This window comes from Diadema antillarum, unplaced genomic scaffold (assembly GCF_040938485.1).
Source record: "Diadema antillarum isolate AM-2024a unplaced genomic scaffold, OU_Dant_1.0 scf00000016, whole genome shotgun sequence".
Classification (NCBI taxonomy): Eukaryota; Metazoa; Echinodermata; class Echinoidea; order Diadematoida; family Diadematidae; genus Diadema; species Diadema antillarum.
In genome coordinates this window covers 1,318,952-1,463,130 of record NW_027270905.1, presented here as the reverse complement: position 1 = coordinate 1,463,130, position 144,179 = coordinate 1,318,952, and the positions used below count along the sequence as shown (strand labels likewise).

General features: G+C 38.2%; 1 protein-coding gene across 1 annotated transcript; it reads left to right on the top strand.

The window, feature by feature from the left end:
* The first annotated feature begins 29,790 nt into the window (after window positions 1-29,790).
* Window positions 29,791-133,719, top strand: LOC139725236 (ras-related protein Rab-27A-like). The gene is made up of 4 exons (XM_071636331.1): window positions 29,791-30,098; window positions 83,621-83,703; window positions 126,905-127,132; window positions 132,193-133,719. Exons 1-4 carry the CDS (start codon window positions 29,919-29,921, stop codon window positions 132,395-132,397), a joined length of 696 nt encoding a protein of 231 aa, XP_071492432.1. The 5' UTR covers window positions 29,791-29,918; the 3' UTR covers window positions 132,398-133,719.
* The last annotated feature ends 10,460 nt before the right edge of the window (window positions 133,720-144,179 follow it).

Here is a 144,179-nt window from a genome sequence, read left to right as displayed (position 1 = left end):
AAAAAAATCAATTTTAACACTAGCATATACATCACGACATAGAGCACGCATTTTGTTACGACCAAATCACACTGAGAATGAGGGCACAAAAGAACCAATAAGCTAATGTTCAGGCGGTTTATTCACAACGATATTCTGTGTATAGATCCGCCAATCAGCACGATTAATACACAATCACTTATATATCAATACGGTTCAATGTAATCAATCGATACATGTATCAATCCAAAGTAAAATCATAAGGTCCAAGTAATCCCCTGGAAATGCCCAAAGATGATGTTCGATGAGCAGATATAAATTATGATCCTCGATGCCTTTAGCCAGCTTTAATGGGGAATTCAGATAATAGTTAGTCTGATAAGTAAAAGCACAAAAATATAACCATGTTATTGACGATCTGATGAAAATCGAACAAAAATAAAAAAGAATTAAAGGAATTTATGATACATAATTATGAAGTTTCGCTTAGTTTCTCAAAACAGTTATTGAACAGTCAATGTGAATATACAAATTGGTGAGTTGAAAATGTCATCACCTCTCGAAATGCCAGGTTATATAGTTTGCGCACACAGTCTTGTACTATCTCTATTCTTTCCTGCTGTTGTTCTTGTTCAAACGCAACTATTCCCCCATGCAGTCTCAAATCCTATCATAATATGTGACTGATCGTTTGAAATTATTAATCTCAGGAACCATCCTAGGCTTTACATGTTGTATAGGAGAAAAAAAATCCTCATTTATTTATTTTTTTTTTTTAGGGGGTCAGGGGCTGATCTACCTTTTTTTCCAAGGAGGGGGTTTCAGGGGCTGAGCTGGGTATTGCGAGGGAGCGTAGCGACCGAGCAGTAGCGAGCGAAGGGGGGGGGGGGGGGAGAGGTGTTGGAGGGGGGTATCCCCCTCCCACAGTAGGGAGATTTTTCATTTTTAGGGTTGCCAGCTTGCGATTTTAAGCATACTTGCATGCTCTATTTTTCTCCTTTTTTGCCTAAATAATTGGGGGGGGGGGGGGCTGCAGCCCCACCCCCGCCCCAAGCGCGCCGGGACACTTCTGTTTGTTGTTGTTGTTGTTGTTTTTGTTTTTGTTTTTGTTTTTTTTTTTTTTGGGGGGGGGCTGGCAAAACCTCGACGGGGGCATATTCATGTGACGGTGTGAGATCCTCGGCGAGGGAGCGAAGCGACTGAGCCGGGGGGGGGGGGGGGGGGGGGGGGCGTGGGAGGGGGGATACCCCCTCCCATGCACGGTAGGGACTTTTTGTAAAAACCGAGTACAAAAGTCGCGTTTATAGGGCCTTTAAAAGCAAATTTCTAGGAAATTAAACAGTGGAAAGGATAATTGCGAAGGACTATGATTATAACATACGGGGGGGGGGGTACATTATTTTATGTGACGATGTGAGATCCTCGGCGAGGGTGCGGTAGAGACTTTTTGTAAAAACAGAGTGTAAAAGTCGCGTTCATAGAGCATATAAATCAAATTTCTAGGGAATTAAACATTGTTAAAAAAAATCACTGCGAAGGACTATGATCATAACTTATGCAAACTATTCATTTTACTATAAGTACGGACAGAGCGAGGAAGCCACTCTCACTTTGCCATTCGTTTGAAATGTATTCATTAAAAGCTAAAACGTAATCGCATTGTTCGAGCAATAAGAATTATCCTTATATTACTAGAAAAGGACAAATGTTACCCATAAGTAAAGATTAGTGTATAGATATAATAATGTATATTGTTAGTGTATCATAATTTTCGAAAATTTTGCATGTTCAGTTATGAAATTGACAACTTTTAGACAAGAAAAGTGCCTTTATTGTTCATTTTGGTCTTAGAATAATTGATTAATTATTTGTTGTTTGTGTGTTCTTTCTTTTTTTTTACTTGGCAGCCCAAGTGGGGGGGGGGGGGGTTAAACCCCCGAACCTCATCCCCCCCCCCCCCCCCCCCACTTGGGTAGGGGGGAATGGTGGTACGCAATTAATGAGGTCATATTTTGTGAGGGGATGATGTGTCTCTAGTTCACTCATTTCCATATTCGTATACCATATGAAAGTCTGATCGAGAAGTGTTTTGTAAAGCAAAACCCTATAGCAAAAAATATTATTTTCCATTTCTCAACTTCCCTAATTTCTATCCCTTTTCTATAAGTGTACCTATAGTGTGTACAGCTATGGGCAACTTTTTGTGATGTGTGACTGAATGCCTTTTTTCTCTCTCCCTCCTTCTCTTCCTCTCTCTCTCTCTCTTTCTTTAAGAAATGTTCTTGATTTCCGTCGGTACTTTAAGTCGTTGCTCTTTTGTGATCTCGTTCTTTTATTCTTCCCCCCCCCCCCATTTGCTACTTCCACTTCTTCTTCTTAGTCGTCTGCTTGCATTTTCCCCTGGTTATATCTTCACTTCTCCTGGGACTCTGCCTTATGCGACTCGAATGTACCCTGGTGGTCATTAATGACCCAATATGCAAAGAGTATGATATAGTTTATGATTTTGGTTCTTATGGTATAAAAGTGTAAATTTTTGTGAGGATAAAAGCGAATATCACGCTGTGAAAACGTAAATACTTCAATACTATATCCCTTTGAACATCATTTTCACAAATACTTGCAAAACTATTAAATCAGGCGTGAACAAAAACAAGGATAAACTCTGCATTGCTAAAATTACAAACAAATAATTCTGTGATGACGTCGCATCAATAGCAAACATTTTCAATCAGTATTTTTTTTTTTTTTTTGCAAATCGGAAATAATCTTCTGATTGACAAACTACCTTACATCGAGGTAAAAAAAAAACCCACTGAATTAATCAGTGTTTGTCGTAGCAGTCACATGATAGAAAAAAAAAATAATATCATATATTCATGTACTTGGGCTGAATTCGAATCAACGACCTCCTGATCACCGGACAGGCGTTTTATGCACTAGACAACCGAGCTTCCGCCAAAAAGCCAGTGCTGGTTCTAATCCCTATTGCTTATAGCATGCAGCGGATACAGCGCATTATTCAAATCAAATCAAAATTCCTGCGCCAAGATTTTTTTTTCATATGGTTGACAAATTTGTCAAATTGCTAGGGGTTTTTTGGAGTGTGTTTTGAAAAGGGTAAGGATCTGTGCACCTGTTTACCCTTACAATTCGTCAAGAGTTTAGAGGCAACTGAATGAAGTAATAATCATTTTCTATCACGGTTATCTATGAACAGAAACTGTTAGTTGCTTCTTAAAAATTTGATAACCTATTCAAAGTTTAACAGAATTTAATGAAATATGATTTTTATTCTCCTAAACAGAAATAATGTCAGATTCTTATATCAATGTAAGCCCTACTGTTCTTTTTTTTTTCTCAGTAATAAGAATTATGACTACATCTTATCCTCAAAACTTACCGTGGAATCATGTTGTGCGTAGAAACTTCGTAGCCTTGGTCTCCAAATTTACATGCAACTCAGCAACATATCGTTGTTGTTGTTGTCGTTGTTGTTGTTGTTCATTTTCCATCTGTGAAGATGGCTGGATAGCCCATATTCAGCTACACTAAGCTGGTCTTCCATGGGGTCCAGTTGGATGTGGGGTGGGACCACTTCACCGGGTTAGACACCCTGCTCTTTACGATGAATGAATGAAGCGGGATCTTTTACGTGCATGAGCTGTGACTCTCTCATACACGGGACCTCCATTTTATGTCCTATCCGAGGGACAGAGTGTTTTGCCTCTTGCTAGAGGGGACGGTATGTTTACACACAACATTGCTCAGTCCAGACTCGGGTTCAAACACGGGCCGCGTGATCGTGAGGCAGACGCGCTACCGACTGAGCCAACTCACCGCCCTATCGATGTAAATATTTTTTTTTTTTCCAAAATTTTCATCCAAAGCTGCGGCGCATCCTCAACAAGAACATTTGGTTTGCTTGTTGTCGCTATTGTCTACATTGTTATTATGTCTCTATACATGATGCCAGAATATTAATTTATGCCCTATCCTGTCTACCCTGATTAGCCTATCCGAACACTCTGTTTGCATAATATATCAACTGTTACCTTATCTCACAATGATAGTGTATATATGTCTTCCTTTTTTAGTTAAATCTAACCCTTCATAGCACGTCCATGTAAGCCATCACTCACGATTGATTCCGTGCCTTTAAATGTACTGCTGGTTCTCATCATTGTGCAGAGTAGTTCTAGATTTTGAAAGAAAGCCTTTGAAAAAAAAAATTATAACACGGGGGTGTATGTAAATAAATTGCTGCCTGACTGCGAGTTATAAAATTGGCATCACTTTCCTTTACATGATAATTTACTCCTTCAAGCCGCAGAGACATTCCTGGCTTATCCTTTACAGTCATTTGTTGAAAAAAAATGAAAATAAAATGAACTGAATTGAATTTGTTGTTATCCAGCCGCCTTTTTATACACCCCCCCCCCCCTTGCTACACACAAGTTTTGACAGAATACGATTCTTGCTGCCTGTATGATGTAATGCGTGAACTCACATGCCTGTCTCGGTGTGAGTTAGGTCGTTCGGCGTTGCGTTATTGCCATCCGCGCAAAATGTGATTTTGATATGATGAAATGATAGACATGATAAATAAAAGATATAGATATGATAAAATTATGATGAAAGATATAGGGCCTATGTTACAGAGATGAATAATAAAACATAGCAAACAAAAGAAAAAAATTACTGGTGCATTTACAAATATGGGAACAAATCGATAGATTTACACTTTAATACAATATAGTTTTCGTTTTTTATTGTAAACAAAAGAACCGGAGGTGGATGTTTGCAGTGTGCTCGTGTGCACGGATGTGCGTGCGTATCTTTTCGCACGCGCGCGCGTGTGTATGTGTGTGTCTGTGTGTGCGTGCGTGTGTGTGTGTGTGTGTGTGTCTGTGTCTGTGTGTGTGTGTGTCTGTGTGTGTGTGTGTGTCTGTGTCTGTGTCTGTGTAGGGTAAGGGTCTATGAGTTTGTGGGGAGTGTTTATAAATGGTGTTTACATTGTGAGGGAGGTGTGAAAGCCGTGAACCTCCCTTTGGCTCTCAAGAAAACATTGAAAAATCGGAAAAGGGATACAAAATCTCTCAACAAAACCACTGATTTTCTAGTGATTCCGTCCGGACATCTCATCTTTTTCATCCTCAAAGATCAAAGAAATTCTCCATGAAGCTAGCGTCTTGAATGATAGCGGTCATTCCCACTTTTGCCGCTTAATTCACATGACATTGTCTCTTATATGACTTACGTGACCGAGACCGCAGGAAACGTGGTATGCCTATCTTTATGGCCGTCGGAAATTGGGAAGTATAGTTTTGCCCTCTGCACCTGCTTGTTAATAGCCTACTCATTTTACAATGTATCCACCTCATTTGCACTTTAATGACATTACTATATCATTAGAATGATTTATATGGCAAAACTTGCAAAATCGTCGAATGTTAAAATACATTACAGTAAAATACTTCCAAACTTTGAACACATTGAACTGTCATACAAAATATATATCACACAGAGAAAATAGATGGCATTGATGACATGACTACGAGTCTAAATGATTTTAACACAAAAACTCACGCACACACACACGCACACACACACATGAAAACACACACACAGAGAGACACACAGACACACAGACACATACACACTATAACGCAAGAGCATAACGTCGCCACATACCCCTAATACGCACATACAAAATCGCGATAATTATATCATCCACAACCAAAATGTGCAACGATTGGAACAATATTTAACAACAGTCTTCATAATATAATCAACTCAATCCGCCAGGTTGTACTAAAAAAAAAAAAACAAAAAAAAAGAAAAAAAACCCGGCTGGTTTATGAATTTCAATATATGTAAACATGCAAAGTATCACCACATAAATGAATAAAGCATATTGTATACACATTTTCATTATGAATTTTCAAAAATATTTTACATAATATGAACATGTAAAGTACAGTAATTGTGAACTTTAAAACACACAATTAACATATTATACAAATACATATACATACAATACATTTACATTATGTGTGTGTGTCTGTGTGTGCGTTTTATTATCTTTATTTGTTTTATTTTTTAGGTGTGGTTTGTGTTAAGGTATAGTAAAATAGCAAAATTGTAATGGATAGGGTGGGAAGGAAAGGAAGGGTAATCATGTATGGGCGGAGTGGGGTTTCCTTTCATCTATTTTTTATCTTTTTTTTGGCTAGTTTACAGTAAAGTATTATATTATATGGTTAGGAAGGATTGTGAGGTAAGCTAGGGGGATGGGTTTTATTCAAATATAATATACTTTAATTTTTTTTTTGAAATTGCTGTACTATTGTCATTTTATTTGTTACATTGAAACATGAAAATGTATGATTATTTCAGTTATTAGAATTATTCTCTTATGTTTGTACAGTAATACCAAAGAGAATTGATGTATTTTGTATTGTTTGATTGGAAGTTAATAAATGCTGTATTTTGTAATTGTATGATTTTTGCTTCACGGACTCACAGAAGAACAGCCATTGGCTGAAGTGAGTGACCCGTGGTGAAATAAAATAAACTCAAACTCAAGCTCAATAAATATTATTTGAAAAAAAAAAGTGCTTGTGTTTGTATAATACATTTATCATTCATCCCCACTGGCTCAATAAAATAACTGGACGTAAGATGTCAAATATTATAGAAGATCATGCAGTAAGAGTGGCGTCTAATGAATACTAAAACCACAGCCGTTGTCAGCGTAAGATGGCGCCAAACATGTTTTGCCTCTGTTCGTCAGATTGACTGGCGTTGCCCTGCACATCAGAAATGCATGCATCCCATACATACAGCTTGAACGCCGAAATCTGTGTCTGCTTCAGCATGCAGTGGGTGTAAAAAAACACACGAAGCTCCCTCTTTACGTGCTCCGATCCGCCACACGATCTTGAATATACGGGAGCGCCCTGGCCTGCTCGAGCGAACAGCAGCTCTGCGATATATGCATGATTCCCATACGGAGATAGGCACCACGTCTAAGTATTGGGTACCCCGTATCACCACCACCTGTCTGTTCGCCGAGCGAGGTTTCAGTGCAGCAGGAAAACATATGCTGATCTCCCTGGCAATGCGACATTTGTATTTCAGTGCAATTGTGTCACGTAAAAGACATGAAGACATAAGGCTGGGATTGTCAACGTGAAAATCTGTGTTTTCATTTGTGTCCTTCAATCACGGGAATCTATCGAAGGAGGTAAGTCACAGTTTGTGATTCTTAAAGGCGTATGGGATCAGTCGATGCGAGACTGTGAGTGGTCTAACTTTGTGCAGTGTTGCGAGCTGTCGGGTGGCATACTTCTCAGATATTACGGGGGAACCCTTTTCTGCCCGTACGTTTTGTCCCCCATGCCACGGGCTGGGCATAAGGTTTTTGTTATGAGGCGCCAGTACGCTCCCTATTAATACCATGGAGCTACAAACGAACCTAGCCTACCTGTCTTGATGCATTCCATTGGTATGCTTAAACGCATGAGTGATGAACTGTGATTTTACCCAAATTTGTGGCGAAAATCAAACGCCTGTCATGCACATAAAATTACAAGAATATCAAGTGATTTCTTGTGCAATTCTCCATGTAAATTACCCACATAGCCCATGGAGAGGATGTACAATATAGATGTAGGTCTATATACAGTAAACTAATAATAGTATTGCTAAATATTAAGATGTGGAAGCATACATTAGTATTGTATACTGAGGTGCTTCATTGTTAGAGTGAAAGCCCCTATCAGGGGAGGATCCAGGAATTCCATAAAGAGGGGGCACCTTTACAAAATTAAAGGGGGTCACACGCACCCATCCCCTACTTGTTTCTTCTTATTTCTTTTGTTTTAACAAAAATAAGGGGCGCCCAGTGTGCTCCCCCCCCCCCTCCTGGATCCGCCACTCCCTATACATGTAGTCATAATCATGATTATCTTCACACTTCAAATTATAATGAAGACATTCAGACACTGAACTTCACCTAATTGTTGGAGAAAAAAAATGATGTTTGCCCATGCAGGCAAACCATCAGCAAAACTGCTTACTCTTTCATTAAAAACTTTTTTTTTCTCTCTCTCTCTATGGGCTTGATGAAATATATAGAATGGAAATATTCTTCATAACAAAGGATTGGTGTGGTTGCAAGACTGAAATTTTTTATATGAGTTTGTTGAAAAAAAAGATAAGTGGAATTGATATATATCAAGTTGAAGATGACAAAGATACTTTAAAAATGAAATGAGAGAACAGTAAAAAAGTTAGTTCTGTGATCAGACAAAAAAGAAAGAAACTTGAAAATTCAAGGTTTGAAATGTTGCACAAAACAGTAATATCAGTCGCAATTATGTAGTTATCTGTGAGTGGCTCTGTCAGCCTCATTTAATTGCATACAAACATCGTTCAAGTATATCTATTTCATAAGTGTTCTATAGTTGTAACAATTTGACATCAAAGATGACTTACAATGTACACTGTAGCAAAGGATATCATAGCGACTGATTTTGTTGACAAAAGAATGATTTTTACGATAAACACAATATCAATGACACACTGTATGTTTAGGCAGGCATAGCCCAAATGGGAAAGTTGTTGAAAGGTATGCTGTGTCTTCATTACTTATTTGCATTGATAATACTAGGTGTTTCAAAAAACATTTCCCACTTTTTATGATTAATAGCTCAAAAACTATTCATTCGATAAAACTGTCATTGATATAAATAATAGCTGAATAATGTACAATTTGGTTGAAGGTAATTTAAATGTGAAAGCATAAATCAGTTTCACTAAATCTAAGATTGATTTTGAAGTAAGGTTTCAGATTTTGGTCAAATTCTAACCCTCTGTACAAAAATTGAACCTTGCACAGGAACCAATGATGTGTATGTGAGTGTGTGCTGACAATGGCCCTGAACAATGGACATGCCTGAACCACCTGTTGACTAGGCCTCAGTCTCGTGCTCCCAGGCACATGAATGCTTAATCAATAATTCATGTGGATTGCCCTGGGCACTGCTAGTCTGGATTCATGCACGGTAAAGGGTAAACTGCATGCACATGGAAAAAGGAAGCACACATTTCCATGTGCATGCAAACACCACATTCCATTCCAGCTGGCAATCATTTTCAATTTTTGCTTCACATATCACTAAATTTGGAATATAAATAAGCATAAATGATCTAAAGTTCCTCATTTTAATACAACTGTCTACTAATTAGATAGTCTGACAAATTTTTCGCTTTTTGATAAAAAGAAATCATTTGTCATTGGGGCGATATGTTTCACAGTAGATTTATTTAAGGCTCCATTTACACAAGTGTATACTCTAATTGATTTTCTTTGCTTCCTGTCGCCATGTTTACGATAGAACAGAAGGTATTCATTGTAATTTTGTTTTTTAAAAGTAGGGAGAGCACTGTCGAGACGCAACGACAGTATCGGCAGGAGTTTGACTTTACACAGATACTGCCAGAGGCTGAATAAAGACTAGTTGTGATAGTGGAATTTCTCATGAATAAATAATGAAGCATTCAAACCCTTACCATTGTTTAGGACCATTGTCAGGGTGTTAACCACACACTCCCATACACACCCATTGACCCCTGTGCAAAGTGAAATTTTGTACATAGGGTTGAAAACAGAGCAAAATCTGGAACCTAACTGTGAAATTAATCATGGATTTCATGAAACTGATTCATGTTTTCATATTCAAACTACCTTCAACCAAATTGTACACTATTCAGCTATAACTCATATCAATGACAGTGTTATCTGATATATAGTTGATGAATTATTAAGAATCAAAAGTGGGAAATGTTTTTTGAAACACCTAGTATAAGTAACTGTTATCAATATTGTTTGGTAAGAGCATTATTATCATTTTTTTCTGGGGGGGGGGGGAAGGGAGGGGTCAAATTTTGTCAAACCCTTAATGTTGATGTGCTTGATGTTCTCTTTTTCTTTTCGAAACACATAGCCTGAATTCAAAGTATTAATTTAAAGTTGATGTAATTCCAGTAGAGGAAAGTGTGAATGAAAGTGAAGTAGAGTTTTTTGCCTTGAACAGCCCAACTTAAATATGACCAGTAGAGTGTTGATAAAATCAGGAAAAATAGAACAAAATGATGACAATTGTAATCATGGTATCATTTAATGGCTAATTAATTGACAGACACTGGAATACTGTTCCATGTTATATAAAGGAAGCTTCCACAGTGATAAAGTTTAAAACTGTCCTCAAGACATTTCTGTTTAAAAAGTATTATGAATGAGTTTTGGTTTGCATCTATGGTATACATTGTACAGGAGTCAGTACATTTCTTTTTCCATTTTCATCCCTCTCCCTTAAAGCGCATAGAGACACTAAGGTAGTGATATGCGCTATATAAGCATTGTATCATTATTATTATTATTATTATTATTATTATTATTATTATCGTTATTACTATTGTTATTATTATTATTATTATTATTATTATTATTATTATCGTTATTACTATTGTTATTATTATTATTATTATTATTATCATCGTTATTACTATTGTTATTATTATTATTATTATTATTATCATCATGTATAGGCTCTCAGGCATATGTGACTTGCTACCACCTAATCTGTTCAGAAGTTCTCTTGACTTCATTGTGTAACCCTCTTCACTCTTCAGTTTTACACAATTCATTAAAATTGGATACTCCTTAGCTAATGAAAAAAAAAAATCAAACCAAGACAAGGGAAATGTTACCTTTGAGAAAGGCACTTTGAAGTTAGGGTTTAATGGATTGCACTGACTCATTGTTTATTTGTGGTAGAACCAGAAAAGGGTTTAAAACTGTGACAGCCAGTATGAAGGGATTTCTCCTATTATCCTTAGGCTCTCAAAGCCCAACCATGTTGTATTCACTAAATGAAATCAAAGTACAGTGCACTCCCGTTATAATGAACATGGTTATAACAAAATTCTGGTTACAACGAAGTAAAAATTCAGGCCGCAACATTATCCACTCTATGTATTTTTATTGTTTATTTGTTCAGTTATAACAAAATTTGGATGTAACGAAAGAAAATGCGTTCCCAGGACTTTGTTATAACAGGAGCCCACTGTATCCAAGCTAATGCTGACTTACATGTAGACCCTTGAAGCCCATTCTATTCATTAAATCAAATTAAAATGTCCAAGCTAATGCTGACTGCGTTGAAGTGTTTTTGTATTAAACTCATGTTGAGTACAATCAATCGCATTTTCACTAATTTTTAAATGTTGGTATTTATTATGTGTGTGAAGCAAACATTTTGTCACTGAGTACAATGTATGTCTACTAAAGCTTGCATGCACGTAAGTAATCTCTCTCTCCCTCTTTCTCTCTGTAAATGTTATTTTTTGTTGCATTTCTTGTAATTCTCGGTGTTTGTATCCATCCCTCTTTTATTCCTGTTCTTTTCTCCCTTGTGCTGTTCTTTCCCCTTATAGTTTATAATGGACCTCATTGTGCATTAATGGGAAAATTGATTTTTTTTTTGTGCTCTCAGATCGAGTGGATAATAGGCTTGTGCCATTGATCCTTACTCTGTTGGGTGAAGGACTGACACAATATAGTGAAATATTTTGATTGGCCTCGTGCAGAGCGTATAATAGATGCACAGCTGTAGTGTGTGTCACATGTACAGTAGGTGAATCATGTACTGTAATAAAAGAACCCAAAGTTTGAGTACAAAATGTTGATTAATTTTTCCCTCCTTGATAGAATCTGCAAATGCATTGTGAAGCATTCATTGGAGAATGAATAAGATTTGCTGTGATATATATATATATATATATATATATATATAATATTTTTCTTCTTTTTTAAAGCTGATTTACAGATGGGTACTCAATCCATGATAGAATCTTAATTGAAAACTGCAATATAATCCTTGAATAGCCATGACATACAAAACATAAAAAAAAAATCACACATACTATTTGATGAATTTATGTTTACAAGTAGAAGCTTTTATTTTTTTTTTTTTTGGGGGGGGGGGTAGTAGCAAGCATAACTAAGACATGTGCTTTAAATCATATTAAGGTCTTTCTTTTGTTACTCTTCAGTTTACTTCTTATGTTTTGTGACTACTTGATACTTTTTACTTGCACAGATGACCATTAGCTTGGGAAAAATGTGTTCTAGTTCTTAAGGAGGCAGGTGACAGAGTACCACTCCAAGTGCCCAGTAAATTGAAAAAAATCCTGACTTTTCCACTCTCCTAAAGTGACAAAAACTTCCCTTGGCAATACTGCTAGCTGCCATGACATATCCATGGCAACAGGGAGCTTTGTCTCCATGGAGATCATTACCCACTCAGCATCGGATCTGGTAGAACACCTGTAGTGCGTCAGAGAATTAAAGCTTTTGGTTTTGTCAGAATATTGCTTTTAATCCCCCCTCCCCCCCCCCCCCCCCCCACACACACACACAATTAAACACCATCATTGGAATAATGCCCAAGTTGACTGATATGAGAATCAGCCTCTAAAATGTGTATTTGTGGAAATGGAGTGAATTGTGATAGAATGTGCATGGCGAAAGAGTATAGTCCAACAAGACTGAAGTCACTCTCTGGGACCATTACAAAGCATGGGACATCTCTTGAGGGATTTTAGGACATTAAAGAATTGTTTATTGTATTTTTAAGTATTTTGTAAGTTGATTGATTGGTTGAATTCTGCTGACAAAATGGTTGCCAGTTCTGTGTATTTAGTCCCTCAACATCATGCTGTTTAATACATATTACAAATAAAAGTCATGAACAACACACTGTTCCCATATCCAAGGTACATGATAAGAACCACATGTGGTGTTGTAGTATTCCATAGCACAGTACCAAAGAAGAGAAAGTTAATCCAGAAATAGAATATGTAAGGCATTGAACTTGTATTCCTTGCAACATACAGGTACAATGGAAAATTCACAGAGCTACATTATATTTCTATGCACTAAGTAGTGCACTCAGACCTTATTAAACCATTCATATGAACTGTGTGTGGGAAGAATTATTTCCATATTCAGAAATACTGTATTTTTGTTAGAAGTATCCATGTTCAAATATGTGTGACAATTGTAATGAACAAAGACACTGCCATGACTATTGTTCAAAAGTTCAGAGAGCATGGTACTATGAACCTGTACTTTTTGCTTAATTGTGTAACGTGATACAAAAACTTATTTGACCCAGCAGACGAACTCAAAGGTACTGGCACCTGCTCGAGGAGTTCGCTTAATTTCTTCCGCAGAGTTATACCCATCAAGTGATTGTTAAACAATCCCACAAGGTGTTTTTGTGAAGGCTAGTGGACATCATATCTGAGCTGATTTTAGCTGCAAATGTACCTGTATGGTGATTTAAAACTGTCAATTTAATTCAAGAGGAAAAAGTGTGAAATTATTTTAATCATTGATACCAACCTTCTGATAGATTTATTTGACTGCACAGGCTACCAACATTCAATGAGTTATGAATCAAAGGGCTTCTTGAAATTGAACCAAGGACATTTATGGCCTGGTTGAATTTTACTGTTTTCTGTGATACAGTCTTTGATTGAAAGTATTTCGTAGGGTTGTCTCATCAATCCATTACTTTTTTAAAGTAAATTAATCACAATTTTGTATTTACGTTCATCAAGCTTGGTTGTTTTTCACTTACGAGAAAAAAAAAGTCATAATGGGTAAAGATCTCAGCATTTAATCTTTGATATAAAGATGAACTGTGAAAGATTCTCCTAATCCTACTTGAACATCTGTAGTGCATTATTACTGATTCAGAAGCTATTCATCAATGATAGCTAACTGTGGATGATACAAGGTTACGCCCGAAACTAAATAATCCTCTGCATGACACCTAATTTTCAAAATTGAACTTTAAAGTGAAGTGAGAGGCCCACTGGATGAAAACTAATAAACTGAAAGAAATACATACAAATGTACATTGTAACTGCAGCACTAGTAATAAACCCAATAACATGCGATGTTAGTGTACTGCACGCAATGGAGATTGACCTGAAAGATACACTGTATAGGAGGAATGGGGGGGGGGGGGGGGGTCCACAGAAGTTGTGCTAATTTTCAAATTCTTTGATCATTCCATCCACACAATTTGAAGCTGCAATTGGGATGTGTAGTGAGAATGGTAACAATATGTGACCCGCTACAACAAAATGGTCCTAAAGTCGGGTGAGGCCGATTATTTGAAAATTGCATGACACAATTCCCTAATCTTTCTGCTTTAAATTGATGTATAACGCATCTTATAAAAATAATCGGCTGTGGAGATATCGATGTTTAAAAGAGAGCATGTCGAGACGTCTGGGAAATCACTGTTTCGAGAAAAGCGCCCTAGAAGATCTCCTTGCGACGAAATCACAATCAAGGGACACGCGAGTCAGTATTCACCTCCGGACAATAGAATGTAAGCCCTAGCAACCCCCCGAAATGCTCATTCAAACACAGCGTCGGCGGTCTCCTCACCGACCAATCAGTGACCAGGATGCCAGGAGAAGCGGCTGGGCATAGCGCATCCTGCCAGCACGCACTAGTCGACTAGGCAGTGTGCGAGCTTCACGCTTCGGTTAGCGGCAAGCAGCAAACTGACCAATGAGATCACTCTGGTCGTTGTTAGGGGCGGAGCCTACCTGTGGCGCTCAATCCAAAATGTTCGAACCCGTTTCTGCTACGTTGAAACGCCAAAAAACATGGCCCAGAAAAACGCAATTTTTTGGTCTTTCCTTTCATCATTTTGCTTCAAAATTTCGACAGACGATAGAAAACATGTCAGACTCTAATAATATGTCAAATTCAGAAAATTGTAAGTTTTGACCAATTTTGATGCTCTGACTTCAAACTCGATTTTTACGGCTTTGACCGTGCGCGACTTTAGGACCATTTTGTTGTAGCGGGTCACATATGTTTACTAAAACATTTAGATTGAGTACATAGTCCTTTCACGACCCAAGAAAGAAAACATGGTGTACCATGAGACCACTTGTACCACCAGAATTATTCAGGTATGTATATTTGTGCACATTAATATTGCCTATGGCCTAAATATGAGTACTGCATGCTAGTCATGCTGTAGAAATACATGTACGCACCACTGTGTGACTTTTAGATTCTATATAATACAACTGATATATTCATATATCGGACACACACACTTACAACTGTGCATACACACATATACACATGTTGACGTGCAAAGTGAAAATTATTGACATCATTTGGAATGCATGCATATTTTTGAACAGCAGTCTCAAAGATACAGAATACATCGACATGCCAGTGCCAGCTTTGGACACAAGTCCATATATTCTTTATTATGTGAAGGTTAATATGAAGACCGTGGGACAGTCCCATCAGAGATCATCATGCCTTTATTGGATTTTTGCCTCTATCCCCAATTAATCTGAGACGCTGTGACGGACCACTAGATAAGAGGCTGCAGGGTCTCTGCACTGTCTAATTACTTTCCTCGTATACACCCGGGCAATGCTCCTGCGATGCGAGCAGAGAACATTCATCTGTATTAGGGTAATGGACATACTGAAGGAAACTACGATGTTTTTACAGATATCTTCATATCTTTGGCTTTTTTTCTGTGCAATGAACAAAGCTAACTTGTTTTTCAATTTTGCAAGCCTGCATTGCATGCTTACAGTTCATCCATTTTCATGAAACAGTCATTTCTGCATTGAGAAAGCCAGAATACATTGCACATGTTGTGCATTTTATATTACAGTTTTTTTGTTGTAACTGGTAAGTTTAACAACAAAACACTAATTTACATGTAGGTCTTTGACGTTTTCAGTATTTGTGCAGTGAGACGTTTTGCACACTGTATTCTTTGAGTGATTCTCATCAACACATCAATATTATCATCAAAGGATTTCTTCAATTCAATCAGAGATGTATGGGTAAAAAGAGGTTCCCAAGTGATATTGGACATGACCAGTAACATTTCCTTTATAATATGTGCCATGCCTTGACACCATTTTTTTTCCATGTCATTCAGGCCACCAAGCTCTTTAAATCTTATATTTTGGTGGCCCCGATAAAGAAGTTTAGTGGCCCAGAATAACAGAACCATAACAATCCATTTTGAATCTTAAGTGCTTGACTGTGCCACTAGAAGATAGCCTTTTAGGCCGTATTTTCTCCAAGGACGTAGGATTAGGGTTGTGGTTGTGATAGGGTTTTAGGTTAAGTTTGATGAAGGGATTAGGATCAGGGATAGGGTTATGTTTAAGGGGAAGATTTTATTTTTAGGTTAGCATGCAGATATTTCATGGGAGCACTTGTTGCAGGAGCAATGTCATGGAACAGATCCATCAGATGGAGGACTTATCAATGTTGATATTTTACCAGATATATTATGCATCTTTATAGTATATCCCCAAAAAAAATTACAATTAGATTTCTGCATTGATAACACCCAATATGATTAAACTGTCTAAACGCTACTTCAGGGTCTTAAACTATAACATCTTAGCTCTATTTTGCAGAAAACCCCATCCGATTTGGTTAAGCGGTCACAGAGAAATGTGGATTGTTGCAAAGCATGTCATGAGTCTGATTCTTCCAAGTTCAGCACTTCGATGATCTTGTGTGTGAAAACAATAGACAGAACTTAGAGGGAAGAGATTCCTGACATCCTCTATGTACAAAATTCCTCATTTCTCTTTGACCACTGAAGCAAATCGAATGGGGTTTTCTGTAAGATGTTGGCATTGAGTTATAGTTTCATACCCTGAAATTGTATTTGGATTGATTCGCTATTCTTAAAGCTATCGTTGTGGAAGGTACCGTTGTAATTTTTTTGGGGGACATACGGTATTGTAGAATTGTGTATTCATGTAGAGAAGCCACCACTTCATATCAAGTGCAGTTTTAATCTTTTTATACATTTCTTGCAAGTTATGCATTAGCTCTTATTTCGGGAGCTGCTGAGCATTGTTAGTGTGTGTATATGTGTGTGTGGGGTAGGGGGTAGGGGGGAGGGGGGTCCATCTTACTGGTCCTAGTTCGGTCACAGGGGTATAATACCACCCCACCCCCTCCCAAAAAACCTACTGATTGAGCAATTAAGTTGATTTCCAGGGATGTTTAGGGCTGTGCATTTGATTAGATATTTATTTTTTTAAACTTCAGAGTGAATAATACACTAGCCATTATTGATACAATTTGCATTATACAGGATGTTGATCTTGGGAGAGTCTTATGGCATTGTAAGCTAGGATTAGCAATGCATGACAAGCCACAAACATTCAATGAATATAGTCCAATCTGTCAGCAAACAAATGCCATGAAACTGTGTATACACCATTTGTTTGCATGTTTGCACAGTATACTAAGTGCCTGCCCCAATTAAACCTTTAGTAAAGTGTCACCGATTTGCAACCAAAACTGTTTGTTTTTCATTTCAAATCTTGTCTCGCATACTCTTTTGACCTGCAAGATATACTCATGCCATGTATGCAACTTGGATTGAAATATTCTTCTTTTTTTTTTCCTAAACTTGCACACAGCTTAAGGCGTGCTTTCTTACATGTGATATATCAAGTACTATGTTCACAGGAGAAGAAGATATGATTACTGATGCCTCCTGAAATTGCAATTTACCTTTAAGTAGGCAAAGCATGCTCTGATGGTTTATACGTGTAAGTGGGGAAAATGTTAGAAATCTATGTCATTTATTCCTGGTGGCATGCATGTATGTGGCGTAGGAGGAAAATTGATGCATTTTTACTTTGTATTTTGTGCAAGGAGGAATACCTAGCAGTGATCACAAGAATTAGAAAAGTATACATTCAAATTCTTATTCTCATAGGATAGTCTGTGATATCCTCAATTTAGGAAAGGGGTGCAGGTGGGGGAGTGGGAAGGACTGCAGTAGAACTGTACAATATCCTTCAAGATTACAGATCAGCTGTTATGGTGTAGCTGCTGTGTCAATCAGAAGAAAGGTTGTTCGGCACACTGAGTGTGAAGAAGAAATGCCCGCATGAAGGCACTTTTTGGCACTGATTTTTGCCCTCCATGAAATGAACTTTTATATTTTACATAAAAAGAGGATCTTGTATTCCTTTCAATCTGTATTCATTGATAAAGACTTACATTTGGTGGTGTGAAGCAAACCAAAATTGCTGTGGCATTGACCCCATGTGCCCAGCAAACTGGATAATAATCCTCCCTTTGTGCAGAGTTTTTCTGCTAAAAAAAACTGCCTGTTTAAAGCATACATTTGTGGTCCTTTGGTAAATTTGCTTTTTGTCAAGTGGAATATTTCCTCCTGCTGCTCTTAGTTGCCAATTTAAGTCTCATGTAGCATGAAACAAGTGACCAGTCTTTCATAAAAAAAAAACTTATTACTGACACTGAAAGAATAGAAGTTTCATTGCATCCATGATGACGTTTTTACAATTAGGTTTTCTCGACGGGAGAATGTTTTAAAGACATGTCAGTCATTTTGTCATTCATGTACATCACTATGAGGATGAAGACATGGCATTACTGTACTGTTGTACCCTGTTGCTGGTGTAATAAAACATCAAAACTCTTCAATCATTGAATATGCTTACCTGAAATTCAGAATTGACAACAAACAATGTATTCAAATGCTACTGCACATGTAATGATTTTAGAAATTAAAGTTGCAAAATCATCTGCTGATGCCATGGCTCATTTCTGGCAGGTGTTTGCAATTATCATATTGCAATTATTGCGGTTACCATTTACTTTAAACGCATGCAGCTTCATGGTTTCATCTTAGCTGTTGCCATAGTTACCCCAGTTGTTGCAACTTTAAAACAACAGCTGACATCTTAAGAGGAACAGGTCCTAGATTGGACAGTGCTGAATGATGGTGTACTGCAAGAGGTTGATTTTGAGGAGAAAATAGCTTTACAAGCAGCTTTAGTGTGATGCTTTTGTCATTGTATGTTTTGATCATGTATGCTTTAGTTGTGTGTATTTGACATTTTAAAAGGGAATTGCAGACAGAGTGGAGTTGCTGTATGAACCTTTTCAAACTTTATCGAGGGATCCTCTGATAATTCAAAATTGCAGTTTGTATTCTATCTGTATAGTGTTAGATTCATGCTTCATTAGAGAAAATACCAAAATAATTTGTCAGTGTGGTGTGTGATGGGTCATAAAACTGAAAAGCTGCAAAACATCCACAGCTATCAAATTACATTGCAAATATTTGAACATTTCAGTTGATGCAGAACTATGTCCTCATGTCAGTGACATAGGTCTGCCATGGGAGCAATTAGCAGTTTATCTCTGAATCAGATCTTCAGAATGCAACTTGTATGACACATTGATATGTAACAGGGTCAATTTTTCATTCATAATGGATGCTCAGATAGTATCCCCAAATAGAGGCAAAATCTCCCTCTATATATTTATTCATTTATAAAGGACAGAGAGGCCCTTGTGTGGTTGATGCTGGGTATTTTTTCTGGGGGGGGGGGGGGAACTGAAGATTTGGTGGGGAATAAGAGGAAAATGAATGTGTAGAGTATGCAAGAATTTACCACATCTCAGAAGTAGCAAATGTGATGTATTACCAGGATATATTTTAATACCAGGATGATATCTCCTGACTATTCGATGCCAGCAAAAACTCTACTGGGAAAGAAAAAAAAAGCAATTCGCAGATCAGTTTCACAGTTCCACAGTTCCACCATGAAGCCCAGAGGCAGAGTTGAAATTAAATTTGATTAGGACTATGCCAAGGTCAATGGGATCAATCCATGAAATGTCATGGAAAATTAGTGTGTTCTATTTTGGATTTAATGTTATTGATGTTTTTTATCATAATGAATCATAACATACTTGTCTCAGGATGCAGGCATGTTTAGTACACACTCAAGATGATCATCTGCTTTTGCAAATGTTGCAGTTGTACTCAATAGCGAAATTTTTTTGCCACCTATTTGTATGTCACATGTTAACAAGAATGCAGGCAGTGCATTCAAGAGATTATGTATCAAGTACAACTGTAATACCTTACTTAACATAGCAACACAGAATAGACACTTTAAGCTACATTTTAAAATTCAATGGATGAACAGTTGCCTAGCGCATAAAAAAGTAACTGAACCAGGTGCTGATATAAGTCCATACAAATATTATGTATACATGTATCTTAAGGACAAACACCATTTCTTTTTGGTGACTTTAATCTAATCTTACTTTAGCAAGATGGAAATGGAAATTGCTGTGAAAAGATTATCAGCAATAAAATAAACCTTTGTTCAAAACTAATAATCCATTCTTAGCACAAACACGCTCCATGATCCATTTTCTTCTTCTATGGTATTCATCCATAATGCATAATGGCCCAGAGTGAATTAGCAATAAGACGTGGCACACTCGGTTATAAGGCTTAAGGAAGATATCTGTCATGCTTCATCCCACTCACATGATTGAGCTATCTCCGTAGCAGTAGAAGCTCAAGTAATCACAGGCATATTCTCTGGAGTTTCTCAGATTTTTCCCCCTTTTTTTACCATATTTTTTCCATCTTTGAGTATTGATATGTATGCAGAAATAATTTACTTTTGTGCTATTTATCAGAGTATTTTGACATGAAATTGAATCTTTACAAACAGGGTGTAGTGCTCCACAGCATTATTTTATCTGACTTATCCAAAGTCTTCCTGCAGTCAAAACATTCAGACTTTAGACAATACCAACAAGACCTGCAATTCCATCCATACATTGAAATCTTGGATACCAATATCATAATTGATACTTTCAGAGATATTTCATTCTGAGTAATTCAATTTACCAAACCAATGATATGAATATGAATATAGAATAATGCCAAAAACATATAGAAGGGAAAAATCCAGGAATTAGGTCTAAGACTCTCATAAACATACAGATAATAACTATCAATAGCAAAGAAAAATGACATCAACCTCTTGGTTGATAAAATATGAAAACAGTTCTTAGTGAGAAATATAGGTTCTCAGCAGCCTGTGAAATCTGTGAATTCTGCATATTATAAATGTTTGGAAATAGATGAGCAAGAGAGGGGCCCCTGAATGTGTAGAGAGTCTTGTTGGAGAACACATGATATGCACTGTTCAGTAAGCCAGATAAAATTTACTTACAGTGATCAGCATTTAAGATCATAGCTCATCATGTCAGCATTGGGAAGTAGTGTACCAATTTACAACTCCTCAATGACTTCATGGACTGCTGAATGTTTCATTAGTTAATCGTGATGACTGCATATGTGATCATAACACCACTGTGGGATGATCAGGGTTGGCACTTAGAGGGTAGCCTCATAGAGACTTTAAAGTGTTCAGTCATTAAAAAAAAAATGAATACTGAACCAATACATATTCACAAAAGCACACATCCATATATATATATATATATATATATATATATATATATATATATATATATATATATATATATATATATATATGTATGTGTATATATATATATATATATATATATATATATAATCATACATATATTATATGTATATGTATGTATGTATAGATAGATAGGTAGATAGATAGATAGATAGATAAATAAATATAAATAAATGAATAAGTATATATATGTATCATGTATATAGGTGAGGTTGGTGATAAATAAGGATGTTTCAGGGGACCAGGATTTATTTTAATAAGCTTTTGGCATTATGAATATCTCCTTCAGATTTATTTGTCTGTATAAAAAATGAAATTAGAAAGAAATTAATGTAAATGGAAGCATATGGGGTTAGAAATAAGGATTACCTACTTAAACTAACATGGTTGTAGATGCCCTGGTATGATCAAGAGGCATCAAAATATAATTTGTGGAATATATCTGCCTGGACATTGTGTTTGATTGTAGAAGAGGGCAAAAGTGAAACCTGAAATGCATGATTTCTATGATTTTGAATGACAACATTTTTTTTTTTTTTTATACTCACTGTCAGTCTGGTCATTGAAGCATCTATTTCTGTTTCTACTCGGGGCCTCTGTATGCGTACTACTCTCTAGTGTATTTCTTTGTTTTTTTCTTTTTCTTCTTTTTTTATGAAGTGATATCATAGATTGGATTGAAAGAATACTGTGGCCCACAGCACATAACATGACACATCCTCTTTTTTTGTTGATAATATTGAACAGGGATAGTGCCAAGTTAGCAGTCATATGAATGCTCCCAATTTTGATGGACAGGTTTGGAATGAGCTGCTGTGCACGTGAAAGTTTTGTAGACAAGTTGCTTTGCTAAGTTACTGTGGGAGGTAGCTTGAGATTGTTTGGAGACAAAATGTTAGCTTGAGATGGTGTTCCATGGGGGGTAAAGATACATATCTCATTTTTTTCTCTCCTTCATAATACTGTGTATATTCCAACCTCAGGTCAGACTTATTATCATGTAATCTCACATGAGCCGGGCCAGGGTGCAAAAATCCAAACTGTGGGCACAAGATTACGTCAGCATTGGGAGGGACGGGAAGGGAAGTCTGAAGAAGAAAAAGCAGACTAGATTTCTATGCTCTTTCGGACCTGTGTCATTGTGCTGTAGGGTAATTGATCCTCACTTTCGCTCTTTCTCAGTGAGAAATACATAAAGTGGGAAAAGGTGACAAAAAAATCCATTATAGATAGAAAGGAGGAGGAGGAGGGAGAGAGGGGGGGGGAGCATGCATGTGTGTGTGTGTGAGACGGTGGTGGGGAGGGGTGAGATTATGTGGGATACCAACCAGATCACTGGGAATAAAAGGGGCATTCTAGACAACAGGCATAAATACTATGTTGGAAGTTCTTTGGGATGAAAGGATGAATCCTAGAAGAAAGTCTTAAAGAGGCTATCTGTGGTTGAAATGTAGACACCGAAAGAATGGAACAGAATCGCCCAGAATCATGAATTCAAGTACTGAATGTAGGCCTACTCAGGGGTGACAGAGAAAGAAAGCATTCGAAATGGATTGTAAGAGACTGCCATAGTGTACAGCTCAGCCAATGGTTCGTGAAGGTAGTTTATTCACCACAATACAAACGTTTAAGCAACGCATAATAGGCTACATTACTATGTCTTCATGGGAGAAGGCATTCTATGTGTATATGAAAGAGAGAGAAGAAAAAACAAATGAAAAGAACATACGGTGTCTGTAAATTACTTGAGCTGAGTTGTCTGATCAATCTGAATCAGAAGATTTGTTCTTGATTTTTTTAAGATACTGCATGCCTCTGAAATGCAAAGTAGATTGATTAACTTGAAGACTGCAAGAAGAGAATCAATTATCACAACAAAACTCAAAGAGATTGGAACATAGGGAAATCAAACATTAGGAAACAAACAAGTTGTGGGCAAACACAAAAATTCATCTTTATGATAGTTTCACACCAAGATGTATAGGTAGGAGTTGTATATTTCAAAGAATCACCATGCATATGAAAACATGTTATGCAAATAGCTAAATGGTACATTTATCTGTTTATTACCATTTTGTGCTACATACATCTGAATCAACAGAAAAAAAGAAGCTGAAGGTCAAAGACAGGAATATGTGTTGTACGCTAACAAGCAACAGAGACCAAAGTTAGGAAATGGATAAGACTGTATTAGTACTGAGTAGTGATGGTAATGCCTTACATGTTTACCTGTATCACAAACATATTATTTTCATTTTGTTTGTTTGTTTTTTTGCTTCAAAATATTTTACCCCAAATTGATGAACTCTTTCAGCTCCAAGTTGCCCTGAGAGACCTCATGTTCTTGTTCATGGACTGCAACTAGGTTTACGCGCAAGGTCAGTTTATGCAAAAGTCGCTGAATTTGTTACCACAGGTTCCACAAAGCTGTCATAGTGCAGTAGTCAGCATTTTATAAACACTTTGTGTGGGCAAGGTAGCATGGAGAGGAATGACCGTACATGCAGACATTGTTGTGTTGAATTATTCAGAAGAAATGCATATTACTGTACGTAAATGCTCTGCACAGATAACCCATAAAAAGAGGGATGGGGAGTAGTGGAGCAGAGGGAAAGTGCAATATGGCTCTAAGAGAAAGTAATTGATAAAGAGCAAAGGATATGTGGTGGAAAAAAGGAGAGAGAGAGATGGAAAAATAGCCGTCAGCGTTAAGTTGAAAAACATAAATTGTTGTCTACATTGGTACTCCGTGGAGAAGGCAAATGATGCGTCCATTAGCCTGGAAAGAAGTACGACTCGGGTTAACATTTACCCAAACTGCATGAATAAAATAGTTCCTGAACACATCGATCATATGCGGTTACACTAATACCTGCTCCAGGAAATATGCCATTAAAGCAAAGAAAAGGTCAATTTTGTAGTTTCACATTACCTGCTTAGTGATATGCATGTCTCTGCCTGAGATTTAAAGTGAGTAGAGCAAATGTATTGCTGGATAAGACAATCAAAAGATATAATGATAATGATGATGTAAGTGATTAAACTTTTCTTCCCTTTAAAGTTACGGTATAGTTTTGGTTGAGATGGGGATTCAGCTTTTTAACTTTTTGTGAGATAATTAGAAACCACTTATGAAATATTAAAGAGCATACAATTCTAAGAGGAATTCAAAGTTTATTTGATGGAAATCGGTTTAGAAATGGCTGAGATAACCAAAAACAAAGTAAAACAAAGCAATCCCAAGAAAAGGTGGGTTCCGCCTTTACTAGGATTGCTTTGTTTTGGATATCTCAGCCATTTCAAAAACAATTTTCATCAAGTAAACTTTGAATTCCACTTGAAATTGTGTGTTCTTTCATATTACATGAGAGATTTCTCATTATCTCACAAAAAAGTTCAAAACCTGAAGCCCCATCTCAACCAAAACTATATCATCCCTTTGACTAGCAAAGATAAAACATTTTACTTACTCTCTCTCTGTTTATTGGTGTGTGTGTGTTTTTATGCCTCCGCCACGAAGTGGTGCCGGAGGCATTATGTTTTCGGGTTGTCCGTCCGTCCGTCCTTCCGTCCGTCCGTCTGTGCGTCCGTCCTTCCGTCCGTCCGTCCGTCCTTCCGTCCGTCCGTAATGAATTTTGTGGACAAGGTAACTATCAAAACCTGTTGAGGTATCCTAATGAAACTTGGCATGTATGTGTATTAGGGGGTGAAGTTGTGTCTATCAACTTTTGGGTGCACATGCTCAAGGTCAAAGGTCAAAAGGTCAAGGTCAAATACATAAAATTTCACTATTTCCACCATATCTATTGAATGCCTAAAGATATTTTCTTGAAACTTAGTGTATACATGTATTACCCAATAAAGATTCTCTGGTGAAAGTTTGGGTCATGAGGTCAAAGGTCAAAAGGTCAGGGTCAAATACATAAAATTTCACTATTTCCACCATATCTATTGAATGCCTGAAGATATTTTCTTAAAACTTAGTGTATACATGTATTACCCAATTAAGATTCTCTGGTGAAAGTTTGGGTCATGAGGTCAAAGGTCAAAGGTCAAAAGGTCAAGTAAAAATATTAAAACTTCTTTTTTTTTCTCCATACCTTGGAAAATTGTTCAAGGTATCTTCTTGGAACATAGTATATACAATTTGTACATATGCTGACTGGAAGTGATTATCTAGAGAATGTAGGGTTCATGGGGTCAAAGGTCAGGGGTCAAAGGTCAAGTGCAACACTTCAAAATTTTACTATTTCCCTCCTATCATGCAATGCCAGCAGGGTTATTTTTTTTTACACTTGGTGTATGCATACATGTGTAACCTAATAGAAATTCTCTGGAAAGTTTTTTTTTCTTCTTTTTTTCCCTCAAAGGTCAAAAGGTCAAAGATCAAGTGAAAGTGCTGAACTAACTTTTTCCTCCATATCTCGGAAGTGGCTCAAGTTATCTTGAAACTTAGTACATATTATGCATGTTCTACCTGAAAGTGATTATCTTATGAATTTTAGGGTCAAGGGCCAGATGAAAATGGTAACAATTTACTATTCAATTCAGAAATTGCACTTTTTCTCCACACCTGTACCTTGAAAATTACTCAATGCCTAAATGTATGAATGGGTCAAAGTCGAGTTAAAGTCCTTCAATCCCTAGATACATGCTCTCCTATTCATCCAATTAAACCTAGGTCAAGGAAGGTGAACATTCAACACATTTGTGACAAACTTGTCATTTCAATATTTTGCCAATTTTGTGAAAATGTAATCACACATTGTCCACATGTACTATCTAGACCTATTGGGAAAATCATGCATTATGGCGGAGGCATACCAGTCGCCAAAGCGACATTTCTATTTTTTTTTTTTTTTTTGGGGGGGGGGGGAGGGGAAGTGTTATCACATTCTTTGCAAAGTATATTGTCAAGAATCAGGTGGTGATAATACAAAGCACCATGAACTTTAATTGGGCCAGCAGAATTCGAATGTTTAAAAAAAGTTTTTAACAGTAATTCATGTCTAGCCAAAATTAGACGTTAACCTGTTGATGACAAGTCCCGAGTATACTCGTGCAAGGGTCTAAGGAAAATGCGTGTTGAAGCACAATCAGCCTGTCCTCAATGGGTTAAACTCTATATCTGTGACTAAACCTTAGTTCATAAGCAACACATGTGATGCCTAATTTCCAATCATGCTGAAAAAACAAAGAAGTGAGGTGTTTTTTTCCTTCTTAGGTTTCCATGACTGTACATTAGCATTGACCTCTTGACTTAAGTGGAGATGACATATTGATGCTAGTCATGACTCTGATGATAATGATATTGAAATGAATGATAAAATTAGCAATAGATTGAATAAAGTGTATGGAAGGGTCTGTTGTACAGCACTTATGAGCTTGACTTCACAGGTATTTTAACTAACAAGATGTACATCCTGTCTATTTCAAACTTGATTTATGTAGTTTCAAAAGTTTTGAAGGTGTTGACTGCATCCGTGCTGAGTGAGAGCAGATAGGTGGAAGCTCTCTTCCACCTCCCTGGTGAGAGCAATCAGCAAGTTTGTGGTAAATGGCTGTTAGCTGCCAAGGATACAGCAGCTCACAGATACCTCCATTAGCCATTAATGTACAGGATGTACGTAACAATACCTGGTGTGATGATGTTAATGTTCTGGAGCAGCAGCAGCCACTAGTTCTGCCCCTGACATTTCTGGGAGGCGATGCTTTGCCACATCCTGCCTCACTGCTAGAGAAGAGTAATAGCCACTTTGACTTTAATCATTGTGTTTCCTTCCCCTTGCTGTGTGTCTGTAATAGGTGGAATCTCTCCGCCTCTTTTCATTAACAGGCTGTGGAGAGGTTGAATCCAAGAAAGAAGAGTATTTTTAACCATAACAAAATTGAGTTTGATCCAGTCATGACATAGTTTCTCCAAAGAACCAATTCTAGGTATGCAGAGAAATACAGTCGTAAACAGGTTAACGAGGCAATTACGTCAATAATCTCGTTGGGGATTCATTCTGCTTCCATGCGCACATTGATTATGGAAGGAAATTTCACACATCAACAAAGAAGTTGAAGAATGAATTTTGTTGGGAGCTTCCTTCTTTTTATTCGCCTGAAAAAGCAATGACATCTGCAATTAGGGATAAAAGATCAATAATGTCCTCTATTGAAGCGTACATCTTTATGGTTACTGAGATACTTCTTCTGTATATACTTCTTCTGTATTTTTGCTTCGATTTATTTATGATGTTTTTCTGCGGAGGCCATGGAGGTGGAAAATATATTCAAAATGTATTTCTTTTTGTGGTCTGTTTCTTTTACATCATAGCTCAAAAAAGGCGCTCAGAGATGGCAGAATCATATTTTTCTTTTGTATTTTTCACGAACAAAGTAGGATATGCTTAATTAAAACTGTGCATTGCCATTTTAACTGTTTCATACTATTATGGTTGAAAAAAGAGCTGCACTGCTATAGATGTGATGGATACTTATGCTTGAGTGCCCAGCATTGGTCTGACATACATATATGCAGTTGATATCACTGGAATATCTTGTAGACAACAATCTGAGTGAGATCTCACAACATGTGAAAAAATATACTATGTATAATATTTAGATCCTGTCAACACACCTGACGAATCCCTTTGCATCTTTTGAAGCTAGAATTGTTCTCAAATCAGAGTTCCCCTGGATGATCATCACTTATACCATTGTGTTTGCCTATTCATGGCCAATCCCACAAACACACCTTCATTTGCACTAAGTCCTCAAAATGACAGACAGTGAACACACGCTGAGTAGCCTTGGTGCCAAAGATGTGATGTTGCATTGTCATCACCCATATCCCGGTTGCTGACTGAAAAGTCCTGTTTACCTTTGGGATCAGTGATTTTAAAAATGTTCAAGATATGACATTTAATGCGTATATGCGTTGGTCTGTTGTACCACAAAACATCCTATCATATAAAATTTTCGCGATAAAGCCTAAAATGTAAGGAGATATCAGTATTTTTCTCAAGAAACAGTAACTGTAGAAGGTATAGTCCGGAAGCATTTTTATCATAACTATTGTTCACATTTTGTATATCTAACAATGCATAACACCAATTTTACCGATTAAAATTTTCACAGTGGTTGTTTCTGTCCCTAACTCACATTTTAGAACTATCTTAAAGCACTAATGCTGGGTTTTTGTCTCATCTGCAAATGGTAAATTATGCCTTTAACGTCATTGGCTCCACGTCATCGTGGGGCCTGTCGCTTGGCGCATTCAAGCTCGGGGCCTTTCAAATGCATGCTATCATGTGTAAATGGGGATAGCGATTATGCGGCATTTCAGCCAGAAATAGTAAGTGTTTAATGCTTGGAAATTGATGTATGCTGTGGGAGAGAGCTGTCCATTTTAAGACATGGTACAATCTGTAATTAGCCAGAGATGATAGTGGTTGAAGGTCTGTTAATGTCTATAATATGCAGTATAATGCTGCCTGAATTGAGAATATGTTTACTTGGTTGTGTAAGTGTATGATGCATCTACATTATTTAATCCATATGGAAGGAGGCATAACATATTCTTCTTGATCATTATAGATGCAAAAAGCAAGGAGGAAGAAGAAAGCAAAAAATGAAAAGAGAAAGATAGAAAGAAATAAAGAGGTAAAGTGAAAGAAAATAGGGAGAACTTCTGGAGTAGTAGTGTTTGCTTTGCTTGGAGTGCACACTGACTGTAAGGACTTTTCGTTACTTGTTTTCGTGTCTGCCTGGCTATGGTATGAAAGTGAGGACTGATTATTTGTGTGCTTGATGGCCTATCTCAGATGTCATTGATTTGTAAGAGAGCGCGATGGTGGAAGAATCCATTACACGTCCGTATATTTTGCGGTTTGATGATTGGCTTCTGTGGGAAGACTGGTAACACAGGTTCCAGGAATTACGAGGACGATGCCCCATGCGCATGACAAAGCCTTATTGCTCGGATCCATTTTCATTGGTGGTTGTGCTTCTGTGAAATTTGCTATTGGTAGAGTATTCTGGCATACAAACCTGATAAGCTAAGCATGCATTGAAGGATATTTAAATGCTTTGCTTGTCAGTCAACAAATTTTGCGTTCAGAGTTTCAGGTATGCCTAGTTTTCTTTTGAGTGAGAAATAATACTCCAGGAAAACAAAGCTTCAGTCCATCATGCAGTCAAATCTTGCTGATGGCAGCAGAGTTTGTTTGTTTGTGTGTTTTTGGCATAATACACAAGTATTTATAAATCAATAAATATGTGTATTTATGTCTTCACCTACAGCCTCCATTAGTCTCACAGAAATATTTAGTTTTTCTGGTGTTCTTTTTCTCCAGTAATCTACAGGGATAGAAGAGTGACGTATTGTGGATCCAGAGCTCAGCATCCCACATCTCGATTCTACCACCACCACCTGACTACCACATCACACCACTCTTGCACCCTGCTTGCAGAGTGACTAGTGGAGAATGGGGGACACGGGCACCACAAACACGCCCGCCAGTGGCGAGTATGATTACCTTATCAAGTTCCTAGCCCTTGGCGACTCTGGCGTCGGCAAGAGCAGCTTCCTCTACCAGTACACAGATGGCACATTCAACTCAAAGTTCATCTCTACAGTAGGCATCGACTTCAGGGAAAAACGTGTGGTAAGTTGAGACCCCGTCCAAATTATTGCAGGTAGTGTGCTAGTCTTGAGCTTGAAACCTCTTTGTTTTATTGTATCTCTTGTCATGGTACTGTATGTCCTTCAGCATCTCTTGTAGGCTCATAGTAAATTATTATCTTAAGTAATTCAAGCTTAAATGTTAAAGAGCTAAAGTTTTGCCATAAAGGCTTGTCAGAGAACGGGTAAAAGGTTTATTGGTGATGAGCCATTGTTTAGCACAATGTGGTAAATGTTTTGACTTGCACATATATGAATCTGACACGATCCAAATACTTGTAGCTACTTTTATACTATTAACTATTGCAATCAGCTAATACAGACCAGAACTGTAGGAACCATACATGGGTTGGAAAGTAACACATAGTGCAGACTGGGAAATCAAATACTAATTTACATTTGTGCAGTGATTACACTATCTTGTCTGCATATTCAAGCCTTTCATAATCATGAGGAACATTTCCCTCAGATTTGTTTCAAGAGCTGTACAATACAAGCAAATTATCTTGTGTAGAGCAAAGTATCTACATGTGTAAAAGGAAAATACCAACGAAAAAAGGAACATACTCGGGAATGCTGTTTACTAGTGTTATCACCCCTGTCGAGACTGGAACGTGTAGAATTGAAACATACTGTTTGCCAAGAGATAAGGCGTGGACGCTCATCAAACACGAAAGAGATAAGAATCCACCTGCGTATCTCCCGAGAAACCGAAGCCAGCACCATCACCTGACTACACAGGATTGCCAGAGGGTTTCAGAGAACATAAATGCAAAAGCTGTTTGTATTTTGCCTAAATGCCTGATGTTATGAATTATGCTTCCCATCCCTATCTTCATCAGTCCGTTAAATGAAACTCCTATATTGACATTTTTATCACAGACTTTGAGATTATGTTTGCAATTGAACTCAAAACAATGGGCCCAAAGATTTATTTTTAGCACAACCAATTTTTCATCAGGAACTTCTTTGACCTTTCCATGGCTTTGTTTGAATGTGTCTGTTAGCAATCAATGCAAAGTAATCCCATAATCTTCATTCATGTTAATAGCTCAATACTGTCAGAGCTAACTACAGTGATAAATGCCGTTTTATATGTGACACTGTTCATCATCACTGGAATAGTTTCATTCTCTTCCTTTTAAACTGTATATCCAGTGATCTAATTGATTCTATCTCTTCACTGTTGTCTGTGTACACAGTCCATATATTTACTTTTCATCTCAGTAGAGCATGTTTCATTTTATGACTTGACTCATTAACCAACTTGTTCAATCTGTTGAGTGTCCATAGTTTATTAAGTAATGACCAGGACAGTCCACCTAAATACTTAATGTGTGTCTTCATGTGGCTAGTATATTACATTCATAAGCTATCTTTCTGGTGTTGCTTGACAACTTAAGTATAAATTTGTCTTCAGTTATTTTAGAATTTTTGAACAGGCATATTTGGAAAAGAGAATAAGATTTAAGTCACTGCTTCACATTTCCCCTGAGTTTTAGATCAGCTTGGATGAGATTCTTGTATAACTTTTTACATCCTCTCCCCACACTGAAGGGACAAAAATGCTTCTCTCTATAAAACTTGGGAGTTATGAATCCAGTTTTGTAGAGAGGATCTCTATGGAAACAGCTTTGCTGGTCAGGATTATCCGCTTCATGATGCCTGCAGACATAAATTCAATTCAATTCAACAGATCTAGCGATTTCACACCACACCGGAATTTGCAAAACGTCAAAGCCCGAGTCAAGATGACTTCTTGGTGGTTAAAGTGTGTGTTGACCATGTAATCATATTGATGGTTAGTGGAAAATGAAATCAATGCTTCACTTAGATGCACGCACAGAGTACAGAGAGGTTCCTGATATTGTGGGTCACTTACTTTGCCATAGTGGGTAGAATAATCACAGAGTAAAGAATGTCCTGTGTACCTAATGAAAATGCAGACATCACTTCTCCAGCTCCTCATTTCATATCTTTGTCCATTTTTGCATGACAGTGATTTCTTACGATAAAACATTAGTCTTTTTAATGAAAACTCTGGTAATGTATTGAGAAGTAACTTTTTATTTAAAAATGTTCAGGGAAGTGATTCCAGTTCCAGGGTTTCTAGAAGGGCAAGCAAGGGATGATTGTTTTAATCCTTGTCTGTCAGAATTGATTGAGTTTTTGTTTTGTTTTGTTTTTTTGACGTTGTGCAATCACCAGACCAAAGCAAGATTTTATATTCATCCCACAGTATCTTATCATCGAATGCACCCTAAGGTATCATATATTTGTTTGCACATGATATCAGTTACAAATATACATTTTTTTTTTCCTTTCAAGCACCATAGGTCACTTGCATTGATACCATTTGAAATATGGGACTTTTCAATTAGTTCTGAAAGGATGCAAAATCAAAAACCCAGACAACAAATATTGAATTAATGCATTTCGAATGTCTCCACATCTACTCATCCCTTATTACTTGCTGGGCAAGAAGATACATAATTTGTAGTGAGCCTACGTCGCCTAAGGCATAATGAGCAGGGGGTAAGAACTCTTATGGGGGGGGGGGGGGAGTAGCTAAAGAACAAATTGCTATGGTGAAGATCTTAATGGAGATGAGATAGTGACACAGTTGATATTTGCCTGCCACAACAATATTGGGCAGATTCCTTTTAAAAAAAAAGGAAAAAAGAAAAAAAGATCCTGCTAGCAGAAATATGCTATGTTACAAAATTGAACATTATCTTGCAGTGTATGCATAGAAGCTTTAAAAGGTCATTCATCTATGCTCTCAGAAGACAGAAACCAGATTGACATAAGAATATTTTTTTTTGTCGCTTTATATAGTACATGTTCATTTTTATTTATATAATAATAATAATGACAATAATAATAATAATAATAATAATAACAACAACAACATCAACAACAACAATGATAATAATGATAATGTTTTATTATAATCATTATCATCATTAATTTTTGTGCGAGGAATGGAACGTAGTACTTGGTGACATTAGGCATAACATGATTTTGAAAAATATGTGATTAATGAAGTTATGAGACCCTGATGTTGGCAAACCAATGAATATAAAGATGAAACCGTCATCAAGCTAGACCCTGGTGGAAAAAGGAACTGACACCCTGAATTGCTTTCTGGTCTGCTCTTATACAGTCATGGCACTCCCTTCAGAATCAATTAAGCGTAGATGCCACAGACTTTAACTCCCCAGCTTAAAAGGGCAAATGGTGATATGGAAGGCAAAAGCGCTTTGCAAATTAGCAGAATATCATCACCCGAAAGCTATAAGATTTTCTAGTAAATGTACTTTCTAGTTGATATCAGGAGTATTCTAGTTTGACACCTGACAGAGTCAGGAGAAAATGAAAATGGGTATTTAATTCTGCATTGGTGTATTATTTGTTTAGTTGTTTGTTTTTTTTTCAAAATATATCCATAGGTCTTTTTTAGAGTGAATTTTCAGTGTCTGCAAAATGCAGTATGTATACAGAAAAACCGAGGACAAATATCTGTTGCACCAGACTGCCCTGCCCTGATATTTAGGGCAATGCAAATTTGAAATCTGCATTGCTAAGTACTGTAGCTGGTGAGTATGTAAAAAGGGCAAAAGGCACATGTCTCTGCTTTTCCAATTGAGTATACAATGGAACAAATGGTTGTACTTCATAGAGTAAGGTGACTTACATTACTCTTTATCTGGAATAAAGCTAGTGTCTACATAGGTTGCATTTACAACATTTTAGTATACCATAGAAATTTGATGAAAACTTCAGAAAGAGCAAGTGCTTGAAGTCTGTCAATCTACTCATTGTTCATTTTATCAAAAGCAGTGGTCCTTTATAGGTAATCCAAATTTAAATCTTTATCAGACATTCTGATCTAAGCTTTCTCCCTAAAACTTAACTTTTTTTATTATTCTTTAGTGTGGCACTTGAACAAGATGCAAGTGGACTTATTGAATGAATTACTTACACTGTATTGCCATAAAAACTATTTTTTTTGATGGATCAACTTGATTTTAAATGTTGTGCTTTAAATCCACACAGAAGTTTAACATCTGTAGCAGATAACTCTGTTTAGGGAGAAGAAAATGTCCTTTTGGTCAAAATATCATTCTTTTGAAACTTGTGTGACACTGTTTTGCAGAAGACACATTGTTACCTTCTTATCATCCTTAGCAGACAACCATGTTAAAAAACCCTTTTTTCACATTAAGATCCTTTTTACACTGTACACTGTAGCAGTAAACGTGTTACATTGTAAGAATTGTTATGATTGACACTGCAGTCTTCCTGAGACTTTCCAAGTTAAATCTGTGTATGGTTCTTTTGTCTTTGGGTCTATGCTTCGTACGTGAGACTTGAATACAATGCAAGGGAATGAATGAAAGAATCAGAAGTCAAAACTATCGTGACATGAAATGAATATTCTGTGTTTATTACCTTGGAGAGTTTGTAGATTCGTCTTGTATCAGTCAATATCATCTTAGTCAAACTCTAGTCCTCGTGATGCATTCCTGATGACTTCGATGAGAACTGATAAGCCAGAAACCTACTCCAGAAATGGACGGAGAGGTGAAACGAACTTGGCGGCTCATCCTTCACTTTCCATCTCTCCAAATAGTTGACGGCATCTCCCTCATTTCTCTACCAGTCGATGATTGATATTCCGAGAGGTTCGGTTCTTTCGGGGAGGCCGCGAAGCATACATCTCACTCGGCTTTCACACCTGAGAGCCTGCAAGGAAAGTGGCGCTCAGCAGTAAGGTCGCGGCAAAAGTGTTGACATCTTAAAGGTGATGTCTCCTGACCATAATCTACCGTATCAAGACAAATCAAAACAAAAGCAAATGGACAACAGTTTTTAGGGTTGACTACATAGCAAGAATAATGCCAGGTAATATGGGAACTAATTACACTAGACACAACTTAACTTTGCATGCTGAGAGCAGCTTTATGTGCTGGTCCTGATCTAGAGATTCTGCTTGCCATATCCCTGAGTACCAGTTCTTTGCATTATGTCTGTTAGGGATAATGGAGAAAACCTGTGCATTTTGAGAATTTTTCTTGCATGTGGCTTGATTGATATGCCAAACACATGAGAGGTGATGTTAATCAAATCTAAGGTCAAATTACGATTGCAAAATGTTGAGATTGATTACCGTAATCTTGGCTCGGTATTGGCCATTACAAAATTATTTTGTGTTACGTTCATCCTCTACATAGATTCCAAAAGCAGATGGATTTAGTTTACTTGAGGAAAACAACTAAACACGGACTTTGGAATAAAGAGCATCTCTCAAACCCAGATTTCTCCTTGACATTTACTATTTCCAGCCCTTTTCACGTATTCGCTGTCCCCCTTTTCACACTTCGTTGCGTAAACAAGGAGAAAAAGGCGGCGGTATTGGAGAAATGTGCAAGGATTTGGGCGCATTTGGTGAATGCAAGCATTGGTCATGTGAAGAACAAAACAGTGCCTGCCAATCCCAGTACCCCTTTACTTGAATGTTGTTTACATGATGAGACCAAACATGAACATGAACATTGGTGGGGGGGGGGGGGGGGAATTGAGAAGAGATGGGGGTACGCACCGCTTATCATGCTTCGCTCGCTTGGAGACATGTTTCTAATTTCACGCGGAATTGCACAGCCGGGAGCGCGGTGTTCGATGACGAGCGGAGAGCTTCTGTATTAGGCGGCATGTCAACATCGGATTGTGCCCACGACATTACAGGGCTCCACTTCCCGACATGGACAGAAACCCACTCAAAGGAGTGGGAAGGGGATAACCCTCCTTAATACGAATTGGACAGGAACAGGATGTCCTCCATTAGCATGTCAAAAGGTTTTGGTCACTCACAATTTGGTTCCTTGGTCAGTGGTCAGAGCTCATGTAGTGTGGTAATTTTGTGAGCTTTCAGAAATATTAACCTCATTAGATATAGCACGTGCTGCTGCAGGAACATTTTGCCAGCTTGTGCCAGTGTAATCCATCTGGAAATTTTTACCAATTTCAGGGAGATAGTAGTTTCAATCTTCTGATTAATCATTGCAAAAACAACAGCAAATTTGTAGAACATATGGGAGTGTTCTTTAGTACTCCGAGCAAAGAGTCAGAATATTAAAAAGAAAGAAAAAGATAAACCACCTTGATATTGTCATTTCTGATTATAATCTAGCTATTTTTCACTCAGGAAATTTTAGAAAAAAAAAGAACATCCATTCATTTTATGTATCATCAAATCATCAACAGCATGTCTAAAGGATACTCTCTCTGAGAGCGTGTTTCTACTGGGACACCGCAACAGCATGTGAGAAATGAGACGAGAAGTACGCAGTGGAAGTGTAGACTGTATAGTACAATTGTATATTATTGCATACAAACGTGTACATGCAAGATGTACCAGCACACATGTGTGTGATGATCAATTGAATATGAGTCCGAAATCTCCCAATATTTCCAGACTTCCAGTACACTGCAAATTTTGTTACCCGCTGTGTTTCTTCTGAAAATCATCCCTTGCATCACCGCGCATCGACTACCTCAAAAGGTGGACGACGGAGCACCTCGCATCACTGCACATCGGCCACTACCTGATCTGTGTTTCTACTGAGGAAAAATTTGAGGTGTCACCATGCATCGCTGCGCATCATTGCGTATCACTGTGAATCACCTCAAATTTTCATCGCTCAGTAGAAACACGCTCTAAGTAAGATAACTCAGAGTACATCGTGATTGGACTTTGAGGCAGGTCACCTGATATTAGTCCACATATTGACTTATAAAAAGCAAAACAATTAAAACAATGATGGCACCAAATACTGATACTAGTCAAATCAATACAGATTACACAATAAGAGAGAAGACAAAATAATATGGATCACTCGACATGCTCTCATAAAATCATTGATATCTCTGCAACCAAGTACTTTTATAAGTTGTGTTAGAAGTTAAAGCTGAAGAGAAAGGAAACAATGTCATGTCATTTTCAGAAAATCGACCTCCCCCGACTTTTGGATCCATTTATAGCGGATCAAATATTTTCTAATGCAAGCATATCACACACAAGAGTGAAAAGCCTAAACTTCCTTATGAAACATCAATATGTTTTAGGCTAGAAGAATTTTTTTCACTGTCATTTTATATCATATATAGACTGATAACATTCCTCAAATTCAATTTGTTCCACAATACTGGTCCAGTGTGACATAATGAAAATTTTGACTTATTTTTGAAGATGGTGAAATTGATGACATGATCTCGTTTGATAAGAATTTGGACATCGGCATTTATTAAAAACTGAGTTGATGAGATCTACAGACATACAAAACATGCACATAAAGGTAATGTACTAATGAAGTGCCATGCTTTTCAAAGCAGGATAGTACATGAAACAATGCCCACTGAATCAACCCTTTAGTTTATAATATCTCTACCTGGTGGGTCCGGAAAAAAAAGTTCACGGAAATGTACAATCTTTTATGAAGTCGGATAACTTGGCATAATATTCTAATTTACTATCAATGAAAGGCCAGGAAGCTCAGGTTTGTAATCACATGTTAGAGAGAGAGAGAGAGAGAGAGAGAGAGAGAGAGAGAGAGAAAGACAGTGTGTGTGTGTGTGTGTGTGTGTGTGTGTGTGTGTGTGTGTGTGTGTATGTGTGTGTGTGTGTGTGTATACAATTCAATAGAAGAAAGTACTTTATATCTGAAGTATACTTTGTTTAACCTGTTGGGGACAGGCTGATTTTGCTACAACACACATTTCCCATATATGCAGAAGTATACTCAGGACTAGTCTTCAACAGGTTAAAAAGATGCCTATGATTCAAAGAGAGTGCTGTTGGATGGTATGGTGATCTCTGCCATCATTAAAAGATTGATGACTCATCAAAAACTCATCTTTTGAACAATGCATTCTATGTTTGAATTATGTATATGTTGTGATTATTACTTTGTAATGCACAATAGAGTATATTATTATAGTAGCTGCGCAATATAAATGTCCTTTATTATCATTATCATTATTATGATATACAATGCTATCAATCAAATTAGATTGTGGTTGCCTGTGTGTGCACTCTCTTTTGTACAGGCTTAATAGTCCTTCATGGTGTGCTGTATGTAGTGTAAAATGTGATATGTTCACCTGGTGGACTGGACAATAGCATGGTGCTATGTAGCTTTTTTTTAACCACTGCCCAGTCAGGCATGCAAATTTTCAAATTGTTGCAGAACACTTGCCAGAACATTAATGTTCTGGCAAGTGTTCTGCAACAATTGCCCGAAAGAAAGTCCCAAAAATTGAGAAAGTGATATAGAAAATCTCTCGTATGTCAGGAGCTTGATAAAAAAGAATAGTTTGAATAAACATCACACATTAATAGAAAAGTGAAGTAACAATCTTGGTTAAATTGAATGTTGGTGAACATTGCATTGCACTGGCACTTCTTCATGAAAGTGTTGGAAAGTTGCTGTGTTGTATCACAAGGGTGGTCATTATCTTTGGGTTTCTGTATAGTAAGCTTGGTGGGGGGTGGAAGTAAAAAAAAGGTGACTTTAAAACTTTTTGCTTACCCAATTGTGTGTGAGTGTGTGTGTGAGTTTCCCAACAATGTGTTATTGAAAGAAAGTATAAATTATGTCACTAACACCACCTCACACACTCTTATCACAAATGCTTTTTGTCAATTACAAGTAAATTGCAAGCTGCAGTGTGATTACCTGTGTATGTGAGTGTGTTTGTAATGTTAGTGTGAGTATGCAAACTTTTAGAAATATTTTTCTTACTCAGATCAAGTCTCCTTGTATAGGAATTATCATTCAGTATTTGACTAACAATCAACAAGGAGAATTCTTGTGTTATGTGCCGTGTATTTTTTTTTAAAGCTTAATACTGTCTTTTCGAAGGACGCAACTGTATTGGGCTCATGCAAACACACGTTTGGTATTGAAACAAAGAGCATCTTGTGACAAGAGAATGATCTTGAGAATGAATGAATCATCTCATGCCCGGACTTCTGCATCAGCCAAAACTACTTACCAATACCTTCCTCTTTGCCAGTGTACGTCTTGCGTACCAATGCATTTCCACCAGCCGAGTTAATCCATCAACGGAACTCTGCAGAGAGAAGAAAGGGGGAAAGTACAGACGTAGAAGTGTTCTGATGAAGCGTGAATGCAGACGGTATTGAGTTGTGTAACCTTCCCCGCTGGAAGCTGGTTGGCTGAAGTGCCACCTGCTTCTTAATAGCAATCAATTACACCACCAGATATGGGTCAAAGCATCCATGATTACCTCTGTGCGGCTTTAAAGGGGAGGACTTGAAATGGAAATAATTTGCTTTGCAAATGGATAGATACACTGTTGAAACAGTTGCTTGTATGGATCATATTTTTTTCTCAATACGTGGTACCTGGTATTTTTTCGCTGGTAAAAAACATTTCAAAACTACTTCTTTGATATTTACATTAGTATTCTTGTAAGTATGCTCATAGGCATTATGAATCAAACCAAGTCCGGGTTGCTATGTACAGTGTTTGTATGTTTGTGAGTGTACTTGTGTATACATTTGTAGGTGTGCTTGTATTCATGGGAGCACTTTGGTGAACCTCCGTGACCTTTGATAAACTTTTTATCTAAGGTAGATATGAAGCCATAAAGTTACTCATGATTGGTCAGAAATTGACCCTTTGGACACGCAGTTCTGCTTTGCTTCGAGCTGTATCATAATGGACATGCCCTCCTTGTGGTACTTAGGATTCAGAAGCCATTGCATGCAAATGATATGTGAATGCCCACATTTTATTGCTAGTGCTCACACAGGTTATACATTTGTAGCATTGTGTTCATAACTGTGCATTAAAAAAACGACAACAACCCCGAAATCTACCATCCATTTTTGGAGACAGATTTGTTGATTGGCAGATAATCTTGGTGGTGTCATAAAGTCATAAAATTCAATATTTGGCACCTTCTCCAAATAATCCATGAGTTGTTCTGTTTGCACCCCTTTCCCTCCCCCTTCTCCCCACCCCACCCCCCTTCCAGCAGTTTGCATACAAGCTTGTCAAATTTGTCTTCCTATACCTATTCGATTGTGAAATGCTGATGGCGTTTGTCTGTCTCTTCTTTTTTTCTTTCGTCAGTTTTCCTGCAGAATTTTTTTTTCTCTTTAACGATCCTTGAACTTTAAGATACAGGGGGGACAATGTAAGATGAGAAAGGTTAACGTCATTATCTCCCTGTCAGAAGAATACAGGTGTGTTAACCCTGAGGGACCAGACTGCACTGGACTCACCCCCAGCGAAAAAGACTGTTCATTACAATTTTATGTCCCACGGGCTTTAAAGTGCTGATAAGAAAAGTGAGGAAAGAGAATTCACTAGAGTGGTATGCTGGGGAAGGTTATATCTCTTCTTTGGCATGCATTTAGTGGTCAGTCATGGACAATTAAGCCTAGTGAATGGATGTTTTTAAAGATTAAACTGTACGTGCATAAATATCTTGAAATAGGCAGTTGAAGCATAGTTGTTAAATCTTCCAGGCAGGTCATCAAGGTGTGTACGGTATACACCATATATTCAGCAAGTCTGAATTTTTGCGACTTCCCGGCGATTTCGCGAGTGGTTAGATTTGCGATTGTGGAGTCGTGTACTAAATGGAGAAATCTATACATGTACATCACATTCTTATCTGGATCAGAGTCAATATTTTTGCCTGTCTTTAATTTCATGAATAGCACCTGAATCTCGAAATTCTCAAAAAACAAAAACCTCACGAAATATTCCACTATTTCCATTATTTTTTTTTTCAGAAGGACTGCCAATTTGTGATGGGAAAGAGGAGTGAGTTCATTAGGTCCCTTTGTTTTCTGTGATTGCTTGATTTATGATACTCTAGTTGCTCAGCACATCTTTACTGAAACAAATTTAACATTTTACTGCCCCAATCTCTTTCTACTGTGGATATGTGCAGAGTTGAAAATCCTCAGAATTCTAATCCAAGCCATTAGAGGTTTTTGTGGTGAATCTCTGTCACTGACGCCATGCTTTTACGTTGCAGCTGCACATATGTGCGTCTGCTTTTGCAGTGCATCAGCATCATTTGCTACGAGTGATGTGATCATGCAAGTGGAAAGTTCATTGGCCCCCTAATCATTACTTTTCTCCCAGCTAGAACCAACATTCAGGAAAACAACAGACCTGTTTTCTGTTTTTGCCAATCAACTTTTTATTTCTAACCCTCGTACAAAAATATTGTGGATTTTGTGAAATTAAAAGCAAAACATTGGCAAAGCAAGAGCAACTTTGTTGCACATTGTGCAGACTCAAGTTTGTCTAAATAAACCAAGGTCCCATTGAGTATCTTTAACACATACAAGTATTAGTTACACATTAGTTGCGGGAAAACATTAATGTCATTTGTACCTTTGCCAAACTGCTCTTTCAAGACTGCCATAATGATAATGATAGAAATGTTTCTGTAACAGATTTTGATATGATTACTAAACTATTCCATATTTTTTGTCTTCTGTTGTTTTAAATCAACTTTAATACGAGACATTTTTGCAAGTGTTCATCTAGAACACAACACTTTGTGACAAACTTTTCTTGACAATCAACGATTACCAATGTGGTAATGTGTATGCATGTCTGGCCAAGAAATGTAAATTGAAACCGAATATTATGAGCTTCAAATCCTCTGTACAGTCTGTCTCTCACTCAGAGGGGGGGGGGGGGGGGGAGGGAGGGATCCTGATGATATGTATGATGCGGACACAATGCTGGCAAACTTCTCTCATCTTCTTTGAAACTTGATCTGGCATAACCTGCCCTAAGTGGGTGCTATCTCTCCCTGCCAGCATAATGCGCAATCTGTTCATGATGGATGCTATCTCGTGATAGGCGGTGTCATGTGAGCGTCACACTTTCTTCTCTTTCTAGCAATCCATATGTGTTAGTGCCACAAGTTTGCTCCACTGTGAGATGATTCAGATAATTACAGTGAAAGTTTCTCCCTGAACTATATTATACTTGCCATATCGTTTAGAAATGTCATGAATGTGTAGAGTGTAACTGCACATGAAGATAAACCAAAGGCAAAGTCCAAATGTAAAGTGCTGTTTTTATTGAACAAGTAGGCCTGCATGTATTTTGTGAGTCTCTGTGTGTATGTGTATACATCGTATGTACGTGTATGTGTATGTGTATGTGTATATGTATGTGTATGTGTATGTGTATGTGTGTGTGTATGTGTATGTGTATGTGTATGTGTATGTGTATGTGTATGTGTATGTGTATGTGTATGTGTATGTGTATGTGTATGTGTATGTGTATGTGTCTATGTCTATGTCTGTGTGTGTGTCTGTGTGTCTGTGGGCTGTGATTTGATTTGTCCTTGTTAGTAATTTTCTCTTCCCAGGGACGAAAATGTTAATAGTAATGATGGAAAAATAATAGGTCATGCTATCCTTTTGTATGCCATTAAGTGCAAAGTATAATGAATTTTACATTTCAATCTCCAAAGTGCAGAAGTCATGAAAATGAAAACCTAGGTTTTGTTTCTGTGGCATGACTTGACTGGATCCCAGCGCCATGACAACGATGGTTGCATTTATGCAGTGACTACTAGTATGCTTCAGGGCCAACATTTTGTGGGTGTGTTAATTGCTATTGGAATGAGCTGGGCTTCATTATTTTGGAAGGAGGACACTGATGAGACGTGATTAAATTGTGCCTTCCCTTCTCATCCGGTAGCTAATTACAGGTGCATACATTAATTCAGTGATTATGAAAAAAAAAAGTTTGACCCCTTTTTAATGAATGAATGTTCCATCTTCATGATGATATCAGACACCAAGATATGAGATATGGAGAGTGTAAAAGTGTAGTTAGTACACGTTTATTTTATGAACTGTCTTGACGATAGGCAGTTGTAGTGCATACATTATCAGTTATTTTGGTTTTGTATTGTCTTTGCTTGGTTATTAGTCAGTACAGTCATGAAGAATGTATTAGTCCATGTTTGTTTCTTTGTCCTGACCTTCATATGAAAAACCCTCTGGTTGACAAACTTGCCTAATGTCAGTCATGAGGGGCATGAAAGATAAATACAGAATTTTCCATTTAGAAGGTTTTGATTGCTATAGATTGATGGTATAAGCTCATTTTGGGGGTTTGTTTTGTTTTGTTTTGTTTTTTGCAACATCAAGCTGACTAGGCACGATTGTTTGCAGCCATTTTAGTGCCCTATGAGTGCAGTGCATGCATGCAAATAATATTATGTGCCACAAATTATTTGATGTGTAAATAATAGCTTCTTTAAGTTTGTGATTTGTTTGCAGGTTAAGTTTCTCCAATGTGAGATTATCTCCAAGAGTGTTCTGCCGTGGGGAGAACAAAATGACAAATGATGGTCTACCACATAACCACATTTTTCCAGTTGCCAACTGGAATTTGACAAACCCATCAAACGTGAAAATATGTTTGATATTATAACTTTTGCTAGACAATGGTAGTGAATAGTTGGATCTATTGGTGTTACACAATCCCTTCCAAGAAATAAGTCAACATTTACATGTAAACTGAATAAGCTGTAACTTTCACAAGTGTTTGATATTTGCAAATTTTTACGAATTACTGTTGGACTGTGAATTTAACAACATGTGACAGTGTCACCATGCACTGAGGAAATAGTGCACGTAAGATGACATTTGTGGCAATTTGCAAAAACAACATCTTGTTAACATGTCCATGACCTCCGAATTCATGAAAATAAAAACTTACAAATATGGTATACATTGTTACCTAGGAGACAGTCACCATGAGCGGAATGACTGAAAAGAGGAAAATTTGCAGGAGTGACTGAGTGAGAGTCATTATGGGTGATTAGTCTATAGATACCATCCTGTTCCATTCAAATTAATGTTTCGTTTTTGTGGGGTTTTTTTTCATTAGTGGCAACAACAGAGGCACATTTCAATTAGTATCTGTATTAGGCATTTCATGTACAATTACAACCAATCAGCATACATCATGGTAAAATATGTCGGATCCTGAGTCAATTTCTCTACATGGCTCAAAAGAGAGAAGAAAATGTGAAGATTCTGGGGTAGATTATCAGTCATCTCATTGAGAGAAGACCTCTCCCTCTGGCGCATGCATTATTACCTGTTGGAATATTCCCTTCCCCCATATTTTGACGAAGACATATAAAAAAAAAAAAAATTCTTGCAAGTGGCAACAGGTGGAGCTATGGCAGGGGTGAAGGTGTAGCTGGCGATGCAAACAAGTGGGAGTGTTTAAGTTCAAGTGTTCATTTTGCAGTCCTGATAATTGAATTCCTTTGGTAAGCTGGTATATTGTAGAGGTAGGAATTCAGATCTTTCCTCAGAGCAATATTAGAAATTTCATTGTAATGGGGTGGGGGGGGACAGTACTATAGATTCCCAGACCACAAAAATATTCTGACCATTATTCTTGGTTCAAAAGGGGAGCAGATTCTTTCGTGATTTGGAGGTAGTTTTTCATTTCTTAAAAAGAAAATGAACACTTGTGGTTTATTACTGGTAGGTTTTAAACATGAAGCCATTCTTCTTCAACCATGCCAAATTTTGTGACATTTGCAAAATTAAAACCTTTAAAAGCAGTCCAGAGAGATGGCCAGATAGCTGCAGTACATTCATATGAAAGACATTTAGCATGCTCATTCAATGAGGCTAAGATTGCTTGCATTGTACAATATATACAGTGTAAACACAATGACATTCACATTAAATGAAACTACCTTCTATGATGTTGAATGAGCCAGTAGGTTCACTGACCTGAATGGGGAATGAAATCAATTGAGATGGTGGAAGTTGGAATGATTTTATTTTCAGAGCCGCATTTTGCTTTTCCTATAGCAGTTGGCAGTTGCTTATCATTGGCAAATATTCCATGCTGTGGATATCCTCCAGAGAATGTGACATAATGTGGGTGAGATGATTAAGGATTCCATATTGTGTTTTACTTATCATTCCAAATGGGAACTTTTTTTAAATAGATGTCACAATCAAAGCATGGTAGATTGATTATTGTCATTGATTATTTCTCTCTTTTTTTTTCTTGTTGGCTGATAATGCATGCAAAGCACAGGCATAAAAACATTAATGCGTGTTTAAAATTCATCAAGCTCCCCGTAGCATTTTATGTGGCTTCTGATATCCGGCTGCAATAACTAGTGAATTATGTCCCACAAGTGAAGAGCATGTGTGGCATGATAATCAGGGACTATGTAGGGCATTGATTACTGAATAATACATGAATATATAGTCCTTAATGACACATCGTAATATGCTGAAATGAATAAAATTCATTATTAGCCCCTTGAGGTCGAGCTGATTTGCTAAAACAGGCATTTCCCATAAATACAAGCATTCCTGTGTACACTCTGGGTAGTCCTCAACAGGTAAAGCGTTTTTATGTCCATATTATTTTGTAAGTGTTCTTGATATTTTGAAGTAAAGCATTTTGGAAGTAGATGTCTACCATTATGTATCATTTACCCTGAGTGAATGTGATATCAAATATTTTGTGCCAATCTAAAAAAGAGATGATAGCACTGTGATCCTATTTCATAGAGATATTACCATTGCTCGTCTACCAATCAGTCTCAACAAAAGTAGTAGGAAATTGCTCAAATAAAAAAGATACATGGATACGATTATAACAAATAGCACTCGGAAAGAAGAAAGATTGATTACTGAAAAATATCTACAGTTAAGATGTGGCTTTATTGAGTATTCATATGCTTGACAAGAGTTTGATAGATTTTATGTTCGGTGTTTATTATAGTAAATGACATATCTGCCATTCAGTGAGACTTATACCAAAAACATTAAACAAGTTCCTTGCACGATACCTGGGGTTTGTTGGGGGGGTTTTTTCGAAGAAAAAGGCTGCAAAATTATTAATGTGCACTTTGTGATCCTGTTAGCAAACGCAGAACTAGCTGGTTTGAACTCCCAGAAAAATAAGGAGGCAGACAGATAAACAGACAGACAGACATGAACAAAGATTACTATGATACAATGTATGTGGTTTTTGTTGTTGTTTTTTTTTACTCCTGAATTCAACTATTCTTTTCTCCCCTAGAGTGTGAAACTCTAACCCAAGTCTCTTTGAAGGGCTGGATTATCACTCACAGGGAGAAACACATGCTAGCAATCCCTTCATGCCTTATAAACCAAAATAAAGCTGATTCCTGCTGCGGCCCCTGTGGGCTTCAGACCGATCCGAATGTGCCCTAGATGTGAGAATGGGAACAAGCGAGGGCCCCCCGCAGATCTCTGCAGACTATTCAGGGGGGATTCATTGGAAGCTCATTCAACACCGCAGCCTAATGTGGATTACATGTTGCAGAGTTCTGTTTGTGCAACACAATTCTCCATTGCAAACCAACCAAGCAAGAAATCTAAAGTAACAGATATACGATCAAGGCTCCAGCCCACTCACTGGATCTCACATTTTTGTTTCTTTTAACAATTGCAAGCCCTTCTTGTATTCTCTATTCCAATAGTCATGTCTTAATCTTTCATATTGGAATAACTTTAATGGCTGAATTGATCAGACTGATATCCAAAGAGCGGATAAGGAGACAACACAGGGTACAATTACTGCCATATGATATCTTTCTTAAAAGGAAAAGAAAATCAAATGTTCAAAATGTTTTTGAAATGATATAAGAAACTGAAAATTATGGAATTAACACTTTCCTAAAGTTGAGTGTAATTGGAAGGAAAATAAGATTAACCATGTAGAGCTACACCAGCACTTTATGGGAGATTTTGTGTATACATTTATGTAATTTCACAACTGACACATATTTCAAGCCATGTGTAAGACTTTTGAAAGCCGTAAAAACCTAAAAAAACATTCATCTGTTCAGTGATTTCTCTCTTCATTTTGCCACTATTGACATGAAATTTGAGTGTATTCATGAAATATGAAACAAAAAATTAGCTTACAAATCAAGATACTTATTGATCAAAAAGACTTATACCGTGTACACCCTATGTATGCAGTGACTTAGAGACATAACATACAGTCATCTGAATAAGATATGAATGTGCCGGTAATACAGATAGATGGAAATACAAATGTGTGAGAAACATAAATTCCAATATTCCTTGCATACTGCCAGCTTTGGTTTATTTCTTTGATCATCTTGAATTAAGATGAATCTGTGGGTGTCCCTTTTCATGGGTACATATCTCTTCATGGGTACGTTTCTCCTCTGGGGAATCTCGGGCTTTTAACTACGATGCGGTGTATGAATGGGGACGTTGACTTTGTTGCCAATGCAAGGCATGACCTGATTGAATTCCATCCATTCAATACTCACAGAGGTTGCCTCTTGACAGCATCATGCTGTTATATGTCAAACTACTGAGGAAGGATAGCTTACATAAAGTGAGCGCGGTATATTGGAAATTACCGTGTATTTATCAGTGATGTATTGAACGCTCCATTTAGCTTGTCCAAACATGGCAACCCTTGTTTTTTCTTCCTTCTCTCCATCCCTCTCCTCATGATTCCTTCCAACTCCCTTTTATTGCTCTCTCCCATTCTTTCTTTATGTTTTCCTCTTTCTTTCTTTTTTTCGTTCCCTCGCTCTTTCTTGTCCACTTTCTCTCTTCTGTCTTTCTGCCAGTTCGCAACAGCCATGACAGTTTGTAGTCTTACACACAAGACTTTGTTTCCGATGAGTGGCAGAGATGCAGTTAGTGTGCCTTTTTCCGTTGTCATTAAGAACTGAGTGTAGTGCTGTAGGCTCCAGGAGAGGAGGGGATGGAGAAAGTAAAATATTTTGAGTGGGTCATGGCTGTTGCTTGGTATTAGTAGAAGATCAGTGTTTATTTATGAAGTTTGAGATGACTGCACCTCTATAATGATTTTTTTCCTGCCCCCTGGGCATGTTCAACAGCCAGTTATAGATGCTTACATTTTTATACCAAACCTGTAAAAATGACCTCATTTGTGACATGAAGTTATGCAAACTTGATACTAGGAAAAGATGAACATAATATGGCTTTCACATATATGTATACGGATACTCCGTGAAGTACAGTCTAAGTACTGTTGTGCTCTTTCACAATGGCAGTACTATAGGTTTTCCCATTCATTTTCAAATATTTTTCATTCAATTTCACAAATTTTTATTTCAATTTCGTCGCGGGATGTCGGCAATAGGCCAATCTTACTTTCAAATTCGTCTTTCCTTGTTCATTTTCAAATAAAGTCCATTCAATTTAGTCATTTGGCATACATTTCCGTCATTTACAGTTCAAATTCGTCAGTCTCACTCGCAGCACTCAAAACAGCAGGATCTATTTCGTCTTTTGTCAATCATTTTTATTAAATTGCTTTGTCCAATTTGGAGTGATAATGTTGCTATAAAGGCAGAAAATAGATTGATGTGGTGGACAGTGACTTGACTTGACTTGATATCTGTCTGCCATTAAGCCAGTGTGTACTTCTTTAGCATCAGAGTTTGAAAGCATGATTTCTTTCCAGAAGAGGCCAAAACTACTCAAATTTGCATTCTCTGTGCAGGAGAACTCGTGTCCAAAGGTGTGATTTATAATTTGTGCTATCATTCAAACATGCCTTCATTTACACAAGCCCTTGATCATATCTGCTTCATTGATATGGCATTCGTGTTTTTCAATAATAGCTTTGCCTTAAAGTCACATAGTCCCTAAACACATATTATTAGAGGCTGTTGACAGTTTCACACTCTGCATGGAGCCAGTTAAAAACTTGATGACTCCGATGGGTATATCACCATTTTTACAAAGGCATGATAATGTCCATGTTGAACTTATTCTCTCTAAAAATGGATTAACGAGAGGGAGGAACATTAAAAGGACCTTCACTTGTGTGCTCCACCCACCCACACACCCACATGTACACACATTCTATGACAAACTTTTTCTTGAAGTGCATATTCTTTGGCTCACATACACGGATACGTTATACACACCGATGAATATATTATGGCTTGCATAGAGAATTATCCGTAATGGCACATTACACATGTATTTCTCTGTAATAAATATCATTGGACCAGAAGTGGACTTGTGTACAAACATATTTAAGATTTTCTGCACACACCCTAATAATGAAGATTATATCTCACATTTAGATGCTTGCACCAATAAGACTCCCCTGTTTGAGTTAATATTATGCGTGCAAACGGTATTCCAAGTATTGAATCATACTTAGTAGGAATATGTGAATTAAGAATCTTGTTAATTAGTCCGCAAGTAAAAATAGCCTTGAGTTTAGGTATGTTAATAAATCGGCCTATTCCTCGGGTGTTTCGGTCTTCTTATATCCCAGATCCTTCCTAATTAGAACATGTCCCACTTCCTTGATGTGCCGAATACAAATGAGTGACCTGCCGCATAAATCAGATCCCTAGTGATGTTAATTTCACGTTAGTCGGTACGACCACGCTGAATCCCGGCACAGTTTACTGCCCACGTGGTTAAAGTATACGGAAGAGACGATCACAAGCTGTCTCATGTATGGCAGCAATGCTGCCTTGATGGGAGTGGGTCTAAAATTGTGGCGGCTCAATTTCAAAAGTTTACCAACTTTTATGAATGAAATTTCATGTCAAATGTGCTGAAATGTTCTACTGGATGAAAAAACACCAAGCAGACAAAAGTCATCAAAATTTTGCTGTCATCACCAAGATATCTTTGAATAAGTATCACAATGCTAGAAACCATTTCAAAAATACTGTATAGTTTATTCAAACACTGCTGTGAGTCGGTCAGATTGAATGTGATTATTGTTTTTAAGTCACAGATTAACAGCCTTATTATGTAATAAGTTTTCAACTGCAATATTGCATACCTACTTTTAACTTAGTATCATGAATACTATTAGCAGTAAGTGAACATTTTCAGAAGCACTTTTTCCTAGCTGCATTTTCAGTCAATATCAGGAACACTATACTAATCATATTTAAGTTCAATTTTTCAAGGATTCATGAATAACTTGATATCAGAAACATTATGGACACTTAGTGATAATGTTCAGCTGCTCATTATTTTAGCTTCATTGTACGCGCCGAGGTCCTATGTGTGATCTTGTGACTTTGTGTATGTTGTCCACCATTAAATACACATGTTCATCCTTCCTTTCAGCTGTTCCTTTCACTCTCGACGTTTCACGTACACACAGTCACAGACGGTAGGGGGGTATTCGCCGTACTAAACAGCCACACGCCTACAGGCACCTTACACGCTCCCATATACTGACATCGATGTTTCTTCCGTGCTATGTAACAGCATCCTAAACCTCCTAATAGCTGTACTGCGCACCAACACACTGTTCATCGTGCACCACACCGTTGATTGTCGTACTCACATGCGACACACGCAGTGATAGTAATCACAGATTTGGATCTCATCTGGCGGTCAAATGAACAATTCCCTTCCTTTTATTTTGATCCAAACCAAGTGGCAAATATCACACAATATGAGCAAAGAAAACAACGTAAGCAATGAGAGGTTAAAGGAAACTTGTAGGTTTCCACCCCTACCTCTGGTTCTCTACCTTCTGCTCTTCATGACCCTTTTCCTGCCTATCTCTAACAGCAGTCTTCACTTCACCTCTGAAGCTCTTTTCTTACCCTGGCGCCTCACCTCTCCTCTCTCCCTAACAACCAACATACATGTGACTTTTCCTATGTTCAACACTAGATGGCGCAAATGAAACAAATGCATGGAACGGCTCCTACATACCGGCCCCTTAATTTTCAAAAGAGGGTAACCCCTTTTAAAATTACCAAAACCTACCACCATCATTAATCACATTAATGTTCCTTCTTGCCACCCAACAATCTATTGACCACAATAAACAACGCTAACTCGAAAATATGCTACATACTATCAAACTACAACAACCCCTTACACATACAACCTTGTGCTACACATGTAAGCCTATAAAACATGTCTTTGATGCAGAAATAGTCACCTTTCACTGGCAACAATGGCAAGGACAAAATTGAATATTGTTATGTTTACAGAAGAACATCACATATTCATAAAGTGTCTAAACACCCTGACATTCATTATGTAACCTCTGTGTAGCCTAATGTATGCATGTGCCTCAAGTGTCAGCATGCATTCCAACAATCCACTTGTTGAAACTGTTCTTATATATCTATGAGTGCATGTCTGGAGACAGACAGTTCTGTAATAAACACTAAAACGTTAACTGCCACGCCTCTTCTGTTCCTTCCTTATTTACAACCATGAGTTTGCTAATTGTAACCCATGATACAACAAATATACATCATACCTGCAGTCCACTTATACCTTTAACATGTACATAAACAAACTACATCAAATGTATTCCCATACTTCTGCAACACAACTGTTGACCACTTCAAGATTTAGCCAAATCCAAAGCCAGCTGTTTACAAAACATATTGTACACTCGATACTATACCCAGCTTGCATAAATGTGTCAAATATGTATGCATCCCGGCATAGCAAACAGAACGAAACATATAACATCTTCAAATGTACAATGACCAACTAAACCTGCCAAATCTATTAGCTTGAATTTGACCTACACTGTACCCTTAATCTACAATGTAATCCAAACATAAATGTATTTACAGCATGGAATTCAACCATACACACATACAGTTTTGTACCACTTCTGGATGATACTGCATACCTGTGCACCAATGCATATCAAGTATCAACATAAAATATAAAATCTTATTCATACATTTCTCATGAACTCTGTTGATATGCTTATTACAAATACCCCTATTTCTTTCAAAAAAAAATATGCATCCTTCCAGTGTTGCATTTCTAAACAATACTGTTTTGAGCAATACTGTATATCACCAAATTTTTTGCACAAAAAAGGAACAACAAAACAAAACGTAATTAAAGTGGGTTAAACATGAACAATAAAACGTGTTTCAATGACTATTGTCCATCAAACCATGTATCAACATAACCCAACCCGAACAACATCAGTGTACTGTGTAAGTAACCAAACACTGTGGTAGAAGTGCACTGACCTTCTCTGTCATTTCTGCACAAAATTATTGAATCTCTTGAGATCTAACAAACATAATCTACTTTATCTACAGCCTTGTGAATGCCACAGCCATCTTAATTCACTGACTCACTCTGGATGGTCTCTTGGCCTAGAGAGTGAAATTGCTTTGCACTGCAGTATACCTGAATACCGGTATACAATTGTACATACAAAACAGCATTAAAAAACCTGTATCACCCTTCCACTGATTGCCAATACAAATACAACATAACGAAACAACATAATGAAAGCAAACTCATGCTACTTACTTTACAATATGGCACTTGTGGTAAGAAAATTTGCTTGCCACTGAATAAAAATGACATATGTCACCATGACACACATAAGATACATTTTCATGTATATGCGTTTCTCATGTCTTCTTATAACTCAAATGCATACATATGTATACCTATGCGGGTATATAACATCATACTATGTACTGACCTTTAACACACTATTTGTGTATACAGCTGTACTAAAATCAATACCATCTTTCTTTATATATGCTTTGCCAAAAATCAAAATCTCTTCCCTTGCTTATAACTTATCTTGAATTTGACAATATTTCCACTTGAACAACAAGCCTAAATTTAGAATGTCTCCCTTTTGGCATGTTTGGAATTTGTAATGTTCTAAAATAGGCTGAATACACAATATACTACTCATTACATTACTGGTTAAAGGAGAATACAACCAAACAAATAAGCAAATTCTGCTAAGCATTTGTCTGTATCCATCACATATCACATGGCAAAATGCACTATATATGACTACACAATACCATCTGTGCATAATCATACAATTATAAAAACTACCGCATACAAATCACATCAATGCTTTATCAAAACACATAATGATGTATACCAGGTAACGAAACTGTACTTGCATACAAAATTCAACTCTTGCATCTGACGAATTGTTCATGTGACTAATTGGCTCCTCATTTGTTCTATCAAATCCCATGGAGTCCAAGTCACATCATAATATCTGTTCGCACAGTCCGTCCAGGCTTGACACAAAATTGTTCACGGTCCAATCACAAACCAAGCTTTACGATCAGTTCCCCTTCAGCTGGTTGACTTGATTTGTGACGAAACGCAATGTGAATTCCTGTCGGTTCGCGACACAAATTTTGTTCCATGTAAAAAATACAAAAAAGGAATTACTCATTGTCAAAACACACTCTATACTAACCAGAATTTGTTATCACAATATCTGATCACCTTTACTTGCGTATATGTATCCGGATCTCCAATTTTTACACACATATGATCACTGAGAGTATCGCGAAATTCCAGCAAAATGTTCCATCGCGATCGAATGTGTAGATCTGCAAAAACAGTCATGAATCTCCCTCTAAAAGGAGACACAGCTTGCTGATTGGTCGCAGATAAACACCAGTCTTGGTCTTCACCTCAACGCGACGGACAAGGCCTTCTCTGTCAGGTATGGTTCGCTGAATTCGTCCCATCGGCCAAACGTTTCGTGGTAGCGTGTCATCGACGACGAGCACAACATCTCCGACCTGAATGTTTCTGTTGCGGCACACCCATCTTTGCCTCTCCTGCAGTTGCGGCAGGTACTCCTTCAGCCATCTCCTCCAAAAGATGTCCGCCATATATTGTACCTGTCGCCATCGACGTCTCGCATAGATATCGGTCTGCCTAGTGACCGATGGGGGCAGCAGGGGGGTAGACTTCAACTGCAACAGATGATTCGGTGTTAGAGCTTCCAGATCGTTTGGGTCGTCAGAAACTCTAGTGATGGGTCGACTATTGATGATACTCTCCACTTCACAGAATAGCGTCTGCAAGCTCTCGTCACTCATGACTTGCTGCTTCGTCAGGGAGAAAAGAAGCTGCCTAACCGTCCTAATCTGTCTCTCCCAGACTCCCCCATGATGAGATCCACCAGGTGGATTGAAGGTCCATTGGATGTTTCTCTGTAACAGCGCATTATTAAGCTGGTCCAAGTTCCAGCTCTCGATTGCCTGCCTGAGTTCTCTCTCAGCGCCGACAAAATTGGTCCCATTGTCAGATCTCATCTCCTTGATCGCTCCTCTGCGTGCCTGGAAACGTCTTATGGCAGCAATACATGAGTCTGTGTCTAACGAGTCTGCCTTTTCAATGTGTACAGCACGTATGGTAAGGCAAGTAAACATCACTCCATATCTCTTTACCATACTGCGTCCCCTCTTCACCTCCACTGGTCCGAAATAGTCCACACCAACATGTGTAAACGGTGGTTTGTCTGGCATCACTCTGTCTTTTGGAAGATCTGCCATTTTTTGCTGCATCAGCTGCCCTCTGCGTCGTCTGCACATGACACATCTTCGCAACATTTTCCTCACAGCTGAATTGGCACCAGGCATGTAGTACCTCTGCTGCAAATTGGAGAGAATGTAATTCCTCCCACAATGTCCAGAGTTCACATGAATGTTTCTCAGGATGAGTTCCGACACATGGTGACCCTTTGGCAGAATCAATGGGTGTTTTGCCTCCATAGGCAAGGCTGCCTTACTCAATCTTCCTCCGACTCTGAGCAGGCCATTGTCAAGTGTAGGATCAAGCTTGTAAATGGAGCTTGACTTCTTTACTCCATTTCTTTTCCCATTGACCTTTGACTCTTCTCCTCTCAGTGTTGCAATTTCTGGAGCAAATGCTTGCCCTTGGACGTAGCGGAAAATAGCCTCCTCAGCATTTTCCATATCCTTCGTAGTCAGCTTTGTAGCTTCACCCGTGTCATCCCTCTGACCCCTCTTTTTCATTTTCAGCATTTCTTTCAATTTCAGCATCCATGCCACTGCCTTCCTCATACTCGTCCAGTCTGAGTAGTGAGACAACAGCCTTCCAACAGGGTCAAGTGTTTCATCACGTTCCTTTGCATTTGTCACAAAGGTACTCTTTGTCTCCCTCAGGCATGGCTCGTCACATTCAACATCACAAGCCAAAATCTTCCTTTTCAGCTCTGGGTCGTCTGTACTTGCCATGACCAAGTTCTCTGGTTGCGCTGGCCACATGCTTTCATCTGCATGAAGAAAGTCTGGACCTTCCTTCCACAGTTTCATGTTGAGGAATGGTGCAACTCTGCATCCTCTAGAGCACAGATCAGCTGGATTGAGTGCAGATTCGACATGTCGCCATTGGTTCACTCGCGATCCATCTTTAATTACGGCGATCCTGTTTGCCACAAAGGTTTTGAACCGTGCTGTCTCACTTCTGATGTACCTGAGCACTGTCATGCTATCAGTCCAAAAATATGTGTCATCCACAGGTACATGTACACCAAGCTCCTCCTTTACCAGCCGATTGATTCGCACTGCTACTGTCGCAGCTGTTAGCTCCATTCGAGGGATGGAAATCTGCTTCAAAGGGGCTACTCTTGCCTTGCTCATCAGGAAGCTGCATTTCACTTCGCCCTGGTCGTTCACTGTCCTGATGTATGATACAGTGCCATAACCTTTCTCGCTGGCGTCGGCAAAGTGGTGGAGGGTGATTGACTTCGCTGCCCTGAAAGGCCCCGGCATTAGACATCTAGGCATCTTGAATTCTGACAGATGTGGGAGTTCCCGTTGCCATGTTTGCCATTTCCTCAGCAACTCTGATGGGATAGGTTCATCCCACCCTAGTCCCAGCCGACACAATGTCTGTAGAAGCTGCTTTGCTTGCAATGTGACTGGAGACACACATCCAATGGGGTCAAACAGAGCACAAACTGTGGAGAGAATTCCTCTTCTAGTAGGTGGTCGTTCTTTCATCTGGATTTTGAATCCAAAAGCATCATCTTCTGTGTGCCATAACATGCCAAGTGCTCTCTCGGTTGGCATTCCTCCTTCCTCAAAATTGAAATCCTTGACAACCTTCGCTCTCTCCTCAGCTGGGATCTGCTCCAGGACTTCTCTCTTGTTGCTGTTCCACTTTGTTAAGTGAAATCCCCCCTTTTGACACGTCTTTGTCAGCTCTTCTGTCGTCTCAATTGCCTTTTCCACTGAATCGGTAGAATACAAGCAATCATCGACGTAGAAATTACGGTGAATGATTTCTACTACATCCCTAAATGATGACTTCACATGCTCATCCGCCGTTCTCTGCAATGCGTAGTTTGCGCATGATGGAGAAGAAATAGCGCCAAACACATGTACGCACATACGATACTCGATCAGCGGCTGTTGAAAGTCCCCATCCTTCCACCACAAAAATCTCAGGAAATCTCTATCTACCCTGGGCACTAGGACCTGAGAAAACATTGCCTCTATGTCAGCCATGATGGCTACCTCTCCCAGTCTGAATCTTGTCAGCACTCCGAATAGACTGTTGGTCAAATCCGGCCCCTTTAGGAGTTCGTGGTTTAGGGACGCTCCATGATATTGCGCTGAGCAGTCGTACACTACCCTCAGTTTGCCTTTCTGTGGGTGCAGGACTCCGTGATGTGGCAGGTACCAGACTTTTCCCTTTGTCCCTGTCAACTCCTGCTCTCCTATCTTTTCAGCGTATCTGCTCTGAATTGTTGTCTCCATGCACTCCTTGTATTTCTGATGGAAATCAGGCTGTCTTTGGAACTTCCTTTTCAGATGTTCAAGTCTCTGTTCGGCGAGAGGCCTGTTATTTGGCAAGTCTATCTCCCTTCTGAATGGGAGTCCTATCTCATAGTGCTGATCACGAAGCCTGATCGTCTTTCCTACATCTCTCAGAAATTTCTCGTCCTCTACGGAAATCTCCTCCTTGTCATTCGACAGCAGCTCTGTAAAATCTGTGTTGTATAGACTGCTCAACTTCTCTTGAATGTCATCCAAGCCTTTAACCTGAGCTCTATGCGAGGTGATCCACTGTCGCTTCCTATTGTCATGCCTCTGACATCCATACACCATCCATCCTAATCTTGATTGACACGCGAATGGCCCACCATCTTGGCTGCTGATGACTCGCAAGGGCTCAAATGCCTTTGGCACATTGTTTCCTATCAATATGTCCACTTCAGCGTCTATCTCTGGCATTTCTACTTCCTGTAGATACGACCACTTCTCCAAATCGACCTTTCTCGGGATATCGTCCTTGGATACGGGTATAGATGCCCTAGTATAGACCTCAGGAAGGGAAAAGTCATCTTTCCCGTTGATGTTGCATATTTCCAGATCATGTAATACGTGTGTTCGTACCACCTTCTCATCAGTCATGGTTTGCAGATGTATCATCCTTGACTTTCCTTTAACCTGCAACCTTTCCTTCAGTGCTTCAGTGCAGAATGTCCCATTGCTGCCACTGTCAATGAAGGCATATGTGTTTACTTCTCTGCCAGTTGCCCTTGATCGCACCACCACAGGAATGATGGCTGGCTGTGCATCCATTGTTACTCCACGATTCGTCATCGAGCAAGTATGGTTCTCCACAACTCGTGTTCCTTCTCCATTCCTTGTTGACTGCACTCCAGTGTCAGATTCCCTTTCTTTCCTTTGAGTTGTTTCAGATTCAGCATTCTCTACCTGGCTCTGAGCTTCAGACTTCCTCTCATCTGAGTGTGCAGGATTCCTATGTAGCACTGTAGGGTGATTATTCTGACACAGCTCACATTTCAACCTTTCTTTACAGTCCTTGGAGAAATGAGATCCTCGGAGACAAGCAAAGCATAAACCCTTCATGCGACAAAATTGCACCTTCTGATCATGGGGCTTCTTGGTGAAAATTCGGCAGTCTGTCAGGTGATGATTGTCCTTGTTACAATACAAGCACTTCTTCCTTTCATCATTCTTTAGAACAGTGCTGAAACTCTGCCTTGGTTTTGAAGGAGTAGCCTTGGATGGGTTAGCACGTCCCTCGCCTGACTTTGGTGTTCCTGTTATATCACCATACAATGGGTTGTTTACAATTCGTGATTGCCTACTCACGAAACGCACCACATCAGCAAATGTCAGGGGTTCTTCATGTACTTCCTGTATGGTGTCGACAGTGTACCTCCATTTGTCTCGAAGCTTGAATGGCAGCTTAGATATCACCATCTTAATGTGCTGTGTGTGATTGATTTCTTGTTCAAGCTGCAAGTCCTTGGCCAAATTGCTCAGCTCGGTCACAAATAGTGTGTAGCTCTGTAATCCTTCAGCATCCTCATTCTTCACGTTTGGCCAAGCTTCAGCTTTCTTCATCATTCTGTCGAGGACCTGATGCTTATTACCAAACTTCTTCCCCAACAATGCCTTTGCCTTGATGAAAGCCTGCTGATGGTTGTCACCATACATACAGCTCCTCACAACTTCATTAGCCTCACCTCTTGTGTACTGTTCCAAGAAGTACAGCCTGTCTGAGTTATCGGTAGTCTTGGATTCAATCACATGTTCAAATGCCCTCATGAAACTGTGGAAATACATGGGATTTCCATCAAAGGGTTGCACATTCCTCTGTGGTAACGATGACTTCATATAACACTCCAACAGAAGCTGTGTGAATTGATTTTGCTGCATCTGTACCTCTGTCAAGTGACTGGCCGCATTTACATCTGCTCTTGAATCTCCTTCTGCAGGACTGCCTGTGATTGGGTTTGGTGTCTGGCTATGAACTTGCACTGGTGTTGCTGGAATGGGATTAAAGGCTCGAGGGAATGGTCCTTCAAACTGCTTCATGGCGTCTGCCTTTGCAGTAGCTGCAGCAAGTTCTATTTCAACTTCCATTTGTTCCTTTCTCCTTAGCAGTTCTTGTTCCTCCCTTTCGAGGGCCTGTCTCCTCTTCAATCCTTCCAACTTCACCATCAGTTCTGCCTTCCTCCCAGCAGCCTCCATGAGCACACTGGTCACGCTGGTCTTTGAATTACCTGATGCTTGTGACACACTATCCATAGCATGTACCTCATCACACTTCGTTGGGGGCGGCATTGCTCCGTGTGACTCCTCAGTCTCTAAATTTGTCCCAGGGAAATCTGAATCTACTGGCATCCATGGATCCATGCTCTGCAGAACAACACTTGGTTGCAGTGAACCATCTAATAACTTCGAACTTGGAATTGGTTCCTCCATTTGTGTATCTCCAACAAAGCTTACCAGTGTGTGAAGATCAAATAGGTTCTAGACGAGAGAGCCTCTCACGTCCTTCCTACTATTTACTAGTGATCCTGCCTCTGAATGTGGACCTGATGTGCGAGATGCTTATCCTTCATCTGCTACCTCTCCCATCTGTATTGCAAAGTTCTCAATTTACTTTCACAACTACTGGTAGAACCTTCTTCTGATCTTGCTTTATATCATAGATGGTCCTCCTCCTTCCTATTTGTTTGAAGTCTGATCCTGTCTTCTACCTACTTCCTGTGCAACCCAGTAGCTGTTCCTCATTGCGCAGCCTTGCCTCTATGACTACGATCCTCTTTCAAGGCTAATTCTGTTCCATATTTATGTGCCTTGGTTTGCATTTCTCTAATCATCTTTCTCATTTGTTCATTTAGGTTCTATTGTTGTTGATGTGCAATCCATTCCACAATATGCTGTAGGTCTACATCTGACTAGAGTGTACAGTTCTTGGGTCTTGTAGTCAAATACCAGATAGTAGATCCAAAATACCATATCCAGACATAAGTCCTGTCTCATATCCTTCTCCTTGGTATCATTGACATTAGACTTTTAGAGTCATAGACTTGGTCCCACATTTCAGTCTCTGGACAGAATGCTTTGTTCACTCAATATGTTTTCTACTGCTTATTTCATCTTTTATGAACTCATCTTATTAGGTAGGTTCTACCATGTGTATGTAGGGCTGTACCTGTACCTAATTCTATAGAGTACGATAATATTTCACAAGACGTATGCCTGCCTTTATCCAGCAGGGCAAAATGTACACTGCACTGTATTCTAACGTTGTTAGTGCCTGTACAAGTACTCACAGTCACACTCGCAGTTCACCTAGCAAATCCAAACACTGAAACCATTGCCATTGTCATTCCATTTGTTGCATCTGACTCTGTGTTGGCTCCAGTTGAACTCGCCTCAATGTAACGTTACTCTGTTAGACCGTCGAGGGTGGGTAGTGACCAACGTTATGCTGTCATCATAAATGCCTTGACTCGTTGAGAGTTGAAATGTAGATTTCTAGCAGTTCTGATCCTCAATATCCAACTCAAAATCGTAATAACTGCTACTGCTAGACCTGTCCCTTTAACTCATCGAGTCATGAACTGTGCAGCTGAACAGCTAACCAAAGTTTCCTTTAACTAAGAATGTACGCGCCGAGGTCCTATGTGTGATCTTGTGACTTTGTGTATGTTGTCCACCATTAAATACACATGTTCATCCTTCCTTTCAGCTGTTCCTTTCACTCTCGACGTTTCACGTACACACAGTCACAGACGGTAGGGGGGTATTCGCCGTACTAAACAGCCACACGCCTACAGGCACCTTACACGCTCCCATATACTGACATCGATGTTTCTTCCGTGCTATGTAACAGCATCCTAAACCTCCTAATAGCTGTACTGCGCACCAACACACTGTTCATCGTGCACCACACCGTTGATTGTCGTACTCACATGCGACACACGCAGTGATAGTAATCACAGATTTGGATCTCATCTGGCGGTCAAATGAACAATTCCCTTCCTTTTATTTTGATCCAAACCAAGTGGCAAATATCACACAATATGAGCAAAGAAAACAACGTAAGCAATGAGAGGTTAAAGGAAACTTGTAGGTTTCCACCCCTACCTCTGGTTCTCTACCTTCTGCTCTTCATGACCCTTTTCCTGCCTATCTCTAACAGCAGTCTTCACTTCACCTCTGAAGCTCTTTTCTTACCCTGGCGCCTCACCTCTCCTCTCTCCCTAACAACCAACATACATGTGACTTTTCCTATGTTCAACACTAGATGGCGCAAATGAAACAAATGCATGGAACGGCTCCTACATTCATTTTTACATGATACTAGTAACACTACGGGCATTTAGTGATCATATTCAACCACAATTTTTCATTGCTTCCAGGGTTGTCCACGAGGGGTTTCAGCATGTTGCTGCAACATGCTCAAATTCTTGTGCAACATCCTCAAATCTTGTGCAACAACCTGAAAAACCAGCAGCATGTTGTGCAACATCCTCAAGAATTTGCAACAAGCTCAAAATAAAATATTTTCAAATATGTCAAAAACATGTGCAAAACATAAGAAACATCAAACTACCTGGTACTTAGATTTGTGTGCCAAACATGGGAGAGAACATTGAATGTAAGCGGCACAAAGAGAGATAAGTTGCAAAATATTGCTTACTACGTGCTCATGATATGTGCTCCGTGCACATACAATTTCTGCAATATTCTCAGATTCTGAGCTTGCAACATGCTCAAATTTCAAGTTGTGGACCACCCTGGCTTCATTGTTGCTCAACGTGAGAAACATGACCAGCACATCGGAGCATGCAGCTCAGATTTTTTTTCATACTGGAGGTAATGTCCTCCTGGAACTCCCTCAGAACCACTATCAAATCCTAACAACATTATTTCAGTATATCAGCATGTTGTCTATGGGGCTAGAAGAGTTATGTAACTTTTTTTAATTCTATTTCTTATTTTTACTGACTATCTTTACACCTTCATCTCAGGTGGGGAGTATGAGAGATGGAGTAGATGATAGCAGGAGGTAGATGATGCCCTCGGAAGAGAGCAAAGGTTGGGTATACATAGGGCCGCTTGTCTCAAGGGATTAATCTGTCAGCATCAATAACGAAGGTGGTTTGTATCAGTGATTCTCGAGAGTATGGTGGTAATGAGCCGTTGTTTGCAGCGGCTGGTCCCACCGACTGGAAAGGGAAAGCATGCACGGGTTGCCGTGACGATTGGCCATTGTCCTCGTCTGAAGTCCCCATGTCTAAACTCAACCATGGATCAAGGGGAAATTTGATCACAAATAGCGAATCAGTTCGACATGTTCAGAAGATTGTATGTCCACAGTCTCAGAGGCAAGCATTGGGACATTGAGCGTATGTAGTATGAAATATTTGCTTACAACTAAAAACAAACAAACAAAAGTGAAATCTTAATTCTATTCAGTACTTTCTAGTTTATGCACTGATAACAACCGTTCCAGGTGGAATTCTAAAGCAGTCCTTGATCAATTTTCAGCCAAGATGTAAGCTGAAGTCTGTTATTCACAAGAAGAACTAGAAATAACTCTTCTGTTTATAACAAGTGGTCACTTGAAGTATCATCAATTCACCTACTGCTTAGAATGACTTGTTAGGTGTGACCAAGACTGAATGCTATGTGAATTTCATTGTAGGTGATCTTTCTTTTATGTGAATGGTAGCTGCTAGGGTTTCAAGATGTGTCTTTCAAATGTATGTTTTCAGTCATCTTAATTTTGACATCATCACAATGTTTCATTTCTTGGCCTTTAGTGAAAAAATGATCAAAGAAAATGGGATCCCATCGAGATTCGAACCCGAGACCTCCGGATTGCCAGCCCGGTGCTCTACTGACTGAACTACAAAAAGTGTATGGAAAGCCCTAGTTCAGTGTTTGTCCCAGAAATCCTAAATTCTCAATGCTTGGATGGTCAGAAGCTATAGCAGTGTGTTTGTGTGTGACACACACGCACACACTTAAACCTGGCATAAACCCGAAGGATAATTCAACTTGGGGATAAAGGTGAGGGATCACCGAAGTGATGCAGCTTTTTCAGTATGTAACAAACGCAAACAGAAGGAAACTGACCAGAAATGAATATAATTTATTAGTGGAAAAATGAGCAAAGAAAATGGGATTCCATGGGAATTTATTGGCCGTGACGATAAGGTTTTATCTGACTAATACGGTTGATCACCTGCCTCCCTGGACTGATAAGTCCATTAAGTCATTGTAGATCTATAGACATAAGTGTCCTCAATGAGGACACGATAGTGTGCCAATATAGACTGGACATCTCCACTTTCGTATTTCACCTCATATCCCCACACTCCCATTTGCCAGTCACTACAAGGAGCTGAGTAAGTTGCGTGTAACGTGATTCACTGCCATGCAGAACTGGAGGGGAAATCAGTATAATACAGTTTTCACTGCTTGCCATATGCTGCATATTATATATGAAAATAGATTGATAGTATGAGAGGAAGAGAGTCAAAGAAATAAACAATACAAGTAATATAATACAAGGAATCTGTGTTCAGCAAGCTGAGGTATAATGATGAGTTTTAGGATTCATTCAATTCTTCAGCATTATTAATCATTCCCCAGCACAAGTTAATACTGGATAATGTGTAGCTTACAGAAGATCTAGCTGTTTATTACATTGCTGATATATTGATGCTGTTGCCTTATCATAAAGGACTACTGTGATATAAATTCCATCTACAGTAGTTGTGATATGTGCATTTCAGGAATAAGCAAGTCTGTGTCTCTACATGTCTCTATCGGTCACCCTAATACCATATTCATAATAACCGTGATATAATCCCAAGAGATTCATTTGGCGCAGTATGCACTATCCCGTATGATGAGAATGCTAATGCATGCTTTTCAAGCTGCATACATAATGAATAGTACTCGCTTGAATCTATTTTTCCATGGTTGATTTTTTTTTTTTCTGGTGAGTGCGTGTGATATCATTGTTGTATCACAAAATCAGAAGGTAAACCGAGTTGCACTACTTCACAATTAAATCCATATCACTTATCAAATGTTGAGTGGATATTTCTTTTAGATGCCTCCAGGCCAAGATGAAATTTTTTGTATGTCATCCACATGTATGCATGCATGTGTATTATGTGTATCATCAGGAACAGGAATATGCTTTGTGATGTTTTATTCCAGTACTGCAAAAGTGATTTACTGTTGATGTTGTTGTTCAAAATTTTTAGGTCATTGTCTTTTTTTTTTTACTGCTGTGAAAGTGTCATCACTGTACTCTTGCATTGTGATGTTGATTTAAGCATTCATACTTTCTTCTTGAATCAATTGTAGTTTCACACAAGCAAATTTGGTATTCAGCAGTAAAATAAAAAACTGTTAGACTGGGCTGGCAAGATGTGATTTCACAGAATTGTGAAGGTATACATGACAAATCTCCCTGATTTCTAGGGCAAGTTCTTCATTCCTCCTTCCTTATACTCTGTCTCAAGGATGGTGAGACTGGTAGGGTTAAATTTCAGATAGGAGCTGATGCTGGAGAGGATTTGGATAATGTCAGTCAATCGTACTTAAAGGATTTTTTGGCTCTATCCTGTCCATTCTGTGCAAATGGCCCCTATCTGGAATGATTGATTTTTGTGCATGAGGTGATGCGCTTGCAGGTGGGTTAAGTATGGTCCTACTGGGTATTTGGAGGGGGATGGGTAGGGAATGGATGGGGGAAGGGGTGTGAGAGGAGTGGAGAGGAGGGACGTGTGGCCCTTCTCTTCTCTGTTGGCATCACTGCTATGTGTAATGTGTGTGTGTGTGTGTGGGGGGGGGGGGGTTGAGGGGAGAAGGTGGGGGATACATTACCTCCCTGAGCCAAAGATGGGAAGAGTTAGATGTGATGCAGTACATATACTTGAGAGACATGGAATTATGAATTTATTTCTAATTATGAATTAATTTCTAATATGATTTTGCTAGAGGATTGATGTCTGTAAGAGAAAGAAATTATCCGTCTTATTTATGGCAACACATCATAAGACAGTATCTGAACTGCTACTTTTCTACCAAGACCAAGGCTGCACTGTCCAAAAATGAAGTATTGTATGCATCTCAACAAAAATATGTGTTGTTGAATGTAAAAGTGATAATTACACATCATGTACTCTATAAGCTGTTATTTTCGCGAGGGTTTGATTTTCGCGAATTTAACAACACGCGAAAATGTCACCATATGCTGAGGTAGTAGTGTGCTTATATTTATAGAGGCCTCTGTGTCAGTTCGCAAAAACAACTTCTCACAAAAATATCTATACTCAAAAATAGCAGCTTAAACAGTATCTGTTTTTTAGTGTGCTACCTTTTAGAATTATTGTTGTAAGAGATGTCTATAGCTTTCATTTCTTAGCTGTAATTCCATACATTTTTTTTCTGTCTATTTACTGCTTGCAGATATGAATTTTAGCAAAGATCAGGGGACCCTACAGACCTGTCTTATTTTGCTGTAGTGTTCTTGGCAGAGCTCTACTTGAAATTCAGCTTCAATATGGAGTGATGGACTTTTAGGGAGTATTTTTAACACCCCTGTTTGCTAGCCTGTAGAATATTTTTGCCATATGCAAGGAAGGAGAGAGAGAGGGGGGGGGGGGGGTGGGGTAGGGAAAGAGGAGAGTAGTTTTCGTCAGCTAGTGCCTTGCCACTCTCGACAGCACTTGAAGAAATTAAGACCGTGGAGTTTGTCTCAAGTGCCATCAAATAATTTCATTTCAGAGGCTCTTGCCGTGGGCACTGTCTGTCTTAACCCAAACTGACATTTTCCTGGTGATGAAGATATGGGTGTTAGGGAGCTTAAAAGGCAACAACTAAAGTCACACATTTCTTGTGCTCTCATAATGCGTTGAGATGCTTTAATAACCAGGGTGCTTTTTTGTGGTAATCATTGAAAATGCAGTGTTCTAGAGTTTCTGTGGTGATATGTTTGTTTCTGTTGCCTGCAGTTTTGTGATGTTTCAACTGTCGGGTCATAAAGTCCAACATACAACACTGAGCATTTTGTTTTCATATCAACTAAGGTACAGAAAGAGAGAGAGGAAAAAAAATGCTATCATTTGTTATTCTAATGCTAGGTACCATCGTTTAATGGGCTGGAATCTTTGGTTATATATAAAAGGGTCTGTCTGCTTTTGACTCTGATAAGTATACATGTTTTCACAACTAATCATGAGTCTCCTGATGTCTCAGGTGTGCTACACTCAAAGGTGATTTGTTGTAATTATTGGACATGTGCTCTTCATAGCACACATTCTCGGGAACATTGTGGTGTACACAGCTTTCATGATAAAAGAGATATGAGAGAATGATTCAAAAGACTAACTTATTAGCAAACAGTAATATGGTGTTTATGCCTGTGATATGGTTGCCTCTACAAGGATTTTGATTAGTATGTGTTGTCATCTTTCACAGTATTTTCAACTTTCAGTCACAAAATGGCTTTTACTTGCAGTTTCAAAGTGTTTCAGTTTGCCTACGTGTCTCTCATAAAGCGCGGTCAGATTGGCAAGAGTTTGAGAAGTTTAAGATCGCAAAGTTTGGGCCATTGGTAAGCGCGCAAGAAAGAGTGCGCCGTCCGATGGCTAGTGATTGCGATGTAACAATGCACATCGATCTGTACTTGACAATGGCCTCACACTTCGGAGACACTGCCCGCAAACAGATCGAGAAGTTTCGTGGGAAGTTTCGCGGGAAGTTTGCGGTCACACTGGCAAAACTTCGAGATCTTAAAGATCGCAATCTTAAACTTCTTGATCTTTTGCCAGTCTGACTGCGCCTGTAGTCAGTTGATATGACACCCAGTGATTTACTACAATCCCAAATTTATCTTCCTTTTTTTGTTTACATAAATGTATGCTTCATGTTCCTCATACACCATATTTAATGTAAAATATCAATTAGCTCTTTCTTTTCTCTCACTCCACATGAATGAGTCTTGCAATTACATATATGAACAGATGCTAATATCATAAAGACAGTGTCTGAATTAAGCAGACTATGCAGAATTTCTTTAACCTTCATTGGCAGTAGGATCCAATGTGAATACAAGTGTCTGGCTGCTAAGAAATGGATATTGATTATTGGCTGGAAATTACTTTGCCCCATTGGTGAATTATTTCCTTTGTGACCTTGATAAAAATAGAAAACAAATAGTAACGTTTGCTTTTTATTCTCCAGTGGCACGTTGAATTTCCGTTTATAAACTTAACAGTTAATTGTATTTTCAAAATCCTTTCCAAATCTCTCTCTCTGTATAACTTATATTAAATATGTGTGGTTCACCAACAACAGGAGAAAATGAAAAAAGTGTATTAGTAAAAGCCTTCCTACTCAAATTGATGCCTATGCTCTTCAGTAAACTCTCTCAATGCAGAGCTCACCCCTTTTTAGCTACTGAACATCTGTCATTGGCATGGTTATTTTTTTCTTCTATAGATATAAAATGCTAAGGTATCCTTGAAGTCATCAGCCCCTCTGTGCAAAACCCTAAATTTTGGTAACTTCTCTGATTGTGTATTGTTCTGTGTTATCTTTTTGACTGTCTCATCTCCCAGTTGCAGTGCACGACCAACCCTTGGTATACTTTCTGAAGACCATTCAAAGTGGTCTTTGTTGTTTTCTGTTCTCTAACTGGTGTACATATATCCTAAAATTGATTATCATTAATTAGGAAGTGAGCAATCTTTCCCATACACACAGACTTGGAATTATGGAACCAGAGTGGATTGATTTTTTTTTTTGAGAGATGGATGTTGAAACCTGTGCTGCCCTGTGCAAAATCTTTGGAGATAAGAATCTCATGGAGAACAAAAATGAGGGAAAGATTTTATCAAATGCCAGTTGAATGGCTCAGCAAGTAGTGGCAAATTTGGACACAGGCACATCTGTCTTTTTTTAGTAGTAACAAACAACATTTACTGCTCTAGCTGTCATATGTAGTATGGTGTGGTATTGTTTTTGCTTATGTTTGTTTATTTTTGTTGCAAATGGCAAAATAAAAACAATGCCATATATAAACCAAATCTAAAAATACAGTTCTTTTACAACATCCTCTGTCAAGCATAAGGCAGAACTAGCGAGTAGTTGCATGCGGCAAAGCATTGGATTATTGCATGAGACAACCAGGAGGATGGTGATGGATTTAATAGAAAACCATCGCAATGATGACAGAAATTAAACCTGTGAAATGAAGGTATGGGGAATACCCAGGAGAATAGAGATATGCAAGGTAAGTTGAGGTAAAGAATCATGATGTCAGACAAAACAAAGGGGAAAATTGGATATGATAGTGATATGATCACATCAAAATGAATCCATGAAATTAAGATATAGAATCTTAGAATCTTAGTAATAATGACCTTAGTCAAACCAAGGCAAAATATCTTAAAAGGCAGAAGATGGCAAATGGTATATCGCAAGGAAATGATGGTGTGAGCATTCCACAGATATGATTGTGTACCACAGAAATGGATTACTTGAGGGAAATGATTGTGTAAAGGCCGACAGAGAAATAATTGCAGATAGGGAAATTATGGCAACAGGCTTACAGGGAATCAATGGAATGAGGCAGATGAGAATGATTTTATATAAGACAAACCAGGGAAATTCAACATGCGTCAAGAAAGATAAATGATTGCAATAAGTTAAATAATTGCACATGAGGATATTGCAAGGATGTGATAGCGTAAAAGGCACCCTCAGGGCACCCAAGTGACGTGATAGCATATAAGACATTTCAGGGACAAGATTGCATCAGGCAACCCAGAGAAACATTATGATTGCATGAGGCAAATCATGGAAAATTGATACATAAGTCAAGCAAGAGAAATGATTGCAGTAAGGGAAATGATGGCACAATGCATTACAAGGAAGCAATGGCGTAAAAGGTGCTTGGGGCACCCAAGTACAAGTAAGTTGTTATATATATAGCATATGGATACCAGGGATATGATTGCATGAGGCATGTACCTAGAGATATGATTGTATATGGCAAACTAGGTGAATGGGAATATGTAATCCGTCATACATGGAGCCGCAATCTTCTTTCATAAAGCAGGATAGTGAGTATCCTGTGTTTATGTTTATGACAGTAAAAGTAGCTGCATGTATTATTTTGTGCTGCACATAGGAAACTATTCCTTGTGGTAATACTTTGGAAGGAAAGCGGATCACCCACAGGCAAGAGAGGCACTATATTTCTCCATAGTAAAAAGCAGAGTGAGATATGACTTGTCTTCTCCTTCTTGAATATCACTCTTTGTCAAATTAAGGCCAGAGCATGATGGAGAGATAATCAGAGTAGCTTGCAGCTATATGGCAGTGATCCTGCGTGGTGTATGATTTGTGCAGAAGGAGAAGTGTGTTTCATTCCTTTGAAAAATTTTGGTAACGACCTTCAGGGAGAAAATATTTGGAGAATCTGATATCCATGATCTAAAATCCTGAATCAAGAGTCTCAGCTGGAGAGTTGCCAGAGTAACTTTTTTCTCCTGATTTCTTTTTAGATGAAACCCTTAGTTTTTAAAATTGGGATTTTCTGTGCTGTTGTTTGCTTGTTAGAGAAGCTATGTTTTGCTTTTTAGAGAAGCTATGTTTTGCTTTTTAGAGAAGCTATGTTTTGCTTTCAGAAGAATATGTGTACTGCAGTTTCTTGTAAACAGTGCAACTTATACTTGATTGGTAATCCCTTCAGCATCGAGAATTTGTGGGTGTTGTTGCGCATAATGCCACATTTGCCAAAAAAAGAGAGAAAAAAAAAGATGAAGTGATACTCTAGACTCAGAATGCAGAATGTAGAAATTTTGCATGACTGCTTGTGTTACTACTCTGAACTGGATAGTAGGTTTTTTCACCAATGTGCATAGCCCAATACCTGTATAAGATTAAAATACAGTCAACAGAGGTGAATGTCACAAGATTGTCAAAATTCAGAGCTAGAGTGCTCAAGCATTTTTTCATCAAGGAACTTAGTATACCTTACCTACAGCAAATTAAAGGAACAGAGGTATAAACAAACAGTTATCATCTGCATTCCCAAATCTCTGTAAGCTGAGTTGAAGGTGTGCTGAGCTTTAGGCAAAGCCAGTCAACAATCATGGCGTATGCAGCATTATTTACTTCCACAACACAGAGGATAGCATTGCAAGTGATATCATATTTCCGAGCAGATTGTTATTGCTTTAGCACTGCATTTCACTTTCTCTTATTTCTTTTTTTTTTACTTCCTGATGATGGCTGACTTGATAACTTCTCTCTGAACATGAAGCTTCCCAGCTCATGTAGGGCTGCCTCGAAATAGTTTTCTAAGGATTCTCTAGTTTTGATATCTTGATATTTTCTTTATCGCTCTATATCTATGTGTGGGTGCATTTATTTTATCTTTGTACTCGTGTACAAATGGGATGAAATGAATTATAGATTTGTATGTCCTTTGGGTAATCATTCCACAAAACCATTGGCAGGTAACCAGTGACCATGTCCCTGTTGCTCTCTGGTGCTGAAAATATTGAAAATATTGATTTTGAATTATTTCATGTCACAAACTGAAATAACTCTGTGACTGTTGCGAACATGATAACAGCAAGTTCGACAACCGATATGCACAGTTTGTCACGTTTGATCAAATGTTCTACAACTGTTTCAGTGACTAAATGGGTAGGTTATACTATTGCATTCATTTTGAATGCATTTTATAAATGTCATTTCACAAAGCACTATTTACACTTCTACCAAACCTTATAAGTAATTCACAGTTTCTGGTCATCACCGAGTAAGATTTCTAGGTTAGACACGTTTCATTTATTTGCCTGATGCTGCTGTGGATTCCTTTTCCTTTCTGTTATTTAGATTTTGTATGAGGGAGCTCACATGTATGGCATTCGAAGCATAATTTCTTGAGAAGTGAAAATAGCATAATCTTGATGACGGGGTCGTTTGCAAGCAGTGTGGCTTCAGCCATCTGTAAATTTGCAATGATACGTGCCTTCTACCCTGACTGTAACGAGGCTGGTAGTGTTTGATTACTGTGGCTCTGTGATGCGGGGGTGGCCAAGCCAATTGAAGGGCTGCCAGAATTTACATTCTGGTGGAATTATAGATTTTCCCTCATTGACAAAAAAACAGAAGTCAACAATGAGAGGCAAGGCTGCAGCATGCTTATGAGGAATGAGAGAAATGTGCTGTTCTTTCATATTTCATGGCAGTTGGACCTTCACAGCTGTTATCAGCATGTTTATTATCATCATTATGCATTGTTATTATTATCTTTTTTTTTACCAGAGACCATTCATTAACTCGAATGAGGTGATCAATGTTTATAGTGGAGATGAGTGCAAGCTCCTCTTTTCAAATTTGTAGATCTTTCATTTTAATGGTTTATGCGTTCTTTTTTCCATTCCCCTCCAGTTTATGATTGCTCTTCATGCATCTAGGTTTTTCGAGTAAGTTCTTTGGGTTGATGATAACAACTAGTGTGGCAAATAAATCAATTCCACGGATGACCTGTCTCAATACAGGCTCACGTCACTGCCAAGCCATTCCATTTAGGCACCATTGCGTGCAGAGAAAATCACCCATCATCAATATCATCATCGCTGCATGGGAGTCGAGTGAAATTTTCATCAGCTCTTATTTGATGACTTTGAGGGTAAACTGCTCACTCACTACGTCAGACCAGGGTCATAATGATGCTCACCTGGCAGTGGAGATACTAATTACTTTCATCCTCAAATGACTAAAAGGCAGTGCCTCAACTCAATGAAAGAATTTTTAAAAGTTTAAAAAAAGTGTCATACTGCCATCAAAGCAATCTTATACAAAGGGTACCTTAGGGCAAGGACTTTGTTTTTGCTCTATCACAGATATACCACTCTTTAACATATGAATATATGTATATATTTACCCAACTATTTTCATCTCAAAGCTTTCCACCAACTCTTCAAAAGGACAACATTTGTGCAATCTTTTGGTTGGTTGATGCTCTGTAACAATTAATACATCACTGCACTTGATGCAGTTGATATAACACAGAGTGATATCGATGATCCCTACATCGACCCTAAGGTAACTGCTGCACAGGCATGCGTAATGATATAAAGATAGCCTTTACCGACTGTATATGTGCATTTATGTGGTCAATGCTTTACTATCATTGATACATTGGATCTGATAATCTATAAGCATTAAGCATTAGATATACGTGTTTCATTAAAATACCAAAAACAGGCTAAATACGTGTATGAACTTTATATGCTTGATATATCAAATAAACACCATCCATTGTTTCTTGGGTTCTTTGTGCAGTAATCAAAGCCATGTTATACAGATATTTCATTGGTGTTTGTGGGATTATGGCAGACTTTTTAGTGTCCATCATGAAATAATTTTAGCATATTTTAGTGTCATCATTGATAAGGCTGTGGGTTTTTGAGCAGGGTAGTGCATATTTCTCTTGCACAGGACATTTTGATTGCAATGCCCCTCTTTATAGGCAGGTGTGTAAATGGATACTTAGCTGTGCTGGGAGAGTATAATGGCAGGACCCTCTGAGAGAGCAGTATGCTATTAAACACTGAAGAGGCTATCCTTGGCACCCTGGGTAAATAAGACCATATATGATTACAGCTTGTTCAATTTCAAAAATACAAGAGAGATAGATTTCCCTTTACTAAATGCCTTTGGCCCGATGCAAGCATGCAATAAAAGAAAAGAAACACACACATACACACACACACACACACACACACACACATACCAGATATTACTGAATGAAAGACCAGAGGACTGGTTGGTTACTTTAGGTACGTCGGTACACTGTTGTGAGTGCAAATATGAATACCTAAAAATTGGTCTGAAATACCTTAGGGCAATAAATTTTATGTATTAAGTTCAAGTCCAAGGGCAAATCTATGAACTAAGGTCAAATACAATATTGGTTTACCTCTCTATATATATAATCTCTCTCTCTCTCTCTCTCTTTTCTTCTATGAATCGTTAGATAGCCTTTCATACATCCACAATCAAAGTTTTAGAGCTGTTTGTAACTGCTCAGGGATATTGTTATTTGTGTTCTTTCATGATGTTGGTTAAGAAGCATGACCTTGCACATCTGTAGTATACCAGCACACGAGTATCACATGTACTGCAATCGGTGGGTTAAAAATGGCTAGAAAAGGCACATGACAGGGATCAGGTCACCTAATACATAATTTATACCATTTAAATCTACCAGTGGCCCATATTCTGAAATTTATCTGTATGGGTATAAATAAAGATACTGGTGGATGGGATGTAAGAATGCAATAGTATTTACATTAAAAGAGAAAATATGTTTTAGAAATGAAAGAGGCTAAAAGAAATACTGTTGTAACATGGCCCATTGTCCAATCATGAAATTTCTTTGCAGTTGCGTGGCTGCAATCTCAAATCTTAACTGTAATTATGATTTGTATAATGATTATTATCATTGGATATTGGTTCATGAATTAGATGATATGATGAATGTACCAATCTGCCACATTTTGAATGTTATCCTTTTAATCATACTCAATGCCATCCAATCTATGGATTCCCATATAATCAAAAGTATAAATCTTTAGCAGAAAACCTCATTCTAACCAAGTGCTGGTAAAGTATGGTAGGTTGTGTAATCTCTCTTAACCCGTTAAGGATGGACTGAATTTCCTATAACACGCATTTCCCACAGAGACCTGCCAGAGTATACTCTGGACTTGTCTTCAACATGTTAAAGGGATGGTACAGTATTGGTGGAGATGAGAATTGGGCTTTTAACTTTCTGCGAGATGCCAAGAAAACACTTATGAAATAGTACAGAGCATAACATTTTAGGAGGAATCCAAAGTTTATTAAATGAAAATCGGGTTTAGAATAACTGAAACATCCAAAAACAAAGTAAAACAAAGCGATCGTAATAAAGTGTGGGTCCCACACTTTGTGAGAATCGCTCTGTTTTGGATATCTCAGCCATTTCAAAACCAATTTTCATCAAATAAACGTTGAATTACTCATGGAATTACATGCTCTTTCATATTTGATATAAGGTTTCTCATTATCTCAACAAAAAATGTTAGAAACCTGAAATTAGGTCTCAACCAAAACTAAACGATCCCTTTAAAATAACTATATAAGGCATGTTCATTTGATTCTGTTTAGAGAATCCTTCAATTAAAACTTAGAATTATGTAAGATGTCACTTGAGTCCATTTGGTCATTTTGAATCTGCTTTATGCCGTGTTAGTGTATGGATCCAAGTGTACTCTGCTTTTTTGTTTTCTGTCGCGTCACATAGCTATCAGCCCTACTTCTTCAGTGGGTTTATTATCTGGAAGAGTTATCACGTATACAGGCAAAGCACTGCATTTCTATATAATTTTTTATTTTATGCACAATCATTACTAAGTCAAAACCAGCCTCAGATTTTTTGTACTTATGATGCTTGTGTAAGAGTTCATTTTAGTTTCAATGGAAAGTCATATGACATGCACCTCTTCCGTACCTTTGAAAGGTTCTTTCGACCCCGACAGTGGCAAGAATTTCAAACAGTTGGCCACAATCCGTTGTGCATCAATGTCATTGCCATTCTACATGCTTAATTGCACTTCACGAGCAATTGCTACAGATGCTCTGAAGTAGTGAAAAGCAATCTGGTAAAAGGGGGCATGAAACTGAAATTCAAGTCACATAGTATTCAAAGACGTGGACATGCAAGGGTGTTATTTACTTTGTACTTCACTTGAGTTAACATTCAATTTGGTCCATGATTTGTATTCATCATAGGGTCTTGAAAATGGAGCAGTCCAGTACTGAAAACATGAAGCTTAGAGAAAGATCAGTCTCTCATGAACAATTATGCCCCAAACTATCAACTTTGTGATTAGATATTCCATGCCAGTTACTGACAGGCAAGCACGATGGCTGCTGTTTTTATTGTGAATACAAAAATGAGTGATAAATTTGGTACACTTTTTATCATCTTTAAGCTTTTTTTCAGGCACTGTTCAGGGAATGGTAAAGACATTGGTATTCAGAACAATAAATATGGACTCTGATATCTGAATATTTTTGTTCCCTGTTAATTGCACCCAATTTTCTTTTAAGTATGTTCATATTAGCCACATGTTCTCACAGACGTGCCAGATATTATGAGAACAAATGATGCATTGGTTTTGGCATTAGAGGCAAGCTATTTTTTCTGACTGGTGATAGACATGCTGTTGGTAGACATACTGGTGGTAGACAAATATAATATAAAAAGGTGAAATCCTTCAACTGAGTAGTGCTGAAGCAGACAGACAAAATCAACAGTTCTAGACAGTCAAAGTCTCGCTGCATGTATCTCGACACAAGTTTGCAACAGAACGCGCCAACATGCTTGCGTAAAAAGCCGCTAATGACAGACACTGCTATGCACTGCTGAAGTGCTTGTCAAATATGTGCTTCTATAGTCTGACAGAGCCAATGCACAAAAGCATTTGACGTTGAAGTGTAGCAGTGCCCTGACAGTTAATTTTGTGTCATTAAAAAACGTTGTTCTAATAATGTCTCAGATTATGAGTATATGAAGGTCTTTATAAAAAGAAATAATGATGAGAAAAATATTCCAAAGCATTTAAATGTGTATGCATCTTGAATTAAGACTAGCCGACAGAAACTGTAGATTGCCGTTTATCACACAGGTTGGATATTTTCATGTGGATCATTCCCTGGATCATTCAAGCTTGTCATAATCCACTATATGCATTTATGTGTGAAGTATGCATATATATTTGCTATGGTTTGGCCAGCTGTAGCTACATACCATACCCTTACCTGATTGGCCAAGTGCAGGCTCAGACGCGCGATGCATTCCTTGATGTTGTGTGACAAGATGCAATGTCCGTAGCGTGCACCCAGCATTCATGTTCAGCTGTGATGAGCGAATGCATATATGAGGAAAACACAGATTTGACGTGAAAATGAACTCTGTATGCTCAGGATATGGAATCAATTTCTGTAAATTATGGAGGAAACTGCCAAATAGTGAGGAGCACATTATGGGTACCTCTTACAAAATCATGGGTGCTCTTCCAAGATAATTTTCATGGTATTGATACACTTTAATAAGTGACATGAAGCACTGCTCCACCACATTTTTGTATTTCACCATGGGAGCTTGGTGACAAAATTGGAAAGAAGTATAGAGTTTAGGGGACAGTTAACTACTCAACTACTCATATTGACTTTTTTCGGGGAGGGGGGGGGAGGGGGGGGGGGGGGATAACGTTTGTGGAATAAATGTCAGTGTGGACGCGAACGATGAACGAAACAAGCCTGCTGTTGTTTACCCCAACTTATGTATGACAGGAAAGGAGGGGGCCGGTGTCTTTGCATTGCCAATCAAGCACTTGATTCTCTTGGGGAAAGCTTTTTTTTTTCAATATTGGAAAAGTTTGTTTGTCCAGAGCATCAAAAGGTCAGGGCAAGCTGTGTTCCAGGAAGAAGAGTTTCCATATGGCCTTTTCTTGAGAGCCCGCACAGATGATGTAAGACACATGCATGTAGTAGCAATTGGAAGGCATGAACTTCTTCCCAATTCCCAAAGAGTAACTCATTTAGGAGGACAGTACGACGAAACTCAAGTGAGGCTGACAGCTCAGGTGGGCTGTGTCATCAAAATCTAATTTGCAACATTTCTGTCTGAAAGTAGAAAATAATTTCTCAGCATGTTGGCCCATCGCATACATTTTTTTCAAAGTCAATGTCATGAGAAGTTACAAGAATAAGACTGTCATTGTCTTGAACAATGTGCCAAGTGGAGTCTCCTATGCTTCTTGAATATCACAGTGATATGTTGCTGTTTTTTTCAAGAAATATGCTGGAAGTTTAAAGAAAATTAATTTTCCAATTTCAGATTTCTCGATAGTGACCTATTTGTACACACCATCGACTAGCAATTTTCCCAAGAGAGCAAATTAGTATTTGTGGCAGTCGACAATGATACGCCAGAAAGAAATTGCTTTTACCTGGAATTTGTCATTGGTGATCAACCAAACAGATCCTTCTACTTGAAGACTCACTTAATAGATAGAGCGTTACTCTAATAACTGATGCATGTCTTACACACACTTCCCAGTGGTTACTGAGGCATTTTCTGTTCATGAATTACTGATCAAAAACCTGATGGAAAATGAGATGACTCAAGTTTGAATGGTCGTAGCCTGAATGGCTTCATATGCCTGATGGATGTATGATTTATTTTGCGGTGTCGGATCCAACCAGATTCATCTACACTTTGAATTATGCCTCCTCCATCCCTGAATCTGTCATGCTTTTCTGTTGTTGCTGTTGTTGTTCGGGGTTTTTTTCAGAGAGGGTTATGCTTCTAGAAGTGTAAACATTTGACACATATTTGTTTTGGAAATATTGCTCTTTTAAGAATGACTACTACTAGAATAAAAACCTCTCAAAATATTGCAAATGAATGCCATTTGTACTGTTGTCATTTGTAAACATATTTTGAAGCCAATTGCGATATTTTATATTATTCCTGTGCCCGTTATGTTTCCCTCAGTGGTATGGTTACATGTTTGTTTCTTACACTTGTTTTTTTTTTAGTTACCCTGTTCCATTTATGATTTTATTTTCCCTCCTTGATACCCCTTCCTCAAGATTTCACAAAGTTTTGTAATTTGTCCTTTTCATACAACTGTATTTGTCACTATGTGACAAATTAAAAATGCACAGTACAGCATCTGTTGGCACATAACTACATTAAAAAAAAAATATTGCGGAGTTCTGTGTTCTCTTGTTGTATGGGAGAATGAGGCCACATTATTGACATTTCACTCCCTCTGTGTAGATGGATTTTTCAATAATTGTGGTGCATCATCACATGACCCATATAAAGTTGAAGATCATAAAAGGAAGAAAAATGCAGGTAAATCCAATTTGGCAGCCAAGCCTCTACAGGTTTTTTTTTTTTTTTTCAACTTTTGATTCTTCCCCCCCCCCCCTTCCCCCCTTGTAATGAGGTAGGGAAAATTATGCATAAATTCTAAGCTTATCATCTTCCTAATTCACATTTGTCAAAAAAATCAAACTATTGTTTTCCCAACATTATAAGGCTTTTAATGATGATGCATCATAATTAGAGAATGAAATATGGCCAGATATTAAGTCTTTCCAGGAAAACATCATGATGCTGATGAGACTCGGTGTATTCTTCTTCTTTTTTGTGAGCATTATCAATTTTTATTGTGAGAACATTGCTGCCAAACGGTATATGTTCGACATGAGTCAAGATTAGGGAAATCACATTTTCTGTGATTTGTGTGTGTGTGTGTGTGTGTGTGTGTGTGTGTGTGTGTACTTGTTTGTCTAATATGAGACTGTTTGGTGGAAGGGAAGTGATACTTTATAGCCAGAGGAGGGACAAATATAATCTTAGTCCAAATAGTAATCAAGGCATATGTTATCTGCAGAATATCATGAAATACTTCTCATTTAAAATCAGCTAGACACACCCTTACAGATGTACATAAGGGCAAATGTGACAATGTTTTTGCTACTTAAATAAGTGGTGGTAAAGTTGTTCACAATATGACAGAATTTGTGGTAAATGCCTTCAAATGTGAAAGTTACAGGAAATTGTTACACCCTCGCCCTCATCTCTGCTTGCCCTTGTGTAAATAACTTGATTGATTGATTGATAACATGATGAAGTCATGAAATTGTAGCATGTCCGAAAACCTCATTCCATTTTGGTACTTGACTTTGTCATGGTAGAATTAATTACTGGAGGAAGATAAAATGAACAGAGACACCAGGATGGGAATCAATCAATGTCTAAACAGATTAATTCATCATGCAATGCAAGAATGTATGAAGGAAAAGGTGTAGTAACATGAAAGTACTTTTCTTCACCTGGTTCATGCCATACTGTACGAGCTGAAATTTTTGCGGTGGTTTTATTTTCGCGAATTTTGTGAATTGCCTTTGAACTGCAAAAATAACAATATGCAAAAATATTTAACGCACAAATAACTACGCCGAGTTAGACCCTTGCAACCGCGAAATTAACAACACATGAAAATGTCCTCCAAGTAGCAATTCGCGAAAATATCTGTACGCGAAAATTTCAGCTCGTACAGTATTTGGGGCTCATGATTGAAATAAGTGCATGGTGTTGTTTGTAACATTTCATAGCTTATATCAGATATAATGTCAAAAGTTTGGTAGCATTCCAAGGACCCTACTAGCATAGCTGCAGACTGGCCATACACATGAAATATACACTTCAAGAATTCATACATTTAGCAATGTAGCCTGTAGTAGTGTTCTTCTTTTATGCTGAAATTGAGGCTACCATAAATCATAACCGTCTTGGTAGTACCAGTGCAATGTGCAATATGTTAGCTTTTTGTCGTTGGTAAAATGCCTCAGGCTGATGCATCTTTCGTGTCTAAAGTTTCCTATGCATCAATAAAATGTTTAAAGATACTGATAAGAGTATCTCGTGTGCTGAGGGTACAGCTGCTCTTCGTAGCAAGTGGTATTGACATAGAGGTGAGACCACAAGCAGATGTTGAAAAAACAAAATGTTTTTGTTTGTTTGTTTGACATGCACATACACACATGCACACACACACACACACACACACACACTTGCTTTATGTAAACATATAAAGAGTATGAACGCAAAAGGAATTAACTGCAATCTTGTCAATGCGACATGTTTTCAGTTAAACCTATTAAAAAATGGGATGTTTATAATTATGTCTTCAAGAATGTTCCTTGTTTTGTAACAAGTGAGGTATACCATTGAAAAGGTTCAGATTTTGTTCTATCTGATGATGAACTTACTTTGGATTGTTCAAAAATGGTATTTAACCTGTTTTGCAATCAAACTTTTCATATATATTTGTGTATGTATAACTTTTTTTTTTACAATATCATTCTATTACATCTTTTCTTGAAGTTTTGCCTAGTTAAATGCATTGTTTGTGTGAGCTTTACATTCTTGTGCATGTCCTTTTGTTCTTCATGAAATTATACTGCTTTTGTATGATTTACCAATGTGAAATATGAAATGAATCATACAAAAATACACATGTTCATATGAACTTGCAGAGAGTATCAATTTCATTGACTTTTGCTCAGCTTCAATGTAGTTGTGATTTTTTGCTGACAGAAGAAGTACTGTTATATATTCAGATAGGTTGATGCAGAATATTCATCAATTGACTTGGCACAGCATTGATCAGTATGTATAGGAGTCTGTTCAAATCTTAGCTTTTTTTTAAAAGAAAATATACTGTATAGAGGCCGAATGCATTTAAAATAACTTTGTCATTCCAAACAAGTATCTGGTAAATGATGTAATTTCTTTATGAGAAGGATGGTATTTTACAGATTAATTCACACCATTCCCTTGGAGTTTGCATTTTTTTCTGTGCAAGCTTATCATCTGAATTTTAAGGTACATGCTGGGCACAGACTATGTGGGCCCTTCCTCACTGACAAGTCATCACTCATTCTGTTACTGGTAGACGCATTGCCTGAAGATTGCCTCTTTTATGCTAGATACTGCAGCAGTGATAAATTTCTCCCACAAATTGCTCGACACTGTAAAGTGAATTGGCTCAAATGGACAGTATTGCTGTAATCAATCAACAGGCTGTTATTGTTGTACATACTCTCAGAATCTGTATCCATTTATGTATTGGAAAACCTGAAAGAATCTCATTTGACATTCTAGGCAGCTTACTCTATAGTTACATTCAAACGGTGATCCTTACCTGGAGGATAAGCTGTAACTTCGAGGATAAGTTCTATGGGGCGCCAAGTGTGGCGCTGTCGATTTCATGACAAAATGATTGATTTGGTAGCTTAATCAATCATGCAACACTTGGTGCCCCATATAACTTATCCTCAAATTTAGCTTATCTTTGTATTATGAATCATTTTCTGAATGTAACCAATGTGATGGAAAGGAGACAAAATCTGAAAATCTTGTGAAGAGTGCATACCAGCTGATGAGGGAGGATTTCTGCTTTGTGGTTTTGAGCTGCCAGATGCATCTTAACAATTTTCAGCCCATCAAGTTCACACAGGATGTACAAGTTGTGTCCTCTTTGATGCACATTTGTAGGATTAAGCCTGGATTCCAATCCATTCTCCTCGTGCACACATTATGAACCAAGGGCCCCATTTCATAGAAGATGTTAGGATAGCAACTCTTGGTTAGAATGGCAATGTCCCATAGCAACCGCCAATAAGGAAGCAGGTTTCTTTTTGTTACCATGGCAATTGTCATTCTAGCCAGAGTTGCTACCATAGCAACTTGTTATGAAATAGGGCCCTGCTGATGTCATGCTATCTCTCTGTATCTCTTCATCCCTTTCTCTCTCTCTCCATCTCTCTCTCTCTCTTCCTATCCATCTTTTCATCTTTCTATTTTCTCTAAGTCCACTACTTTATGTTTGTTTTATATTTTTCACCTCTTTCCAAACATTTCTGCATTTTTTCTTTTCATGTGCTCAGACATATGTCCTTCACCCTCCCTGGTTTTCTCTAAAATGCTTCTTCCCTCCCAGCTTGTGAATTATACCCACTCTGTCTTCTTGGAAGCTTTATCCCAGTTAATTCTTGCCACCCTCTCACTCTCTGCATGTGCTTCTCTTTTCCCCCTCCTCCTTTCAAATCGCAGACATTCAGGAGCCGAAACAAGGGCCAGCCATAACTGCTATGCCTGCCCGACTTCTCTCCTTCTTCTTCTTGTTCACATTTTGTGGTTAAAAGTGAAGCATCTGATTAGCATCTCGTGCATCGTGAGTCACAAGCGAGCTTGTGAGGCATTCACCCGAGAAGGCGAGAATGTCACTCCCCGAACCTGCAAGATGTTTTGAGATGGTTGACATTTTGTGACAGTGTTCGGGGTGATGGGGGGGGGGGGGGAGGGGGAAGAGGAAGACTGTAGCATTGAGCAACATGTTTACTCTGCCAGCTGTGGAGACTTTAAGAAATTGATGTCGTTGGATTCACTGTCTTGACATCCACTTTATTTTTTATTTTGCTGTTTGTTCCTTCCACATTTTTTTTCCAACCAAAGCTTTAAATGTATCTATCTTGCATCTTGCAAGTTCACTGTACATTTAATCATTTCTTGAAGTTTTAGATGCAAAGACCAATATATCCATTTTTATCAACATGAGATATTCAAGAATGAATGTGCATAACACTGAAGAAAATAATGTATTTGATATGTGATAATTTTTTTGTGTGATAATTCTGTAATTCACGTTTATGCTGACAAAATTTGCTTAACCCGTTGAGCTCGGTTTGATATTGCTACAACACGCATTTCCCATAGATGCTTGGCCAAGTATACTCGGGACTTGTCCTCAACGGGTTAATCCATAGACTAAATCTGAACTACTTGTGTTCATACACACACATGCATAATATGGAAAATGCAATCTGTAAAACATTTTATCACATAAGTCAGCATTTGTAAGTTACACATTTTTTTTGTAAAGGCAATGTGAAGTTGTCCTGTTTTTTTATCCCATTAACTAAAGTTTATCTTACAGATGATGCTGGGTTTTTTTTTTCTTTTGCTCATAAAGGCTCGACATTAGCAAAGCATGCATTGTGCCGACTGGAAATTTAGACAAAAAAGAAAGAGAAAAAAGAAAGAAGTAATATGTGATCCCATATACAGAGTACTCTCTCTGTGCTCTAGAGTACTACTGATGTGCTGTATAGATACTTTAAACAAAAACAAAATAAAGGGAATCCTGAGCTTTTATTTATACTGACATGCAAGAAACAAAAAATTCCCAAAAGATTATCTCTGCAAGATTAAATGAAGCATGTACAAACTCAGATCCCTGCATGTAGGATTAGCTTTGTTAGCTAGAAGGGTTTAGAAAACAGGACAGGGTTTGAATTAACAGGTGGAGTAACAATGTTGTTGCAAACGTTGCTCTTTCTCTGTCAGGAGAAGATGTGAACACATTGAGTAAGATATCTTGAAATGAACTTCTTATGCCATTATTCGTGGATGGATCCATTTTTTCAGCTGATTCTACAAAGTACAGAGATTCCATCTCACTAATGCATGTTTTATTCATACCACTAATGCTGGCATCTTGTGTTGCTATACTATGATGACAGCGGGTGAGATGACTGTTAACACCAGAATAAATGTGTCATGTAACACTGGCCAGGCAATCACAACACATACGTAGATTTGCCGTGATGGAGGCTTGGGGGGGGGGGGGGGGGCGGTGGTAGGTGGGGTCTTCTCAGGGATTGGAAGAAGCTCTTGGAATATATGAATACAAGCTTGTCCTGTTTGCACGCCTCCCCCTCACTGTTGGCAAGCACTCATACTTTCCATTAAACATCCATTAATTTAATGTTCTCTTGACAAAGTGTCCATTACTCATTGGCTGGTGATCATCTTGATTGATTGGGACTGATCCATCACATCGTACTCCTTTGATCATGTGCTCATCTTTTGACAACTCCAGGCCATTTACACATGAGCTTGGTGGCTCCTGACACTAATCATTACCTGACAATCCATCACTTCTAATATCTCTATTACTTTCACATTATTTGATTGCTCCAGGGAATGTACATGTGGCCATTCCATAAGCTAACAACCTTTGGGTATTGTCAGTATTACTGTCTTTTATGGTGTCTTTCTCTGCTTCTTTTTGTTTTTCTTTTTTGCTCTTCCAGACGCACAGACCAAAGGGAGCAGATCCTACCACAAGAGGACAGAGAGTACATCTGCAATTATGGGACACAGCAGGTCAAGAAAGGTGAGTTATTCCTGGACACTCTTCTGTGGAGACTATACAGAAATGTAACATGTTAACCTGAAAGTGTTAGATATGATCAGTGGCTGATCCAGAGAGGGGTGCTGCGGGCATGCCCACCCCCCTTTATCTTTTGTTAAACCAAAAGCAATATAAAGAAAAAAAAATGAAATGAAACTCAGAAGTAGCACCAGAAATATTTTTTGAACCCCCCCCCCCCCTCCCCCCGGGAATTCCTGGATCCGCCCCTGATAATTTCAGTATTGGTAATTCTTTTTCAATAGTCAAATGTGTCAGATATTAGGATTGCTCACTAATAATAATAATGATAATAATAATGATGATTATCTATATATGCTGTATCCACAAAAGTGCTCAAAGCACTTAGAAGTGAAAATGGAAAATGATACAAACAGGGACAGTATACAACAAACAAGCAATGTGTAACAAAGCAGAAAACTTTTATGCGAGTTGTGATTTTAGTTTCACTGTAGATACATCAATATAGACTGATTTAGAATGAGTTGAATAGTCATTCATTATTACTTTACCATTATCATCATTATCATCATCGTCATCATCATCCTCATCTGGTATGACATCACAGACTTTGCATCATGACCCCATGATCTTATATACCTACTACGTCATCTCCAGTGAGACTAATATCACAGATCCTGTGGCTCAATGCACATCTAGAGGTGTCTTTTGTTTTTAGAGGGATTTTCAAATTACACAGCTCAGTATAACTTGTGTCTTACTCAATTTTGAACAGAGAACTGTCCAAATGAAGCATTTTCTTAATGTAAACACCACACTGACACTTTGCTTTTTGGATACTTACTTTAATTCTGCAGAAGAAGTAGTGGTTTTTGTATCAATCTTATGCAAAAATTAAAATCAACATGTGGTTCTGAGCAACTCGCAACTGATTACTGTTACTTACACTTTTTATTTTCACCTTATGCTTTTTTCCTTCGTATGTAAGTAAAAACAGAAATCACTAAAGAATTAGAAAGATTTCACCTGATGATAATTATTGATATTATGTGACAAGATCAACTGAACATTGTCTGGAGCCAAAATCTTATCCTGGGAATAGGCACTGATTAATTCTATCCAGAGTCTTCTGTGATTTATTTCTCTATGGGATGAGCAGAGTGGAAATTTTGTGTGACTGATGCAAAAAACAAGGAAGAATGAATAAATAACATTGCTGGACATCTGAAGTGACCATTGCAGGCCCAAATCCAAATACGCGACAGTGGTCTCCATACTCAGCACTTTCCTATGTGTTCATTTTTGCCAAATTCACAAACTGACACATTGTTAGTTTTTGATTTACATTGTAAGTAGTATTCTTTTGCTTATAAATGTAAAAATAAAAACAAACACAACAAAATTATGGAGACAATCATAAAAAGAAATTTAGCTTTGAGATACACTCACAACTAGGCAATTAAAGGCCCCCCAAAATGATGCTTTTGTTAGTGTGGACACAAAGAGTGACCCATACAGTACCATGTCAGAAGACATGGTCCCAGCCTGTCATCAATCCCAGGGTGATCCAAATCCCAAATCCCAAATCCCAAATCCCAAATCCCAAATCCCAAATCCCATTGCAATAAAGTGACCAACTCTGAAGCTGACAGCTCCTTCTCACCCCCCCCCCCCCATCCTTCTTCCATTTTTACTCGGCAACGAAGTGTCGCCAGAGGCATTATGTTTTTGGATTGTCCATCCGTCCGTAATCAATTTTGTGGACAACATAACTTCAGAACTGTTTGAGGTATCTAAATGAAACCTGCCATATGTACACGTGTGTATGAGTGGACGAAGCTGTACCTGGTAACACATTCAAGGTCAGAGGCTATAGGTCAAGGTCAAATACTAAAATTTCATTATTTCTCTCTATATCCCTGCAATTCTTGAATGTATTTTCATGAGATTTAGTGTATACATGTATTGCCGGATAAAGAATTGCTACAGATGTCTAGGGATAGTTTTGGGCATAAGGTCAAAGGTCAAGTAAAAATGCCACAATTTCCCTCTTTTCCTCCATATCTCAGAAATGGCTCAAGGGATCATCATGAAACTTAGTACATATATGGTTGTATTGCCTGGCATTGATTCTCTTTGGACTTTTTTTGGTCATGAGGTCAAAGGTTAAGGGTCAAATGTCACCTCAAACTGCTAGAATTACACTTCTTGGGGCGGAAATCATATCTTCTCCATACCCTGGAAATGACTGAATATACATAGGCCTACTGACAGTTTAAATAAAGTTGGCATGTATGTACATTTAATACTTCACAATGATTATGTACCATGGGGTCAAAGATCAAGTGAATATGCCAAAATTTTACCCTTTTTCCATATTTTGAAAGCAGCACTAAGTATTATCATGAAAATTGATGTATGATTACCAGATAACGCTGGTTCTGTAAGTGCTGTAATTATATCGTTGTCATATTGATTATTTGCCAATCATGGTGAAATTGTCAAGTCAAGTTGGCAATTTGTATAGTAGACCTATTGGGAGAATGATATGATATGATATGATGGAGGCATAACTGTCACCATGGCAACATTTTAGTGAGATATTTTTTTTTGCACCCACTGGATGAATCACTGATATACACTTTGCTCTTCATAAAATTTATCACAGTTTTCTTGGTTTTGTCTATTACAACTCCAAACATAATTCCATATTTTCATCACTCTCATGTGCATGTCTTCTCAAAATTGAGCAATATATTGCAACTCGTAAGAGGGTACTTACATTCATTAGATACCAGTAAGGTAAGAAATTAAAGATTTGTATATACACTGTTTAACACAGAAGATACAAACAGCTGTAACTTCACAGACTGCACACAACAGAAACCCGCTGTTGTTGCAGTTCCCAGTATGACTTCATGCTTCCGTCAAAGGCTGTTGCTGTGGTATTAGTACTTTGTGTAATGTATCCTGTAATACGTGAGTCAGGTGACATGAAAAAACAAAAAGATGGACTATCTGCAGCTCTGTTATCTGACACCTAATGGAACCAGAAGGTCATAAAACCTCTAATTATGCCATCCAGGCAGCACTGAGCTCGAAATGCATAACAAGTTTGGGTTCCTTGTGATTAGAGACCAAGATATCCCAGCTGATTTTTTTTTTCTTCAAAAAAAAAGTAGGCATGCTATTTCAGCATAAAGGGATGTCAAATGTTGCCAAGTATCATATCTTTTGAAGGTTTGTATGTCATTCGGTACTAATAGAAGAGTGCTAAACTGTACAAACATTGATGAAGTTAACACCTACTTGCTTTTGAAAACACATAAAAACCTGTTTATATGATACAATGGTAGGCTACCTATAGTGTTTAGATCAATCAATACTGCTGCTTTTTCTTTTTAAAGTTGACCTTGTGCAAGGATTAGAAATTCATGGAAACGGCAATGACAATTCAAAAACACTCAAATGTGATTACTTAGTTGTGATTATTCAAATGCTTTACTGTTAAATATTTAACAGGCATAGAGGAATTTGTTTTGCCTACTCCTAGGGCTTCGCATTGAAACACCTGTTTGTATAAATTTCAATAACTGCACATTAGATTTAGTAGATTTCAGAACTTTCAATGACTTGCTGCATTAACTCAATAGCCGTGATCTCACTTGCAAAAGATCGAGAAGTTTTGCCAGTGTGACTACAAACTTACCACGAAACTTCTGCAAAACTATTCGCAAATCTTCTCTCTCAAACTTGGGATGTTTTCCCACCCCTGCCAAACTTTTCGACCTGTTGTCTGTCTGACCAAGCCTAGGGAAGAGTATTTTAGTCTATAAGAGTTTTCCTGTGACGTATATTTACCTTCACAACCTGAGCATTTTTCAGAAGTCAAGTATTTGCTATCACATTCCTAGTCATCTCAGTACACATGGTAAGAATCTCAAGGCAGTCCTCTCAGTGTGCAGTCTCCTCTGATGACGTACATTGATGAGTTTTCAATTCTGTGGGTGGGCTTATAGTGTAGACAATAGATAGTGTAGACTGTGGATATGCTAACATGCTTGGAATATTTGTGTATGTACACATGTCTGAAATGCTTAATAAATAATGATGATGATGATGATGATGATGATGATGATGATGATGATGATGATGATGATGATGATAATGATAATAATGATAATAATAATAATGATATTAATGATAATGATAATAGTAATAATAATGATAATAAATTGTTTAATAATAATAATAATAATAATAATAATAATAATAATAATAATAATAATAATAATAATAATAATAAAAGATACCTAAAAATCAAATCCATATAGGTGTAATATTTATCTTCCTTTCTTATACAGATAGGATCCTGGAAGCTCTGAATTAGGAACATAGCTCATCAAAATATTTTGTTTCAAAATGGAGAATATGCTTTGTTGATTCATCATTTGCCGATTATCTTTGTATGTATCATACAGTTGCTGCTTAAAATTACTGTGCACGGCAGAAAAACAAATTTCAAATAACACTGATTTTTTTTTTGTTTTCATCATGTGCTAACAGTAGCAAAGACAACCATTGAGATAAATTTTCTTCATCGTTCTGCCCTTTGTGTCTTCAACTTTCTTTTTATGGCATGCAAGCACCACCTGAACGGAAATCTGCAGCCGACAAAGGAGTCAATATTAGACATGAGAATTCAATACCCGACATTTGTGAAATGTTGTGGTTTTTTACTTTGGATTGAGAAGCGGCAGATAAATTGGAGGATATGAAGATTTGTGGCAGGTGCAGTCATTTGAAATCAATTCTTTACATAACTCTTCCAGCAGAAACTTTTGTTTTAGCTGGTTTGTATTTTAAATAAAGGGGGAAAAAAGCTGTATTCCAAAATGTTTCTGCCAAACAAGATACTGAAGAAAGACTCCCATATTATCTCTGACAGTGAACTGCAATTACAGTTGGACAGTCATCCTGTCTCCAGCTGTGTGTGTGTCTCCGCTCCCCACTATACCCCCCCCCCCCCACCCCCACCACAATCTCCAATTTTGTCCTTTTTGGCCTAGTTCTGTCTAAAGTAGATGATGAAGAATAGCAGTGGTTTGGGCATGAATGTGATTGGTTGATGTGCATTCGAGACAGTGTTTAAGTATGCCTTTCACTCTATCTAGAGATTTTGATTAAAGCTGAGACTTAGTTCTCAGAAGGGCTCAAAATTCTTCTTCTTCCATGTGGAATTTGCTTGCAACGTTTCGAAAGGCTCTACCAAGAAATGTGTCTTGCTGACGTGAATTGCCAGGATGATGTCGTGTTTTGGAGCATTTTGTGTTCAAGAAAAATAAAAAATTGTAATCATAAGCATACAACTGTTATTTCTTTAAGAGCTTTCCCCACTCAATAGTGGGTTAGATAGAATTGTACATTATGATTGTATTATGCTCCAGCAGTAGTATTGAACCGCACGCAGGTAACAAGCTGCAAATGTGATTTACTCTGGCACGGTGGATACTGCTCTTGCTCAATATATTGTAATTGATGTAATCGATGGAGAAACATCACATAGTGACCACGATCGGGAGTGCTCTGAGACTGCAAAACTTCCGTTGTGCCTTCTTGGGTAATATTTTTCATTTTTGTCGTTACCCAACTAAAATCTTGTTATCACAGCATTATTTCACACATTTCATTGACAGTTTCTGCAGTCATACGGAAAATATGTTTTACCTTTAAACATAATGGCTGCTGCCATACTCGGATTACAGTAAAAGCTCTCTCAAGGCAGCTTGTCTAAGCTATTTTTCTTCATTTCAGCTGACACCTTGCACTTCCCTTACCCCATTCTGTTTCTCTGTTGGTCTAGCCAGGTGTGTTGCTTCCCCGTCCATGCGGAATCTTATATCAGTCAGTACTTCCAACTCTTTGAATCCTGTCTGAGGTGTTGGTGGTAAAGGGGTTTGTTGATTTCTTTTCTCTTCTATTTTTGTTGTCTCTGGTTATGTGGTATTACATGACAGCTCATCTGAGAAAAAAAAAAGCAAACAGATTTTAAGAACAGTGTTTTCTTTTATGTAAGGAGAGGGGGTTGGAAGCTTCATATATGCACATCATATTATACTGCCCCCTTCAATGTGTCAGTATAATTATGTAGATTATATCCATGTGTTGTATACATCATTAAAGTAATATGTATGACAAGCTTTGTAAATGTCCATGCTTCAAGTTTCATCACTGATTTGAAATAATTAAAGCTTTTTTTTTCTTCCTTGTGTGTGGAAGAAAGAAATGACATGTTTAGACGCAGACATCTCTCATTGCCATTAATATAATTTAGCCATGACGAGAGTGGACTTCCACTTTAAAGGAGCAAATTGAAATTGTTAGTGTTACAGTCTAATTGTAGTGCTGACTGAACTAAACATGACAGGGGTGCATTGTGGGACTGAGTTATACTGTCTCTTGTGACTTTTTTTTAGAGCTCTGAAAGGGAAAGATAGGAGGAGACAGATAACACCTCTGCAGAAAGACTGACCTCAGTGTGGTCAGTACAGTGCCTTCCTAATAATCTGGACCCACTTTCCCACCAATCCCAGATAGATTCACAGTTTTAACATATTTGCTGTCGGGCAGTTGGATGCAGTTCACCGGCACATGATGATATCAATAAAAATATCAATTTATAAAGCATAAAACCTGTGTAGATATGCACATAATGTGTGTAAAATAATGTGATCACAGTCAAGTGTTTAACTGCAATTGTTGTTCATTTGAACTGTGTAACAAAAACACGTTTGAAATTAACAGTGCTGCCTAAGTCACTACTTGGCATAGGCAGGGGCATAGATATTGTCACTTGACAAATATATAATTTAAACTCTTAAGAGGGTTATTTTTTAGAACAGATGATTAAGGTTTGTTCTAGTGATTAGCTCATATTATGATGCTGCTGTAACATGTTTTTTTTTTATTCCATTTTGTCTGTGGGTGCGGTAGAGCTTGCATGCATGTTGCCATGGATATTAATCAGTATGATAATTACGCACGGTTTACTGTAATGCCCACATACTGGGTTTCATATTGAGCCCTACTTTAATGTTAGAAAATATTGTTTCCTAATCCCTCCTGATTAAGCGGGGCCCACTGTACCTTCTCTTTCAGCATACAACAGCTCCGTTTGGAGATATACGTTTTGCTTCAGGGCGTATGCAGTTTCTGCTTTCGTCCTCGCGGATGGCTGGGCAGGCCGTTCATATATCTGTCTGTCAAGCAGTCATATATCACTTCTTATCAAATTGCATACTGCATGTTTATTGATGAAATAGGCATTTGTCAAGGAAGCGACGTCTTCTTCCTTTCTTTCTTTCTTTTTTTTTTACATCTTATTTATCTCATTTTTTCAAGTTTGACGCTGCTTTGTAACAGCAATGTATTTTAGATATTTCTTATTCTCTCCCTGGCCATACTAGTGTTTTCGCTGAATATGGATTCCGTAACTATAACAGGAAAATATACGCTCTGAATTTTAAAAAAAAAAGGAACAGACAATCACATCAAATTTTTAGTGACTGTTAGTTTAGATTTTGAAAATTAAGGTGGAATTTTGAAAGAACTAGAAATGATGTTGAATTGGTACATGTGAAAAAATCATTGACCTAATTTGACAAACCAGAACATCTCTTGTAGAAAAATGGCAACCAGAGCTAAAAGTTATAATGCTTTCACATTTTCCCCTTTTTGTTTTTGGCAGTTTGTAATTCATATATTACAATCAGTAGCCAGGTAAAAACTGATTAGATGATTCACAATTGATCAATCCCCTTGGTGATATCGCCATTGTGTGTGAGAGAATGGATCATCATACATATTTTTTTTTCTTTTGTGCAAATGATTCAGTTCTACATGAGAAGTAAATGAATATTGATTACATTTTTCCTTTGGTTCCCAGGGTATTGGTGTGATGGTTCATTACCTGTATGCAGGCACTGAGAAATCCAGATGAAGTTACCAAAAATAGATCAAGTGTATTGAAAAATAAAAGTGTCGTTTAAAGTCTAACACAAGATCCTTATTGATGAGTGCTTGTCTCACCTAGTTTCTACCTAAAAGGAAAAAAAAAACAACTCCCACAGAAACAGCAAAAAAGTAGACCACAAGATAACCACAGACATCAGAAAATTTAATTTCAGATGCGGTAGGTATGTAGGAGATCACATATGTTAACAAAAGCGTAAATCCTATGTCATAGTAATGTGCTTTATTGAAATGAGAAAAAAAAATTGTGTAAATTTGACAGAATTTTTAGTCCCATGCATTTAGGCAGGAGATAGTTTAGATTTCAAACCTTTGAGATCTGAGTAAATATCAAATTCCACATTTTGTTTTTGTTGTTTTTAGAAAACCTTCATTCTGTAATTTTTCAGCTCCAATTTCTGCAACTTTATCAGGAAAACTAGTACATTGTTGATTACATTTCCATGTCTGCCTAGCCAAGAATGTGATGAAACCATGTTGTATTTGGTTAGCTGCTAGCAAAATGCAAGAACCGAGGCATGTTTTTTTTTTCTCTCTTTCTCTCTCTCTCTCTCTCTCTTGCTTAAAAAAAAACTGGTCTGGATGCACTCTGTCCGAATAGTTGTTCTTTAATAATTGATGCCTTCAATCATTCTCACCATTAAGCTGTCGAGCTTATTGATAAGCTTGCCATGGCTTGGATTTGGAACATGAATTTATGCACACTCGCTGTTCACTTGGCAAGATATTCTGCAGAAATAGACATGTGCAGTTGGCTTGGACACGCGGTCACTGCCCTCTGCGATGAATGAAATGGAAGAGGTTTTGCCAAGGACTCAGTGTGTCTTTCATTGATATGCAGTATCACTTAAATTAGATTACCCATAATGCCCTAGAAGGGATGGATATCTATTTGTGTGGGCATGCCACAATTTGTCTTGCTTTTTTACCTTTCAGTATATCTTCTCTTGTTCACCGCCTACTCTGCAAGCAAACCGCTGTAAGGTCCAGCTTTGACAGTTGAATGGGCGATGGGGGGATGTAGATACACTGTATTGTTGTGCACTGTTGCATCGTCGGTAGTGACCAGCCTGCAATGGAGGCGTCTGCCTTATGAAATGGGGGCATTCGTGATCCGGTCATGGTGTGCCATATTAACAGCCAAGGGCAATGGTGGGGGCTTTTGTTTATTTCTGTTTTGTATTTAAGTGTTCAAAGTAACTCATTCTTGCATTTCTACCTTATAATTGAAATGCCATGGCACGTCGCAGTGGGCAGCACAATGGAAACCAGTTGGCAATCACCGCGGGTTCATGCTGACCTGCTTTTAAGCAATTCAAGATTCGCTTCTGCACAAAATTGACTCCTGTGCTACGTACTGTTCACACACGCAGCATGATGTGGTAGGGAATTGTTACTACATAGTGTATGTCATAAAGCCAGACCTGAACCACCAGCTTTCGGTTCGATAACCTGTCATTCGTGAATTGCAAAGTGTTGTGGCTCAGAAACAGCTCAGCAGTCAACCTCTAATACAACCACCTGAAGGTGGCATCAAGCAAAATGGCCTTTTCTGATCCAAATGTGCATATAGTGTACCTGTGAAAGAACATGAGTTTTACTTCTTGACTTGTACTATTATGAAGATTCTTTGCTTTCTTATACTCTTTATTTTGCTAATTAATGCAAGCACATGTTATACTGTCATTTGTTTCACAACAATATTATATAAACATATGTATATAAATGCTGTATATACTGACTACACATATATATATACATTGCAAGTGTATGTGAAATGGTTCTTGACACCTTAAGAAACAAACATTCACAAGTTTAGGTAGAGTGAATGTTTGATATGTGAATGTTGCTCCCTTCCAGTAGATATACTGGTGAGATTCATCTCTTTACCACTTATGACTTTTGACATAAACAGTGAGCTTGCTCGCATGCTGTAAAGTTGCTTGACGGGAATAAAATTCACCTGTTATGTTGCAGAGATGAATGTCCTTTAATTCATTCTATCTTCATTTAGATATCAGGTCCTAGTACTTTGTCTTGAAAAGTCATCAGGTAGTGGTGATATTTATGCCACATCTTAACAGTTGAGTGTGTGTGTGTGTGGGAGGGGGGAATGAGTTAACTTTGATGTATGTCCAGAAAGGCTTATCACTCCTAAAATATGTGCTTTAATATTTCCCTGCAAATCTATACATTTATAAAAATATCATTTGATGAATCCTCAATTTTGATTGGTCTAAGGTGCAGTAAATAGTTTTTGCTATACTGGCAAGCAGTCATCTTGTGGGGTTTTTTTTGTTTTTTTGTTTTTTTTTTGTGGGTTTTTTTTTGTTGTTGTCAAGATGTGCATTTTAGCATATCTTACCCATGTATAGATTTATAGATTGTGCATTGTTGCTCATCCTGAATTGTGCATGGTGATTTCTCAACAGTGCTCATAAGTGCTGTGCTTCGATATATATTGTGCCCGGTGATTTCTCAACAGCGCTATGCCCCTCGACTTCTGGGGGCATAGCACTGTTGAGAAGTCACCTCTGGGCAAATAGTTTTAACCATGCCCCTCGAAGTAGTTGATATTTGTATAATATCCATATGTTTTATTTTGGGTTTTTTCCTGCCTTCTGCAGCAAATATGCAATGAGTGTCCTTGCTTTTACATCTGAAATTATGAACTTCACTCTTGTAATTTCAAACATACTAAATGTAAATAAGTTAGTGACTTCATACCAGCAGCAGTGGATAAAAAAGGATTGGAATGAGGTAAGTGATGTGTAAAATTCCCTGGGGTGAGGTGGTATTTAGCAGCTTGAGTCACATGATTCTCCGCATTGTTATACCTCGTTCATCCCTGCAATGCACATGACAATCCACCTGAAAACAACAAACTTTTCAGCTTACCACATCACACACCATCGCACCAAGTCATGCATGAAGTTCACGGTTTGGAGAACATGTGCTATGGATCGGAGGACGCATTGTTGCGCCGCCGCAACCGTCATTGTTGCATCGATCCTCTCTGTGATCTCTCTGTAATGCGTGACACCCTTTAAAAACAGCCGATCAGAGATATGACAGAAACTGATGGCTAACATCCATGAAGCACTCACTGCGTATCTATCACAGGATGCACTGTGGCTTGGCATGCAGGAAGATTTGGTCTGCCAAGTATGAAAGTCAGGCGAGGACACTCCATGCCAGTTATGGAGGGAGCCTTCAAACCTGCATGAAAGTTAGTCTTGAGCTAACATGCTGTAGTCGATCTTCTGACATGAACTGAAGTGCGCTTTGATAAACCAGAATATTTATAATTGAGGACCAAACACATGTATACTTTCAGTGTGAACACATCAAAGGCATTTCTATTACATACTTTGATGTGCGAGTTTGGTACACAAAAATATACCGGTATGCAATATGGGTCTGTTGTTGCTACAACTTGTAGTTCTGCCTTGTCTACAGTGTAGGTCAATCAATTGCTGAAAATGAACCATGGAACTACGTAATTGTCACAATCTGCATGTCATAACAATACTTCTAAATGCCGTGTAAACAAAGCACCTTGCCAAAATAACTGCGGCAGGATTGGATCAGAATTAACTGCGCTTTGCTTGACTGATGTTTTTCAGTCATTTCTTTGTTACCTTTGTTTGCTCATCAGGCACAAATGTATGTCCTTTACCCCTGGCATCCATGCCGGTACCATAAAGTGGGATATATTTTTCTGTCCATGGTAGAGCGGATGGTTACCCTTGATGGACATTTACAGGAGCCATTAGCTATTGGAAATCAAACCTTGAATTTACTCTGTGTAACTAGCTGTGACTCTAATTTGTGACTGACTCACCGTAATACTTTTTTTTTGTGAAGAAGTGATTCCGTGACCTAATGATTATCGTAAATATCTGTATTTGAAAATAACAGCTATTACAGTATTTAGCATTCTTTTTTCTCTTTTTCTTTCTTTTTCGGTTGTAAACTCTGAGAGAGAGAGAGAGAGAGAGAGAGAGTACTTCATGATTGGAAATCCACAGGTAATCAATCACAGATGCCCTCTCTAAGGGGACTGTAAAACATGATATTTTTGCGGCGAGAAATGTTTGCGAATTGGAGCCGACGGCCTTTTTCCCGGCATGAAATTTTCGGGAGTTGCCTCTAACATTCAATGTGTATAGTGTAGACGAGAACTTTCAAGTGCATTTTAATTTTGCAAATCTTGGCTCTCACGAAATTCACAAAATCAAAATGCACATGAACTTTCCTTGTTTTACAGTATGATTATGACTGGTTCTATTGTTTTTCAGGATACCCGACTTCTCACCCTTCCCCCCCCCCCACATATTTATGAATTCTAGAGGATTTAGTGTGATAAAGATCGGAGATCATATTTTAGCTCTGTATCTCGTTAATATCTATGTCCATGAAACATACATGCAGTACAAATCTGCTTCTCAGTGCCCCTTGCAGTTAGGCCAAAAAAAAAAAATTGTTGCATTGGCGTAACCCGCCCGACCCTAAAAATTCCGCCGACCCCATGTTTTTTTGTTATTTTTTTTTGCTATCAATATCAAATATCTTGTTGATTGCGATCGATCGCACAAACCCGGAAGTGGAAACGGCTCTGGGGATATCGGATGTACGAGGGAGAGATCTAGCGCCTCGCATAAGCCTTCCTTGATCAGTACGTCATCTGTTTCCAACACGGACACGTACTCTAACAAGATTTATTCAGTGTACACGTAGCATTCAGACTGCGATGTATTGTGCACAGTTTTGCCATAGGTTTCTTGTGTGGAAAACTTACACGAATCTGTATATGTGGGACTGTAATAGAGATCGCCGTGTGCGATGAAAAGATCGTACATATGGGTCAATTTGCATCTATCTTATCTAAGTCAAAATAGTAAAATATGAAGTGAAAACATTCAGGATAGGGATTTCAACATCTTTAAATTCTGTGAAGGGGTATAATTCCAGTAATATCGGCCTCATAAATGATTTGTAGAATAGATGAACACAGCACATTCGGTGCAGCAGTTGTAACTGTTTACTAAGCTGAGCACGAGTTTTACACGTATAATGCAGGTAGCAAAAAAAAAAAAAAAAAAATATGCCCGACCGACCCTATTTGAAAATCTCATGTTACGCCAATGCAACAATTTTTTTTTTTTGGCCTTATATGTAGGAGAGAGGGTATTACATTACATTACATTGTGTTTCAGGTCATGTGTAGTCTTCAAATTTCAGACTCCTGACTTGCCTTCATGCCACAGGAAACTGCATCTGTTGTTCTGTGTGTCAACACAACACCATGATTGGTTTGATGTGGTTTATGTAGTATGTGAAGGTTGCACACAGGTCTGTGTGATTCCCACGAAATTGACTTTTTCATGTGTATCAAAACAAAGCCAAGACACTGTAAGTGCCAGTTTTTCGTGACTTGTATGTCTGTGACTGAAGTGATGGAAACCAGGATTATTTGTCTAGTTTTGCCAATTGTCACTCACACTGTAAAGCAGAATTCAAGTTTATCTTCCATTCACCATGAATGCTGATGAAGTATAAGGACTGAGCCAGTTAATCCTGTGATTTTCTCATGAAAAAGATATCTTTATGTAAAAGTGGGCTGAGATAGTCATATCATGATATTGAAATATTAATTGCTATAATTTTCCTATAATTCATAATTTTCATTCTTGTTATCATCATTATGTTTGCGCCATCATGCATAGTATGGAGGTCAGGGCATTTAGATACATTCTTCTCATTAAAGGGTACTGCCGGACATTACTTAATATGCTATATGTATACAACCACTCATTCTTTAGATATTATCACAATTGTTTCTTACTTAAAAAAAAATCATACCAACTCTACAAAGGGTTCTGCAAGTTCTGCAAACTTTGTCAGTTGAAGCTGTGTAACATTTTGTCACTTGTGTAGATCAGCATATACACTGGCCCCTGCATGCACCCAGTCAAAACCACTGCTCATGCATGATAATAAGTAGTTTGATAATGTGTCTGCGAGTTGTAGACTACTCTGCTGCTGCTGCATGAATGATGTCCACATCTAAAAGACTGTGTGCGAGGGTAACGTGATCCCACATAGACAGCTGGACTCGGAGACCCTCAACAGTCGCTCGTCGACCGCTGCCGCATTTCTGTCATATCATATCCGCGCTGACGAGTGGCCTCTGTCGTACTCAGAGACTCTCTCACCCGTCTTCTTGATGAAACGCTCCTACCTTGATGGTCGATCTAAGTCTATACCACGTCCAACTTGAGAGTATGCAAAGAAGAGGAAGTACAGGGCTGGTCAAATTTACCCAAGACCCATAGCTGTTGCTGATCAAGACAGTGATTGCGATGTACAGGAGAGACATGCAGTCCTGAGGAATGAATCATACGGTCCAAACGCGTGGAAATGTGTGACTATAGATACATCAATGTTGAAGGCTTGACTGATTCATCTCATATGGCAAACGTAGTATGTAATATGATTTACATGAGCTGGTATGGCAGTGGATTAAACTCATCCTTATCCTGTTTTTGTTTGAGACAAATCGGTCATCAAACACACACAAACACGCACCTGCATATATACACATGTCTATCTGTCTGTTTTTTTAATATAAAAATTTGGTCCTTAGTATATTACACTCTAAGTAGTTTTTACCACAGACCTACATGTATAAGTCAATAATACCATTTCTATTCAACTCGTGACAAGATTGTACAATAAGTTAAATAGAAACACTGCAATTGAAAAATAGAAAATTATGCACTCTGGCAGAGTGTATGACTAATTCTCACTAGGGGGAATACATGCTCTCTTTTTATTATAGGTACTTCATCACACCTTGCACACTATAACTTGTTACCTTTTCTTTACAGGGTATCCATAGTCCCACAACATTGATATTCATGTTATTATGATTCATGTCCACATGATACACCCATTCATAAATGCACAATTTAGATACATGTGTGTTTACCACCCATCCAGGGACAGTCATATTCGCTGTTAAACCGTATGAATGTCTCCACTGCGAATAGCAGATGAAAATATTCTCAGCAGTACTTTAATCCACATTCGACCCATTTGCTTGAAATACATTTCATAATACATTTCAAATTGTAACTGCATCATAAACACAGCAAGCAAGCCTTTAGTTGTGTGGTTCACTTGCAAATTGACTGATGCCATCATCTTGACAAACCTGTCATTGAGCACTCAGATGTCATTAATGCTCTCATTTCTGCGCAGATGGTGCGTGGGATCCAATTGTGGGGCTCACTTTCCATCGGTGTCGCAAATTGAAATGTATGAATGGTCTAGCAGGTGCATGCCCTGCGACTCTGGAGATATTTTTCAATGTGGAAATTCGTCAGCAAATCTGTCCATTCTGACTGAAACCTCTTTTCAATAAACACATTCCGTTAGCTTTCCGAAATGGGATTCGCACGGGGAACCCTGTCTCGCAGGGAACAGGTGCAAACTGAAACGGGCATGTATCCGTGACAAATGCAACCGCCGTGGCAAGTGACTTGCACTCCGCTTACTGGCAAAATATAGTCGGCTTCAACCTGGAACGTAGACATCGAGGGAGCGTAGATTTTAGGCTCTTGGGGGCACAGGCCGTCAGTGTGTCTGTCAGTTTGAGCAGACCGTGCAAGTACACTAACCCTCAGGGACACCATTTGCTTGCACTTTGCCAGCTTTGAAGTAATCCCTTCTAGTTGCACAGCAATATTTGTATCTTTAATGTACATTGAAGCCAGCACAGACAAAGAAATGCACACACACACCCACACACACACACACACACACACACACACACACACACACACACACACACACAAATCTATATCAAAACATGGACATGATGAAAAGTTAAAAATATGCAGGATTTTGAATAATTTTGTAATTGTTGCAATCCTCCTCTAATCTAATAGTAAGAGAATGGAAAGCTGCCACCATGCAAGGACCGTATAATTTTTTATTTATTTTTTTTTGGGGGGGGGCTGCTGAACAGGGGTGGAGAGTATCAAGGTCAAAAGTACCTCAAGTCAAAGGCAAAGCTATTGGAAACTAATTATGCTACTGCAAATCACTACTATTCCATGTTCACAAAGTGAATCTAGCAGTCAAGGGATTAAGGGCAACACAAGCAGTGGGTTAAATTTGCATCCTCTGGGCCCTGTTTAATCAAAAGATATAATCGATTTTAAATTTCCTTAACACACAGGCTGCCATAGACTTATGATAGAAATCAACTATACAATCATTTTTAACTCTTCATAAAACAGGGCCCTGGGCTGTTTCAATCCTTCTTGAGTCAAACAGAAAAAAAAAAACAGATGAGAGTTTTTTATAGGACATACATAGTATATAATTGTTAAGTAGATGAAATATGTGCACTCATGTGAGATATTTGCAACCATTGTCATTTGCCAAAACATAGTTTTTGATTAGAAGTCATCTGTCAACGAGGGCGCTAACAACATCTCATTTTGTGAGATGACTGTTTACATTTATTCTTTTTATTGTAAAATGTCTTCAGTCATTCACCCTCTGAAAGAATCGTGAAAAGTCTGACTGTAAGTAATCGTACTGTCATCATCATGTTTAATTGATTGTCAAAATATTCTTTGCTATTCTATTTTGACAATAGTGATATTTTTCTTTCAAAAAGTTGTCAAAATTGGTTGATTAATGGGTTTAATCATCACTCCATATTACTTGTGCAACATTTAAAATCATTCTACAAGTCGTGATACTGTGCATGCAGCCCTCCTCCCCCCCCCCCCCCGTGACAAAAAGAAAAAGCCCAACAACCTTGAATGATAGAAGCACAATATACCCAAGCTCGTCTTTAACTTCAAACTGCTTGAGTGCAGTATCTCATTGAAGAAGACACGTACAACTGTATGCCAGACTTATCTATCACTCCAACTCACTGTTTATGAACATCAGCTGAGCAACGCTCGCCGCTCACACAATCTTGTGCGAGGAGCGCAAACACAGACGCCTATGATTAGGCGAAGTGCGACTCTTACAGTGTGTTTACATCAGCATAAGATGTGGACATAGGTAATATATCCTGGCCCCCTCCCGCCTCACGTCCCCCATCGACATTTGTCTCTCCTGAGAGGGCAATGTGCACAATACAGTATTCCAGGTGCACAGCGACGTAAGTGATTCTCAGAGCGGTTGTAAATCTTCTTCAGACCCTTCAATTCCTTTATTGCAGTTAGGTCCACAGTATTTCCAATTGCTCCCCCAGTGAATAAATCACCCTTTTCTATCATCATGCATATAAAGGGGAAATTGTCCCCCTTTGAACAGCAATGAAGATACCTTACCATCCATCCCGTTCCCTTCCCATAACCACTGCCCCCCCCCCCCCCCCCCCCCCCCCGCCACATCTCCACCCTTGGACAGCTAACGTTACATGATCTGTTGTGGTAGAGACAGACTTTGCTGGGATCTGCTATGTGACGTATACACTGCAATTACACCGTAATCAAGTGATCAACCGAGTACGGGCGAGACATGAAATATTGACGAGACTTCATCACACGCTGCACTGCCGAATGGTGCATGACTTGGTTTGTGATCACTTCCTGCTTGCTGAAAATACAAAGCCAAATGGAAATCTACTAGGAACCACACATACCATTTTCTTTTGACAAAGAGGTGCAGACTTATTACACTTCCTTTTTTATGTAATCGTGAAAAATAGGAGTACAGTCTGCTGTGTGCATCACGCATCTAGATGCTGAGCCTTAATTAAACAAAGTGATGAAAACATCCCAATAGTACAGTTGTACTATTTCCAACAGTTCAGGAGGGAAGTCTACATAGTTTTATATAATGCAGTAGTTTAAATGTCTGTATCCAATGTGTTGATGTAAGACTTTAAACTACATCATTGTTTTCTTGTTCCTATTCTAATTTACATCAATCACAAGACGGCCTAAGTATTTGATTTTTGTGTCAGTATGATTGTAACTTGTGGACTATAGCTGTGTCATTGCCATTGTCATGTGCACAATGATCTGATAACTCTTGCCCCCCCCCCCAAAAAAAAAAAAAAAGAAGAAGAAGAAGAGAGAAATGGAACTGGAGTCACCAATCATGATGCCACTGATGTGAAATGTGTCACTATCATTTCAATATCATTTAACAGTTCTGTTCTCAAGCACACTTTTTTGTTGGTTTACTTGTTACTTTGGCATGGTGCATTCATATCTGCCCACAAAAGAGAACAACCTCCTGCAAACCTTATGTGATTAGAACATGGTAGAAGTGGTGTCAATTAAGCACAGGGTATGTAGATGTGTGGCAAAGATCATAGTTCCACACTTGTCTTGAGTATTCTTCATGCGTTCTTGATGATTCGTGTCATGATATTGTCAAGCAGCTTATTCAACTCTTGTAAAGAAAAAGAAATGTTCTGTGTCTTATTTTCTGTTTTGAAGGAATGAAGTATTAACACGTGATCAAATATGATACTGAAAAAGAAATGAATGTTCAAGTTGATGAAATACTAACAACATGCGCATTGCTGACTCATAAATATGTATTTACTAGGTGTGCCTTTCATAATTCACTTATATCCTGGTAATGATAATTTAATGAAATGACAAACAAAGGCCACCACAAAAACATATCAAAATTGCGGTTCCCAGTGTTTGTGCGTGTCTCTGTGAGTGTGTGTAATCATTTGCCCATTTCATTTGATTGACTACCTATTACCTGGATGCAAATGTCAGTTCCTAGCCTTTCATCATCCGATTCCCTGTCATCGTTCAGAGTCACTCCACGGAAATAGTATTGCTCTTAAACTGAGATGCAATCTATCACAACACGCAGCAGGTTTCCACCTTTAACCAGTTCTCTGCCAAATTATGAAATCCCCATTTTCATTTGCACAAGACCGCAGGCAGATAGGTTGAAAAAAAAAAGAATCTGCAGAAAGAAAGTTTTGTGAGAAAAGGGCATTTAGACAGCAGCATCCAAAGTGAAAGTGAAAAAAAAAATGAGTGAAATCAAGCATTGAGCACATTACTTCTATAATGAATGATAGCCAGTCAGCTAATGCTTTGTCTCATAGTTTCCTCAAAACATCAGTTGTGCTCAGTAAGGTACGCAACTACCTAATGTTCATTTTGACGCCAATGAATAGGGAAATTTCAGGCAAGATAATGAGAGATGCCAGATCATGGTTAGACCCTAAATAAGAAACTTTTGTAATTTTCCCATAGTTTTTAAGAAGGGGTGATATTATACTAATGATGCACAGGATAGAGTGTGTTAGTGAAGGTGCGGCGCGCTCGAGAGTATTGACAATGGTGCGACATGCACGAGGCGCAGCCGAGTGCATGTTTGCAACCGCTGTCAATACTCGAGAGTGAGCCGCACCTTCACTAACACCACGAAATAATCCTGTGCATCATTTGTTTTATAAAATGGGTCGAAAACTAACAGCATTATTCACGTACCTTTGTGGGTCAATACCAGTCAGCTACATGTAGCACTCGCTCAAAAGTCAAGATGTCCGAAGATGTTCGTCCCAAACATTTACGCACGTCGCACTCGGAAATCCCGCACATAAGTACTGTACGTACGTATAAGAGTATACGTACGCCACGTACTGTTATGCACAAGAAAGGCCGCCGGCTGTTGTGGCAGCCCGCGGCCCGAACTAGAAGTTGTTTACAGGATTGACAGCGCGTAAAGTAGCGCGTGACGCACTTGTAACAACTGATTGAGTGCGCACTGCTAATGTAAAACATTGTGACGTACGTCAGGCCAGGGAGGTGGAAGAGAGACTCTTCTTAGTGCATACCTGAAGAAAATAATGCACGCACACGTGACTCATTTCAGCGCTTCCAATTGGCTACATTCTTGAACCCATTTTATAATATCTTGTACTGTGTATTATGCAAATTAAATGAGGTCGTGATGTCTTATGATTCAGTTTCCCAAACTTATCCAAGAAACAAATCTTCATTTGATTCGATTTCTTTTTATATCAGCAAAAGAAGAAAAACTTTTATTCTCTGCATTTTTTTTTTTTTTTTTGTGAGGGTGGGCATTACCATAATCTGGCAGTGTTAACTTCTTTTTCTCTCAAAGGAAAGGGTAGTAATTGCTAACTCATGAACAAAACACATGATATTTATAATGTGTGTGTTATGACTTTATGGCAGCTTTTCCCCTGCTAATTTGCCCTGGTTGTAATGACCAGAAATACTGTTCAGTTAATGATAATGAAATTTTTGATACAGTCAACCTTTGCCCTAGTCGAAATTATTTTGAGTGAAGAAATAGCTTTGACTTTAAAACTTGACTAATAAGGGATTAAAATCAATAGAATATAAATAGAAGAGGACTTGAAAAGACCTTCGACTTAGTCAATTATATGACTTATGCAAGGTTGACTATATTCAAGTGCTTCTGTATTGTATGTCATATTTTGATAGAATGTTCATACTGTATGTTTGTCTGATCATGCTCTGTTTCTCAAAATCAAATTAAGTGGTGTAGAAATGCATTTTGTGGGCAGGCTGCATGTAGCATGAGGTATAAGTAAATAAAAACCAAACATATACTTCAGTAATATGTGTATATTTCATGTATGAAATGAAAAAAAGAGCAACCATTTACTTGTTAGATTTGTCATTAAAAACAAGTGATGAATGTTTGTAAAAGATTTTATCGTCATATAACTCAGTTTTTGTTGTTTTTTCTGGTCTTTGGAAATAGATGTGATGAAGTACTTCCTTTCAAACTGTCATAACTTCTTGTTCTTGCTGTCTACTATCATCTTTATTTTAGTTCTGCCACCTTTTAATAAAACAAAACAAAAAACTTTCACCTCCAAGTAGATTTCTCCTTCAAGTAGATTTCTCCATAAGAGAAGACTGCCCTGAGAATCAATTTGAATGGAAGAAAGAAAAAAAGACTTTAAAAAAATCAAATATACACTTGAATTCAAATTCATGAATTTCTTCCGTCGAGATGTTTTCATTGCAACTGATTGACAAATTGCCCTACATCGACGTAAATAAGCACTGAATTGATCAGTGTTTAGTAGTAGCCATGATAAGAAATCATGGGCGTACATACTCGAGCAGGATTCGAACCTACGACCTCCTGATCACCGGACAGGCGTCATCTCCACTAGACCACCGAGCTTTCGCCCGAAAGCAAGTGTTGGTTCTAATCCTTGTTTAGTAGTAGCCATGATAAAAAAGCAGTACCCGCTGCATGCTATAAGGATTAGAACCAACACTTGCTTTCGGGCGAAAGCTCGGTGGTCTAGTGGAGATGACGCCTGTCCGGTGATCAGGAGGTCGTAGGTTCGAATCCTGCTAGAGTATGTACGCCCATGATTTTTTATCATGGCTACTACTAAACACTGATCAATTCAGTGCTTATTTACGTCGATGTAGGGCAATTTGTCAATCAGTTGCAATGAAAACATCTCGACGGAAGAAATTCATGAATTTGAATAACAAAGCAGTACCCGCTGCATGCTATAAGGATTAGAACCAACACTTGCTTTCGGGCGAAAGCTCGGTGGTCTAGTGGAGATGACGCCTGTCCGGTGATCAGGAGGTCGTAGGTTCGAATCCTGCTCGAGTATGTACGCCCATGATTTTTTATCATGGCTACTACTAAACACTGATCAATTCAGTGCTTATTTACGTCGATGTAGGGCAATTTGTCAATCAGTTGCAATGAAAACATCTCGACGGAAGAAATTCATGAATTTGAATAACAAAGCACTACCCGCTGCATGCTATAAGGATTAGAACCAACACTTGCTTTCGGGCGAAAGCTCGGTGGTCTAGTGGAGATGACGCCTGTCCGGTGATCAGGAGGTCGTAGGTTCGAATCCTGCTCGAGTATGTACGCCCATGATTTTTTATCATGGCTACTACTAAACACTGATCAATTCAGTGCTTATTTACGTCGATGTAGGGCAATTTGTCAATCAGTTGCTATACACTTGAATGTTTAAAAGAGATGTGTGAAATACATATTTGATGCTGCCACTCATGGGCTTCATATTGGCAAGTTGAGTTTGCACACATGTGATGACTGCCACTGTGTGTCACATGCTTGCCGATAAAATCAGACTAGGGGCCACGATCTCGAAAACATGTCACTCGTTTGCCTGAGCTGGAGGGTTGAAGGCAGCCGTACTTCTCAAATTGACTATTTGCATGAGGTGAAGTCCCAATGCTTGTGAATGACAGGGGTGCAGGCCCGCCTGCAAAGGAACCTTTACACCGCTGAACTCTTTTCAATGTGTGCCAGCTGGTAGCCTACACCGTTGTCATCACAGACTGCAGCTTTTGCAGCAATTTTTGTGTGACGTTACCCAGGAGATGAGCTGCAGGCTCAGGTTTGTGCAAAGATCTTTATATCTTGCCTTTAACACAGAGTCAAATGAACTTTCTTCTCATCAGGCAACTACATATGCAAGCAATTGTATTCCATTCATGCATACATCTGAGTTTCTTAGTCTTGCCATGACTATTACATTGGTCCTATTGCTTTCCTCGAGAATGACAAGGCTAAAAGCCGAGATGCTGTTCCTACGTTTACCCAGAATTTATATTGAAGCAGATTGATAAACCAACCAATTAATCACCTACTCCAAGATCACTTTGTCTGTTTGTCAGGTAATGTTGGAGAGGTGTGTTCTCTCTAAATAATGTGCTCATTTGTGCATACAACATCATCACAATGTAGTCAGTACATTATGCCATGCAGACATACGTATATCATTTTAACCCATTGAGGACGAGTCCCGAGTATACTCGGGCAGGTGTCTATGGGAAGTGCCTTCAACGGGTTAATACATATATGTGATGATTGCAAGTGGATGTGAACTTGCCATTTCTGAGTGACTATGTGAGAATATGACTCTGTGAGAATATCTGTGAGTATGTGCAAACGCACTGCACTCAATAATTCATTATGATAGCATTCACAGGCATGAAAACTGTCCTTGAATTCTTAAGAAGATATCTGCAGCTTTTCCAATTTCACATTCGGCGGCAAAACGTTTTTCATCTGTTGAGCAGCCCACTACACGGCTGTAAAGGTACACGTAGCGGAAAATATCACCCGCCACCAATAGGAGGCTTGTTGCACAGCCATGATCCATACCACCTGTTTGGTCATGAAATGCTTTTAAAAATTAAACATTGTTTGCAAATGGTCAGGTGGACAGGAGAAAGTTGAGTTCTATTGACAGATCAAGAGTGATTTAAATCCTGTAGAGCTGTACCTGCATGATCAAACGTACTTGTAACAACAACAACAGCAACAACAACAAAATGGATAATATTCAAATATCACAGACAGTAAAACCCATTATCGATTTTACTTAAAATATGAAGTTAATCTGAATCATTATCCTTCATATGGTGTCATGTGACCAAACATAACATTGCTATATTGAAAACGAAGGCCAATGGAGATAATTATACCATACTGTGATGTCATATTCATGGTATAGTGCAGTATTATAATTATGTAAACAAACAAGTGACATTATGTGATTTTTTAAAAAGATTTTTTAAAGATTTTTTAGGGAATACAAAAACAAATATATATCATGCACTCTTTCAAGCCTCTAGTGAGATTATTGATTCCTCAGTGACAGAAATTGCACTGTTTTCTTCAGGGCTAGCTGTGCCCCACCCCCCCCCCCACCCCGAAAAAAAAAATATATATACATATATACATATATATATATATATATATATATATATATATATATATATACATATATATATATATATATATATATATATATATATATATATATATATATATACACATATATACATACACATATATATATATATATATATATATATATATATATATTCATAGTGTTTTTCCTGTCAACCCAGTATCCATAATTTCTTCTGGAGGCTCTCAGTGCATTGTATACTTGTCTATTTCCATCATCGGATATTTCCTCTCTCGTAGTTTTACAGTAGCTGTATATCATATGCTCATCCTCTTCTCCTGATGCTCATCTGTGAAGGCAGTGATAGCAGAATCAAGGATGTTACTTTCCATGTGGATGGCATCAAGGTCTTGAACACAATTAGAACTGATGCAGCATAGAACAAGGACAGGCTGAGTAAACCGATGTAATGATTCATTCATAATACTAGGTTCAACATTTGCGTGCAAAATCACATATTTGCTTTTTCTGCTGGTGGATAAACCTGCTTACAGACAAAAAAGGAGAAAAAAAAGGAGAGGAATATTTGACAAACGTGGCTGGCCTTCATGCAGGGCGGCAATATGTGACCTTAATGTTTAATAGGCAATGCAACCTTGTGTTTGACATGTGCTCATCATAATAGCAATTACAATCTTCCCAGAGTGGCAGGTGTATATATTTAGGATCAGTTAGTGAGAAGTGGGATCAGATACTCCTACCATATCAAAATGAACAAATAGCCCAAAGGCATTCAGTAATTTATAATGATGGTTATATATTAATTGACTTTGTCGTGCAGTAGTCGTTTTTTTCATTAGTACATATTGGCAATGCTATTCATTTGTGTGTGCACATAGTATAAGGAGGTTCGTCTTTATATTTTGTTCATATTTTTTTCTTGTGGGAGGGGTGGTAAATGCTCACCACAAGTTTAAATACTAGGGGAATTCGTCTAAATGATCAGATTTTGTGGTATTATTTGATCACAAGAAAATTAAAGATGAAGGTTTTTTAACAAAATAGCTGGAACACTCAAAACCTTTTCCTGCACTACATGAACCTAATGCTGGCCAAAAGCTGCCCGTGGAGACACTACATGTGTGACCCCCTCTCCCAATCTCTCTCTCTCGTTTTGGTCAGTGCAAGAATTCTATTTTTAGGCGCAAATACAGAGGCGACCAAGTCCTCAAGCTGTGTGCTGAAGCCACGAACATGCCAGAGAAGAGAGCTGCGTATCATTATCAACAGGCTTTGCTGAAATTAAAGTGATGCATGCCTGCCTTGTTTAGTTTAGTGTAGCGAGAAACTGTGAAAGTGACAGACTAAACAGTGTGGCACTGTCATCAACAGGCCAAGTGAAGTGACTTTTAGGCACATTTGTGAGCATTTTGTGTTTTACTTGTTTGTGTATAAAATGCATTGTTTTTTGTTTGGTGTCTGATAATTAAAGTCTGCCAATCAGAAATCATCAGAAAACTGGCTGATGTGAAAGAGATGAGTGTGTTTGTGTGTGAGTGTGTTCACGCAAATGTCTTATTCTCTTGGGAATACTAGTAAGTTGTAGTATTTCACCCCATTCAAATGGGGAAACTCTAAAATTTTTACACATATCCTCAATTGTTGTGCACGCATTCATACTCGACTCACATGAAGCCTAATCTTTACTGATTAAACAGACTTACGATATTAGATTCAATGGTTTAATTTCTTTCATTAAATTCATCAAAACAGTTTTTTTTTTTTTTTGGAGAGAGAGATAGAGGGAGAGACAAATAAGAGAATATGCCCAATTCCTTGAGCAAACTATTCTATCCCCAGTTGAAGCCTCTTCCGAGTATGTGTGTGTTTGTGTGTATGTGCGTGTGCATTGTACGGTCGCAGGCCATTGTGGCTAAGTGCGGAGGGGGATGGAAGTTATAAGGAGAGTGGAATGAGACTGATTCATGTGGCTGTAACCTGTGTCATGTCATTTTGAGTTTTTAGAAAAACATTTTTTGAGCATTTGAAATTTATACATTGACAGTATTTTTTCCAGCGACAAGGGTTTTTTCACCAATATCCCTCACTCAGTGGGCCATAAGTACGTTATTCCAGCTTTATTTCCCTGTATATTCAACTTTAATAGCACTCACACTGAAAGATACAGTGCCGACCGCGGGAAACGTCACGCTTTTCCGAGATCTGGACGAGGCCACTGACGCGTATCCCCGCGGGTACCCGCGGGTATACGCGTTCAGTGGACGAGTCCATCCGCCCGCACGGATAATCCATCCTCGGGAATTTGCGTCTCGATTGACGCGGGTTGGACGAGGGTGGACGAGGGTGGACGAGGGTATTCAAGGGTATTCAAGGGCACATTCCCGTTAAGCTTTATTTTGACCGCTCAATCAAAATACATTTCATGGAGTTCCGACTTTGCCCATTTTCATCAAATTCCGATTTCAGGGGCTTCTTTTCGATTTAATCACACTCTGATGTCCACTGCCTTGATTGTTCGCTACTTTCTAAAGAAGTACACCTGCGGAAGTTGTGCACATGCGTTCATCACTCAAGTATCAATAATTATTAGAACATATCGACATCGGTTACGATCATCTCGCTATTCACGACTTTTAACGACCTGCGCCACCAAAATTTCATTGCTGAAAATTCGGTGGCCCAATCGGGCTACAAAAAAAGTCGGATGTTTGCCTTTACTTTTGAAAATGAACAGCGGTAACAGTCGGCTCCGTAAGACGCAAAAATGAATGTCGCATGTTTACTTTTGATTTTAGAAATGAATCACGGTGACATTTGACTCCGTATGATACTGGAATAAATACCGAATGTTTGCTTTGGCGTTCGGAAGTGAATGATAATATTCAACTCCGTAAGACGATAAGATAAATGCCGGATGTTTGCTCTTACGTTCGAAAGTAAATAGCAATAACATTCAGCTCCGGAAGATGCTTGAGTAGGCTATATGTCGAATGATCCCTTTGACGTTCGGAAATGAATAACAAAAATATTCAACTCCGTACGATGATAAAATAAAAGACGGATATTTGCTTTTACTTTCGAAAATAAATAGCAATAACATTCGGCTTCGGAAAATGCTAACATAAATGTCAGATGATTGCTTTTACGTTCGGAAGTGAATAGCAGTAATATTCTGCTCCATACGATGCTAAAATAACTGTTGGAGGTTTGCTTTTAGATTTCGAAATGAATAACAGTAACATTCAGGTGCGTTCGGTGGTAAAATTAATGTTCAATGATTGCTTTGATGTTCGGAAATGAATAACAATGACATTCAACTCCGTATATACGTTTATAAAATATACAATGTATATCTGATGTTTGCTTTTACGTTCGGAAGTAAATAGCAATAACATTCAGCTCCCGAAGATGCTAAAGTAAATGTCGAATGATCCCTTTGACGTTCGGAAATAAATAACAAAAATATTCAACTTCTTACGATAATAAAATGAATGACGGATGATTGCCTGTACTTTCGAAAGTAAATAGCAATAGCATTCGGCTCCGGAAGATGACAAAATAGATGTCAGATGATTGCTTTTACGTTCGGAAGTGAATAGCAGTAATATTCTGCTCCATACGATGCTAAAATAACTGTCGGATGTTCGCTTTTAAATTTCGAAATGAATAACAGTAACATTCACCTGCGTTCGATGGTTCGGAAATGAACACAATAATATTCAACTCCGTGTATACGATGATAACATAAATGTCTGATGTTTGCCTTTATGTTCAAGAGTAAATGGCAATAACATTCAGCTCCGGAAGATGCTAAAATAAATGTCGAATGTTTGCTGTGACGTTCGGAAATTAATAACAAAAATATTCAACTCCGTATATACGATTTTGCGTTCGGAAGTGAATAGCAGTAATGTTCTGCTCCATACGATGCTAAAATAACTGTCGGATGTTCGCTTTTAAATTTCGAAATGAATAACAGTATACATTCAGCTGCGTTCGATGGTTCGGAAATGAACACAATGATATTCAACTCCGTGTATATGATAACATAAATGTCTGATGTTTGCTTTTATGTTCAAGAGTAAATAGCAATAACATTCAGCTCCGGAAGATGCTAAAATAAATAACGCATGTTTGTTGTGACGTTCGGAAATGAATAACCAAAATAACTCCGTATATACGATGATAAAATAAATGTCTGATATTCGGTTTTACGTTCGAAATATAACAATAACAATCAGCTCCCTTCGACTTTCGGAAATGAATGATAATAATATTCAACTCCGTACGATGTTTAAATAAATGTCGGATGCTTGCTTATAATTTATATTGCTATGTACTTTCGCAAATAAATAGCAATAACATTCGGCTCCGGAAGATGCCAAAATGATTAATGTCACATGATTGCTTTTACGTTTGGAAGTGAATAGCAGTTACATTCTGTTCCGTACTATGCTAAAATAAATGTCGGATATTTGCTACATGTGTATTACATTTCGAAATGAATAGTAACATTTGGCTGCGTTTGATGGTAAAACACAAAACAAAAACAAAACAAAACACACACACACACACAAAACTGTCTGATGTCTGCCTTGACGTTCAAAATTCGGCCCCGTACGATATGATGAAATAATTGTCAGATGACTCATTTCACTTTCGCAAGTGGACAACAGTGACATTCGGCTCCGTACGATGATAAAATAGATGTCGGATGTTTGCTTTTATATTTGGAAATGACTAACTGTTAAATTCTGCTCCGTATACGACAGAGCTGCCAACCTTTCGAAGCACAAATTAGTACTCAGCAGCTCCAAAATTCGTATTTTCCACCAGAATTCGTATTTTTTTCAATCTCCCTCTTTTTGCTATGAGGCCTACAGGCTCTAAACATAACGTTATGACACATGCCGAAGCATCCAGCTGGTCACCAGCACGATAAAGATTCTAAACTACGCAATGTTCAGCGTTGATTGATTGCTTTCTCGCAATGTGTACAAGTGCAAGTTTGTACTTCCAAAATCTTTCTGGGCTGATTATGGAAGCTTCCATTTTCTAGCAGGGGACGGGGAATGCTTGATCTTCTCAAGAGAGCTTCTGTGTGAGCGGATGCAAAACTCTGTTCTGTGTTTCCAATTATGTACTATCAAAACATAATCATGCGTTGTTTTCAGGCTTTTTTCATTTTATTGGATTTTAAACATCAGTATTTTTCGAAGTATTCCAATTCCTTTTCCCCTGACTGGAATCGGAAAGTCTGCTATAACGATGATCGCAAAATGCCGCGCTGTGTGTGGAAGCGCCGATGTGGTGCAAACACGTGGCTTCATTTTCAAGTTTAAATGAATGCGCCATGTGCTCCTGCCTATAAGAGGTTACTGCAAGTTCGATGGATCCAATGCGCCATAGCTGAGCTGAACTGAATGGCTTGTTTACGGTAAACATGCAATTTACGTTCGATATGAAGAAATCATTACGTCTTTCACGAGGGAAAAACACACAAAACAAACAAACAAACAAACAAACAAACAAAATACACCCACGAACGAATGTTGATAGCCAAAACTTTGAAAAGTAATAAGCAGTTTTGATGCGCGTGAACTGAAATTAATTGTCATTACACGTTGTATTTTGCTGTCTAACCAGGTGATGACTGCATCTCATTGGACCTTCTCGTAGTGAATTTGTCTGGGCATACGAGGCCTTTCATGTATTTCTGTGATTGCATTTTTAATTGACTAAATAATCAATCCTTTTGTTATTGTTCAGGGAACATTAGATATTCGATCAAGTACACTATAATCGACTCTTCGATGTTCCCTACTATGCGCCAAAAGAAAGGCTATAGACATAGAACCATGATATCTTTGGAATTTTTCCTTTAATTCAACTAATGAGCTGGTTCTTCGATCGATATTTCCAGGATACTTACACGCTGTTTATTCCAATGCGCGCATTCTTTCGTCTGGCACGCACCTGGGTGTGGCACCTGCTTTTGTGGAAATTTCCACAAGGGAGAGGGGTGGGGTGTCAAGTTTCTTCGAGCCGAAGAGACTGCATACACAATCTCTTCGCTTTTATTTATTGTCATTCGTGTTTTCGCCTTATTCTTTGCTGATATTGAACATTTAGATTTAACTTTACGAAAGTTGATATAGCACATGGTTCGTTTTGTTGTGAGGTGTACGTAATTTCTTTTTTTTTAATCATTCTTGAGAGGGGAAAGAAGAGTAAGGGGGAAAGAAGACTAGAGGGAAAGGGAAATAAAACAAACGTCACGTACGCTGAGCATTCACAGGAAGCCGTCTTTTTACACCAGTCACCAGCATAGTTATCATCACTATCAGACATCACTCAAGATCATTTTAGCCTTTTCCTATGATCAACATTAAGAAACACGCATAATCCCTCGAGATAAATACCTAGGAAACTCAATAATAAATACAAAGTATCAACACCTCCCAACAACACAAACATTTAGAAAAGACAGCAAATAGCACATCGAAGCGACTGGGATCAAACTCCGTCGCTTCGATTGCAGCGAAGCGGAGAAATCGCCGTTACGAAAATAACAGTGCGAGACACTAAGAGAATTACGTTTAAATACTTCAAAGTATAAAGGGAACAGATAAAGTGATATAAAATGTAAGAAATCGTACTAAACGAGGTGTGAGAAACGACGGAAATAAAACGAAGTTTAGTAGTAAGCTTAGGCCCTAGCAAAAGTTTTGCAGCACCGAAAGCTACGCGAAAATAAACACACATATAAAACTCGGTATTGCGCCGAGATCCTATGGGATCAAGTCAATAAACGATACAAAACAAAGGAAATTGATTCATTTTGACGGGAAAATAGTTTGTTATAAGTATTCTGTTATATGAGATCTCCTTTAATAGGCCTAGAAATAATCGAGTTTCCACGATACTCTGGAAAGAAAGTTCGAACGCTTTTCACCTGCACATATACTGCAGAGGGCAGTGCACATCAGTCATCAATACACGAACAGAAACTCACCTCTACAACTTCCTCGCAGAAAATGATGCAATAGCGTTATAAAAAAAAACAGACAACACTCTAAAAATCATTTCGTACTTGGGAGGCAAGGGACAAGAGGATGAAAAGAAGAGAAAAAGAAGCAGACATTGCACAACGGGACGCTTTCACCCCGCCTCATACGGTACTGTAGTGGCAGCTGGCTAATTGGGATACCACGGCGATCCATGTAAACATCCAGGGTCCGTAGGCGACAGGGATTCACGCGCGCGAAGTTCTGTTCGGTGTACACAGTACGCAAGCAGCGATATGCGTGTGCGCACATTTTTCTATTCAGCGCTTTCCACATACGGTGCGTACGCGTTGCATCGATATCCCAGCTGAATACAGATAACATGGCACATGCGACGTGCGTTTGCTATATTTTTACCCATTATTTTGCCCCACTGTGAATTCGTACTTTCTAAGGACGTTTTCATATTGTCGTATTCCCTTCGATTTTTCGTATACGAATTTTTCGGAACGGTTGGCAGCTGTGGTACAATGCTAACATAAATAACAGATTATTGCTTTCACATTTGAAAATGATTAATGGTATACATAGGCTCAGTATGATGCTTAAATAAATAGAGGATGTTTGCTTCACATTCGGAAATCAATAAGGGTAACATTCAGCTCCATAAGATGCTAAAATGAATGTCGGTTGTTTGCTTTTATACAGTGTATTTGAAAATGATTAACGGTAATATTCGGCTCCGTAAGGTTCTAACATACTATAGTAAATGTTGGATGATTGCTTTTACAATCAGAAATGAATAGCGGTAACTTTCGGCTCTTTACAATGCTAAAACAAACAATCTGGAAATGCTCCCACTTTCTCATCCCAAAAGTAAGCTATGACCACCTAATAGCATAGGCATCAACTTTTATAATTATCTATAAGCCTATTTGCTAAATCTTAGAATTCAGAATAATGGTGATTGAGATGATCTACTTTTGTATTCATTTATTTTAGACATGGGTACCTGTCACGTCAGTAATGCTTAATAATTGTTTTTAGTAGGACCGATTTAGTTTTTCCTATGTTTTTCTTGATTTTTTTGGCCACCAAAAAAAAATAGAAATCAATGATTTTGGTGGTCAAAAATAAAAATTAGGTTGGAGCCCTGCGATATCATTGGGCTCATCATTACTTAATCTTTCCCATGATACGCTAATATTTATATCATCAATCTGCCGACGTCATCCGACAATTCATGATTCAAACCTTTTTTTTTTCATCGTCCGTAACCCAACTTTGAACACAGACAGGGTATTCTTTCTCATTCTAGAGTAATGAAGGAGCGCACTTTCGGCTGTGATCTAAGTCCTATTATCATCATGAGTTCATGTCGCCGTTTAGTGATCTAAACTTCAGCTTTGCTGAACTGTTCAATGTCTTGAGCAGGAAGCGAAAACAATGGCTGGACTAAGGAACCTTCGTTTTTAAAAGGGGGAAATAAACAACACTGAAACCGAACAAGCCGGCCGAGCATTGTTTAGGTTAACCACGCGTGGTGATAATCGCGCCCATTGATCGCTCTGTCCAGCTGGCTTAACCCTATTCTAACTGGGAGGAGTTTTTACTGGGGGTGACCCCCCCCCCCCCCCCCCCCTTCAGATCTCGGCCACCGATCGCGCGATCGCTGCGAAATTTTTCCTGAAGATAGAGCTGGATGTCAACTACAAGATTACATGGTCATACAATAGAAAAATATTGCCTTTCTATTTTTAATAAATTGATTATGCAAAGTTGTGCATGAAATCATATTTTCACCTATAACTCCATAAAAAAGACTGAAGTATTGCTAAATTTTTGTGTCAAAATTCCTCAAGACATATAAACCAATTTTCATTTAAAAATAAAGCGCAGTCAAAAAAAATTTCTTTTGTTTTTTATTGTTTTGTTAATTTCTTATGTATTTTATTGATTGTTCGACCTTGTGTTTTCTGTTGTTTTTCAAAATTTGTTGCAGGCACTTTTTCAGGCTTATCTACACTATATAGAATTGATTAATTTCAATGGTTCAAAGATGAAATACTATAATTTATATCAATTTAACCCCAAAAACACAATTTACATTCAATTTGCACACGATATCATGAATTTGAGCTGTTTTCCGGTTGACATGCATTTGCATAACATTACGTAACTTCAGAACGGTGTACTCAGACGTCGCAAATTTGGTCTCAAAATATGCGGAAGACTTCAATGAAAAAAGTTGTGAAACGACGCGGCAAAATCTTTGCGCGTTGCAGAATCGTGACGCGAAACGTGGGGGGGGGGGTCAATTTGACCCATTTGACCCCCCCCCCCCCACCCAGTTAGAATAGGGTTAAGAGTATGCATATTGACCAAAAATAGTCAGAGGGATGCTAATTTACTCTTACAAGCTATCGCTACTATTTAAGTTGAAAACTGGAACTTTCTGAAAGGTTAAAGATGATCGTAAAATCAGTTCTGGCTACAGGATTTTATAATAATTATAATAGCATACAACATGTACCAAGTTTTCATCGTTTACCTGTCTTATCACTCCAAAGCAGTTCAGCTTAACTGTTGGCTTATAGAAGTGATCATCAATCGGTAAGGATTAGTCAGATGAATTCATGAATTCACTTTATGCATCACGGCTAATCGACCTATTCAACATCGTTGAAGTAACCATACTTTTTTATTTTCATAGTTCAAACTATTTCTTAACATTTATATGCAAAACGAAAGTACTCTACACGTTTTTCAAAATGCTCAGATGTAATGAGTCAATTCCACAAAGATTGCATTACAGCAACCTTTACTGACCTAAACAAGTTTTCTATAGAGCTATCAGTTCTATAATAATGGCATTCTGATAACTTCGACTGCGTTTTGAACTCGTACCGAGCACAGCATTCAAAACAACGGGTTCCTCAGGTCCTCTTTAGGTACTGGTATACTTGCTAAAAGCATTCTCTTTAGCTTCCATTGACAACAACATGCCATGGGAGGAGAATGGAAGCGATCAACTTTCTCGGTAAATGAGGCTTTTCGTATATAGCACACATTGCGTGCCTCTTTCTTTTTTTCTGTTTCTGTTGTTTCAAACAGCCGACACACAACACAAACACACCAAAGTTTACATTCAGGCAACCGTATTTTGGTATTGGTTAGAATCGAATTACTCTCTAAAAAAAATCGAGTGAAAATTTTCACTCTAAAAAGAGTGAATATAAAAAAGAGTGAATTTCGAGTGAAATTGGAGTGAATTTTGAGTGAAAATGCTCATTTTCACTCATTTTGGAGTGACGTCAGGGATCACTCCAAAATCTTCGAGTGATCCCTGACGTCACTCCAAAATGAGTGAAAATGAGCATTTTCACTCAAACTTCACTCCAATTTCACTCGAAATTCACTCTTTTTTGTATTCACTCTTTTTAGAGTGAAAATTTTCACTCGATTTTTTTTAGAGAGTATATCTGTCTTGTGATTGGCTAATTATCTGTAGCAAAAACAAAACAAAACAAAAACAAAACAAACAAACACAAAAATGCTGAAAACTGCTTATCGATTATCAGAGGCGTGCCAAAGGAGTAAAATGGAGTCTATACTCTAAAGGGGCCTGAGCTTTTGATTCCAGAAGAATCTTCGTCAGAGGCAAAGTGATAATCAGGCAGGGAAAGCAATCACATTATAAAGAAGTTCACACAACACGAACAGTCAGGGACAGGCTAGGGACACGGAACAAAGAAAACAAAAGGAGAGGATGGGAGGTCATGGGCAAGGAGGCCAACAGGTGAAGGGAGGGGGATTAAAGCAGGAGGGTGGATAGACAAAAGGCATAGGAGGGTCAGTGATAATCCTGAGTGCCATGGGGGTGCATCCATTTAAGAATGAATTTTCTCACACACCCAAGCTGTCGCCATTTATGTGTGTGCGATGAAGCGTTAACGCCGTCGCTAAGCAGGACTGTTGCATCATGGGGGGGGGGGGGGGGGGGGGAACGGGTTGTGAGCTTGAACATAACCTGAACTTTAAGGGCGATTTTCTTTTTTTTTTTTTCTTTTATGACTTCTAGGGATGCGGAAAGGGGTTGTTTTATATATTATTGTAAAGATAAAACTATACAATGTATGTAGAATTCAAGTATTTATATATACATGTGTAGACATGCCTAAAATTTCGTTTACTGCGACATACGCATTTCGACCGAGCGCATCACGACCTGTATGGACTACGCACATCTTTTATCTTGCGCTCTGCTTTTGTGGGAATTTCTTCAAGCATAGGTGTCAGGTTTTCCTACGTTACGTCTGCGGTCATTAATTCCATATATGTTAGTTTGTCTGCTTTCTTATTCTGTGTTTTATGCATTTTACTTGAACTTAAAGGTCTAGACATTTCGTTTGCTAAATGCACGCGAGTCACGTTGCATTGTATGATGTATTTTGTTTCGTTGACCATTCATGAGAAGCGTTTCTTTGAGCAAACTCTCTTTTCACACCAAAATCACTTATAGAAGGTAGTCATCCACATTGGTTATCAAAATAATAATTCCGTCATTTTCCTTTCGTTCAGAAACAAAAGATCTGTTATTCTCAACACGTTATTACAAAAAAAATTACATCTCACAGCGATAATAGGGCCTACTAGAACCAACTCATCGCAGCAAAATGACACATTACGGTTACGAGGACATACACAATGCTTGAACAAATTACTTTGCTTCAAAATGTAGAAACAGATGAAGTGACATAACAAGAGAAAGGGCGCACCGAAAGAGGTACACTGTATCAAGATCAACTAAGATAAACTCTAACACAAAAGAAGAAGAAGGAGGAAACTATTCCCCCCCCCCCCCCACACACACGCACACACATACACACAAACGAGTAGATACACAAAGGTCATATGTTTACCTTTGGGAGCAGTGATTTAAAAGATGTTTTAGATATCACATGTGATGCATAATAGGTCCGTTGTGCAAAGCATCCTACATAATTTTTTGTAATAAAGCCTAGAATATAAGGAGATATCAGTATTTCTCTTATAGATTGTAAAGAACCTTCGGAATTAGGACCTTTGTTTCATTTTCGGATTAACGAACCTTCGGCATAACGAACCTTATTTCATTTTTTGAGAAATGAACCTTTGGAATAACAAGTTGCAAACCTCATATTTTCGGATTAACGAACCTTCGGAATAGCAAACTGTAACCGTTCACATAGTGTACTGTATTTTCGATCATACGGATTCAATTTTTTTTTTCCAGCGGTTGTTTCTATCCCTATAACTCACATTTCAGAACTATGGTGGTTTTGTTTCATGTACGTGGTGAATTAATACGCCTTTAACGCAAGAGCAAAAACATGGGAAAGTTTGAATGCTTTTCACGTGCACATCGTCACATAAAGAGAATCAGGTGCTGACGGACCATAGAAGTGTCTCAAAATCAATACTGCCATGCAGCTTGCACCAAAATCACAATTCTGATAGGTATTATCCCGTAACAGGGGCGGATCCAGGAATTCCGTAAAGTGGGGGCGCGTTTACAAAATTAAAGGGGGGCGCACGCACCCCTCCCCCATTTTTTTTTTTTTTTACATTTCTTTTGTTTCAACAACAACAACAACAAAAATAAAGGGGGGGGGGGCGGGCGCCGGTTGCGGTCCTCCCTGGATCCGCCCCTGCGTAACCAAGTAAGTTTGAGAGAGAAAAGTTTGAGCCAAAAACACAGCGTTGACAAGTACTACCACAAATTGCATTTTAAATATGGTATATAGTACACAGTACGAGAAAGTATACAGCACGAGATCTCTAGTTTGATTTTCATTTCGCTTCGAATAGTAGACGAGCAGTGACAATCCGTCAAAGTGCAAACTACAGCTAGGGCCTAGCGGCACAGTTTACAGGTCTACCTTCTGTTCACTGCATGGTACACATAAACAAGAACAAAAGCGTTTTCTTCTTTTGCATGTTAGCATGGGGACGATAGTGAATTAAGTTCACCAAGATTCAATGTTTGTAAACAAGAAAGCAGCGCGTAGCAAAGACCTCAGATCGTTGTTATAGCACACGTGCATCTATTGTGGTAACATTTTAATCAACGCACTAACACCATCTGAACATACTGAACGATCATGCCACACAATCACTGTGAAGGAGAAATGTTCAGCAACAACAAGAGCACGAGTATGTAGCCTACAATATACTGTACGCGCATTCATTCCGTGAGTGCCAAATACAAGCTAGAAACACACGCAATAAAGAAACATTGCAAGTTCATGAACTGAGGGACCTTTTTTTTTTTTTTTGTCTTATATCTTAACAAGATAAAGACGTTGTGATTTCGGGTGCTGTTCGTTATTCCGAAGGTTCGTTATTCCGAAGGTTCGTTTATCCGAAACACATAAATTCCCTAAACCATAGAGGTTCGTTAATCCGAAAACGAAAAAAGGTTCGTTAATTCGAACATTTGCGGCGTTATTTCGAAGGTTCGTTAATCCAAAAATGACATAGGGTTCGTCATTCCGAAGGTTCGTTAATCCGAAAATGAAATAGGGTTCGTTATCTCGAAGGTTCGTTGATCCGAAATGATATAGGATCCGAAATGATATAGGGTCCGTAACGAACCTTCGAAGTAAGTCGAGCTTTGTTTCATTTTCGGATTAACGAACCTTCGGAATAACGAACCTTATTTCATTTTCGGATTAACAAACCTTCGGACTAAAGAACCTTACTAACGAACCTTCGGAATAACGAGCTGTAACCGTGATTTCATATCCAATTTGTTTAATTGGACCTTTTAAAAGCTATGATTGTATCGAATCATTGAAATGAAATTTAACGGCCTTCTGTCCGCCGTATCAAAAGTGTGATGATAAAGGGGATGTTCGCATTGTCATTCGAAATACATGTAACTACATGTAACTCTACATTTAAGTAATTAGTCTGATTATTATATAGAAACTGATTTTGGGATTGATAGTCACTACTGACAGTTTTTATTCTCGTAAACGGCACCTGTCAATCTCACAGGCGTCAAGTCGAAGCACTCACACGTCATGAATTGACCATAACGTAAAAACGACAGAACTCTACACACAAGAGTTCTGTGATAAAAACACGCTGGGCACACAAGATGAGTATGTTGGAACCACATGGCGCACTCACTGCTGGCAGGGCAAGCACGTGCTTTGCTCATCGAACTGATCGTTTTTATAGCGATCATAATATCGCTGCACAGCAGAGATTCGTATTCCAATGCACAGTAGGCCTACTCTCTCTCTCTCTCTCTCTCTTTCTCTAAAAAAAAAAAAAAATGAAAACATTCACACTTGAAGGGGTGGATACATTTAAAACGGAGTCAATTTAGAGTGAAATTGGAGTGAATTTTGAGTGAAAATGTTCATTTTCACTCGGAGTGACCTCCGGGATCACTCGAAGATTTTGGAGTGCTATTGATGTAGCGCGATTCCGCTGCTTAAATGCATTCAGTTTTGCTCATAATCATTAATTTCATCCTTCTTTTTTTTTTCTTGGAAAGCAAGCACTCCTTAAAGAGGGAAAACCCCGATTGGACAAATTGCGACGTAAACATGCATTGACATAGTTATGTGATACGTATAAACAATTTATCATGAAAGGAGAGAAGGGTACCTACAGTACATGTATCCAAGATAAACATTATGCATGCACGTGTAGTACCACTTCTCGGGGACTCGAGTGAAGTTAAACGCAGCTTTGTTGATTACATAATGCCACTCTGGTGGTTTCGCCATACCCTTCTCTCTCTCCTACGTTTTCTTTGTTTTCTCCCTCTCTTTGTCTTTTTTTTCCCCTACAAATCGTGTACTTTAAGAATAGACAGACGGTGTTAAACTTCAACTCAAGTGGCTTCTTAAGATCTGCGCCTCTTTCATCCATCTTAGGGACCGTGACACTATTGTGAATGACACAATTAAAAGCATCACACAAGGACTTTCACGCCTCGTTAGACCTTTAAGACTCAGATCTTTTTCTTTCTTTTTATGTGTGTGTGTGTAGACGTGGACGCCATTGGGAAATATCAAGCTCGAGACAATAAGTGGCCACTTACAATATAATGACCGACCGATGTTGAAGGTAGATTAAATCAGTAACTAAGTCAGAAATTGGGGAACCAGTAAATAAATAGGCAGCGATCGACACTTCGACGGTTTGCCAATCTAATGTGCAGCGATCGACGTCGAAAGTGTCAATCAAATACGTTATTTACGGTCGACGTCGAAGGTTGATAAAATCAGTAAGCAGCGATCGATGTCGAAGGTTGATAATCGGATGGGTGCTGTTCGTAATATACCGAAGGTTCGTAATTCCGAAGGGTCGTTAAATTCGAAACACACAAATTCCCTAAACCTACAGGTTCGTTAATTCGAACGTTTGTGGCGTTATTCCGAAGGTTCGTTATTCTGAAGATTCATGAATCCGAAAATGAAATTAACGGAACAATATACCTTCTGAATAACGAATCTTCGGACTAGAGAGCCTTCGGAATAACGAACATCGGAATGATAGCTACCGATGTGTAAGGTTGATGAAATTATTAAATAGCGACCAATGTCCAAAGTTGATTAGGTCATACCGTCCGACGTTAGTGATCGAGAAAACTATAAAGTAGCGGCTGATGTCGAAAGTTGATAAAATAAGGACAATTAAATCAAATAGGTATAGCGTCCATAATGTCGAGATCAAATAAAATTGAGCAGCAACGAAGTGTCGAAGGTTTATGCAATCAACTTGGTATCGCACGACGTCGAATGTTAAGCAAAATTATCTGATTTATCCGACATTTGTTTTAGCATTGTAAAGAGGCTTAAGTTACCGTTATTCATTTCTGATCGCAAAAGCAATCATCCAACATTTACTATATAGTATTTTGACACCTTACGGAGCCGAATGTTACCGTTAATCATTTTCAAATGTTAAAGCAAACAACCGACATTCATTTTAGCATCTTACGGAGCTGAATGTTATCCTTTTTCATTTCCAAACGTGAAAGCAAACATCCGCTATTTATTTTAGCATCTAACTGAGCCGATTGATACCGTTAATCAGTTCCAAATGTAAAAGCAACAATCTGTTATTTATTTTAGCATCGTTCGGAGCAGAACATTACCGTTATTCATTTCCAAATTTAAAAGCAAACATCCGACAATCATTTTAGCATCGTACGGAGCCGAATGTTACTGTTTTTTCATTTTGAACGTCAAGGCAGACATCAGACATTTACTTTACCATCAAATGCAGCTGAATGTTACTGTTCTTCATTTCGAAATGTAATAGCAAATATCCGACATTTATTTTATTATATGGAGCAGACTGTTACTGCTATTCACCTCCAAACGTAAAAAGCAATCATCTGCCATTTTCTGGGCATCTTCCGGAGCCAAATGTTATTGCTATTTACTTTCGAAAGTAAAAGCAAACACCCGACATCTGTTTAATCATCATACGGAGTTGAATATTAGTGTTATTAATTTCCGAACATCAAAGGGATCATTCGACATTTATTTTAGCATCTTCCGGAGCTGAATGTTATTGTTATTTACTTTTGAACGTAAAAGCAAACATCCGGCATTTATTTTTATCATCGTACAGAGTTGAATATTATTGTTATTCATTTCCGAACGTCAAAGCAAAGATCCGACATTTATTTTAGCATCTTCCGGAGCTGAATGTTATTGTTATTTACTTTTGAACGTAAAAGCAAACATCCGGCATTTATTTTTATCATCGTACAGAGTTGAATATTATTGTTATTCATTTCCGAACGTCAAAGCAAAGATCCGACATTTATTTTAGCATCTTCCGGAGCTGAATGTTATTGTTATTTACTTTTGAACGTAAAAGCAAACATCCGGCATTTATTTTTATCATCGTACAGAGTTGAATATTATTGTTATTCATTTCCGAACGTCAAAGCAAAGATCCGACATTTATTTTAGCATCTTCCGGAGCTGAATGTTATTGTTATTTACTTTTGAACGTAAAAGCAAACATCCGGCATTTATTTTTATCATCGTACAGAGTTGAATATTATTGTTATTCATTTCCGAACGTCAAAGCAAAGATCCGACATTTATTTTAGCATCTTCCGGAGATGAATGTTATTGCTATTTACTTCCGAAAGTAAAAGCAAACATCCGACATTTATTTAATCATCGTACGGAGTATTATTGTTATTCATTTCCAAACGTCAAAGGGATCATTCGACATTTGCTTTAGCATATTCGGGAGCTGAATGTTATGGTTATTATTTTACTTTCGAACGTAAAAGCAAACATCCGGCAAATTACTGATACTTTTCAAAAGATTTTCGCGGATCGATTTCAGCTAATTTCCTTCATGTAGCCGATGGTTGACGGGAGAGTTTGATTTTCATATCATTAATTCCGCGCTGGAGCGCTCGGGCAAATGCGGGTGTTTAGACGAGCGTGAAAGTGCGGGCGACTTCCCTCGTCTGTACGCGTCCAAACGCCCGCGTATTACCTAGTACGCCCGGACGAAAGGGCTTCCCGCATTTGCCCTAGGGGTTTTCGTGACGTTTCCCGCGGTCGGCACTGTAAGTTGCAAGAAGCATGTTCTGCAATGTCTAATATCTTTTTTTCTTATCACGTAGGCAGAATAATCAGAATTTTGCTGAAGTTTCTGAATTGCACCAATATAGTGGGTTTGACTCATATGTGTCTGAAGTATTGGATCTGTGCTATTAGCATGTCTATCAGCAAGAACCAATTATAAAGGGTACAGTGGAAGTGATGTATGGTATAATCTAAGAGTGTGATAAGAAACTGAAGGTGTCAGGCAAGGCAGTTTATTCTACATTCACCACTATGTAGCAGGCTGTCACAAAATCACACTAGTTGTGCTTTTTTGTATTTAGCAAGTGCTTGCAACAGTCTAAGTGTGAAATTTTAAGTAATTTGTATGTATTTTGTCAGGGCAGTTGCAGCTGAGCTCCTGTACACCAAAGTTTAAGTGATTTATTGGAGGATAATTATGCTCTGTACAATTATCGTGCCTTTTATCATGATTACATTGTAGGTAGATTGGCTAGAATAAAAGTGGTACAAATACTGTTTATACAGATGTTTACATGTGTGTGTGTGTGTGTGTGTGTGTGTGTGTGTGTGTGTGTGTGTGTGTGTCTCTGTGTGTGTGTATGTAGTATTCGGGCTGAGAGGGAAATCTTTTTTTTTCTAAAAAAGATTTCAATCACATTTTTTAGTATACTCTTTAACAAGAGATGATATGTTTTGTATATATTTGAACAGTCAAGTGTAATGTATAGCAATGATTGAAATTGAAATAAAAGAAAAATATTGTAAGAAAATACAGTCACTTTAGACACAGTGCATATAGAGTGAATTGATAAATGTATATCATTCTATGAGTGTGGTTAGAAACTTTGGGGTGTTTTTGTTTTCCTCAAAAACTTTTTTTCTGGGGCAAAAAGCAGCAAACTTGTGAAAATGAGGGTATGGTAAGAATTAATTGATTCCTCTTGGCAAAGCTGGAAGAGAGTCGGATCTGAGATATTGATTTTGGATGCAAGTAGATATGGCATTTCTGAGGCTGTTGGTGTGTACCAGTAATTGATGGATACAAGATGTGCAAAATTCACGATATCGCTCATTCTCCCTCTTTTCTCCAGACAATTGGATTTCACTTGAATAAATGTCCTCCTGAGAGCACTCATTCCGTCGTCGCATCAGTCACTGATTACGACTGTCATATATATATCACTCGGGCGGGAAGCTGTCCAATCTTGATAGCCTCAGACTCGGAACTCGTGCGCAGCATGTTAAAGCGTCAATGTTTTAATGATCCCAGTATGTAGTGTGTACACATTATTCAATCAAGGTGCCCAACAGAAAATCAGGGTGTGATTAAAAAAGCAAAGGATGAAAGGTTTCATTTCAATGAAAAAAAAAATTAAGAATCATTCTCAAGTAAAACGTTCAGAGGAAATGTGGAGAGAAGTGGCTCAGCCTTGGTCAGCTTGATACAGCTTTCTCTTTACCTTTAATTTCTTTTTCTTCTGTGAGTCAAGGTTGCTTTTAACTTTTTTGTTTGTGATGTACGTAAGTACCGAATGCCTATTTGAACATGATAACCGCTTTGCTCATTAAAAGGAGCAGTAATAAAATGTGCTGCTTGCGATTACAAAATGCATCCCTGCCAACATGAGCTCTGATGCAATTTTGCAGGGATTTTTGGTAACGTTGATATGTAATATTTATATCATTCACCTTTTACTTTTTTCTGTTGGACTCTTTTTTCCTAGCTACATTTACTTTCACCTCTATGGGTTGCAACAGGAAGATAAGATGTACATCCTTCAATCTAATTTTCTTCTTTTGTCTTGTCTTTTCAGGTTTCGAAGTCTAACGACAGCCTTCTTTCGGGACGCCATGGGTTTCCTCCTCCTCTTCGATCTCACAAACGAACAATCCTTCCTCAACATCCGAAACTGGATGACGCAGCTCCAGATGCACGCCTACTGCGAGAACCCAGACGTGGTGTTATGCGGCAACAAGTCCGATCTGGACGACCAGAGAGTGGTCGTGGACGAACGGGCCAAGGAGATGGCGGAGAAATATGGGTGAGAGAAGCATTGTGAACTTTATCAACTTTGAAACTAAACACCAAACATGGCAAGTTGCTGTTGCTCTAGACTACATTTTTTTGTAGACTTTTCTTCGTTTGTTGTTGGTTTTTTTGCAGCACCTATGGAGACTTTACTTCAAGTCATTTCTGTTTGCTCACACTTTCTTTGAACAGAGTTATGAAACTGAAAACAAAGTTTCTTCGAAAAGTTGCCATGGTATTTCTAATTGTCCACTTCCCCTTGTAAAGCACTACTTTGCATATGTCTGTGAAATGTACAGTATAAGGAAGTTTAAAGTCCCATACTATCTGTTTCGATGATGTGTATGCCATTTCTAGATTTTGAATATTGTGGTGGGGGGGGTTGTTAGCTTCTGCATCTTCATCGAAAGTGGCTCGTAATGTAGGAATGCTTGCATATTCCATCATGTATGAGAGAAAGGGCAAAATCAGACATTCCACTTAGAGATTTCCTCTTGTGGCATGACACCAAGGAGATTTGAGAAATTTGATATACGTGTAAACATGTAGGGGGCACATTAGAATGGCAGGTTGCAGTTACGTCTGTATCGTGGCCACTGGGGGGCAGAGCATGTCTGGCAACGTCATTGTCGGTGGCTTAGAGTGGGACTGGGACATGATGGGGGCGAGAGCTAGGTTTGGTTCACTGGCCAGTGGCTCACCTCATGGCTGTATTGCACTTGCTGTATGTTTAATTCTCACTGCACAGCGCACGTGATGAGTTCCGCGCAGCCGACGGAGATCTTACCAGGCCGTGACCTGTCCCTGTTGTGATTACAATGTAGTCACCGTCAATCAATGCAGAAGGTGGAATGAAAGTGGGAAAGATGTGACTATAAATCTGCCTTGTTAAGTTGTTCCAGGAAACTGTTGACAAAAATAATCCAGAGATATTGACCACGGCCCAATTCGTTACAGTTGTGACTGTCATTTACACTCTCTATGGACTCGTCTTAAATCTTTGAGATTAACTTTTAGTCTTTGAGTCCTGAATTTGGGTCATCATTTTTGTATTAAACAAAAATTTATGAATCAGTCTTGTGCAGTAAGATATATCTAAATATATATATCGTCGCTGGGGTGACAAGACCTTGTATCTGCAATTTTGGTGAAAATGACTTTTTTTGATTAATGGTCAAATAACGGGTAAAGTGACGTCCTGTCCCAATCCCTATTGTCTTACTCCAAAAATGAAGCCACCACGGCATGTCAAAGGAAAGGTTATCCCATTCGCTATAGTGCTTTGGCCGCCATGTTTTTTGGCTCTCCTGAACATTTGACATTTTGTATATACGAGGTCTTGTCGCCCCAGCGACGATATATATATATATATATATATATATATATATATATATATATATATATATATATATATATATATATATATAAAAATATGTGTGTGTGTGTGTGTGTGTGTGTGTATACCCCACATGCCATGGAATTATCTGTACATGGTCTGCACCTGTATGTCAGACAATTTGCCAGAGTGACAGGTCAAAATAAAACAAACCCCATGATCAGTTTGGAAAAAAACAAAAAAAACCCAAAATTATTATAATCCAATAAATAACCACTCCAAGATTCTCTTTATCCACTGCTATTGAGACTCCATCATCCGTTCATGCAGTGCGGCATCACTGCATGCATTCTTGTGTGATTGGTTATATGTATTCAAAAGAGAAAGAGAGAGCATTTCTTTCTGAATGCTTTGCTAGCTAGGTCTGTGTAATCATGCAGCAACTTTCCAGGGTATGTAAATTTGACGCTGATGCATTACAATCCCTGCCGGCAAGTTCAGTAAAAGGGCTGCTTTGCGGTTTCAGTCTTTCAGTCCAGCTAATTTTCTGATCGAGACAGAAATTTCTGTGTTATCTTTTTGTTTGTTTGTTTGTTTTTGTCTCAAGAAGCATCCCCTTAGGAGTGGATGTGCAGATGTACATCATTCTCATTCGGAGATCAAGAACATGATACAAACTGGCTGACCTGAAAGACAAGAATTTTTTTCCCCCTGCTCCAGCTGAAGAACTGTGAAGAGTACTGTTTTATGATATATTCTTTAATTCAAAAGTTCATCTGGAAAAATGAAGACATCAAATGGAAATTGTTGTATAAATGATAGTTTATCTCTACAGAATGCATATCATTGATATGGTTTGAGTATATAGAGATCAAAAGTCAGTCTTGCAAAATTGCAGTAAACAGCACATTGCTGCTTTGACATAAATGACCCTCCCATTCTCTGCAAACTTGGTCTTGTCATTGTCATTTCTGTCATTACTCATGCATATATCTGAAGAACATTAGCAGAGCTCTTATTAATTCTTAGCTGGGTTTTCTACCATATATACCACAGTATCCAATAGGTCTGTAAGGTTATAATTGTCTCCTTTAACTGGCAAATAATCTGTTCACTTTTGTATTAAAGCAATATGTTTATGTGTGTGTGTGTGTTCGTGTGTTTATGATTTTAAAAAAGGAGAACAGCAGAAGAAAAAGTGTTGGTAGGTAAACAATAACAAAAATAATTAATCATAAACAAAGTAACATACAAAAGAGCAGGTATTTGTCAAAACCAGACTGTCATGACTTTAATCCATTTTTCTTTCTTTTCCTGTTAGGGACCTCCTCAATGCATCATTGTATGAAGCTTTATATATAGCCAGATTGCATAACTTTCCGGACTGTAACCCATTTGGGGATCAACCAAAGGAATGTTGTTTCTCCCTTTTTATATGCTTTAAATTAAAAAAAGCTAGGAATCTGTTAAATTCACAAAAGGCCTGCTTACATATGTCGCAGGCTTGTCCTCTCATGCATGAGCCGTATGGCCATCCCACGCACAATCTCTAGCTGCCCGCATTACCTTTGTGCATAAGGTGGTGTCGTTTGTAGATGCCTCCTTTTGAAATGCCATTCCATGCCCACCAAGTACAGAAGTGTTGAAACGTGGATGTAATGTGCACTGCACACAGACGGAGTGCTGATCATGTGTCTTGAGTCAGGGCAGTGTTGAGATTTATTTTGGGCACCTAGCATGAATGAATGCAGACACAAAGGTGACAGTCTTTCCTAGTATCCCCCCCCCCCCCCCCAGCCTTTGCAAAGAAAATGTGATTTAAAAAATCATAACCCCTATGTACATATGGTTTCCCCTGTGTTGAGATATCTTTCACTTTGTTGGAAAATAAAACACGGTTAACTGGTGTCACATTTTCAAATAGATTTTTTTTTTAATTTTTTTTTTTTAATTTGTTGTTCACTAGCTGCTAAAGCTCTGGTAATCATGTGCTTGACATTGAGATATATTAATAACACAGACAAATTCAGATATCTTTAATATCTGTTTATCACTTTTGATCGGACAATTCTCAAAGGGAAGAGTTGATCAGTCTCTTTTTCATTCCTTTTCAAACTCTTTTTTTTTCAATCTCATGAAGACATACTTTTAAGGTTATGCCATTGTTGCAGCTCATTTCAACATCCATATTTGGTGATGTATGTCACTTAACCTAGAATTCCAGATATATTGCAATTTAGAGCACGTCTCAGTTCTGTAAGCCAGTCTGTTTACCATGTTGGGGAAGTGCAAGCCATCTCTATGTACGCTACTTCAACTCGTCTGCTTTATCGATGTTTTTCCCTTTTTCGTACCCTAATCAGTTTTGAGGAAGTCCTGTTTTAAGCACTGCCGTGAGCCACTTGTAATTCAGCTGAATGCTCTGTAACATGTGCTATATTGATCAGCAGATTGGATGAAGGAAGAGAGCACAGGTTGCAGAATGCCTAGGGTGATATTAACCTGTTGAGGTCTAGTCACTGAGTTCTCTCAGGCAGGTGTCTATTTGGAAAAGCATGTTATGGCAAAACCAGCTCATCTTCATTGGGTTAAGAAAGACATGAGTTTGTATTGCCAATATACATCACATCATGAGATAGAGAGAGATAGAGAAGGAAAGAAACAGACAAGACACACAGACAGACAAACAGCAAGAAAGCCAGATAGAAGAGAATAAAATAGAAAGAGAATAACATGAATATCGACGTATGAGATCAGATATCTACATACCATGCATTAACTGCCTCAGTTTTGATATCTGGGTTTTAACTCTTTCTCATGCATGTAGGTATAATACCTATAACACAGCTTTCCACTATTTCAATAGTCTCCAAGTAAGTCAGTCATTGAGCATTTCTATTATAAACACATTCTATTTTGAATTCATTATTTATCATGCATGCTGACAGGTTTCAAGTTAAACCGTCAGCACAACTGTAAAGTTGACGCAATCAGGACACTCTTATTTTCTGAACTGTTTACAATAGTACCCTAAATTTTAGCTGTCGGTGTTCGGCACATGTAAGCATTTGTACTTACCTTGTACAGTTGAACCTCTCGTATCCGGACAAGTCGGGACCGGGGCTCATCCGGATAAGGGATTTGGCCGGATACAGGAGACTCAATGCTTTATACATGTACATATACATACACATATACTGATGTAGCCCATTGTAGTACCACATGTAGTAATGTGTATACTGCAACCTTTTCATTGTTACATTTGGGGATGTTTTGGGATGTTGAAATGTCTGAAGATAAGCAATTTGGAAGGAAATTTGATGCAATGTATGTTAATCATATTGGAAGTAATATGTAATTCATGTGTGTTTGGGTAGGAGTTCTCAAGGAGTTGGGAATCCCCCTTTCTTCCCGTAATTAGTTTTAAAAAAATCACGGCGAGATTGCGTCCGGATAATAGAGAGATCCGGATAAAGGGAGGCCGGATAATAGAGGTTCAACTGTATATACATTAACAAACAATCTTGTAAACTGATCCATTCAAAAGAATACCTATGCACAACAGCAAGATCCAGCTCCTGTTTGCAAGTATAGAGGAGATAAGACATGAATTACTATAAAGGGTTATCTTTTTTTTTTTTTCCTCTTCAAAATGTGTGTTTTTTTTTATTGCTGTCTCATTTCCTTGTCTTTTGAATGACTTGGTTTTTGATTATTTTCTTGCACTTCTTCTGCAGGTTACCTTACTTTGAGACAAGTGCCAAAAGTGGAAACAACATTGCCAAGGCTATCGAGTGCCTATTGGACAACGTCATGCTGAGGATGGAGCGCAGCGTGGACAAGAGCCAGTTTCCTGGGGCAGTCATCGCCCACGGCAACGGGCAGGGCATCCCCATGGAGGTAGATGAGGCCGGGGAAAATAGGAACGGGTGTGGCTGCTAGCTGAAGCCCACCTAGACAATCCCATCACCCCTTCTTCTTCTTCTCCTCCTTCTCCTCCTCCTCTTCCTACTTCATCCTCCTCCTCCTCCTCCTCCCAAGCAAAACACGTTCCCTCCAGAGTCAAGGTAGATGTCATATCTGTATATAGCGCCCTCTTTGGTGTAGAATTTTGCGAGGGTACGAAGCCGGAGTGTTCATGTTTCAGAGTGGGTCTATACTGAGAGTATAATCTACACAAGACTCACAGGTTGTGCGATGTGAATACACAACAGGTCTGAATGTTGGAAGTTGGAAAGAATTTAAAAGAGTGTAAGCAGTATGCATCTCCATGCTATTTTTTGTAACATATTTATTTTGTAAGATAGGACAGTTCAGGAGTCAAACACGAAAATGAAATCATCAATTTGATCACATGTTTTCTAACAGTAGAGATTAAAAAGGGATCATTACAAGAAGTCACTGGTGTATGGGGCTGTATCTCTGAAAGAAAACAGTGAAAGTTTTTACCACAAACAGTTTATGCATTTAAAATAGGAATAATGGGTTGTTTATGTTTTGAACACATGAAACGCAGAGAGTAATTTAGGGTGAGAATTTGTAAGTGTTCAACTTGAATAAGCTGCCATGGTGTTTCAAGTAGACACTATAACAGAATATAAATGTAGATATTTTTCTGTACCTGAAGAGCAGTCAACTGTAGGAAAAATAAAAAGCATCTGAACACTTACCATTCAAGAATTGCCAAATCTCAGTGTTTCACCACTTTCTATATGAGTAAGAGGTATCACTGACTGTTTACCAGAGTTGTATGTTTCTAACATTTGTGATTCTACTGCGCATAGATTCTTTCCTGCTTTGCAAAGATGGTTTTCAAATGTGAATGATGTGGAAAAGCATGAAGTTTGTAATGTCTGTGATTGTGAGTCAGTTTTTAAAGTGAAATGACAAAATATTGTTGTCATGGGTTGGTGCTTTGAGTACTCATTTGTGACAAGATATCTGTGGAAGAAATAATGATACACAAACAAAATGTGAAGTTTGTAGAAAATCCCATGTCATTACAACTCTTGTATACTTTTTTGAGATTGTGTATACTTTTTTGAGATTGTGTGAATCTCACCTCAAAAAGTAATGACATGGAAAATGGTATAGGCATGTGGTCTGTGATCCGTATTATCCATGTATCAAACTCTTTATGATGAATTGGACACATTTTCAGGATTTATCAGTGATATTTCATGTGCTTGCCATAAACAGGACACAGTATAAAATTGAATTTGTGTGTGTGTGTTTGTGTGTGTGTCCTGTATACGTTAGGTGATTTTACTGAAAGACATACATATAGAAATACTTCTCCTTCTTCCCCCCCCCCCCCCCCCCGACCCCCACCCAGAAACTCAACAAGTTTGGGGTTAGAATATTTCAGCGTATGTGTGTGAAGGTGTGGGCGGTTAGAGAGTGCATATAATTTTGTTAACATGGCTGTTGTTGCAAAGTGGGCAGGATGGATTTGGGATAAAAGCTTTCATGCATTTCTTCAATCTTGTATTCATATCCTGCAAATTGAATCTATAAATCTGTTCTCAAAGGGAGGGGGGTCACCACTTTGGATAGGAATTTATTTCGTGGTTTGTTTGTTTGTTCTTCAGGAGATTCAATGCGTGGACAGTGTTACCAACTTCTCTCTTTATTGTTTAAAATCTGATAGTATTTATCTCTCATCTCTCAAAATTGGCCTTCCTGTCAACAACAACGAAAAATTATAAAAGAATGCAAGGAAAAGGTTTAAGACATTGCTATGATAGCAGCATTGAGTTTCTTATTCTAATCACAAGCATTTGGCAATTCAGTCCCAAACAGAACAGAATGAGAATCATGGAAACCTATGGTAGAGTACCGATTCTTGGTGGTGGTTCCCAAGTTGTGCAGTGATGATACAAATTGGGAGGATTTTAAACTCCAGCAGGGGAATGTTTCATCAACGATTTCGTCGGAGGTTTTCACCGACAAATTTGCTATCAGCCAATCAGACGCAAGGATTTCAGTAGCTTTTAACAGTTGTCAGTGTAAATCACTGACAAAAAGTTTCATGAAATGGTCCCCAGAAGTATATGTTCACTTTAATGATCTATCAATAACCTGCTACACACATAAAGCAATTGAAAGGCTCACTCACCCCACCTTTACACACATACAAGCAAAATATGACACTCAACCTACCTATACTCACACATACACACACACACACACACACACGCACACACACACACACACACACACACACACACACACACACACACACATACACACATAGTGAGAATGTGGGGCAGTAGTCCTATTTGTGTTCATGCAAAAGGGATTTCAGAAATGTCAACTCAATGTACTGCAAACCACATGGGGAGGGGGTAACAGCCTCTTGCCTTTAACCTGACATTTTTTGGCAGGCTCGGTTGCTAGAGTGTTTCAGTCCTGTTGGCAACAACAAGTGTGTAATTTTCAACTAAAAAAAAAAGTTGAATTCTAAGTGGAAACTTAATGTTCAACTCGTTTGTGTCCATGGAATATTGTACTGTATATGTAGCATGTTACTGGTCATGTAGATGCTGAGATTTAGGGCTGAGACTGAGGAAAAATTATGTTCTGATTAATGTGTATCATGGCAGCCAGTTATGAAAGAAGCGAAATCGATTTTCTTTTTCGTTTTTATTTGATTGTTTGTAAGTGGGCAGCCTTTGTCAAGAAAAGTGTGAAAACGTAAATCAAGAGAGCATATAGGAGCTAGACAGGCTCATGATTGACAGATTGTATGGCAGTTGAAAGTGGCTTCCAAAGTATGTGGGGTGGAATGGAGCTTGGGTTGAGCTTTAGAGGGGAAATGAATTGCAAAATGAATGCCTTGCCCTCACAAAAGGTAGATAACATTCATTTCTCAACAGTAGAAGCTGCAATGCTCTAAATAGATTTATGAATACTGTATATGAATATGTATATGTATATATATCACATATCACATGTAAATATTTTATCATTTGGAGTAGTGCTCATATGTTTAGTATACTATGTGTCTTGGATTCTTGAGGGGCAGGGGTTTGTTTTATTGCTACTAATCAGTTATAGCATTATGTATGTTAAATTGATGTGACAGCTGAGGACAGCAATACTGTTACACATCACACCTGAATGTATGCTTTTGAACTATGCCTTGACATTATATTTGCCGAGCAGTGATGTCACCGTGAGAATAAATGATTTTATCACAATTACGAAATTTGTGTGTAGCTGGCCAGTTCAAAATGATGAAAGAAAAGTGTCTTTACTATTTAAATTATATTATGGATCATGTAATGATTATCCTATATGTGTACTTAGTTATCTTTGTTGAATGCTGTCTTCTTGCAAAATACCACGCAGTTTTCAGTTTGGAATGACATTTTCAAAATGTATAATTTCTGGTGAAATTTCAGGCAAAATTTGACCAGACTGGTGTGTGCAAACTGTATAAATTGGAGAGCACGCACCAAGCACAGTCACTTGAGTAGCAACCATGTCGTGAAAGACTTGTAAAGGGATAAGTATGTGTTGCTCATTCGGATTGAGGTTGTTCTTGCTGGTTTTTCCTTATATTGGATCAATCTGTGTGTAATGGGACATCATTAGTGAGGCTTCACCAACCTTTTTTCTAATGTTATCAGTGTTAGCATGCTTTACATCAACATTGCTATTTGATTCAGTTGGCATACATCATGTTATGTCACTGTTTCGGTTAATATCTTCATCTGTTCATGACGGGCTGTGATCCGCTCAAGGTTTTTTTTTTTTGTTGTTGTAGTATTGTTCTTAATTGTGTGACTCTTTGATTGACAGTTCTCAATTGCTTCCTTGCCATATTTTTTTTTAATAAGGCAAAAGATTGACCTAACCGTATCGAGTATACCAAAATATGTGTCATATGTTATCCCTGGAAATCAAGGCCCTGTTGCTAGAAACATAAGGTTTTAAACGCAAGTCAAAATATCACAGGTAAGTCCCCCAACTCACCCACATCTTAAAACAAAAATGCATTTTTCAATGGACTTGCATTTGATGTGAAGTTGCATTGAAATGCAAGTTGAGTTGATAGCAACAGGGTCCAGAAATGAGAAATAAATCCATCCATCTGCTTTTTATGCCTTTTCAACAATTGATCCCATCCAAACTATAAGCTAGTAATTCCTACATTCTCTTATCTTGTGTAGGGCTTTACTTTGTGGGTTAATGCCTGAGGTTTAAATATCAGTGTGACATAATTTTGCTACAGTAATTCAATGAAAAGTATATAGTTCTGGAAACAAAAATTTTGTTTAGATTTCTCTGACTAACCATGAGTACATGTAGAATATTAAGATGAGATATATTTCACAGGTCCTGTTACAAATGTTATGCGAAGTGACATCAAACATGCTTACTTCTTTTATCTGAAGGTGTCACCTGAGTTACCCAACTAATTAAACAGTATGTCAGAATAAAAAGGCAGCTATCTCACTGTATTTAATGGCAAGATGATTACCAACTCATCTTGGATGGCTAAAAAAGCAAGATTCTGCACATTCCAAAAAAAAATCAGGACATTAGAGGTAATGATTTTGGTGGCTCTTTAATTATATGCATAGTCAGATATTCTGCTTATGTGTGCTTTCATTGAATCGCTTCCCTCATATGGCTGGTGTATCATTATATTTATCATTTGTATATTTGCTTTTTCCTTTGTACTCACATGATTCATTTCTATGATTGGAGTATAGATTCAGGATGAGATGTACATTGTATCTATGCCTGAGAACAATATCCTAAATTAGGCTAAAAGCTGAGCAGCGTGTTGGCATGGGTTTGGCATTTGATGTCTGATCAAAAGCTCTCGGGTGGCCTGGGACGGAAGATATGTGAGATAGGTGGAGGAAGAGGGGATAAAGAAAGAATGTGGGTGGAAGGAGAAGAACAAGAACAAAAACAAAAACAAAGGGGGATGATGATGACAATATGGAAAGAAAGATAAAGAATAAGGAGAGAAATGGATGGCATATTCTTGATGTCATTGCCTAGCAACCGAGCAATTTGAGCTGAATTGGTGTATGTGTAAATTAGTCATCTTCTGATGATTGACTACTCCAGAATCACAATAAACCAAGAAATTTGTGAATCAATGAAAGTGGGACTCACGGAGTATATGATGGCCATCGGTTTGTAAAAGTCATCTTTGGCCATGCTCTACGAGTTCATACCTTATGGTAAAGCAGCAGGCAAGGCTTAAAAAAAAACTAAACACAAAAAAAACTGCTGAGAGTCAAAGGTACGCATATATCTGTGTACTTGTGACGGATGCGAGGAGTGCACAAGTTTGGGGGATCAGCCACGTCCCATTTGAGTCTTAACCATAATTCAATTCAATCGCCCAGCTATGCCGCGAGAGCCGGGATGATAATGCCCACGAAACCAGTGGAAATTGCTCCCCGATCTAGAGAAGACAGCGCATCTTACCACAATCAAAGACTTGTTTGCCTGCTGATGGTAATGGAAATACGGTAAAGGAAGTGAGATAGATGGAGAGAGACAAAAAAAACAACAACAACAAAACAGAGAGATGAAAATGGAGAGGGACCAAAAGTGATATATGATATAGAGGGAGGGGGGGAGAGAGAAAGTGATTCCGAGATTGAGGGAGAGAGGGAGAAAAGTTTCAAATGAATATTGTTTTGTTTAATTTCAAAGTACATTATTTGTTTTTGAGCAATATCAATATGGGAGAGGGAAATTTTGTGGCTATAAATACTATGCCACCCCCAAAGAATTGGACCTTATTGGGTTTAGTATGTCAGTATACTCGAATTCATTCATTCAATTTCGAGGAGCCGAGCTCACATGCTTGGCTGCTGTGCATGGCTGCTAAATTAAATTCTAATCCACATCATGTTGAATATTGGCTTTTAGCTTATGCTTCATCACTGCTGTGCAATACTCTACTGTTTGTACTGTAGTTCTGTGGTGGGTATAGGGGCAGGGTGGATGCCAGGTTGCAAAATGATTTCTTTTAGTTTAATCTTGTTTTTGCCTATTTTTTCTCTGATTTGTCATTTTTCTCTCCGGATTTACTTGGAATTTTAAGAGTATGACTCTGTTCAATCAGTCTGAATTGTGCTATTAAAGCAAGTTCAGCTGGTTGAAGATCATTGTAACCACTGAATGGATGTGAATTTTCACAATTGTATTTTGCTTGTTTCAGGATATGAAATTTCAAATCTATTTTCTTTGCAAGAATAAGGGCAAGAGATCACTTGAGGATGTTTGGTGGAGAAATTGTGCTGTATGTGTTAAAACACTTCAGTGTTCTTCTAATCTAGACATTGTGATGTTGATATGATATCCTTTTATTTAGATGGGTAAGTTCATTACCCCCCTAGTAGACTCTTTCAGCTATCGAAAATTATTAAGGAGAGGTGATCGTTTAATGGAAACATGTTAAATCAAAATTGTGAAACATAATATAGTATATTTCTTCATACAAATTCTGGACAAGGGCGCACGTATAACTGCTATTTTGTTCATGAAACAAGTGATGAATTCACCACAAGCAAAGTTATGGTGGTAGATGACTGTATGAATAGTCAAAATCTCCTTAATTGGCCGATTTTGCTCATTTATTGCACTGATGTGCTTCTGTAAAGAAGCTGTCACAACTTTGAGTCTGGCGCTTCCTAGCAGGTCAACATACTTGGTTGAAATCCCCCCCCCCCCAAAAAAAAAAAAAAAAAAAAATATTTATACCATATGTCCCCCAAGAAAATACAACGGTACCCTCCGGAATGATGGCTTTAAAAATAGTGAATCAATCCAAATACAATTTCAGGGTATGAAACTATAACTCACTGCCCACATCTTACAGGAAACCCCATTCGATTTGCTTCAGTGGTCAAAGAGAAATGAGGAATTTTGTCGAGCATGTCAGAAATCTCTTCCCTCCCAAGTTCTGTCTATTGTGTTCACACATTAATTTGCATTTCCAAGAGCATCCAAGTGCAAAACTTGGAAGAATCAGACTCATGACATGCTTTACAACAATCCACATTTCTCTGTGACCGCTTAACCTAATTGAATGGAGTTTTCTGCAAAATAGAGCTAAGATGTTATATTCTAAGACCCTAAAGTAGCATTTTAGATGGTTTAATCATATTGGGTGTTATCAATGCGAAAAGTGGATTGTAATTTTTTTGGGGGACATACTTTACTGCATTTTGATGGCAGCCATTTAAAGGCTTTACCTTTTCTTTATGTCTACTCTTCACTGTCTTCTCATTATCTTTCTCAAGTTTTCTGTACCTCGGCCAGTTCTCTTCATCTTCGCAGTCATTACTTTCACCTGCACATCAGTGGTCTTGCCCGACTGTGTGTCTTCAGCCCACCCCATCTCTCTCAATTTTTTTCAGGTCTCTCTCGCTTCCTTGCTTGTCGTCTATTTTTTCTACACACTTGCATTCCCATTTTTTTTTTTTTTTTTTGGGGGGGGGGGAATGTTAGCCATTCGTGTCTTGCATATCTCCCAAATTCTGCTCCCGCTAGGTGCCAGCTAGTTTTCCTAATTGGTTCATTCGCAAGTCTAGGCAACTGGCACTATCTAATTACCTTCCATGCCACTTCATTCCAGAGCTGCCCTAAAAATCACTGTTTTTTCGAGGGCGCCCGAGATTAGATTGACCCTGTGGGGTGAGGTGGCAAGGAAACATATGACAGCCGCAACAACAAAATTCCATATCTTGGTTTCCAATCTTCTGCAATTAATGGCATGTCCTGAACCCCAAGGGACTGCTTATTACTCTCGCGTTGACTTGGACCCCAATTCTGCGCAGTTTTCTCTTGGTAGTGCAATTTTTAGTTACATTTTGTTGTTGCAGTTGAGAGAAATGAGAGGGATGGGGGTGGGGGGGGGAAGCTTGGTACACGGCGTTGCTGCATCTTGAAAATGATGCTCACCATGATTGTACAAGTTCATATAGGCCAAATATGGAATGTTATGGCCACGTTCACTGTCAGATTACCTGCATTCATTATCTCAACAAGATTGATATTGCTGCCTGAATTTCAGTTAGATTTTCAACCTGTTTCTGTTTTTTTGATTGTTTCAGTCTTGCACAGCTAGATGTTTGAAATAGTGCATATAGAATCATTCCATCCAACAGTACTGGCATGATGCACCCTCCACAGCCAGCCATCTCAGTGATGTTGTAAGTCTTGTAGGGGGTTAATTGGGAGTGATAGAACTAGAGAGCACGTGTTTGATTTGGCCCCCTGCGTTTTCATCAGCTGTCTAGAGGTCGAATCTTGCCAGAACTTACTAACCCACTGCTCACTGACCACACATCAAATATTGATGCATCTCATTACCACGCGCGCAACCTCCACTTGTTGCCCGCGTCGACTCGCAACTCGCAGACTCAACCTCGCACCCACTCCCGTTGCGATGGGACGATGGGACCAGCTACGCTGACTACTCAGATATTTACCCACCAACTCTGTTTGGTCACGTGGGGATCAGTGCAAATATGCTTTGTCTCGTGTCTTCTCTGTAGTGCGCGTTAAGAGATTATTTATTCATAGCCCGTCTTTCAATATTACATCTCCGAGTAGTTCCAAGAGGCTAGCAGCCTGACTTTGAAGCCTTCTATATGTTTGCATTTGTTCCAATGCACTTTTTTTTGTGAAGATGAGAGCATGTCACAAATGAAATGTTGATTAAAATAATTGTTTTCGTATTTCTGTTGAGGAAGATAAGTAGATATGTGTTCTGTGTCTGTATGTGTGCAGAAATTTTCTCATTAACATGAACCACTAATTCATGATGGAAACCAAGAGGGTGGACTATTTTTGTTTTAGCCATCATTTATTTCTTAGTGTGCTGTATGTCTGTGATATTATCATGTCTATATATTCTTTCCCAATTTGCTTACTTCTTAAAGTGGCATTCTATTCTGTCAAAATTGTCACCTTCCTGCATTTATTTTGATTACAGCTATAATTATGGTTCCCGTCAACCAATCCAAAATGGGATATAAAAACATTGAAGATTTTGATGAATGGAAGGAATGAAGAATACTGTCTGTTGGGATTAGTGTACTCAACAATGATGTATCAAACCAATCACAAGTGCAGATCCACAGGGGTGTGTCATCAACAGAAATTTCTGTGTCATGAACTTTGTAACATGCTCTAACCTTAAATGTTTGTAGAGAAGTACTTAATATCTTGCACAGAATCTATTACTCTACATGTATTTTTTTTTAACTGTAGTAGAGTATACCGAGCTGTAAAGTGACTGGGTTGAAACTATTTTCTCATACGATGGCATACTAACAGGATGTAATCATTCCAAAGAGTCAAAAACATCAGAAGAAAAAAAAAAACCATCAAGACCGAATTCTAGACACAGGCATGCATGAATTTGCTATGCAGGATGGCTTGCATAGATGATGTAGGGTAAAACAATCTGACCAAATACAAAATAGTCATTCCCTGAAAGCAAAACTAAATCAACAAGAAATGCATAAAGTCGAACTCATAATATCATCTGCCTTTTTTTTTTTCATATGTGAAATGTTGGACATCTGTGTGTTTTTCAGAGGTCATTGGTATAGTGTACCAAATACAGAAGTAGATACATGTATGATACAAAGTCCGCACTCTGTCTCTACTCCCTTGTGGATACATTTTGCACCAACATGGAGGGTATTGCAATCAATGAACTCTGGATCAGTAAGCTGAGTAACTTTGTGCTGTCACATTGATATGAATTATGGTCACGTTTCATTTTTTGTTCAGGCTACATTCTTGCTTGTCTCTTCTTTTATAAAAGGTAAATTTGTTTTTTAAGAGGAGAAAGACTGGAATGGCAGTTTTTTTTCTTTATCATTATATACAGGAAGACTTATGATTTACTATATGATCATACGACAGGCAGAGCCCTTGTGCAGAGGGCATAGTGGGAATTGATGTAGTCTCATTGTAACCTTGACAATGACTCATCAAGTGGGGTGAATCAAATCAAATCAATTTATCAGAAATGTAATTGCATGCATGTGCTAATTGACGTTCTCGTTTTGAACACCTTTGACATACTGGTCACCGGAAGACAGTTGAATATGTGCAGATTGAAAAAGTGAAGTCCTGGGATACTGTTGCCCTCCGTGCCTCGCTGAATGAGAGCGTGGCCCTTAATTAGTTTTGTTATCGCAGCTCTGCTGTTAGACATTGATTTTTGATCATCTGCTTGCAGCGGAAGTGCTGTGAATGTGATGGTGGTGTGCACTGGAGTGCTATTCATTTGAGCCTCCCAGAGCAAACATTCAAAATCCAACTGACATTTATGTACAAATAGTTCGGCAGTAATAATGGAGAATTTCATTGATGTCTTCTTGACAACAACTCACAGGCATCAGAAGATCACCAGCGTGTTCTGGTCGATCAGTCTGCCATGATGTAGTGCAGAGACAGAGCATGTTGGAAACTTGTGTTCTAGTGGACCTGTGTGCCAAAGTATTATACTGTGGTGTCCCCTGTGAGCTGTTGCTTTGAGAGAGGGGACTGAAGCAGTGCGGTGCATGATGTATGCTTTCAGTACACAATTTGTTGTCTTTATATGTCTGTGAATATTTAAATTGCATTAAACTGCAATATACGTACGACGATGTGGGGATATTTTGTTTGAAGGTAAATGTGGTATGATTCAAAGGAGGTTATTGCATGAAATTCATTTGTCAAACAAGTTGTAAGCTGTGTAAAGAAAAATGTTCTCAAAAGGTACTTCTGCATCGTTGTGTATGATAAAACTATATTCATGTATACTTGTCATGATAATGAACTGTTGACGATATTTAGCGTTTTTGTTCTTAAAATGCACGAGAGCATTATGTATGGAAAGTGCAAATTATGTAACATTCCTTGTTTTTGTAAAAAAGAAGAGAAACAAAGTAACTAGCTCATTTTAAATGCTATTATATTTTTAAATTTGTATGATTTCTCATTTGCCTAGGTATGCTGTTAGGCAGTGGTATTATGTGTATATCTCTTCTACCATATGGTATTCCATATTGGGTTTAACTACAATCAGGTTCTTGATATTATTTTATGAGGGTGAGACCTGAAAGACAAGTCTAGTTTTGAATATCAAAGAATAATAATTAAAAAATGGAAAGCACTGGGACTGAGATAATGGGAAAGGCAATGTGTGAATTTTCATTTTTCTGTGTATGGTCTTGCTTCTGGTGAGATCGTATGGTGAATGAGAAGTGAGTGCATTGATTGCATAATACTGAGATAATAATACAGTCATCTTGTCTGAGCCAAATATTGTGCATACTGTCGGCAGATGAAATCAGAAGATATTTGCATGCCCTCGGGCCATGTTTTTAAAGTGACTATTGATAGCAGGGTAATTCCAGTTACCTCAGTGAGACAGCTACACTACATGCATGCCATTTGTTTCTATCTACCAGCTGGTGTGGCACCGGTTATCACTGTTGACAACTTATTTTATTATTTAGGACTTGGACTACAATAAAAAATGGGTCCACAAGTACAATGTATGTATTTGGCAAAAACACTATTTTGCAACTGCAACAGAAGTTTGGGTGTTTTTTTTTTCTTTTCTTTTTCATTGTTAAACTTTAAATACCACTCAAGTAGATTAGTTTAAGGCTAGGCTAAAGACAAAAAACAAAACAAAACAAAAGCCAGAGAGGTGAAATTCGTAAACTAAAAA

Bases quoted from the DNA above. Each gene is read 5' to 3' on its own strand.
- LOC139725236 (XM_071636331.1), top strand. From the start codon at position 29,919: ATGGGGGACACGGGCACCACAAACACGCCCGCCAGTGGCGAGTATGAT. The intron at 83,704-126,904 runs GTGAGTTATTCC...TTGTCTTTTCAG, and splicing joins GACACAGCAGGTCAAGAAAG to GTTTCGAAGTCTAACGACAG. The intron at 127,133-132,192 runs GTGAGAGAAGCA...CTTCTTCTGCAG, and splicing joins GAGATGGCGGAGAAATATGG to GTTACCTTACTTTGAGACAA.